Genomic DNA, 141825 nt, shown 5'->3' with positions numbered 1-141825 from the left:
GGGGCTTAGCCTATTGGGAGTGGTGATGTCCCCAGGCATGCAGTCCTGAATAGTATTAAAAATTTTTACCCAGCACTCAGGAGGCACAGACAGGTGGATCGCTGTGAATTTGAGGCCAGCCTGGTCTACAAAGCGAATCTAGGACAGACAAGCTTACATAGAGAAACTCTGTCTCAAAAGACCAAAAACAGAAAAAGAAAAAAAAAATTTTGTTTTTTTTTTTTTAAAGCAGGCTGAACCAGGCTTGGTGGTATAGGCTTTTAATTTCAGCACTCAAGGAGGCAGAGGCAGGTGGATTGCTGTGAGTTTGAGGCTAGCCTGTTCTACAAAGTGAGTTCCAGGACAGCCAGGGCTACACAGAGAAACCCTGTCTTAAAAACAAAAACAAATACACAAAAACAAAACAAGATGGAACAAAAAGCAGGCTGATCAAGCAATGGAGAGCAAGTCAGTAAGCAGCAGTCCTCCATGGCCTCTGGTTCACTTCCTGCCTTGACTTCCCTTCCTGATGGACTACAACCCACACGATGAAATAAACTCTTTCTCTCCTAAGATGCTTCAGTCACAGAGTATCACACCAATAGTGTTGTCCCCAAATTTTGAGGGACCTTCCAAACAGACCACCCAAGAGCCGAGTCCAAATGCAATGGCAAGGGAGTCTTTATTGCAGGTTCGAACTCGGGCCACCCTTCCCATGCACTGGCACAGCAGATGCAGGGAAGTGGCCTTGAGTCTCAATTGAGAGGGAATTTTTATAGGTTTTAGACAAAGAAATGGGTTTACAGTATATGATTGGATGGCATTTGGGCAGAAAAGCTGCAAGCAGGGAATTACAAGCCTTGGCATTTCATGGTTGGGTAATAGGTGTAGGGGCGAGTTGGCCTATAGAAAAGATTGGTTGAGGCAGTCATGGGGTGTTAGGAACTTTGGCCTGGCTTCTCCTAATTGGTTGACCAGCAGACAGTATATTTGGACTGTCCCAAGTTGAGCTGATTGTGTTGCTAGGGAATATTTTTCTTTAGATTAGTTTGTGGTTTTTCTGGAATCTGAGTTCAACCTTGGCTATTTTTTTTTTTTAAGATTTATTTATTTATTATTTATACAGTGTTCTGCCTGCATGTTAGCTTGCACACCAGTAGAGGGCACCAGCTCTCAGTATAGGTGGTTATGAGCCACCGTGTGGTTGCTGGGAATTGAACTCAGGACCTTTGGAAGAGCAGACAGGGCTCTTAACCACTGAGCCATCTCTCCAGCCCAATCCTTGGCTAGTTTTAACACAAAACCTTTCTTTCAAAAGGGTTGATCTCTTGTAATCACCAGAGGGATTACAAAGTCACCATCAGTTTCCCCAGTAATGGTCAGCACATGCCTGCTAGTGATGTTGGTCACGAATATGATGCGATAACATGACATCCAACAGGCAGATCTACGTGAGTTTGAGGCCAGCCTGGTCTACAAAGCGAGTCCAGGACAGCCAAGGCTCCATGGAGAAACCCTGTCTTATAAAACCAAAAAAAAAAAAAAAAGACAAGAATAGAAAAGAAAGAAAAAGAAAAAAATGTTAAATCTAAAGTGTTTTAAAGAGTCTATCCAGCCAGGCGTGGTGGCGCACGCCTTTAATCCCAGCACTTGGGAGGCAGAGGCGGGCGGATCGCTGTGAGTTCGAGGCCAGCCTGGTCTATAAAGTGAGTCCAGGACAGCCAAGGCTAACACAGAGAGACCCTGTCTCAAAAAACCAAAATAAATAAATAAATAAATAAATAAAATAAAAATAAAGAGTCTATCCAGGCATGGTGGCCCATGCCTTTGATCCCAGCACTTGGGAGGCAGAGGCAGGCGGATCACTATGAGTTCCAGGCCAGCCTGGTCTACAGTGTAAGTCCAGGGCAGCCAAGGCTACAAAGAGAAACACTGTTCCAACCCCCCACCAATAGAGTCTATTATTTCCTACAAAATGCATTTCCCTTTTGTTAAATAAATATTAAGGAGCTGGGCGGGCTGGAGAGATGGCTCAGAGGTTAAGAGCACCATCTGCTCTTCCAAAGGTCCCGAATTCAATTCCCAGAAACCACATGGTGGCTCACAACCATCTGTAGTGAGATCTGGTACCCTCTTCTGGCGTGCAGGTGTACATGGGGGCAGAACCCTGTATACATAATAAATAAATCTTTTAAAAAAAAAAGAGCCTGGGATATGGTCAGTTGTTTGTTTGTTTTTGTTTGTTTGTTTTTGAAGACAGAGATTCTCTGTGTAGCCTTGGCTGCCTTGGACTCCCTTTGTAGACCAGGGTGGCCTTGAACTCACACCAACCCGCCTGCCTCTGCCTCCCAAGTGCTGAGATTAAAAGCATGAGCCACCATGCCTGGCTCAGCCTTGTTTTTAAGATGAAAAAGACTGAACAACCCTTTCAATTTTTTTTCTTTTGGTTTTTCAAGACAGGGTTTCTCTGGTTAGCTTTGGCTGGCCTGAACTTGCACTGTAGACCAGGCTGGATTGACTCATACAGATCCACCTGCCTCTGCCTCCTGAGTGCTGGGATTACAGGCATGTGCCACCACGCCTGGCAACCCTTTTAATTTTTAATTTTTAATTTTTTTTATTTTTTGGTTTTTCGAGACAAGGTTTCTTTGTGATAGCTTTGGCTGTCCTAGACTCACTTTGTAGACCAGGCTGGCCTCGAACTCACAGCGATCCACCTGCCTCTGCCTCCCAAGTGCTGGGATTAAAGGCATGCGCCACCACGCCCGGCTCCCCTTTTAATTTTTAAATGTTAAAAGGACTACTTTTTTCTTTTTCTTTCTCTTTTTTTCTTTCCAGAAAATTATCTTAGAAAATTTCATGCAAATAAAAACAAAAGTATTGTTGCCAGGCAACAGATAAAGAAGAGCATTATTTTTATGCTTTGGGAGAGGTATGCCATCACTGTGCAGTTTCCATGGAGAATCCCAATTATCAGGATTAATCAAACACTGCAACATTGAAATTTTATCCAGAGAGACTTGCTATAGGAAACAATTATCAGCGCTAAGGGAAAAGGGGGGGAGGGATTTTTAGATGAAACCTTCTAGATGGGCGTAGAAGCATAGCAAGCGCTGTGAACACTGAGCCGTCTCTTTAGGAAACTGCACGCTCATGGGCAGAGAGCTGTGCAGAGGCAGTGGAGGATAAAAGGGTTTGAACTCATTGTGCTAACAGCTTGGCAAGGCTGTTTGTTCAGACTCGTGCTGGCATCTGGAGATGGAGACGTACACCTGTCACGTGAGCATCTGCAGGGCAGAAGGAAGCGAGAAGCTTGGAGAGTGGTACCTGGTCGGCTTCAGGGCGGAGGCCCAGGGAAGTCTGAGACGTGCTTGGAGGTTTAGAGCGCTCGCTGCTCTTCCAGAGGAGCTGAACTCAGCTCTCAGCACTCACTGTGGGCAGCTCACACGCTCCTGTAACTCCAGCTCCAGGCTATCTGATACCTTCTTCTAGCCAATGCTGGGCACCTGCACAGATACATACAGAGACTAATAGGAAAAAAAAAATCTTGCCGGGTGTGGTGGCGCACGCCTTTAATCCCAACCCTTGGGAGGCAGAGGTAGGCGGATCGCTGTGAGTTCGAGGCCAGCCTGGTCTACAAGTGAGTCCAGGACAGCCAGGGCTATTACGCAAAGAAACCCTGTCTTGAAAAACAAAAACAAAAAAAAAATCTTAAAAAAGATGGGAAAGCTTGCAGGTGGCAAAAATGGCAGACAGCAGCGGTCGTGTGGGCAAGAGAAGCCGGAGCGGCACGGGGAAGGGGGCGGTGTCGGCCGAACGGGTAATTGCTGGCTTTAATCGCCTTCCGCAGGAACAGAGGATCTTGGCAGCCAAAGCAGCTGAGCTGGAGATGGAACTGAATGAGCACAGCCTAGTGAGCGACACTAGGAAATGGATGAAATCCGCAAGTGCTGGGGCATGGTTGGAGGTGTGCTGGTAGAGAGGACTGTCAAACAGGTGCTGCCCGCTTTGGAGGGTAACAAGGAACAGATACAGAAGCTCACTGAGGCACTGTCACAGCTGCTTCCGGCAAAGGGGAAAGAACGTCTTATGGGGGAAGATGAGAAGCCAGCAGCCCAGGAAAACTCAGAAGGGTCTGGGGCTAAGTCCAGATCAGCAGGGGTGCTGGTCTCTTAGGAACTTAGGCCTCTGCATTTTTTTTTTACCCTGATTCCTACTTCTGGTTTCTTTTTATTGTTGTTATTATTATTATTTTCTCAGCTATTGTAATATTTTTTGTTAATTAAATGTTTTGGTCGGAAAAAAAAATCTTAAAAAACAAAAAAAGCTGCCAGGCATGGTGGCACACACCTGTAATTCCAGCACTTGGAGAGGCAGGTGAATCTCTGTGAGTTCGAGGCCAGCCTGGTTTACAAAGTGAGTCCAGGACAGCTAGGACTACAAGAGAAACTCTGTCTCCAAAAACAAAACAAAACAAATAACCAAACAAACAAAGAAAAGGAAAGAAAGAAAAGGAAAAGAAAAAAAAAAGCCCTCACCCAATAATGTGTTACAGAAATTTAATATAGTTTAAGTATATAAAACTGATGTTTTTAGTTGGGTGCTTTTGTTCTGCCCTTCTTCCATCTGGCAATGTCTGTTCTGGTTTTTGTTTTGTTTGTTTGTTTTGTTTTGTCTCAAGACAAGGTTTCTCTGTGTAGCCTTGGCTGTCCTGGACTCACTTTGTAGACCAGGCTGGCTTCAAAATCACAGCGATCCTCCTGCCTCTGCCTCCTAAGTGCGTGCTGGGATTAAAGGCATGAGCCACCATGCCCGGCAGTGCTTTGTCCAGTGACGCGGCTCTGGCCAGGGAGGCCTGTGTGAGTGACTGTGAGAGATCCCAAGTGGCACGCTCCGTCAGTGGTTTTCCTTAGAAAGCCTACATCTGAGGCCCGGGGCGTGGCGGCGCACGCCTTTAATCCCAGCACTCAGGAGGCAGAGGCAGGCAGATCGCTGTGAGTTTGAGGCCAGCCTGGTCTACAAAGTGAGTCTAGGACAGCCAAGGCTACACAGAGTCTGGGCTACACAGAGAAACTCTGACTTGAAAAACCAAACCAAACCAACAACAACAACAAAAATACACCTCCCACCTGAAGCTCCTCTCATGTTATTTTGCTTTCTTCTCCTCCCCTCTTTCTCTTTTCTCTGCCCCTCTTCCTTTTTTAAAAAGAGTCTCATGTAGCCCAGGCTGGCTCAAACCAGCTGTGTGTGAGGATGACCTCGACCTCCTGGGCCTCCTTGCTCCCATCTCTTGAACACTGGAGTTACAGGCACGAGCCACCACGGCCGGTGCTTGTGGTGCTGGGCGTCAAGCCCAAGCAACCACTTTACCAGCTGAGTGACACCTCAGCCTTCTTCTCTTCTTCCGCATTCTCATAGCAGTCCTGCACACGAGGGCAGCTGTACTTCCTGACAAAGGTATCTTCCTGAAGGAAAGCCTTTCTTCTGACTGAAAGTTTAGTTTCCCCCAAATTGTTCATGGGCAAACTAGGTTGGGGGTGGGGAGAAAATGAACACAACAGAACAACGAAAATAGTCACACTTGATCCCAGAGGCTCTAAAGGCCTCTTTGGCCTGCGTTGCCAGGCAACTGTCTCTCTGAGGAGACTGTCATTTCGATTTTTACAAAATAATCAGGTTCCGGAATTCCTGGCAAAAGGATAATGAGGAATTCACCTTTGTGACCACAACAAAGCAGGAAGCCCGCTTGCTAGGCATCCTAGTTTTTTTCTCTGATGAAGAAAAGTGATAAACAGTGTCCAAAAACAACTTGAGGAGGAAAGGGCTTGTTTCATCTTCGATCAGTGAGAAAATCAGGGCCGGAAGCCGAGACTCCGGGCCTGAAGCAGAAACCACAGAGGAATGCTGCCCACTGGCTTGCTCAGCTGTCCTCTCTCTGTCCAGGCCCACCTGCCTCAGGATGGCACTGCCCCCACCCAGAGTGGGCCAGACTTTCTCACATCAGTTAACAGGAAAGAAATGCCACAGAATGTGCACTGCCAGAGCCTTATCACGTTGAGACAGTTTCTGAGGTTCCCTCACCTCGGGTTATAGGAAGCTGATAGCTGAAGCTGGCTCTCTTGACACTGGGGCACAGACATGCCTCTGTTTATTATTTCTTTCTTTCTTTTTTAATTTTTTTTAATTTTTTGGTTTTTCCAGACAAGGTCTCTCTGTGTAGGCTTGGCTGTCCTGGACTCGCTTTGTAGACCAGGCTGGCCTCGAACTCACAACGATCCGCCTGCCTCTGCCTCCCGAGTGCTGGGATTAAAGGCGTGCGCCACCACTGTCCGGCTGGTTGTTTTCTCTCATAACATCTTTGTTTCACATCGTCAAAGCAGCTAGGTTCATCTGTTTGTTCTTCCAAGCAAGACAGGGATACAGGGAACCTAGTGCTTATGAAACTCTATGCATGTGAGTGTCTGGTAGTAAATAAAAATAGCTAATGATGTTTATTATTAAAATCTATAATTATTATGGCAAAATTATGTAAGCTGTTATCATAATGAATAAAAGACACAGACGCCTACTGTATTTTAAGATGGCATTTACCTGGGGCTGGGCAAATATTAACCCCTTAAACTACCTTCCTCTATCTCCCAGCCCCCATCCCAGGCCACCTGCTTTAATCATGGCCTATTTCCCACCTACAATACTTGCTTATGCTGGAGAGATGGCTCAGAGGTTAAGAGTACTGACTAATCTTCCAGAGGCCCTGAGTTCAATTCCCAGCAACCACATGGTGGCTCACAACCATCTATAATGTGATCTGGTGCCTTCTTCTGGTGTACAGGCAGAATACTGTGTACTTAATAATAAATAAACAAATCTTTAAAAAAAAAAAAGCCGGGCGTGGTGGCGCACGCCTTTAATCCCAGCACTCGGGAGGCAGAGGCAGGCGGATCGCTGTGAGTTCGAGGCCAGCCTGGTCTACAAAGTGAGTCCAGGACAGCCAAGGCTAACACAGAGAAACTCTGTCTCGAAAAACCAAAAAAAAATAAAAAATAAAAAAAAAAATACTTGCTTATGCTGTTCATCTGGGCCACTTTTTTCCATGCAGAACCTCAGAGTTCCTCCTCCTGGCCCGAGAGGCTCTTTTCTGTCTCATGGCAACCCTCCTCCTCCTCCTCCCTCCTCCTGTACCTGTCTCCTACCCAAGATCCTTTTCTCCCAGGAGCCCTGGAACTTCGGCTAAACCTCCTTACTCTGCCCTGCCCAGGTGTGTAGTCGTTTATACAGCAATCAGGGATAACTTGGAGGCAAGGATTACAAACATCACTTTGGGGAACTTAAGGGTTTGCTCGGTAAAGACAGCAAGCACATCTCCGGGGGTAAAATGATTAGCAGTCAAATACAAAGCACCAGACCATGTGTGAGTTTGTGTGTGGTGTGTGAGGTGTGTGAGTGTGTGTGTCTGTGTGTGTTCTGCACCATACCCCCCTTTTTTTTTTTTGAGACAGGGTTTCTCTGTGTAGCCTTGGCTGTCCTGGACTCGATTTGTAGACCAAGGTGGCCTTGAGCTCACAGAGTTCCACCTGCCTCTGCCTCCTGAGTGCTGGGATTAAAGGCATGTGCCACCACTGCCTTGCTGAAAAAGTACATCTTTTTTTTTTTTTTAAGATTTCTTTATTTATTATGTATACAATATCCTGCCTGCAAGCCAGAAGAGGACACCAGATCTCATTGTAGATGGTTGTGAACCACCATGTGGTTGCTGGGAATTGAACTCATGACCTTTGGAAGAGCAGTCGGTGCTCTTAACCTCTGAGCCATCTCTCCAGCCCAAAAAAGTACATCTTATGGTCCAAAAAATATGGTAAAAAGCAGCAGGGCCATTCTGGGTGTGCACTTGTAGCCCCTGTCACTCAGGAGGCTGAGGCCTCTGTGTGTGTGTGTGTGTGTGTGTGTGTGTGTGTGTGTGTGTGTTACTTGATCCCAGGAATTTAAGGCCTTCTTTTATTTTATTTTATTAAGATTTATTTATTATGTATACAGTGTTGTCTGCTTGAAGGCCAGAAGAGGACATCAGGTTACATTATAGATGGTTGTGAGCCACCATGTGGTTGCTGGGAATTGAACTCAGGACCTTTGGAAGAGCAGGCAGTGCTCTTAACCACTGAGCCATCTCTCCAGCCCCTTAAGGGCTTCTTGAGTCACCTAATGAGATCCTTGTTCAAAAATCAACCGAGCAACAAACCAAAACAACAACAAAGGAAAACCCAGCGGGGGGGAAGAAGTAAGGAAACTATTTATTTATTTATTTTGTTTTTTTGAGACAGGGCTTCTAAGTGTAGCCTTGACTGTTTGGACTCACTTTGTAGACCAGGCTGGCCTCAAACTCAGGAAGATCTGCCTGCTTCTGCTTCCTGAGTGCTGGGATTAAAGGGGTGCGCCACCTCACCCGGATGAAATAGCATATTTTTAAAGGATGGGAACACAAACTGAGGGGGAGTGGGTTGGGCTGATGTACTGACCAATCATTCATCTTTTGTTCGGTTTGGTTTGGTTTTTTGGTTTTTCAAGACAGGGTTTCTCTGTGTAGCCTTGGCTGTCTTGGACTTACTTTATAGACGAGGCTGGCCTTGAACTCACAGCGATCCGCCTGCCTCTGCCTCCTGAGTGCTGGGATTAAAGGCGTGTGCCACCATGCCTAGCAACCAATCATGTTTTGACACAAGGGGTTGAGCCAGGAAGTAAACATGGGTGACTGGCCCTTTTCAGGTCACCTGGTTTCAGGACCCTTGACTCAGCTTTTGGACTTTGGCCCAGAATTTAGAACGATAAGAGAACAAAGGAGTGGGCGAGCTTTTAGGCAAGGGAGGCAACACACTTATGCCTTTGTACCTTAGTTTTTTTTTTTTTTTTTTTTTTGGTTTTTCGAGGCAGGGTTTCTCTGTGTAGCCTTGGCTGTCCTGGACTCACTTTGTAGACCAGGCTGGCCTCGAACTCACAGCGATCTACCTGCCTCTGCCTCCCGAGTGAGTGCTGGGATTAAAGGCGTGCGCCACCACCGCCCGGCTGTACCTTAGTTTTGATAACGAGATAATGGCAACTTTTTCTCTTTACATCCTTTACCGGATAACAGACAAACGTGAACCATCTGAAGATGCAGTGTGTGAACAGACATGTATGGTATACATGTGGTGTTCAGAGGACAATTTGTGGGAGTCCGTGGTCCCCAGGATCAGGATCATACTGGCCTATGAAGCTTGGTGGCCAGTGCCTTTCCCCACTGAGCCATCGAGGCGGGCCCTGCAGGTGGCCACAGCAGGCTGGGAAGGGAAGCACAAGGAGGTGAGAATGAAAACTTGGTTTAGATTGACTTTATTTATTTATTTTTTTTTTTTTTTTGGGTTTTTGAGACAGGGTTTCTCTGTGTAGCCTTGGCTGTCCTGGACTCACTTTGTAAACTAGGCTGGCCTTGAACTCTCAGCGATCTGTATGACTCTGCCTTCCTAGTTTGCCAGCATATTTAAACCCAGTATAATTTCAGGAAAAAAAAAGCGTCCTGGTATACTACAATCTTGGTGCACAAGGAAGCATAGTTATATCAAAACTCAACTCAGAGCATATGTCATTTCTTCCAAGAAGATAAGTTCTAGAGACAGGCTACCTGTACTAGCTAGGGGCATAAGAAAGGATCTAGTGGGGGCTGGAGAGATGGCTCAGAGGTTCTCTGAGGTCCTGAGTTCAATTCTCAGCAACCACATGATGGTGCACAGCCATCTATAATGAGATCTGATGCCCTCTTCTGGCCTGCAGGTGTACATGCAGCCAGAGCACTTATACATAATAATAAATAAATAAATCTTAAAAAAAAAAAAAGAAAGAAAGGATCTAGCCTGGTCTCAGTCACACAAATAACACAGAGGTCATCTGGGCTATATTAGCCACCTTTGGTCCTGGTTGTGGAAGCTTGAGGGAGCCTCTGGCTCCACAGGCCATTTAGGTAGATTACTAGCCACCTCCAGTCTTGGCCTGACAGATAACACAGATCGCCAGGCTGCTGATCACCTCCAAGCCCCAGCGTTCTTATGGACTGAGACAACATTCCTGTGTGCTTCACATCCTGGTTTTTCTGGAGGTCTGTGGGTACAAGGGCCTTCGTGCTGTGCTCCCAACAAGCCACCCTGAAGGTCCAGCGGGTAACCCTTTAAAGGCTTCGGCTAATGGGCATCTAGGCAGCTGCCTCACACCTGGGCAGCGCAAGGTAATGCTAAATATTAACATGCAAGAGGATTAGCACAGATTGTGGGAGGATTCTCACTGGGTTAAAGGCCATTTGCTTACAAATCCCTTTAGTGCTGGGGAGCCTCTGTCTATGAGGAAGTGGGAGCTACAGGGCAGGAGGCCGAGAGGAAGAAGAGCTGCTCCCTCTGTCTGTGAGAGGGACTCTGTTTTCAGCTTCTGTGATGAGGTCTCAGGAGTGGAGCTGAAGGTGCTTTTCTTTTCTGGAGGATCAGAATCAAAGTTTAAAAAAAAAATGTAGAATGGAATTTCCAATACAGAACTTGAAACAAAAACCAAAAAGTTTTACTTATTGTTTCGTGTGTGTGTGTGTGTGTGTGTGTGTGTGTTGTATGTACATGTGTGAGGGTGGGTCTGTGCCTGTGTGCACATTTGGAGTCCAGAAGAGGACATCTGGTGCCCTGCTCTATCACTCTCTGCCTTATGCCCAGAGAGACAGGGAACCCTGCAGCTTGACTGGCCACCAGCAAGTCCCCACTGATCCTCCTGACTCCAGTCACTCCACAAAGACAGGAGTCATAGGCATGCACACCACAATGAACTTTTTATTCTTAGCCTTTTCTTTAGGTTTTAAATTTCATTTTACCTTATATGTATGGCTATTTTGCCTGCATGTATATCTGTGTACCACATGCATGCAATGCTCATGGAGGCCAAAAGAGGGGGTTGAATTCCCCTGAAAATTAAGTTACAGGGCCAGGCAGTGGTGGCACATGCCTTTAATTTCAGCACTCAGGAGGCAGAGGCAGGCAGATTGACATGAGTTCCAGGCCAGCCTGGTTTACAAAGTGAGTCCAGGACAGCCAAGGCTAAACAGAGAAACTCTGTCTGGAAAAAGAAAAAACAAAGAAAAAAAAGAAAGTGAGTGTGCTGGCCTTATGCTCACTATGTAGCTGAGGATGACCTTGAACTTCTGATCCTCCTGCCTCCACCGTCCATTTCCCAAGTGCTGGGATTATAGAAGTGCACTACCACACCAGGCATGGCCTCTCTAACTGGGACAGAGGGTTGCTGCTTATGTGGGCAGCCCTTGGTTTCCAACCAGCCCTTGGTTTACTCAGGAAAGGTTGGTACCCAGTTCCTCTTCGTGTCTTCCTTGATGGGTCCCTCATTCTTTTCCAGTGTGACTTTATTGTAGATCCATCCAAATATGCAGCCTGTCCCCTGCCTCCTATTCCTTTTAAATCCATGACTTTTGAGACTTGCTTTGGCCAACTGAATGGAATAGAAGAGATGTCTTTCAAATTCTTGAGCCTTTTTTTTTTTTTAGACTCAAGGTATGATTATGATTTTTTTGTTTTTGTTTTTTTGAGACAGGGTTTCTCTGTGTTAGCCTTGGCTGTCCTGGACTAACTTTGTAGACCAGGCTGGCCTTGAACTCACAGAGATCCGCCTGCCTCTGCCTCCTGAGTGTTGGGATTAAAGGCATGTGCCACCATGCCCGGCTTTACTTTGTTATTCTTAAAAGACTTATTATTATTTTGGTTTTTTGATACAAGGTTTCTCTGTGTAGCCTTGGGTGTCCTGGATTCTCTTTGTAGACCAAGGCTGGCCTCCAACTTATAGAGAGCCATCTGCCTCTACCTCCCAAGAATTGGGATCAAAGGCATGCACCACCACGCCTGGATTAAAAGACTTATTTTTGACTGGATTCAGACTTAGAAGTAGAGGCTCTCAGCCAAGTACATTCCTCGGCAACCTGTTCCTGCAGAGCCTTGTTTTATTGAGAGGCTTTATAGCTCCCACTTGTTGGTGCATAGAATATTTCTACCATGAGAAGGAAAGCCTAGGAAAGACTGCTGGCTTTGAGGAGCCATGTGGAGGGACTGCAAGCTAAAGCCAGCTGTAAGGCCCTAGCTCATCCTAGGCTCTCTGGAGCTAGTGACTGTTAGTGGATTGTACTTGCATAAGTTAACTCCAAAGAGACCAGTGGGACCACACAACTGAGTCCAGCTAGTCCACAAAACCATGAGAAAGAGTGAAGCATTTTGTGTTGTGCGCGTTCTCCTTCAGCAAGCTCCACTTATTCCTCTGAGGCAGTCTCTCTCTGAGTCTGGGGCTCATGTTTTCTCAGCTAGGCTAGAAGCCCCAGAGATCCTCTTTTCTCTGCCCACCTTGGACAGAGGCTACCTGGGATGCTGGACCTACCACCTGGGACTGGGATGTGGACTCTGGTACTCAGAAACGCACAGCAAGCCTCTTATGGTTGAGCCTTCTCTCCAGCCCCTACGGCACTGTTATTTTCGGCCGTGCAGCCGTGTGTGGGAGACTCAGTCTTCTCCAGTTTGCTTTTGTCTGGATTGCCACTCTCCCGCGTGGGTGAAAGAGGGAGCAGAGGCGTAAGGGGTGTGGAATTATGAAAATAGAAATTCCTTTAGCTCGTTCCCTGTGATCTCCCCAGGCCTCTGCCCCAGACATTGCTGAGCCCTGCCGCTCCTGGGAGGCAGACCGCTGGCGCCCTGACCCAACATTCTCTTTCCCGGCTTAGTACCACCGCTCTGATTTTAGCAACCTCCCCGACAAAAGCAGGCTATTTCGGAGCCTCTTTTGTAAAAAGGATCTGATAGATGAGAAAGTATACAGGCTTTAAACGGAAGTATTCTGTGAGATTTGCCGGAGAGACCCCCCTGAGTGGAGCTGACTTAGGGAAAGAGTTTCTTTTTTTTATTTTTATTTTTTTTTGTTTTTCGAGGCAGGGTTTATCTGTGTAGCCCTTGCTATCCTGGACTTGCTTTGTAGACCAGGCTGGCCTTGAACTCACAGCTATCCACCTGCCTCTGCCTCTGAGTGCTGGGATTAAAGGTGCGCCACCAAGCCCGGCTAGAGTTTCTTTTTTTGTTCATCTCCCCTTCCTTCCTCCTGCCTAGAATGTAGATGCCTTGGCTTGAGCTGTAGTTGTAACCTCACACCACGAAGTGACTGATGTTGAGAGGTACCTATTAGGAAGAGCAGGAACCAGAAGACTGAGGGGCTGGCCAGATGGCTCAGCAGTTAAGAGCCCTGCCTGCTCTTCCAGAGAACCTGTGTTGTCTCCCAGCACCCACATGATGGCTCACAACTGGCTGTAATTCCAGCTCCATGAGATAGGCTCTGTGGATGTTGCATGCACGTGGTTGATAGGTATACATACCGGCCAAACACCCATACACATAAAATAATAAACAAACAAACAAACAAGCCTTAAAAAAAGAAAAAGAGAAGACGAAATGCCCGACGGCTCACAGGAACGCCTTCTTCCATATTCCACATACAGAACAGAGCTCTTTGAACTCTGGTGGATGCCCAGCAACATGTCGGTAAGCTTTAACGTTTATACCAGTTTGTGTTTCTGACCTTTTTTTTTTTTTCTCCCCAAGACAGGGTTTTTCTGTGTAGCCCTGGCTGTCCTGGACTCACTTTGTACACCAGGCTGGCCTGGAACCCACAGAGATGCGGCTGCCTCTGCCTCCCGAGTGCTGGGATTAAAGGCGTCCGCCACCACGCCCAGCCTGACTCATTTTTTTATACTGGGATGAGGTTTCCACAATTAATCTTCAGAGGCCACTATAGTCTTCAGCTGATACTTTCGTTGGCTTATAAAATGTAGGCCACAGGCGCATGGGAGGAGCCACACTGGAGGAAGTGGAGCTCTAAGGGGCTGGTCTTAGGTATATAGCCCCACCCACTTCCTGTCCATCTCTGCCAGGTAGTCCTAGGAATATGAGCCCGCAGCGTAGGGTTCCAGCAGTCACAGCCTTGGGCAGATTCTGGTGCAAGGATTTGATGAGGGGTGCAGATGCTGGGGAGCACTAGAAGTGAGGTCAGGTGAGAAGAGAGCGAAGGCAGGATTACTCAAGAATGGATTCCTGCTTTAGGTACGTGGGACCAGACATGACAAAATAACATGCAACATGCGTTGCTGGGGGCTCTCCTTGCCTGCCTTGGTCTGCTTTCTGGGATGCACCTGAGCAAACCTGCACCCACGGCCAGGGCACAGGTGGGTTCAGGCGCTGCAGTAGGCAGTGGTCTGTTGGAAACAGCTTGTGCTCAGGGGATGTGAGCACAGCTCTGATGAGGTCTGCAAAATATACCCCAGACTTGGGAGGTCTAGTTTTCCACAAAGAGGGATAAGGAGCTCTTCTGTACGCTTTGCTCTGCCTGGTGTAGGGTGTGTGTGTTTTGCACGTGTGTGGAGGCCAGGGTCAGCTTCAACTATTGTTCTTTTTGCTTCTTGTTTGTTTTTTAGGACGGGTTCTCTGTGTAGCCTCGGCTGTCCTGGACTCACTTTGTACACCAGGCTGGCCTCGAACTCACAGCGATCCACCTGCCTCTGCCTCCCAAGTGCTGGGATTAAAGGCATGCGCCACCACGCCGGGCTGTCAACTACTGTTCTTTAGGTGCCATCAACTTTGTTTTTAAAGATTTAATCTTTATTATTTTAAATTAGGGGGAGTGGATTATGTGCACATCAGGGCAGGTGCCTGAAGAGAATGTCAGATCTACAGCTGAAGTGACACACTGCTGCGAGTCACCTGATGTCAGTAAACTGCCATCTGAACTGCTCCACAAGAGCAGCAGTCTTAACCACTGAGCCATCTTTCCAGTCCCACTGACCTCGTTTTTCAGACGGGCTGTCTGTCTCACTAGCTCATTCTGTTAGACTGACTAGCTGGCCAGCTAGGCCTTCCCCACCCCACCCCATCTCCCATCCACCCATGTCTGCTTGCTAGTGCTGAGACCACAAGTGTGCACTGCCACATCTATCTTTTGTCACATGGGTCTGAGACCTGAACTGAGGTCTTTGTGCTTAAAGTGCTTTGCTGAGCACGTCATCGCTCTAGCCCCACTCCAGGTGTTACTGGGCAGTGGACTGGGTTCCTCCTAAACACTGACTTTGGCTCCTAGGCACGCCTTCAAACAAACCTCACAGTTCATCCCAATCTAAGAAAAGATCATCTCTCTTCCGGGCAGGGTCAGCTGATGAGGAAGGAGGTGGCTTCTGGGCTCCGAAGAACCAGAACAACACAGCTGGCTGGCTATCTGGCATGTCCCTTTCCTATATTATGATGCCATTGACTTTCTTTCTTTTTTTTTTTTTTTTTTTTTTTTTTTTAATCTATGTGCATTGGTGTGAAAGTGTCAGATCTTGGAGTTACAGACAGTTATGAGCCACCATGTGGGTGCTGGGAATTGAACCCGGGTCCTTTGGAAGAACAGGCAGTGCTCTTAACCACTGAGCCATCTCTCCAGCCCCCGCCATTGACTTTCTAAAAACAAACTAAGCGTGGAATCTGAGAGTCTGGCCAAGTCTGAACCGGAGGCTCTGGTCTCAGAGAAGTTTGACAAGGGCTGACAAAGGTGTCCAGGACAAGTGGTAGAGAGTTGCCAAAAAAAAATGACAAGTGACTTAGCGCCTTTGCCATCCCATTTTGTTATCTGAAAACAAAGAGTGTTAAGGGAGCTGTCTAGGGCCTTTGCCAGCTTGGGGATCCTAGGACTGAGTGTTGCTGGCCTGGCCTGCACTCTCCAGCTGAGGAAAGCCATCCTCAAGTGACAGATCCCATGCCCCCCACACACGTAGGGTGTCGTGTAGCCCAGGGTAGCCTCAAACTTGCTATGTAGACCAAGGTGACCTTGATTCCACCTCCCAAATGCTGGGATTATAGACATGTGTTACTGTGTCCAGTTTATGTGGTGCTGGGGATCAAACTAAGGGCTTCGGGTTTTTTTTTTGGGGGGGAGGGGGTTGGGTTTTTTTGAGACAGGGTTTCTCTGTGTTAGCCTTGGCTGTCCTGGACTTGCTTTGTAAACCAGGCTGGCTCGAACTCACAGAGCTCTTCCTGCCTCTGCCTCCTGAGTGCTGGGATTAAAGGCGTGTGCCACCACGCCCAGCAAGGGCTTTGTATGTACACTACCAAGTGAACTACACCCCCAGCCCAGAGGTTCCAGATGTTTGTACTCACTATCTTTTGTGTTTGTCTGCATGCATACATAGATATGGTATATGCATGTGTTGCATATGTGTGTGGGGTAGATATGCTCCATGTAAGTGGGTGTACACTTGCAAGACATAGATACTGGCATGTATTCCTCAATGGCTTCTCCTCTTTTTCTTTTTGAGATAGAGACTTTCACTGAACCCGGAGACAGACTGGTCAGCAGGCCTGTAAAACGCACCTGTCTTCATGTCCCCAGTGCTGCGGTGACATACACACATGGCTATGCCTAACTTTTAAGTAGTTGGTAGAGAGTCAAACTCAGGTCCTCATACTTGCCCAGCAAGCACTTTGCCCGCTGTGCTAATTGGTGTCAACCCGCCACTAGAGTTATTTGGGAAGAGAGAACTCAATTGGGAAGATGGCTCTATCTGTTTGGTCTGTAGGTGAGCTTGTAGGACGTCTTCTTGTAGTGGTTGATGTCGGAGGGCCCAGCACATTGTGTGCAGAGCTACCCCTGGACAAGGGTCCTGGGTTGTTTGAAAGCTGAGCAAGCCATGGGAGCAAGCCAGTAAGCAGCATTCCTCCATGGTCTCTACTTCAGTTCCTGCCCTGACTTCTCTTCCTGATGGACATGTAGCCAGATAAAGCTTTTCCTCCCAAGTTATTTTTAGCCAGGGTCTTATCACAGCCATAGAAACCAACCTGGAAGAGCCACTGAGTCATCCTGTCAGCATGGGTTCACCATCTTTTGACTCTCTAATCCCATAATGGAGTACGCAGAGGTCAAGTGATTAAAAAAATAAAAAAATAAAAAAAGTATTAGCCACAGTCATAGAAACTCAAAGAAAAGTGGCCAAATGATTTGTGGTACAACCAGGTGCTAGAATATAACTGAAATGACATTAGTGTTTAAGGAGGTTTATTTTATTTTTGATGCTAGGGAACCAAACCCAGGGCATTGTTCATGTTAGGTAAATACTCCATTGCTCAGCTTCATGCCCAGCCCGAAGAACTTATAGAACTGTATGAACTACGTATGATTCATGAAAAGCAGGGCAGAAGGCCATACATGTAGAAGGATCCTAGCTGGTTTCAACATATGATTATATTACAAAAGAGCTGGAGCCAGGCATGGCAGTGCTGTCACCCAGGAACTGGGAAGGTGAAGGTAGGACGGTCAGGAGTTCAAGGTCATCCAGATTTGGGTTACATAAGATCCTGTCCCCAAACTGGGCACAGTGGCGTACACCTGTAATGCCAGCAGTCTTGGAGGCCAGCCTGGTCTACAAAGTGAGTCCAGGACAGGCAAGGCTACTCGGAGAAACCCTGTCTCAAAAAAAACCAAAAAATGGCAAAACCAATTTGTAGCTTCTCCCTTCTTTATATTTATTTATTTTTGTGGCTGGGTCTTATAATGTAGACCTGGATTGCCTGGAGCTTACTATATAGATCAAGCTGGCCTCAAACTTGTAGGAAAGAGTCTCTTTGCTTCTGCCTACTGAGTATTGGGATTATAGGAGTAAGCTACCATGCCTGGCTTTTCATAGTTCTTAAGAACTTTATAGTGACTAAAAAGACGTATATTTTTTTATAGTCAAAAAGATTAAAAAAAAAAAAAAGGTGTTTTGTCCTTTCAGAGGAAGCATGAAAACAGTGCCCATTTGGGCCTCTTTGTCTGCAAGAGCTCTCCTGTGGGCACCAAGGGACTGCGCTGCCATTTCCTCCTCACTAAGTTTAATTGGCACGGCTCCAGGGAATCAGTATCGCCCCTCCATTGCTTGCTGTGACTGGAGTCAGAGCTCTTGACTTGCAGATGTTGCCTTCTCAGTTTTCAGGGGAGTTTCCATGCTGTCATCTGCCTGGACTCGCTGACTACAGAGACCAAGGCTCATGTCATTTATTCTTAGTATGGAGTTGGGAGGATGGGAACCACAAAGGAGGAGGTTGCCCTTTACGGCTGTTTGAATGAGAATAGTTGGTCCCCAGTTGGTGGAACTGTTTGGGAAGGATCAGGAGATATGGTCTTCTTGGAGGGGGAGCTGTGTCACTGAGGGTGTGCTTTAAGGGTTTCTCTGTGTAGCCTTGGCTGTCCTGGACTCACTTTGTAGACCAGGCTGGCCTCTAACTCACAGAGATGCACCTGCCTCTGCCTCCTGAGTGCTGGGGTTCAAAGTGTGCACCACCGTGCCTGGTGCTTTGCGGTTTCAAAAGACCATGTTATTGCTAGTTGGCTCTCTCTACCTCCTGGTTAAGTTCCGATATTTGAGCTCTTAGCTATGGCTCAAGCGCTTGCCTGCCTGCCTACTGAAGGTCCTGGACTCTAACTCTCCTAAAGTATAAACACATTCTTTTATAAGATGCCTCAGTCATAGTGTCTAACCAGAGCAGTAGAAAAGTAACTAAGACACTATTACATATTGTTTGTTTTTCCATGGCCCACAGTAATTGCTATTTCTGCCACTTAAAATCAAACAGACCTTGCAAGGCAACAGTGGATTTCAACACAGACTACCTCAGCAGTGGAAAGATGGCTCAGTAGATACAGGTTCTTCTTCTTGTGGCACCTGCACTTATGGGCACACACCCATAATTAAAAATAAAATAAATATTCAAAACAATAAAAAAGACCCTATCATTCATATATATACAGTAAGTATTAAAAGGATTTAAAAATAAGCCATGTATTTCTAAGTAAACAAATATGGTATGGAAGCCAGGTATGGTAACATACCTATAAATCTCAGCATTTAGCCAGTCAAGACAGGAGGATTAAAAGTCATTCTCAGACTGGGTGTGGTGGCGCGCGCCTTTAATCCCAGGCAGAGGCAGGTAGATCACCTGGGCTACAAAGCGAGTCTAGGACAAATCCCATCTTGAAAAACAAAAAGAACAAAACAAAACAAAAGTCATTCTCTGGGCTGGAGAGATGGCACAGAGGTTAAGAGCACTGACTGCTCTTCCAAAAGTCATGAGTTCAATTCCCAGCAACCACATGGTGGCTCACAACCATCTATAAGGAGATCTGTATTCTTTTTTTTTTTTTTTTTTTCCGAGACAGGGTCTCTCTGTGTAGCCTTGGCTGTCCTGGACTCGCTTTGTAGACCAGGCTGGCCTCGAACTCACAGCGATCCGCCTGCCTCTGCCTCCCAAGTGCTGGGATTAAAGGCGTGCGCCACCACGCCCGGCCCGAGATCTGTATTCTTAATAAATAAATACATCTTTTAAAAAAAGTCATTCTCAGTTAAATATTTAGTCTGAGGCAGGCCTGAGTTACATCAGACTATCTCAGAACACCAAGATGAATGAATAGGAAGAGGCAGTAAAATGGCTCAGCAAATAAAGGCATTTATGAACAAACCTGATGTGATGAAGTGAGTTTGGGTCCCTGAACTGACTCTCAAAAGTTGCCCCCTGACCACTTTGACATATGTGCTATCATACACACACACACACACACACACACACACACACACACACACACACACACAAATAAACATGGGGGGAAAAAGACCTCAGGAATGTAGCTCAGTTGGCCAAGTGCTCCCATGTGAAGGCCTGGGTTATTCCCAGCACTTCAGGAAATTGCCAGAGTGGAGCACATCTGTAATCTCAGCATTCACAGTCTGAGGCAGAACGATGGGTCAGAAGTTCAAGGAAGGCTATGTTTAATAATTAGCGCAATCTGCACCAATTTTATCTTTAATATTTAAGGCAGTAAGATATTAAGGTAAGGTAGTAAGGTACTGGATGCCAGATACTATGTTGTAGAGGAGTTTATTAAATGAACATGCGGAGAGAAGGAAAGTGGGGGAGGGGTACTCCAGAGAGAGACAGAGGCAGAGACAGGAAGAATAAGAAGAGAGAGAGTAGAGAAAGAGGGGGTAGAAAGTGACCTCATGGAGGGTCTGGTTTTTTTATATGGCCCATAGCAGGGCCATGCCCCCCCCCCCAGCCCCCGTGGCAGAGAAACAATGACATCACAGGTAGGCGGACTGAAGAAGAGCCCTAGCACTATGCTTAGCTACATCGTGAGGGAGGGAGGCAAGTGTAGGGTACATGAAACGCTATTTCAAAAACAAAATGAAACAAAAAAGCTATAGTAAATAGTAAAATTTTATCTTCATAACAGGCATCTCGCTCTGGCTACTAGCTGGAATATTAAATCCCTCATTTCCTTGGAGGGCTGAGGACACTCCTCTGTCCCCCAGGCTAATCTAACGAGAGCTTTTTACATACAGTGCCCTAAAAATAACCTCCTCACTCGCCATGCATTAGAAGCTGAAGTTGGCTGGTTCTTTCCGTCCACCTCCGGAACAGCTGATCAGGAGCCCTGAAGAGCAGGGGTTATGCAATGATTTGCTGTCTTGCCTGGGCAAGGCTGGGGGGTGGGGGGTGGGGGGTGGGGATGATGAGCTTTCACCGGAAGGCTGAGGAGGCAGAGAGGAGGAGGGTGAAGGTGTGTGATAGAATAAACAAAGGATTAGCAGCAGGCTATGCCGAATCCCTGATCAGCCTAGGTCACAAACAGCATGACAATAGAAAATTGGAATGCAAGGATACAGGATGGACCAATTGAAGCATCTCATTACAGCGTGAGGACTGCAGTTGACAAAATTCTTGTGCTGGCTGGTTTTTGTTTATTTTATTTATTTGCCAACTTGACACAAGCCAAGATCATTTGGGAACTGAGATGTCGATTAAGAAAATGCACCTCCATCAGATTTGCCAGCGGGGAAATCTGTGGGGCATTTTCTTGATTAACGATTGATATGGGAGGACCCAGAACAATGGAAGGAGTGTCACCTTGGGTCCTGGGTGGTCTAAGAAAGCAGGCTGAGCAGGCCATGGGGAGCAAGCCAGTAAGCAGTGTTCAACTCTCTCCGCCTTAGTTCCTGTCCTGACATCCCTCAGTGCTGGATGTGATTCAGGATATGTAAATCAAATCAATCTTTCCTTCACAGATCGGTTTGGGTCAGGTTTTTGTTTGATTGTTTTTGTTTTTTGGTTTTTCGAGACAGGGTCTCTCTGTGTAGCCTTGGCTGTCCTGGACTCACTTTGTAGACCAGGCTGGCCTTGAACTCAAAGCGATCGCCTGCCTCTGCCTCCCGAGTGCTGGGATTAAAGGCGTGTGCCACCATGCCCGGCTTGTTTTTGTTTTTGTTTTTCGAGACAGGGTTTCTCTGTGTAGTCTTGGCTGTCCTAGACTCGCTTTGTAGACCAGGCTGGCCTCGAACTCACAGAGATCTGCCTGCCTCTGCCTCCCAAGTGCTGGGATTAAAGGCGTGCGCCACCACACCTGGCTTTGGTCAGTTTCATCACAGCAATAGAAAGCAAACTAGAACAAAGCTGGGTGAGATGGCTCAGTGGGTAAATAAATGGCTGCTTGCTGCAAAAGCCTGCCAGTCTGCCTTCAATCCCTGGGGCCCAAATTTAAGAAAAGTTAAAGCCTGGTGTTGGGGGTGGGGACACCTGTAATCACGGCCCCTCCTATGGGGAGATGGGAGTAGGAGAGAGAAGCTTCTGGGAGTTTACAATCCAGTTTAGCCATCTATGAAGTGACAGGATTCTCCCTAGTTAACTTCTGTCATTTGCTGGTCTAGTTCCCAGAGATTATTTGAATCTTTGAGGATTTCAAAAGACAATGCATGAAACCTATCTAACATGATATAAAGGGGTGGGTGGTGCCCGGCCTACAGTTGATTCCAAAAGTATTCATTTCCTTTTGTTCTATATCCAGGAAAAGACATGCTATCTCCAACTTTACCTTGAGTCCAGTAGCTCAATATGGACCCATAAGCATGAAGATCAACACAAGGTTCTCACCTTGGAGAGGGGCTTACTGAACTGTATCCTTAGTCTACTGTGTGGTTTTTACTTTGCCAGGGTCATGCTCCTTTGCCTGCACTGGCCTTGACATCATTCCGTAAGCCAGACAGGCCTGGAAAGTCAGGTGCATTTCTTATGTTTCATCTTGCCCTGAATGCAAACTGACCACACAAGGGGGTTTATTAGAGACCACTGAAGGCAGAGACTGAATCCAGCACTTGAAGTGGGGTGTATGTGCGGCTCCATGGAGGCGGCGAGGTGCACTGTGAGGGATACACAGTGTGCACTCTATGTAGTGATGTACAAAACAGACCATGCTGCATGAAAACTCAAATGATCAGTTGGGAACTTCCTGTCCTTAACGTTTAGGAGGGACGATTTGGTTGCACTGGGGGGCAGCTGCACTTCCTCTGACAATGAGGCTGCTTTAACTCTGTGATTTTTAGAGCTGGTTGGTAACTTGACAGACTGCAGTGACCTGGGGGACAGGGCTCTGGGCATGCCTGTGGGGGAGTCCACTGATTGCCTTCACTGAGGTGGAAGACCAGCTGTGGCTGGCACCATTCCCTGGCTGGGATCCTGGATTGTATAGATGGAGAAACGAGCTGAGCCTCAGCATGCCTTCATTCCCCTCTTCCTGACTGTGGATGTGACACGACCACCTGCTTCAAGCTCCCTGAACCTTTGGCCTTCCCATGCGGATAGAGCGTGCTCTTCAACTGTGAACCCGAAGAAACACTTTCTCTTACACTGCTTTTGTCTGGGTATTTTACCAGTGATAGGAAAAAGAAACTGACGAGTTTGTGGTTCCCTCCACCATATGAACTGTTAATCAGCTTAAACTTTTCATGTAACAACATGAAACCTACTTTAGTTCCTAGTATAACCGTGACCCCTCTGCTAACACCGGCTATTACTCTTAGCATATCAGAAGGCATTTTAGTCCCATCTCCATTTTGATCATAAGGTGGAAATAAGTTCAAGTTCTCAGGCCCTACGTGTCTAAAACCAGGAAGGGTCAGTGCTTGCTGCTTAGAATAAAACAATAGATGACATGCATGTTCTACTTGGGTTAAAGATAAATGATGTTCTATTAGAGTTACCACTATAATGTCCTGCTATGTTCCTTACTCCCAGAGAGCTGGAAAGCCCCCAAGAGCTTCCCTACCCTAAATCCCAGCCAATCAGCTTAAAATAAATGCTCTGTCTAGCCACCTGGGTACATTGTGCTCAGAACAAAATCGATTCTTCTCATGTTTAGCTAATCAAAATGATGTGATGCTGCCTGCCCTCCCCCTTGCTTCCCACCTGGTTACCTGGTTGTAACCTGGTTATGGTTTTTCTTATAAAAAGCCTGCCTTAGAAGGAGCCTGGCATCGCTGCCCAATTCCTGAACTCAGACTTTGGCCCTGACCCATCAGTTCTTGTTCAGCATTCAAATAAACTTCCATCAATCTGAGTCTGATGTTTGAGTGGTCAGTGTGTGGCTAATTTTGAACTTAACAGAACCACATTCATTGGAAGCTCCAGACTAGACGGGAAGCTGAGACTACACAGTGAGACCATTTCAATAATAATAAAAGAAAAAAGTAAGAACATGGTAAGCTCAGTAACATGATTTCAGTTGTCATGTAACCCCAGGGTTTAGGGGATTGATATAGGAAGATTGCCAGGAGTGTTCAAGGTCACCCTATAAGACACACTAAATTCCAGGCCAGCTTGGAGCTACATGGTGAGATCGTGGAATCAAACCAAAGCAAACCATTAAAGCCTGTTCCTTAGGCCTGGAGAGATGGCTCAGAGGATAAGAAAACGGGCTGCTCTTCCAAAGGTCCTGAGTTCAATTCCCAGCGACCACATGGTGGCCCACAACCATCTATAATGTGATCTGGTGCGCTCTTCTGGCTTGCAGGCATACATGTAGATAGAATACTGTATAAATAATAAATGCATCTTTAAAAACATCAACAACAAAAGCCCGATTCTCTCTGCTGTAGAATGTTGGCTTGTGGTCCAGCTATGGCTATTCATCAGAAAGTGTATTAGAGATGAAAACTCAATTGCTGTTCTACTGCAGGCCTTTTGAGTCAGTTGGGTTTTCAGGAGGTTCCAAGGGCATTCATATGTGTGCTGCTTAGTTTTTATTGTCAACTTGACACATGTGGGAAGGAAGAACCTCAGTAGAGGAATTTCCCAGAGGGATTGTCTTGATTGCTAATTGTCAAGGGAGGGCCTAGCCCACTCTGGGCAACACTATCCCTATACAGGTGGGCTTGGTATATATGAGAAAGGCCGCTGAGCATGAGCCTATGAGTGACCCTGTAGAGGTATGTTAATTCAGAACATGGCTGCTCACGCAAGAGATCACATCCAAAGACTCTCTATTCCAAAGATCAGAAGGATTAGGAAGAACAATCCTGCTTTTTGTTTTATTTATTTATTGTTTTTTTGTTGTTGTTGTTGTTGTTGTTTTCTTTTGAGACAGTCTTCCTCTAAATAGTCTTTGCTGGCTTGGAACAATGCTTCTTGATTCCATTTTCATCTTGTGTGTGCACATGATCATGTGTATATGTAGGTGCATATGTATACACAAGTGTGTGAAACTCAGAGGTTTACTTGGGTATTTTCCTCACTTGTACTCCACCTGATTGTTTTGACGGAGTGTCCCAAATTTTGTGAGTAAGAACATAGTTTTGCAAATAAGTATTCCCAACAGGGCGGCAGCTCTCTCGTACTCTCCCCACTTGGTGTTTTTGCAGGTACAGGATATAACAGATTATGACTCCAAGTTTACTTTCTTAAGACTGAAAAAAAAAATCACAACTAGCTTTAGACTTAAGTATGTTTGTATGACTATGACATCACCTACAGCTACAAAAAGCACTTTGCTAAAAATAACACATTCCCTGTTTTTTCCATTATGCCTAACACAGAGCCTCCAAAGTAAAAAGACTTAATTAATTATCTTTGTGACCAAAGTCAGGAGGTCTCCAGCTATAGAACACTGAACACAGGACTCTTTCTTTTGGAAGCAGGAATGCCAGGAGAGCGTTAACACTAGGAACCTAAGAAGCATCGTTAAAGTGTTCTGGCTAGGTGGGGCTGTAGCTCAGCTGTCAGTGCACTGGGCTCCATCTCCAGCTTCATCAAACCCAGTGTAATGGCTCTCCCTGCAATCCTGGCACTGGGGATGCTGAGGCAGGAAGACTCTTGTAAAGCCCGAGGCCAGCTTGTACTACACAGTGAGTTATAGGCCAGCCAGGGCTACAGAGGGGACGCAAATCACAAAACAACAAAAGTAAGACTGTATGATTTTTTTAAAAAAACAAGGTCGGTCTCCCCCCCCCCCTCTAGTCCTGACTGTCCTGGAACTTGATATGTAGACCAGGCTAGCCTCAAACTCACAGAACTCTGCCTGTCCCTGTTTCTGGAGTGGTGGGATTCAAGGCGTGTGTCCGGCCATGAAGAATTCTTTTGATTAGATTAGCTGAGGTGGGAAGACCCACCCTAAAAGTGGGCAGCTGGGGTTTGACTTGGGCAGGAATCAGGCAACTGAAAGGCAGCCAGCCAGTGTGCACGTGCTTGCTGACTGTGGAGGCCATGTGACCAGCTGCCTCGTGCTCTTTCTACCACATCTTCCCCAAGGACTGTACCCTTTTCTTTCTTAAGTTGTGTATGCCAGGGCGTTTTATCACAGCAGCAGGAAAGGGACTAATACAGGGAATTCCGATACACAAACAGGGACAATTCTCTTTCTGGTGTTTTCTGAGGGGGTTGGATTACACACAGACGCACAAAGTGTGTCTGTATTTCCACATTTCTTTGTACTAGGGTTGGAAGTTGAGTGAAGGCTCTCCTGATAACAATCACTGAGGGGCTGAGGAGAAGAGGCGATGGTTCAGTGGGTGGGAGCGCTTGTTCTACAAACATGAGGCCCTGAGTTCCAACCCCCAGCACTCCTGTAAAGAGCTGGGCATGAGCCGGGCGTGGTGGCGCACGCCTTTAATCCCAGCACTCAGGAGGCAGAGGCAGGCGGATCGCTGTGAGTTCGAGGCCAGCCTGGTCTACAAAGTGAGTCCAGGATGGCCAAGGCTACACAGAGAAACCCTGTCTTGAAAAAACCAAAACAAACAAACAAACAAACAAACAAACAAAGGGCTGGGCATGACTGCATGTGCCTGCAATCCCAACATTGCGGGGGTAGAGACAAACAGTGATCTTCCTGTTTAATGAGAGACCCTCTCTCAAAGGAATAAGGCAGAGAGCAATGCCCTCCTCTGGCTTCTGCATGAGTGCTGCTGGGTGCCCATAGCCACACACTCGCATGCGCACACCAAGACACCACATACACAGACACACTCATAGATGAGGAAAGGAGAGCTGTTAGATTTGTAATTAGAGATAGTGAGATCAGGAAAATGAAGCCAATATCCTTCACTTCCCTCCTTCTAAAGAGGCACTTGTGTAGATGAGTAGACACTTTGAGGCTGCTGTCTCATGGGGTCCCTGGTTGAGTTCTTTTGGGGAGGATGTAAGGAGTATTTCCACTCTGACATTACTGTTTTTCCTCAAAATCAGAGATGTTAGGTGTTGGAGCTTCTGTATTGTGTAGGTAATGGACTACAAATCCTGAGGTCCTTTCCACGACCATTTTATTGACTTGCCTACACAGTCACCTGTAGGGCCCTTTACTTTCTTGCCATTTTGGCTTTGTGAAGCTTTAGTATCAACTGTGACTTGCCAGCATTGGGCACTGTGGGTGAGGTAAGCCTTATCTGGCAGCCTATGAGAGCTGTTACAGACTGAGCAGGGATGGTCCTGTCCTAGTTTCCAAATGCACAGGGCGAGGAAGTGGCTCTCAGCTCCCCAACCCCAATGGAACTGAATTTTGGCAGTTATTGTGTTAAAATACCCAACTGTGCCCCCGGGGGAGCTGAGAAGTGGCCAGAAGATGCTGACACACAGACAAAAGAGAAAAAGAGAACCAGAGAAGACACCAGCCTCCTGGGAGACAGACAGCTGATGGAGGAGGCACCATCTTTCCTCTCTGGCTAGCATTCTATTTCCCTAGGGTTCAGCTGAGTTAGGAACCAAAACAAAAAGCACAGCCATCTGGGGTACATCTCAGGGTGGTCCAGTGGGACTAAGCACATCCCAAGTATACCAGGGCACCACTCTGATCAGCCTCAGGAAGCGTAGAGTTTTCCAACGTAAATCTGTATTTATATATCCCAGAATAGAAAGTGTGCAGTGCATTCCTCAAGGATTTATAGTTTTAAGTTTTATGTTATATTTTTGAGACCTGGTCTCACTATGTAGCTCTGGCTGTCCTGGGACTTGCTATGTACACCAGGTTGACCTCCTAGAGATGTGCCTGCAAGTTCCTCCCTAGTGGAAGAGCTAGAACAAAAGCCTCAAAGTAAAGCAACACAGCATTTTCAAGAACAGCAGCAGGGCTGACAAGGCTAATGGGGGAAATGTAGGCAGAGAATGGATGGACAGTGGAGGTCAGATCCCACCTAACCTTATAGATCATTAGGAGGACTTTGGTTTATACCCTGATTAAAACTAGGAGTTACAGGGGTAAGAAGATAACTGTCGGTACAAGCTTGCCAAGCAAGCATGAGGCGCCAACTTTGCATTCCCAGGACCCACAAAGAGCCAGATGTGGCAGGCAGCACAACTGTATCCCAGTGCTGGTAGGTAGAGACTTGCTGACCATGCAGTCTAGCCAACTTGTAAGCTCCAGGTTCATGGAGAGACCCAGTCTCAACAGAGAGAGAGAACAACCGAGGAAAAGATCAGATCAGATGTTGGCTTCTGGTCTCCATACATAGGTGCATGCATGTGTACCACACACACATACATGTCTGTATACATGCACACAAAATAAAATGAGGCGTCACTCCGGGTGTGGTGGTGTATGCCTTTAATCCCAGCACTTGGAAGGCAGAGGCAGATGGATCGCTATGAGTTCAAGGCCAGCCTGGTCTATAAAGTAAGTCCAGGATAGCCAAGGCTACACAGAGAAACCCTGTCTCGAAAAAACAAAAAACAAAACAAAACAAAAAAAGAAAGAAAAAAACGAGGGGTCACGGTAGTGTTTTGGGCAAAAATGTGACACAGTCTGTATAATGTCAAAAGGTCTCTTTATTATGTTATTTTTGAGCAAGGTCTCAAGGCCCAGGGTGTTCTTGAACTCCTTATGTAAATGAGGATGATCCTGAACTTCTAATCATCCTTCATCCACCTCCAGAGAGCTGGAATTACAGGCGAACAAGACCATGCCTGGTTGATGCATTACTGGGGGGTCACACCCAGGGCCTCCTGCATGGGAGCCAAGTGTTCTACCAACAAAGCTACATTCCCACCTGAAGATCATTTTAGATGCCATGTTGAAGGCCTGTTTTACAAATACTAGAGATGTAGAGGTAGGAAGATGAGGAGGTTATAGCTACAGAGCTACATGGTGAGTTCAAGGCCAGGCGGGTCTACAAAGTGAGTCCAGGTCAGCTAAGGCTACACAGAGAAACTCTGTCTGTAAAAACAAAGAGGGGAAGAGAGGTGAAAACTGCTAAATCTCATTATATACAAGTATGAGACCAAATAAGTAAAAAAAAAAAAAAAAAAGAGAGAGAGAGAGAGAGAGAGAGAGAGAGAGAGATATTACAGTTCAGACCAAGGGCCTATCAGTAGACAGGTCATAGGAAGTTGCATATTAGGGCTGGAGAGATGGCTCAGAGGTTAAGAGCACTGACTACTATTTCAGAGGTCTTGAGTTCAATTCCCAGCAACCAACACATGGTGGCTCACAACCATCTATAATGTGATCAGACACCCTCTTCTGGCCTGCAGGTATACATGCAGGCAGAGTACTGTATACATAATAATAAATAAATAAATCTTTAAAAAGAAAAAAGAAGTTGCATATTGGTGGGGCATGGTGGCTCACGCCTGTAATCCCAGCACTCGGGAGGCAGAGGCACACAGATTGCTGTGAGTTCGAGGCCAGCTTGGTCTACAAAGTGAGTCCAGGACAGCCAAGGCTACACAAGGAAACCCTACCTTAAACAAACAAACAAACAAAAAAGAAGTTGCGTATTGTGGATTGTTGAGATGGCTTAGGGGTAAAAGTGCTTCCTGCAGCCAGGTGTGGTGACGCATGCCTTTAATCCCAGCACTCGGGAGGCAGAGGCAGGTGGATTGCTGTGAGTTCGAGGCCAGCCTGGTCTACAAAGTGAGTCCAGGATGGCCAAGGCTACACAGAGAAACCCTGTCTCAGGAAAAAAAAAAGTGCTTCCTGTGTGAGCCTATGTAAAGGCAGAAGAACAAACCCACAAAGTACTTCTCTGATGTCCATGGAGGTGCTGTAGCATGTGCATGTACACACACACACACACACACACACACACACACACACACACAGTTGCTTTGTGGGCCTATGTTGAAGGTAGGTAGGCACAACAGAATTCCCCATAGTTTCACTTTGCGGTTTGAGAGAAACAGAGAAGTTAAAAATGACTCATGTTTTGGGCCTGAACAACAACGGGCTGCTCTGTGATGAAGAAGTGGGAGTAGTTACGCTTTTATGGGAGAAAGCTAGCTTAGTTTGGGGTATGTTAAGTTTAAATGCTTATTAAACATCTGCACGGAGATAGGAAGTTGGCAGGTGGGTGATTAATTTGAGTTCCAGAAGAAGCTCTGGGTTGGAGAGGTAAATCTAGAAGTCTGTATCCTGTGCAGACCTCCTTTGGTATCTGTATGGTGTGAGAGGGGATTGGTCCCAGGACCTGGGGGACACCACCATCTGATGATGCCAAAGCCTCTCATACAAATGCTGCCATATTTGCATATAATCTACACAAACCCTCTCATATACTCCCTGCCCCCCTTTTTTTCTTCTAGACAAGGCCTTGCTTATGGTGGCCTTGGACTTTCAATTTGCCTGTCTCAGCCCTCCTAGGGCTGGGATTATAGGCACATGCCACTCTCTCCAGCCCCACCATCTTTGATTGTGGATTGTGATTCTACATAGTGTTGCATAAGTGGATTGTGGTCAGGAAAAATTTGGCAACAGTAAAAGGGTTTTATGGTCAACTCCAAACTATTGAAAAATCAAATGCATGCGTCTGAGGTGTTTCTGGCCCCACTTACCTGTGTTGTATCAAAGGATTTCACCACAGCCCTGGTTCTTAAAACACACATGCACTTTGCACGGAGTAATAGTGAATGCTGCCTGAAACACCTCAGCTTAAATTTGAGACTATTTTACGGCATGAACAAAATTTTCTGCTCTTATAGAAATATAATCAATTAGTGGGCTGGAGAAATGGCTCAGTGGTTAAGAGCACCGCCTGCTTTTCCAAAGGTCCTGAGTTCAATTCTCAATAACCACATGGTGGCTGACAACCATCTGTAATGTGATCTGATGCCCTCTTCTGGCCTGCAGGTGTACATGCAGACAGCACTGTATACATAATAATAAATACATCTTAAAAAAAAAAAAAAAAAGAGGGGCTGGAGAGATGGCTCAGTGGTTAAGAGCTCCGCCTGCTCTTCCAAAGGTCCTGAGTTCAATTCCCAGCAACCACATGGTGGCTCATAACCATCTGTAATGTGATATGGCGCCCTCTTCTGGCTTGCAGGAGTACGTGCAAGCAGAGCACTGTATACATAATAAATAAATAAATCTTTAAAAAAAAGAAATATAATCAATTAATTACAAAAAAAGAGAGACTTTTAATATTTCTCTACCATCATTCCTTAGCATGTAAGTATCAAATTACTTTATCTTTGGATAGTAATGTGTTAGATTGATTTAAAAAAAAAGTTGATATGAGGTACGAACTTGAGTTTCATTAAATGAAATCATTAAATGGTGGCTGGAGTGATGGCTCAGTGGTTAAGAGCACAGACTACTCTTGTGGAGGGCCTCAGTTTGGTTCCCAGTACCCTACGGCTACTCATAAGGGTCTGTGGCACCAGTTCAGGTGAGTTTACGCAGTCTTCTGGCCTCCAAAATTACCTGCATGCACGTGCCAGCTATATTCTAATAAGCGCATGCACGCAATCTTTCCAAAGAAACATCATTAAATGAGGGGCTGGGGGGATGACACATCAGTTAGGAGTACTAACTGCTTGTTCTTAGTAGGAACCCAGGGGTAAGTCCAAGCACCCACACAGTAGCTTACAACCATGTAACTCTAGTCCCAGGTGGTCTAACATCTTCTGGCACCAGGGCCTCCTGTGGTGTAGATACATATGTGTAGCAAACATCTATTTTTTATTTTTTAAAAGATTTATTTATTATTTATACAGTATTCTGCCCCCATGTGTGCCTGCCCACCACAAGAAGGCATCAGATCTCATTATAGATGGTTGTGAGCCACCATGTGGTTGCTGGGAATTGAACTTGGGACCTTTGGAAGAACAGATTGCGCTCTTAACCTCTGAGCCATTTCTCTAGCCCATAGCAAACATTTATACACGTGAAATAAAAAAAAAAAAAATAAGATCTTAAAGACAAAGATGAAGACTGAAAATCATGCTACATAGAAAGCAGCCTAGCACACGGTAGATATGAATCACATTTTAATCAGGTCTTAGAAGAAATACAACTTCCCTTTTTTTCTTCTTACTTTCTTTTTGGAAGTGGGGTCGCCTGTAAGCCAGGTTGCCCCTGAGTTGACTGTGTATCTGAGGAAGACCTTGAGCTTTCCATCCTTCTGCCTCCACTTCCCAAATGCTGGGATCATAGGTCTATCCCACCACACCTGGTGTATTCTGGGCCAGGAACTGAACTCCAGGCATCATGCATGGGAGGCGGGCACTCTACCAACTGAGCTACATCCCTAGCCCCATAGGAAAACAACCTTGACCTCAGTTTAGGTCTTTAATAAGCCATCTGAAGGTCTGACGTTGTTATGAAAGCTAACAGTTCTCAGACTAAGCAAACCTGATAAGGAAACCACAGCTCTGTGCATAAACAAAATTGAGAAAATGCTGAGGAAAGAAGCTGACTGAAGCAATAAAATAGAGTAGAAAGCAAACCATCACTCAGAAGTGTCACAGCTCTATGGAGCTTTCCTTTGTGGCTGTGGTGTGGAAGGCCAGTAGAAAGAAGAATTATTCTTTCTATAGGAATCTATATTAATTAATTAAAGAATCTATATTAATTAATAGGGGAAATTATTATGGCAGCCGTTTTCTTTAAGCAGCTAGTTCCCCAGTGACTGACACAGAGAGACGATGATTTATTATTAACCTGTAAACACTATGCTCGGCAGATTCTGAGCTATTCCCATCCTAGTGCCCACATGAAAGCCAATCACTTGCCAGTCTGATGACTCCTGGGAGGTTTCGGGCACCGTCAGTCTGTCCTTATAGTCACATGCTCTGTCTCCAGCTTCCTTCTCCTGCTCCCTCCTCTCATCTCTCTAAAACTCCTGCGGCCTCTCTTCCACCCAGTCATAGGCTTCGGCATCTTTATTTAGCTAACCAGGGATAACTGGGGAACATTCCTTATCATCACATGGTTACAGGAGGTGGCACAACATTCATAACAATGCCCATGGCAGGGAGGTTACCAGATCTCAAGGCGCTGAAATCAGCATCTGAAAACACAGACCTTCCTGCTATAAAGGCCTCAGGTTGTTTGGCATCCTAAGAAATCCATGATGCATGGGCCAGTGCTGCCTCCTTCCCTAATCAAAATGACATGAATTTTAGCTGCAGGAAATTCATTAGAACGTACCTTTACCAGGGGCTGGCCAGACATGGTTTGAAAAGTTAAGAAAAGACACTCATTAATAATATTGAACTAGGTATGGTGGTTTTCACCTGTGATTCCAGCACTTCAAAGGTTGAAGGCAGGAAGGTCAGCGGCTCAAGGTCATCATCCGGGCCTTAGCTTTGTGAGATTCTATTTCACATATCAGTAAAATGGGCTGGGGAGATGGTAAAGTGCTTGCAGCTTGAAAGCCTGAGTGAAGATACCTAGAAGCCATGGAAAGCCAGACAAGCAGTATTTTTTTTGTTGTTGTTGTTGTTTTGTTTTCAAGACAGGGTTTCTCTGTGTAGCGTTGGCTATCCTAGACTGACTTCCTAGACCAAGCTGGTCTCGAACTCACAGCGATCCACCTGCCTCTGCCTCCCAAGTGCTGGGATTAAAGGCGTGTACCACCACCGCCCAGCGGTTTTTGTTTTTTGAGACAGGGTTTGTCTGTGTAGTCTTAGCTGTCTTGGACTCACTTTGTAGACCAGGCTGGCCTCAAACTCAGACATCCGTCTGTCTATGCCTCCCAGAGTGCACCAAAGTGCCTGGCTCAATATTGTTTTCTTGAAAATGCACACACACACACACACACACACACACACACACACACACACACACACGGAGATTAGTAGGGCTGGAGAGATGGCTTAGCATTTAAGAGCATTGACTCCTCTTCCAGAGGACCTAGATCTGATTCCCAGCACCCATATGGTAGTTCACAACAGTCTGCAACCCCAATTCTACGGGATCCAATGCTCTTTTAGGGCCTCCACTGGCACCGGAGCACAGGCAGGTATGTGATGCACAGTCAAACATCCAGGCAAGATACCCATAAAATAAACACATCTTTTCCAAAAGATTTAAAAATAAAAACAATAATTAGCATGCATTGGGCACTTATGATTTTCTAGGCACAGGTGTAAATCCTTCTCATGGATCATCTCATTTAATCTTCCTTTTATTCCCAAACCTTACAGGTAAAAACCTGAAACTCAGAGAGGGTAAGTCAATTGCCTGAGGTTACAAAACCATTATGAACTCAGATTAACCAGCCCACAGAGCCTAATAAGTGCAAAGTGATCTGGAGTAAACACAGTGCTTGGCTGTGGATTTTCTTGATAGCCCAACAGCACCGTTTAGGTCACGTGAGCAAGCTATCTTCAAAAAGGGAAAAGCTGTACAAAAGCCAGACTATTTCCAGCAATTCCTCTGACATGGTGCATGATGGAGGCTTAAAGCCATCGACTTCTTCTGGAAGCGGGCCTCGGGTATTCCAATATATTCTAATATACTGTTAGCCAATACAGTTCTAATAGAGAATTATCTGGGGTCTACCTTGGGTTCTCAGGGCTAGCTGTATTAATCACTGTGACAGATCACTCGTGTAAAGGGGTCTTTTCAAATCTCACAGGGGACATCTCAGACATCAAGATCAGAGGCTGGCGTGGTGATGTGCACCTGGTACCCTCCCTCAGCATTTGGGGTGAGCAGGCAGGAAGATCTGTTAAGAGTGCAGCTTGGGCTACATGACGTTTTCGGGGGGGTGGGTGGGCACCAAACCAAAACATAAATCCATCAAGACCATTAATTTTACAAGTGTTGCCAACATCATCTGTCACGCAGCTACACAGAAACTGGAAGAACCAGCTCCAGATGTGGGGCCAGCTTGAGGTACTCATCGTCCTTTGAGAAGGTAAAAGAGGAAAGGCCAGAAATCCAGGATGGACGTAGTTAAGGCTGCGGATCCCGCTTAGCCCCTGTGAACGGTGGGCCAAGCGGGTCCCACGTTACCGCCCCACTGCAGGTTGGGAGGCTGCGCCGCTCACCTGACTCGTCCCGGCCGCCCTGCCACAGCAGCCAAGTGCACGCCGGGCAGCGTTTCAGCTTGGAGACTCAGCGAAAACCAACATTACCACAGGAGGGAGCGACTAATCAGCCAGCGCATGCGCAGCCCTGGAGGCCCAACCTGCCGCGCACGCGCAGCAGCGTCCCGCTCCTCCGACAACCCCTCCCCAGGCCCCGCCCTCAGGCTTAGTCCCCGCCCCCGCAGGCGCGGTCAGCTCCCGAGCCCCGAAAGCCCATATCCGGGTTCCCTGCGCCGCCGCTGCCGCCGCCGCCGCCTCGCTCTTTCAGCCCTGTCAGGAGCGGTGTGATTCCCGACCAAGATGGCGGCCGTGGGGCGAGTCGGCTCGTTCGGTTCATCTCCACCTGGGCTAGCCTCGACCTACGCCAGCGGGCCCCTGGCTAACGAGCTGGCGTCGGGCACCGGCGGACCGGCGGCGGGCGACGATGAGGACGGGCAGAACCTCTGGTAACGACCGCACCCCTCTCCGATCCCCCGCGGGTTATCTCCTCGCCGGGGCGGACGCCTCTGGGATCCCTGAGCCCCGCGGGAGCTGGGAGCCGGGCGGGGCCTCCTGGGAGCTGGGGCCGGCAGTCCCGGTGCTCGGCCGGGCCCGGCCTCAGCCTGCGCCTTGCTCCTTGTTAGGTCCTGCATCCTCAGCGAGGTCTCCACGCGCTCGCGCTCCAAGCTCCCGACCGGGAAGAACGTGCTGCTGCTGGGTAAGTGGTCTCCGCTGTGGCCGGAGGCACAGGGTCACCCATCCGCGCGCCCACTCTCTTTGTGCGGCCAGCCGGGCCCAGCCGCGCCCCGCCTCCCGGCATGCGCCTGACAGCTGGATGGTAAGGGGACCCCGGTCCTCCCGGCCTGGACCCTCCGGTCCTTTCTCCTTCCTGGGATGCGGGATAGCCCTGTCATCTCCTCTGGGAGAGACAGAAGGAACCTAACACCCTAGGGAATCCCAGTGTTCTGGGGTTCTACCTAGGAAAACGGGGGCAGTTTTTCCTTTCATAACACAGATTGGTAGCAGGAGGGCTCTTGGTGGCTCCAGCGCAAAATGCATGCCATTAATATTTAATAGCTGACTCTTTTGTGTAATTGACAGGAGCCAGAGACTGGGTCGTGATGAGTGTTATTTGAATCAGCGTTCTCCCTATCTCCCAACGCTGTGTGCTCGGGTTGCAGTTGCCTTTTTAACTGTCACCTAATAACTCTGAAATTTGTAAAGGGCAGTGGAACAGCGGTCTCATTTACTTCCTTCGGCAGAATGGCCAGAATAAGAGAGACAATGTCTCTCCCCCTTCTCTTAGTTATTTTAATTAAAAAAAATTTTTAAAAAATCTCTACTGGCTGGAAAGTAGGGATAAAGACCAAGGGACAATAACCAAACCCAGCATCACATTCTTGCAAGTTTTTCCAGCTCCTGGAGGACACCCCTTTTCTTTTAACATGCAATATATTAGAGTGTATAATAGGATGACAGTTATATTTTAAAAGTTTGATGTGGGTGTCTCAAGACTTTAGACTCTTGATTTTAGCCAAAAGCTTTGAAAAGCCATGCCTGAAGAATGCATGGCTGAGACTTGCTACCCATGCATGAGGCTACATGGTTGACTCTGAGTGAGTAGGAAGAGATGACTCCTAGTCTATACCTCCTACCAATACATGCACATGTCTTTGTGTTGTATAGAGCTATGGTCAAGCTAGTTGAAAAATCAGCATTGTGTCTCACTTTTCTTTTCCTGTGATTGAAAGTGCCACGTGCAGATAGCCTAGACTGAATAAAGGTTCCCCCCTGTGTGATCTTAAGCAAATCGACTGGTGTCTGTAAACCTGCGTTCCTTCATCTTTCAAAGTAGAGTTGTGGAAAGAGAGTGCCAGTAGGGCTGGCAGTTGAGTGTCATGTGCCTAGGAAACCTGTCTTCTTCCTTAAGAACAAAAAAGGATTACTGCCCAAATAAGACATTGATAGGGCAGAGATAAGCTAGGGTCCCAAAGCAAGGAAACAAAACCATTCCAGGGAATGCTTTTAATTACTAATGCAAACAGATTACCACTAATTGCTACCGTGAACTTAAGATTGTATGAACCCCATGAAGTGGATTCTGTTTTAGTTACTCTGTTAAGTAGCTTTCTTTTTGAGTCTTGCCAGTAAAAATTGGCAGTCTTGTTACCATCTGGTGTTTTCTAGATCCTTCTGAGCCTGGATCAGTCTTGGTGTACTTAGCAACCCCATACTCCTTCAGCTCCCCTCTACCTAGGCTAGGTTTCCTTTCTTAGGAAGTTAATAGTCAGAAAACTCTACCTACCTAGTGTGGTTAATAAGTTGAAATAGCCTGTTGTCCTTTAGTGCTGTCAGGCTTTTCCTGAGCCCATTTCAGCTTTGGGAAAAGCTAATCATTGATTTTACTAATACTGTGTATGCAAATATAGCTACTTTCCGAAACTTCCTCTAAAGAGTTCTTGGAGGCATTTAGTTGTCAGGCATTAGAGCAGTGCTCAGTCTGTTGTGGGAGAAGAAACACAGTAGGTGTTCCGTTTGTCTTAGTGATGAGCTGGACTCTACTGTGCCATTCATGAGGGATGGTGCTGCTTTAGAATCTGTATTCAAAGAAGAAAACAAGTCTGAGCCCATTAACGAGGCTTTTTATTTCAGAAATAACCTAGTAAGGAAGGATGACACAGGTCTTTGAGTCCCTTACTACACTGCCTAGCCACACAGCATCACAATTAAACCTTAGCGTTCTGCTTCACCTTTCCTCCAAGTAGGATAATGGAGTCAAAACTAGGGATATGTGTAAGTGCATAAGGAATTCTCAAAAGCATCCTCTTTTTTTTAAAGATCTGTCTCTGTCTCTCTCTCTCTCTGTGTGTGTGTGTGTGTGTGTGTGTGTGTGTGTTGGTGGTTATATACAGATGAATGCAAATGCCCACAGAGGCCAGAGTTGGAACTGGGGTTACAGTCAATTGTAAGTTGCTTGATGTGGATGCTGGGAATTGAACTCAGGTCCTCAGGAAGAGCAGTATGTTAACAATTGAACCATCTCTCAAAAACATACACATCTGTGGTTCTGTCCTGCCCTATTTAGAGGGTAGATGGTAGCACCAATTTATAGACACGGTGATGGTATTTAGATAAAGTTAGGTAGGTTCTCCAAACTCATATTGTTGTTAGGGGTCCTGTATCCTGTGGCCCTGGTATAGCTTTCCAACTGGATTGAAGTACCCTCAAGGGAGAAGATACCATATACAAAACTCTTACTACTGAATGGTTGTGTGTGTGTGTGTGTGTGTGTGTGTGTGTGTGTGTGTGTGTGTGTGTCTGTGTAACCCTGGTTGTCCTGGAACTCTCTCTGTAGACCAGGCTGGCCCCAAACTCACAGAGAGATGAGCCTGCCTCTGCCTCCTGAGTGCTGGGATTAAAGACATGGACCGCTACTGCGTGCGTAGCCTCAGTGGTTATTTTTGACCCAAAATGCTGGTCATTATTTAAAGGAAAAAATTTGGCCTTAAGCCAGTACCTCGGAGGCTAAAGCGTGAGAAGCAAAAGTGCAGGGCTGTATAGGGAGACCGTGTCTTTGAAAAGAAGCTAGGTGATTTGATTTGAGTCAGGCAGGAGGGTCAGGAGTGCAAAGCCACTGTCAGTTAGGTAATATTAAGACAACAGCTGGGTGGGTGGCGTGCACCTTTAATCCCAGCACTCGGAGGCAGAGGCAAGTAGATCGCTGTGAGTTCGAGGCCCGCCTGACCTACAAAGGGAGTCCAGGACAGCCAAGGCTACATGGAGAAACCCTGTCTTGAAAAACCAAAAACCAAAACAAAACAAAAACCAAGGACAACAATGAAAACCAGAGCAAGGGGCTGGAAAGATGGTTCAGCAGTTAAGAACATTTGTTCTTGCAGAGGGCCCAGGTTCAGTTTCCCAGGCCCTACATGATGGCTTCTAACCATTTGTAACTCCAGTTCTAGGGGATCTGATACCCTCTTCTAGCCTCAGACACCAGGCTCACGCGCGCGCACACACACACACACACACACGCTATACATTCATAAATATAAAGACGAGAAAAAAACTCCTTGAAAAAAAAAACAGGAAAAGAAGAAAATTCAAGTGCTTACTGGGCTTTGGGATATACTTACTGAGGTATATGACTGGCTATGACACTTGTGCCTAATCATCCATTTAATCTACCCAAGCCTGGCTCCTAGTGAAGTCTAGAAAGACTGTGACAGCACTCAGTCATTCTGCCTAAATCTGTGTCTTTCTTCTTTCTCAGTGGGGGAGTGTAGGGATTGAACCCTGAGCCTCACCTGTAATAGGTAGACATTCTTAGCACTGAGGTACATCTTGAGCCCATGAAATTATTACTTTTTTGAGGAGCAGGGATTAGAGATCACCAGGGCTCTATAACTGTAGATGTTATGTTTTTATTAGTTAAATTATGCTGGTGCTGTTTTCTGGTATAGTCGATTATGTGATGCCAGTGAAAAAGTGGTAGAGAAGATCATTTCTCACATATAGTACTGAGTTGAGGATTAGCATAAAGTATGTGTTTAGTATCTGCTACTACTAAAATATCTGCCAAATATAAAATATTATGAGGATTGGATAGCATATTGGTATCTTAAACTAGTCATGGCTAGTTTCTGTAGAGGATCAAGTACTAAGAAAGGCATGCTTTGTGACTCATGTAGTGTCTTGCAGCTCCTCAGTTTTGCTCTTTCATCCCCAAACAGCCACAGATAATCTATGAATGAATGAAACAATGAAACATAGCAGTGTTTTAATAAAAATTGTTTACAGGAACAGGCAACAAGCCAGTTTTGGTCTATGACCTGGAATTGGTGAATTCTCTCTTTTTGTTGCCATTAGTTTTATCCCTAAGCAAAGATGACAGTTAATGCAGGCTTCATTGACTGCGTTATGGTTATGGTATTCGACATGGTAGATGCTTAGGGAGTACGTGTTGCATGAGTGATGGATTAGCTCTGAGTTTAATTGAATCTAGATTTAAGACCCATTTCCGTAGTGCCCCGACCAAAATCAGAAAGCTGAGTCAAGTGTGACAGATACAGGCTGGTAGGCTGGTCCTTCAGCGAGAGTGAAGTCCAATGCAGGAGAGTGGCCGCAAAAGGACTTTGAAAGTTCAAAGTAGCTGGACGTGGTGGCAGAGACGTCCCAGTACTTGGGAGGTGGAGGCAAGAGGCCTAGGAATTCAGAGTTGTCCTCATTATATAGTGAGTTAGAGTTCAGCCTGGCCTACAGGAGCCTCTTGTCTCAAAAACCAAACCAAACCAAAGCACAAATTAAAGAACATAAGAAAAGAAAATGCCAAACAGAGGAACCCTAAATTGGGGGAGGGGGGAGGAAAAGAAGTAGATATCATATCGTGCCTTGTTAGCAAGTAGGTGAGATGGGCACGCCTATGTTTTTAAGCCTAAGATCAGGACAGTGCCCTAACAGATCACTTCTTGGTTCATTTCTTTGTCAGTTTTTAGAGTTACATTGTGCAGAATCATCCAAGGAAACCTGAGTAAGACCCCCTTCCCGCCCTCTAGAAGTCACATGGCATGTCAGTGTGAAGCAGGGGCCATGGGGTACTGTGTCGCTGGAAGTGCAGTGGGGAGACTTTGGGTGAACCACAGCAGGAAAGTGGGAATCACCTAGAGGCCAGGCAGGCCTTCTCTTCCTGTCTTTGGAAGCTATAGCATTGTGGACAGCACCACCTAACCTATAAATTGGGATAATTTCACCCTTCCTAGTATTAAAAGAACCAAAAGACATTATGTCTAAAACCCTTTAAAGCTAAAAGTCACTAACTTAGTATGTTTCATTCTAGAGAAAGAAAAATAAAATAAAGCTAACTGTCAGATGTGGTGTATGCCTTTGGTCCCAGCACTTGGGAGGCAGAGGCAGGCACATCTTGTGAGTTTGATACCAGCCTGTTCTACAGAGTGAGTTTCAGGACAGCCAGAGCTACGTAGTGAGACCCTGTCTCAAAATAACCAACCACCATAACTCCATTACAAAGATTATTGGTATTCCCCTGTCCCTTCTTAAATTTTAATTTATATTTGCTTCCTATACAATAAACAAACAAAACAAACACACAAACAAAAGCCCTGTTCTGGGCTTGGGGTGGGAGTGCTTGTCTGGGTTCAGCTCTCAGCATTGTGCTGGCACACATAGGGGTCTCTAGCATTCAGAGGCAGGGGCAGGGAAGTCAAATGTTCAAGGTCATCTTCAGCTACATAGACTTGGATTCTACCCTGGGCTTCATAAGACTGTCTCAAAAGCAAGGGGCTGGAGAGCTGGCTCAGTGAGCACTTAAGAGCCCTGGCTACTCCTCCACAGGACCCTGGTTCAATTCCAAGCACTCGCATTGTGTCCCATAAGGCCTAGGGGATTATACACCCTTTTCTGTTGTCTGTGGATACTGCACTGACATATATTCAGGCAAAATATCAGTTTATATAAAATAATAAAAATTTTAAAAATTAAATTAAAACAAGAGACTTAATGTTTATAGTTTTATGTCATAAAAATGCATTTAAATTTTGTTTTGTTTTGTTTTGGGTTTTTTGTTGTTTTTTTGAGACGGGTTTCTCTGTGTAGCCTTGGCTGTCCTAGACTCACTTTATAGACCAGGCTGGCCTCGAACTCACAGCAATCCGCCTGCCTGTGCCTCCTGAGTGCTGGGATTAAATGTGTGTGCCACCGCTGCCCGGCTTTTAAATTTTTATATTAAGATTTATTTACTTCATGTACCATGATTCACTTCACATGACACGATTTTTTTGTTTTTTGTTTTTTGTGTTTTGAGACAGGGTTTCTCTTTGTAGCCGTGGTTGTCCTGGAACTCACTCTGTAGACCAGGCTAGCCTCAAACTCAGATCTTCCTGCCTTTGCCTCCCCAGTGTTGGGATTAAAGGTGTACGCCACCACTGCCCAGCTAAATAAATTAAAATTTATTTAATTTTATTTTATGTGCATTGTGTGAGAGTGATGTGACAAGACTTTTATCCATGTCAATAGATATAAAATATTTTTAATATTTATTTTTATTGCCAAGCACAGTGGCACACAATTTTAAACCAGGACTCTGGAGAGAGAGGCAAGTGGATCTCAGTGAGTTTGAGGTTAACCTGATCTAAATGAGCTCAGGCCAGCCAGGGCAACATAGTGAGGTCTTATTACAAAAACAGCAACAAACCCCTAACCCCTCAGCTGGTCATGGTGACACACACCTTTAATCCCAGCACTTGGGAGGCAGAGGCATGAGAATCTCTTTTGAGTTTGAGGCCAGCCTGGTGTATAAAGTGAATCCAGGATAGCCAGGGCTGTTACACAGAGAAACTCTGTCTCAAAAAACCAAAACCAAACCAAACCAAACCCAAAAACCCAACCTCCCAACTGTATATACATATATATGAAAATAAAAGATTTATATAAATTTAATATGTGTATAATTTATGTATAAATATATACTTTAATATGTATTATTTATGTAGTGTGATGTGAGGACAATTTTGTCAGGCTAATTTTCTCCTCCACTTTATTTTAGTCTGAAAATTGACAACCTTTTTTATTATTCTCAAAAGACATTATATCACAAGGAAGTTTTGTGTTACATATTTGTGATTTGGACACTCTGCAGGCTGAAGGATTTAGTTTGAGACCAGCCTGTGAGGTAAGAGAGTTCTGCGTCTCATTGGGCCACGTAGCAAGATGTTCTCTGACAACAGCAAAAGCATGATTAAATAACCTAAGACAAAGGAGCAACAGCATAGGAAACAGATTGTTATTTCAGGCTTTTTCTATGAAACATTTTCTAAACTGACTGGGAAGAGGCATTTGTTCTAACTACTAGTCATTAAATATAGTTCTCTAGATGTGTGTTTGCACATATCTGTGACAGCCAAAGGTCTAGCAGAATACTATGCATAAACATGTAAAATCAGGATTGATTGCTAATAAAACTGAAACCTGTGCAGATTCTGCATGAGCTTACACATGGGAAACCCTTCTGCCTTTATGTGGGATCCAGAGATCAAACCCAGGTTGTGGGGCTTGTTTGGCAAGCATTTTACGCGCTGAGCCTCACCAGCCCAGCTTTATCTCTTCTTATTGAATAATAGTGTATTTGGCTGTGTCGTAATTGTAGTTGATTACAGGTCATTATTGTTACATCTTATTTTCAATGTACCCAGTATTATCTTTGGGATAAATTCCTGTGTATGGAACTGCTAAGTAACACATAGCATAGCTGCTGATAAAGAGCCTTTAGCTCAGTGAGACTTTGACCTCCCTAGGAGAGGAGCGTTGGCAGCCATTAGGATCAGCATTTACGGCCTTTAGTGTTTATTGAATTAAATTTATTTTTAATTTTTTCTTAATCAGTCTGGGAGAGTTGGAAAAATACCTGAGGAGTTCTAAAGTTCTCGTGTGACGGGGATTGCTAGTGGTGGGAGCTATCCTGTGTCGGGTCATTCCCTGTGCTGAGGTTCTCCCAGGGGCTGTATCGTTTTTGCTGGTTTACAGACAAGGGCTTCACAGTTTCATGAAGATTCAAGATTGGCTTTGTCTTTTTTGTTTGTTTGTTTGTGCTGGGATTAAAGGCATGTACAACAGCACCTGGAGGCTTTATCTTTTTGCACTGCAGATGCTTCTGGATGCTTCTGAGCATTTAGTCTGAACAGGTATTTGTAAAGCGCTCTCATGCCGCAAGGCCAGTTCCCATGCTAACCTACCATGGAGGGAGACTGAGAGATGGGGGCAGATGAAAGGCCCCATCTCCCTGGATCTTCCACATAACCTGAGGAGGGCTGTGTGGAAGATCTGAGCCAAAAGCAGTGGAACGAAAGGTCTCTCTGGGTGTGGTGGCCCACAGCAGCACTTAGGATGCAGAGATAGGTGGGTCTCTGAGTTCAGGGGCAGCTAGGTTTCATAGGGAGTTCCAGGACAGCTAAGGCTCTATAGACAGACACTGTCTCAAAAAACAAAACAAAGAAAAGAAAAAGAAAGGTCTCTCATGGCATTTGTCATTAGAACACTAGAACAGTGTGCTAGTTTATGTTTTATCACGCAAGGTTATGGCCAAATAAAGGGTTTTTTTCTTTTTCTTTTTCTTTTCTTTTCTTTTCTTTTCTTTTTTTTTTTTTTTAAGATTTATTTATTGGGCTGGAGAGATGGCTCAGCAGTTAAGAGCACTGTCTGCTCTTCCAGAGGTCCCAAGTTCAGTTCCCGGTAACCACATGGTGGCTCACAGCCATCTGTAATGTGATCTGATTCCCTATTCTAGCATGTAGATGTACATGTAAATAGAATAGTCATACACAAAGTAAATAAATAATATTTTATTTAAAAAAAAGATTTATTTATTACATATATAGTGTCTGCCTGCATGCCAGAAGAGGGCACCAGATCTCATTATAGATGGTTGTGAGCCACCATGTGATTGCTGGGAACTGAACTCAGGATCTCTGGAAGAGCAAACAGTACTCTTTTCTTCTTTTGGTTTTTCGAGACAGGGTTTCTCTGTGTTAGCCCTGGCTGTCCTAAACTCATTTTGTAGACCAGGCTGGCCTCGAACTCACAGTGATCCACCTGCCTCTTCCTCCCAGTGCTGGGATTTAAAGGCATGCGCCACCACGCCTGGCAACAGTGCTCTTAACCTCTGGCCATCTCTCTAGCCCAAATAAAGTTGTTTTTATGTGGCATGTTGGGCATTCCTTCTCACCTGTTTACCATGATGTGTACCCTGATGTGCAGTGACCCCTCTGATGAGATGCCAGAGAAGGAGTGTGGCACCAAACCTGCTAAGCAGGAGCGCAGTGTCTCAGCAAAAGAGCAGACAAAGAAGACTGCAGAGTGCTATTTAGTTTGATCCGTTGTCATGAATGACAGGGGAGCTGACGCAGGCTCAAGGTGGCCATGTGGCTTTTTGTTCATGAGCACTGGCAGAGTTTAAGTTGCTTTGAGTTTCAGGCAGTACCAATCCACTTCCTAGCCTGTGAGCATGGCGTGCTGTAATTTAGGTGAAATGCTGGGAACAATGGAGTGTTTTAGTGTTGTAGTAGCAGTTATGTCATGTGTGTGTCTTCTCACTTTCAAATGCTTCTTATTTTCATGATGTTCTTTTTAAAGTACTGGAGGTGGTCTCACAGAGGCGTTTCAGTTCTAGTATGTCACAGATCAGTGAATGATAAAAAAAAACAGATTTTCAGTCCACCGCTATGAAGATAGGGGCTGATCTCCATGTAGAATTTACCTGACGTGTCCAGGTAACTAACCAGCTGATGATAGTATGTCACAGTTAGAGATCACATCTAAATCTCCTCCTCCTCTTTTCTTCTTCTTCTTCTTCCTCCTCCTCCTCCTCCTCCTCCTTGGCTTTTTTTGAGACAGGGTCTTTCTGTGTTAGCCTTGGCTGTCTTGGACTCACTTTGTAGACAGGTTGGCCTCAAACTCATAACAATCCACCTGCCTCTGCCTCCCAAGTGCTGGGATTAAAGGCAAGTACCACCACACCCAGCTAATCTTCACATTCTTCATCTGTAAATTGACATTACAAAGTATATTGGCACCAAGTGTGGTGGCGCACACCTTTTTTTAAAAAAATTATTTATTTATTTATTACATACACAATGTTCTGCCTCCATATACACCTGCACATCAGAAGAGGATACTAGATCTCATTATAGATGGTTGTGAGCCACCATGTGGTTGCTGGGAATTGAACTCAGAACCTTTGGAAGAGCAGACAATGCTCTTAACCGCTGAACCATCTCTCCAGTCTCCAGTGGCGCACTCCTTTAATCCTAGCACTCGGGAAGCAGTGGCAGGTGGATGTCTACAAAGTGAGTCCAGGACAGCCAAGGCTACACAGAGAAACCCTGTCTTGAAAACAACCAAACCAAACAAATAAAGAAAAAGAAAAAACAAAAAAACAAAAACAAACCAAAGTATATTGGTCTTGCGGTGGTGGTTCATTCCTTTAATCCCAGAACTTCTGTAGGCACTGATTTTTAAACTCTACTTTATTTGGGGTTCCTTAAGCCTCTACCTTCCTTTCAACCCTCCAGCACTAGGTAGGAGAGAAAGAAGGTTAGAAGGGACAGAGGATATAGACCTCTTTAGACTTAGGATGGTTGGGTTCTTTGGGAAATACCAATCTCAGTACAGATATCTAGCAGTCTAGCAACAGCAAACAGCCGTTCCTTCTCTCTCTGGGCTCTCGTATTTATACCTTCTCTGAGTCCTCAGAATTAAGCTATCTCCAGCTGGCAATGACCATGACCCTCTCTGAGCTGAAAGAGGTAATTATCAGCTATGGGTAAACTAAGGCAGTATCATATCTCACACTTGGGATTAAAACAAAAGCATATTTACAGAACAAAACTGAGGTTTTTGTTTGTTTATTTTTTCGAGACAGGGTTTCTCTGTGTAGCCTTGGCTGTCCTGGACTCACTTTGTAGACTAGGCTGGCCTCGAACTCATAGCAATCTACCTGCCTCTGCCTGCCAAGTGTTGGGGTTAAAAGTGCGTGGCACCACTGCCTGACCACTTTGGTGTTTAAATTTGAGCTGAGGCATGAGAATTGATAGCTGTGGTTGCTTTAGGGAAAACTGAAGTTCTGTTAAGTGCTTGGTCTTGTTTGAGCACTTATTTGAGCAGAGCACTGACAGTAACTTGGAATGCGGCTTACAGTGGAGGGCTTCCCTGTAGTCTGCAACAGTGATCGACAAGCCTTTGCTCATTTGTTCATTTCCTGGTCAAACACAGGTTCTTCCCCTGTCCATGGGATCTTACAAGTCTCCAAACTTGCCTAGGGCAAAACAGTTCTCACCTGACATTCAGGGATTGTTTCATGAATGACCAACAAGCTAAGAATGGCTTTTGTTACTGTTTTTACAGTTTTAAAGAGCTAAGAGGGAGGGACAATGCTATGGCTCAGTGTGTCAAAGACTTAAGGCCGAGTTTGGCCTTCAGGATCTGCATAGTGAAAGCAGAGGAGCAACCTCCCTGCAAGTAGTCCTCTGCCCTCCACATAAACTCTGTGGCACATTTGTACATGTGTGCAAGTACGCACACCTTTAATCCCAGCACTCGGGAGGCAGAGGCAGAGGCAGGCGGATCTCTGTGCCAGGACTACAAGAGAAACCCTGTTTCGAAAAACCAGAAAAACATTTTTTAAAAAAAATTAGAGTCTATAAAAGACTTTGTGAGGAGCTGGAGAGATGGTTCAGGGGTTACAAGCACGGTCTGCTCTTCCGAAGGTCCTTACTTCAATTCCCAGCAACCTCATGGTGGTTTGCAACCATCTATACTGGGATATTATGCCCTCTTTGGGCATGCAGGTGTGCATGCAGATAGAGCACTCATATATATAAAATAAACAATAAATCTTTTTAAAACCTGTGAGAAACTTATGTGTTTAGCTTAAATTAATTTTCTGCCCATTTACATGAAAAACTTCCTGGCATCTGTGTGTGGGCATGAAAATAACTATTACGTTAGCATCTGTCCAGGCTGTCTCTCTTTTCTTGTTATCCTCCGCTTCTGGAGACAGTCTTCCTATGTAGTACAGGTTGACCTCAAAACTGCTTCAGTCTCCAGAGGAATTATAGGGGGGCGTCAGCCCATCCAGCTTTAATTTGTTTTAAAAGCACTGTAAAATATGTCTCCTAGGACTGAGGATGTAGCTCAGTGGTAGAATGCTTGCCTACCTAGAGTGTATGAGGTCCTACAGTCAATTCCCAGTGCTAGGGGAAAAAAATGAAAGTATGTTCGCTCTTTAAAAAATCTATTTTATGGGCTAGGCATGGTGGCCTGTGCCTTTAATCCCTGTACTTGGGGGGCAGAAGGAGGCGGATCTCTGTGAGTTTGAGGCCAGCCTAGTCTATAAAGTGAGTCTAGGTCAGCCAGGGCTATTACACACTGAAACCCTGTCTTGAAAAACCAAACCAAACCAAACCAAACCAAACCAAACCAAACCAAACCTATTTTATAGCCAGTGGTGGTGGCGGCGCACCCCTTTAATCCTAGCACTCAGGAGGCAGAAGCAGGCAGATCTCTGATTTTGAGGCCTGCCAGGTCTATAAAGTGAGTTCCATGACAGCCAGGGCTATGCATAGAAACCCTGTCTTGACACACACACACACACACACACACACACACACACACACACACACACAGTGCGTGAATGCCGAAAAGAGAGAAACAAGAAAATCTAGTTTACAAAGATGCAAATTTAGATAAACTTATTTTAACATCACCTACAGGGGGTCAGGGGTGCTTGACTTTACAGGGCTTTCACCTCTGTTTGCTTCCATAGGAACTCTGCTATGTAGATCAGGCTGGCCTCACAGCAGAGAGAGTGTGCCACCATGCCTCCTCAAGTTTTATAAGCATGAGTCACAAGCAGTTTTAATTGATGTGGTAAAGGCCCAGGACAAGTAGTTGCAGATGAGGTAACTTATGAGCAGTGTGTGGCGGTGAGTAATTGACATGAGTGCTGGTAATGGATCGTCAGTGCCTAAGACATGGCTTCTGTTTTGGTGAGGAAGTATCTGGTTTTTCCAGAGAAGAATAGGATAATTTCTTATCTGGGGTTTCCTCATAAGCAAGTCCTTTGTGTCCAGCTTATAGCTAGAGAACCTGCCTACAGGAGCTTTTGTCTTTTTGTTGTTTGAGACAAGGTAACCTAGGCTGGCTTGGAACTTAATGTTAGTCCCCAAACTTGAGGTCTCCTGCCTCACTTACCTTCTGAGTGCTGGGATTCTGGCATGCTCCACTGTGCATTGTTTAGGTCATTAAGATATAATTACAGGGGCTCTGGAGAGATGGCCCAGAGGTTAAGAGCACTGGCTGCACTTCCAAAGGCCTTGAGTTCAGTTCCCAGCCACCACATCGTAGCTCACAACCATCTATAATGAGATCTGGTGTCCTCTTCTGGTGTGCAGGTGTACATGCAGAACACTGTATACATAATAAGTAAATAAATCTTTTTTAAAAAGATTTAATTACAGAGAGTCTGGTGGGTGTGGTGGCATACGCCTTTAATCCTAGCATTCTGGAGTTAGAGCAGGCAGATCTGTGAGTTCGAGGCCAGCCTGGTCTACAAAGTGAGTCCAATACAGCCAGGACCACACAGAGAAACCCTGTCTTGAAAAATAAAAAATATGGCACAGGTGCTTGACCTAAGATTGAACCTTGGGACCACATGGTAGAAGAGAACCAAGGCCTGCAAGTTGTCTTCTGACTTACACACACACACCTTTGTTTCTATGCCTGTACACATACACACAGAAAATAAGTTAGTGTAAAAATAATAAAAGATTTTAGTTACATTTGCTCTTCCTATTTATTTAACTTTCTTTATCTTACTGGGACTCTAACCCAGTGCTTTGCCTATGCTAGGCAAGCGCTCTGCTATTGAGCTATATCCCAACTATGTGCCCCATTTTGAAAAGTTTGTTTGTTTAATGTGTGCTCATGTGTCTGTTTGCGTATGTGCATGTGTGATGGATGCCCTTGGAGTCCCCAAGAGCGTGCTGGATCCATGAAGCTGGAGTTACAGGTGGTTGTGAGCCATCCTACAGGCATGCTGGAATGGACTCCAGGCCTCTGCAAGAAGTGTTCTTAACTTAACTGCTGAGCCAGCTCTCCGGCCCCACTTCCCAGTTTTTGTTTTTTTTTAATATTTTATTTAATTTTAACTTATGTGCGTTGGTGTGAGGGTGTCAGATCTTGGAGTTACAGACAGTTGTGAGCTGCCATGTGGGTGCTGGGAATTGAACCCCGGCTCCCATGGAAGAGCAGGCAGTGCTCTTAACCACTGAGCTAGCCTCCCCCCCCCTTCCCACTTTTATAGAGCCCACTTACCTACTTTAAGAAATGGAAATGTGGGGGCTGGAGAGATGGCTGAGGTTAAGAGCACTGGCTGCCATTCTAAAAGTCCTGAGTTCAATTCCCACCTGAGTTCACAACCACCTATAATGTGATCTGGTGCCCTTTTCTGGCCTGCAGGCCATATATGCAAACAGAACACTGCATACATAATAAATAAATAAATAAATCTTAAAAAGAAAAAAATGGAAGCGTGTGTTAACATTCCTGTCATGTCATCCTTTTTGCTCTAGCTTCTTAGTACTTTGGTTTTCAGACCAGTTAACAGTAAAAATTTATGTATGAGTGTGTGTATGTGTGTGTATGTGTATGTGTGTTAACAATAAATATTTATGTGTGTGTGTGTTATGTACACACACACATTTATTTGAGACGGATCTCACTATGCAGCCTCTGCTGGCCTTGAACGCACCTGCTTCTGTCTCCAGAGTGCTGGGGCTAAAGGCCTGCTGACATTATCACTCTGGCCTAAACTGTTGTTTATAATAGGAAAGGGGATTTTTGAAACTCACAAGAATTCTGGGCTAATACTGAGTTGATGGCACCTTTCAGTGGCCATTTTATGGAAGCCTAGGGATACTTTCATCACTCTTTCTAGGGTGGGACAGTGAACAGAACAGACAAATAAGTGGCCTTCTGCAGCTTCCAGGTGTGTGCTGGTGAGTTCTGTGGAGAAAGTCAACAGGAGGTGAGGAAGGTTGGAGGCATATTTTTTTATTTTACATTATTATTAATATTAGTGTTAGTATTTTGAACATCAGGCAACAAGTTCTACCCCTAGAACCACCATGAAAATATCATGTAGTTGCTCTATCACAGAGCCACAGCCTCAGCTCCCCACCCCCACCCACCCAGGGTTTCTCTGTGTAGCTTTGAGTATCTTGGACTCACTTTATAGAATAGGCTGGCCTCCACAGTGATCCACCTGCCTCTGCCTCCCAGGTGCTGGAATTAAAGGCCTGTGCCAGTGCTTCTGGTTTGAAACAGGGTTTCTTAGTGTAGCCCTGGCTGTCCTGGACTCACTTTGTAGACCAGGTTGGCCTCGAACTCAGAGATCTTCCTGCCTCTGCCTCCCGAGTGCTGGGATTAAAAGCTTGTGCCACCACCGCCTGGCTTTTTTTCTTTTTTCTTTTTTGAAACAGGATTTTTCTGTGTAACAGCCCTTGCTGTCCTGTTTTGCTTTGTAGATCTGCTGGTCTGGAACTCACAGAGATCCTCCTGCCTCTGCTTCCTGAGTGCTGGGATTAAAGGCATGCAGTGGTATTTTTAAATGTTAATTTGTTGTGTGTGTGGCAGTGAGTATCTTCATGCCTCGGTACACAGGTGTCTATGCCCTGGCATAATGTGGAGGTCAGAGGACAACTTGCAAGATTCAGTTCTCTCTTTCTTCCCCCTTGTAGGTCCCAGGAACTGAACTCAGCTTGTTGGGCTCAGTGGCAAGTGCCATGGTAATGGTCTTTTAGTTTTGTTTTTATTTTAGACAGGGCTCATTACATTGCCTAGGCTCGTCTTGAACTTGAAACATCCCTGCCTTAGCTTCCTGACTAGCTGTGGCCATGGGCTTGGGAAGACTGTTCCAGACTTAATCTTTATTTTATTTTGTTTTTCAAGACAGGGTTTCTCTGTGCAGTCCTGCTTGTCCTGGAACTCACTCGGTAGACCAGGCTGGCCTCAAATTCAAAGAGATCTACCTGCCTCAGCCTCCTTGAGTTCTAAGACTAAAGGCATGCGCCACCACCTGGATTTTCAGACTTGAACTTGAGTCTGTCTCTCTGGCTTCTGCCACTTGGTCTTCTAAAATATCTAAACTGTAGTGGCTCTCCATTATCATAAGGACAGTGTAGCTTTTTAAAGCCTGGCATTGGCCTTAAGCTTGCTCCCTTGTTTACTTTCTACATAGGCCAAGCTGGCCTCAAACTTGGGATCCTACTCACCTCACAGAGTGTTGAGCCGTAGGCTGTGCCATTATCAAGTGTTTATTTGTCCTTGTTAGAAGGGCACTTACTTTGCCTGGCATTCCCTTTCTCTTCCGGGAATGATTAATTCCTGGTGGTTAATTAATTCTGCAAGGTTTGGCTGATGTGTTACCTTGGCTGCAAAGCTGTCTGACTTCAGGTGTTACTAGGCTCCTTTCTCCTTAGGACAGTGACTGTGGTTGTGGATTTTGTATTTCTAGCTCATGGTTTGTATGCAGGCGCAGATCTCTTAAGTGTGTCCATAACTCTTCTAACATGGTGATTCAAGTTATTTTTAGTGCTAGGATCTGCTCTAGCCTCCTGAGGTGATGGATAGAAATTCTCTTCTTTATGGTTCTCAAGCAACTACAAAGCTGTAAGTTAAATGCCATGATGCTATATAGTTAAAAGAATTCACATTACAAGACCAATGCAGCAGTGTTGACCTATCCCAGTTTGTAGCAGTTAGCTTTTTTCCCAGCTTAAACTGATGAGTTATGAGAATTATTATCATAGATAATAATCATAGATATTACTGTTTCTGACCTAATCTGTTGGTTTGATGGCTAGTTTAATAATATACATAAAAGTGGCATGAAATACTCATTTAATTGCCACATTCTTTTTCTTCTTCTTTTTTTGTTTTTGCTTTTGTTTTTGTTTTTTCAGATAGGGTTTCTCTGTATAGCCTTGGCTGCCCTAGACTCACCTTGTGTACCAGCCTTGGCCTCAAGGTCACAGAGATCCACCTGCCTTTGCATCCTGAGTGCTGGGATTAAAAACGTCCGATACCACACCTGACCACATCATCACATCATCATCATCATCATTAGTTTTGCTTTTGTTTCTGGAAATGGTTTCTCTGTGTGGCCCTGGCTGTCCTGGACTCCATTTGTAGACCATCCTGGCCTCGAACTCACATTGATCTGCTTGCCTCTGTCTCTGGAATGCTGGGATTAAAGGCGTGCACCACCACGCCTGGCCTCTTTTCTTTCTTTCTTTCTTTTTTTTTTTGGGGGGGGGGTTCTGACAGGGTTTCTCTGTGTAGCCCTGGCTGTCCTGGACTTGCTGTGTGGACCAGGCTGGCCTTGAACTCACAGTGATCTCCTAGCCTCTGCCTCCGGAGTGCTGGGGCTAAAGGCCTGCACCACCACACCCAGCTCTTTTTCTTAATTAGGTAAAATTATGCATGCTTAATGTGTATAACATACTGTGTGGGACATAAGCACCTTGGGCAATGGCTTGTCATTTCATATGTTGCCAGTCTTGTGATGAGAGGCCTCAGCTCTGGGCAGTTGTGTTGTCCTATCCTGTCCGTGTGCCCCCCCCCCCCACATGCTACTGCATGCTCTAGGCAGTCCCCACGCTGCACAGCGCTGCAAGCCCTCATGCTTACTGCAGTGCAGAGCTCGGGTACCACTCTCCCTTCCTGCCTGATACCGTGATCTTTGTGACCTCAGCTTGTAGCTGTTTATGCTTGTTTTTTAAACTCTGTTTTATTTGGGGTCTTGAAGCCTCCACCTCCCTTCTACCAACCCTTTAACCCTGGGATGAGAAAGAGGGTTAGTAGACACAGTCCAGACCCCTTTCTTCTCCCAGCTGTTCAGGGTCAATGGGTTCTTTTGGAGCAGCACTAATCTCCATCCACAGCAAACCCGCCACCACCTCACCCCACCACTTCTCTCTCCTTAGAGTCTTTGCCACACAAAGCTGGCAGTTACCAGTTAGCAAAGACCATGCCCCACAGGAGGCAGTTATCAGCTGTGGACAAACTAAAGTCCCACACTTGGAATTAAAGAAAAACATACTTACAGAGCATAACTGGGTTTACATAGAATCCAAAACTTCCGTTACATCTAGCTCTGTATAGAAGGGAGATTCCTGTGGTATTTGTCTTTTGTGCCTGGCTTATCTCACTTAGCCTAGTGTCCTCTGAGTTCAATGCTGTGGTCACAAATGTCAGGATTTCTTTAATGGCTTTGTAGTAATCTGCTATGTATCTATTCTTTTTCTCTTTCCCTCTTTTTTTTTTTTTTTTTTTTGAGACAGGGTTTCTCTGTATAGTCTTAGCTAGCCTAGACTCACTTTGTAGACCAGGCTAGCCTCAAACTCACAGAGATCCACCTGCCTTTGGCTCCCTAGTGCTGGGATTACAGGCATGTGTCACTGAGCCCTGCTTTTTTTTTCCTTCCTTCCTCTTTCTTCCTTCCTTCCCTTCTTTTTTTTCTCTTTGAGACAGGGTGCCATATAGCCTAAACTGGCTTCAAACTCATAAAGTTGAGACTGGTTTTCAGCTCATGGTCCTCCTGACCTCAATGTCCTAAATGCTGTGGTTAGAGATATGCACTACCATGCCTGGCTTTACTGAATTGTCTTTATCCAGTAATATGGTGAGAGATCCGCCTGTCTCTGCCTCCCTGAGTCCTGGGATTATAGGTGTGCACCCCCACGCCCATCTCTGATGAAGACTCTTAAATTGGGTTTCATAATTGGCTTTGTGGCCCAGCGTAGCAGTACATGCCTTTAATCCCGGCACTCTGGAGGCAGAGGCAGGTGGATTGCTGTGAACTCGATCCTGCTTCAGCTCCTGCCTCCAGGTTCCTGCCTTGAGTTGCTGCCCTAACTCCAATGCGTGATGGCCTGTAAGCTGTGAGATGAAATACCCTCCTTGCTCATCCTCCACCCCAAAGTTGCTTTTGGTCATGGTCTTTTTCCCCTCAAGACAGGGTTTCTCTGTGTGGCAGGGCCCTGGCTGTCCTGGACTTGCTTTGCAGACTCACACAGATCCGTCTGCCTCTGCCTCCTGGTGTGCTGGGATTACAGGCGTTCATCACCACACCCGGCTAGTCATGGTCAGGGTTACAATAGAAATGTAACTAAGACCTTGCATCTGGAATACTTTGCTTCTTTAAACTTTAATTAGGTCTATTTTACTCTGTGTGTGTGTGTGTGTGTGTGTTTCTTTGTATGAGCATGTGCTGGTGCCTGTTGGATCCCTCTGGAGCTGGAGTACCTCCTGATGTGGGTACTGAGAACCAAACTGAGGTCTTCTAACAGACCAGCAAGTCTCTTAACCACTGAGCCATCTCATCAGCCCCCAAGAACACTTTGTTTTGAGTTGGGTGTGCCAGTGTCACCTCTGCCTCCACCTGACACCATGACTAGAAACACTAGTAGTGGTGTCCACCTTTAATCTCAGTCCTTGGGAGGTAGAGGCAGCTGGACCTTTGAGTTTGAGTCCAGCCTGATCAACAGTACAAGTTCCAGGGTAGCCAGTGTTATGCTGAAAAACAAAAGAAAGAATGAATGAAAGAATGAAAGAAAGAGAAAGGAATGAATGAATGAATGAATGAATGAATAATGGACAAGTGGCCACTATGATCTTGTGACAGCAGTCAGATACGGAGGTAGTCACTTGGAAGATCTATGACAGTGCTCGCTTTGGCAGCACATATACTACAATTGGAACGATACAGAGACGATTAGCATGGCCTGTGAAGCATTCCATAATTAAAAAAAAAAGAAGAAGAAAATCTGTGACATAGGTGGCAGCTGTTGCTGTTGCTGCCTCCTCCTCTTATTTTTAATTTTTATTTTTAGTCCCCTCCCCCTCCTTTTTGGTTTTTTTGAGACAGGGTTTCTCTGTGTAGCCTTGGCTGTCCTTGACTCACTTTTTAGACCAGGCTGGTCTCGAACTCAAATCATTCCTCCTGCTTCAGCCTCCTGAGTGCTGGGATTAAAGGCGTGTGCCACCATGCCCGACATTTTATTTTTACTTTTTAAATTTTATTTATTTTTGTTTTTTTGAGAGAAGGTTTCCTCTGCATGTCCTGGAGCTCTCTTTGTAGACCAGGCTTGCTTTGAACTAACAGAGATTCACCTTCCAAGTACTAGGATTAAAGGTGTGTGCCACCACACCCAGCTTCTCCTCTTTTTCTTGAAAACGAAAACAGGTGGCTCAGTAGTTAAGTGCATTGAGGACTCCTGCGCAGTTCCCAGCACCCACCGGGAGCTTAGCTCTGGCTCCAGGAGATCTGACATCTTCTTATCTTTTCTGGCACTAGGTATACACCTGGTGCACAGACATACATGCAGGCAAAGTGCCTGAATACATAAAATAAAATGAAAAATACAATGATGAAAAATACTGAGACAAGATCTTATGTAGTCTAGGCTGGTTTCAGACTCAGTTATTAGCTGAGACTGACTTTGAACTCCTGAACCTTCTGCCTCTACTCACTAAGTGCAGGACTGCAAGGGTGTACCCCGTACCAGGTCTGTGTGGTGCTGGAAGGGAACCCAGAGCTTTGTTCATGCTAGGCAAGACGCCCAACTAAGTCACATCCTAGCCCTTAAACTTCCCATATCTGCCAAATTTAAATCACACGCTTCCCTGCCACTAATATTTTTAAGGCTATTTCCCACTTTTGTTTGTTCTATTTTCCTTCTATTCTTTTCTCCTGCCCAACTTACTATCCCTTCTCTGCTCTCCCAACCCCATGTCTCATGGTCAGTAATGGTTCTGCCAAGGGCCCTAGTTCCCTGTCCCGATCAGTCAAATAAACCATCTACTCTCCATAGTGTGGGCATGACTCAGGCCAGGCCAGTGGGAGTTGTTCCCAGGTCACAAGTCCCAGCTGAGGTAAGCAGGTTAGAAATTGGAGACCAACCTTTTCTCAAAAAGAAGTGGTGGAGAGCTGGAGAAATGGCTCTGGGTTAGAATACATCTGCTCTTGAGAATCTGTGTTTGGGTCCCAGTCCCCATGCTGGGTGCCTCACAGCCATGCTTACCTCCATGTCAGGGAGGTCAGGTTCTCTCACCTCCGCAGACACCTGCACATACCTCCCCCGACATATACATATTTTAAAAGTAAATTTTTTAAAAAATTTAAAAAGAGTGTGAGGCTCTATTATCCTTGTCCTCTGCAGATTGCAGTGTACTTTTTTGCAAGCTTGCCTGTATGCTGTGCTTTAAACAAAAAAAGTATCTCTATGCAGCTGAGATTGTTCAGACTGAAGGCTGAGAGGGAGCCCTTTCCTCCTTACAGACTCATCTAGGATGCTGTAAAATAGGGCGCTTCCTGGAGCTATGGCCTCCTGCTTTGCCGCTCTGTCCCACAGAAGACCCCATTCATAGCAGGATGGACAAGATTTAACGAGTAACGACAGTACTGGGAGAGAGAGTCTGCTGTGGGGTCTTCGTTCTCAGTGGTGCAGCTGCCCAGCAGTCTTCCCTCAGATGACTTCTGTGGCTGATGCCACTGAGCTGGCTTTCACATGGTGCCAGAAAGTGTCCTTGGTCCTTACTATATCTAAAACAGACTTTTCCTTTTTTTAAATGTGTGTATCTAGGTGAAGATGGAGCTGGAAAAACAAGCTTAATAAGAAAAATTCAGGGCATAGAGGAGTACAAGAAAGGAAGAGGCCTGGAGTACTTGTACCTCAACGTGCATGATGAAGACAGGGATGGTAAGTGGGGCCTGTCTGGGGCCCTGGCCTCCTGAAGTCAGCTTGGAGGGACTCTGCTGTTCTCCACCACAGTTGGCTTGTTTGCTCCAGTTTGTCATTGCTCAGCAGAAGTTCTGGGATGTCACTTGGACCAGTTAGGTTGATGTGAGGGGCTGTCAGACGGTATGGTTTTAAGCATCCTAGAGTGTTCACATGTGGAGTGTTAGCCATCTTGCTATCCTTAAAAACCAGTCTAGGTTTGAAATTCATTCTCTGGTATGGTGATTGCTTTACCCACCCTCTTTTCACTCTTTCCTTATTTTTCTATAATACTGTAATTGTCCCCGTACTTGTTTTCATTTGCTCAGCATGTTTTTCTTCTATAGGCCACTGTCCTTTGTGAGTATAATTTCTTGAGTATGTACAGCTCTGTCTGCTTACGGTAAAATATAAACATGGTATGTAATGTCTTGGCCTTGATTAAGGAAGAGGAAAAAGAGCAGGGATGCTCTCCTCCCATAGTGGTCTATTGCATCATTGTTGTCCTTTCTGAGTTGTTACACTTGACCCAAATAATTGAGCTTTATCAATGCTAACAGCCATCTCCTGCGGATAATTAAATGACTTACTAGTATGCTAAAAGAAACTGTGGTTTGTCTTTTGTAGATCAAACAAGATGTAATGTATGGATCTTGGATGGAGACCTGTATCACAAAGGGCTACTCAAGTTCTCCCTGGACGCCCTTTCTCTGAAGGACACTCTGGTTACACTGGTCGTTGATATGTCAAAGCCTTGGACTGCTTTGGATTCCTTACAGAAGTGGGCAAGCGTGGTGAGAGAACACATTGACAAGCTGAAAATCCCCCCTGAGGAGATGAAAGAAATGGAGCAGAAGTGTGAGTGGTCGAGAGACACTAGCATGGGCTTCCAATTGAGATACCATAATTGAATATAAAAACCATTGCTAATGTTTTTTCTACAAACGAGAGTCAGTGAAGGAAATATACTGGGACTACCATTTTGAAATTCAATTTGAATGATGCATTGAGTTTTTAAAAATTTTAATATTTAATATACATAATGGTAAATTCTTTAGTAAAAGTGTGTTTTATTCTTATCAAATGGCTGTGTGTTCATTTTGAAAGGTATTTTTTTGTTTGTTTTTTGTTTTTGTTTTTGTTTTTCGAGACAGGGTCTCTCTGTGTAGCCTTGGCTGTCCTGGACTCGCTTTGTAGACCAGGCTGGCCTCAAACTCAACAGCGATCCACCTGCCTCTGCCTCCCAAGTACTGGGATTAAAAGTGTGCACCACCACACCCAGCTCTTGAAAGGTCATTTTTATGGGTTAAAATGTGAACCTTTCTTCAGTTCCTCACTTCGAGCAGTTTTGTGACTATTTATCAAATGTGAAAAGTGTGTGGATAGATATTAACATAAATTTAAAAAACCGTTAAGTTGGTTTTATTATTTACAGAGCACGTTAGAATGTGTGTGTCTTTTGCCTGTGGAGTCATTTCCCCTCCTCTCCGCAGTCCACGCTATGCTAGAACCACTGCTCTATGCTTCTGGTTCATACTCTTGTGTGTGCTGTGTATGAATTGTTAGGATGTGTTGGTTGGGTTTTGGTACAGTGTTTCCATTTTTGTAGCTTAGGCTACACTTGGACTTGAATTCTTCCTGCTTTTCTTTCCCATTGCTGAGATTGCAGACACCATCTTAAAGGATTTTAATCTATAGTTTTCTTTCTTAATGATCATTGCCTATGGAGTCCTTTCCCTCCCCCACACCCTCAGTCTATGCTTGTATTAGAACCATGTTTGCTTATAGTTCACACTCTTTTGTGTGTTGGGTATGAGTTTGTGTGGGCAGCTGCATATAGATCCCAGTTATTTATTTGTTTGCTCGTTTGTTTTTTGAGACAGCGTTTCTCTGTGTTGCCTTGGCAGTCCGGCCTCGAGCTCAGAGATCCACCTGCCTCTCTCTCCCAGGTACTGGGATTAAAGGTGTGTGCCACCACTGCCCAGCAATGCCCTATATTGAAATTTTTGTGTATATGTTGTGAGAAATGTTCACTTGTGAGTTCAGAGACTTTGGATCCCTTGGAGCTAGTTATAATAGTGTGAGCTGCCCGTGGTGCTGAGAACCAAATTGTGCAAGAGCACCGTGTGCTTTAAATGCTGAGCCATCTTCCCAGCCTGTCAGCTCAGTAGTCAGCTACAGCTGACCAGTGAGTGGAGACGTCTGCTGCTCTGCACCCCAGGGCTTGGATTATAAGTGCATAATATACCACTGGGGCTAAATTTTTTTTTTTTAATTTTTTTAAAGACAGGGATTCTCTGTGTAGCCTGGCTATCCTGGACTCTGTAGACCAGGATGGCTTTAAACTCACAGAGATCTGCCTGCCTTTCGTCTATCTTGGGCCTAGCTTTTGTATGAGTGGTGGAGATACAAACTCAGGTCCTCATGCTTGCCCAACAAGTGCTTTTCCAGGTTAGCCATCTTCTCAGCCCCTGTTAGAAACTGCTAACCAGGCAAGGAACTGTAGACATAGCTGATTAAGATCTGTGTTCATCCAGGGCATGGCAGTTCACCTATAAACCCAATACTCAGGAGCTGAGTGGGGTGGGTCCCAGGCAGCCTGAACTACATATGGAGAACCTCTCACAAGAGAAAGAAATAGCCCAGCGGAGTATGGTAGCTCATGTCTATAAATCCCAGCTCTCTGTAGGCTGAAGCAGGAGGGTTTAAGGACAGTCGGAATTATTCCTGCCCCAGGTTATGCTAGGAATACAAGTGTGTTCTCCCATGCTCAGTGCCATGTTTTACTTATTTTATTTATTTATTTATTTTGGTTTTTCGAGACAAGATTTCTCTGTGTAGCCGTGGCTGTCCTAAAGTTGCTTTGTAGACCAGGCTGGCCTCGAACTCACAGTGATTCGCCTGCCTTTGCCTCCTGAGTGCTGGGATTATAGTCGTGCGCCACCACGCCCGGCTCAATTAATTTACTTTTATTTTATGTGTATGGGTGTTTTGCATGCATGTCTATCTGTGTACCGTTTGAATGCAATGTCCATGGAGGGCATCAAGTCTCCTGGAACTGAAGTTACAGATGATTATTAGACACCATGTGAGTGCCGGAAATTGAACCCAAGTCCCCTGGAAGAGCAGCCCGCCATCTTTCCTGCCCCAGCACTGTGATGATGTTGTAAATTATTTTTCTTCCCTGTTTAGTTTTTTCTAATTCCTGCAGTGACCTTCCTTTAGAGGTCGTGAGTGTTGTGTGTTTGTGCATGTATGTGTGTATGTTTGTGCATGTGTGTACAATGCACACGTGGAGAGTATTTACAGATTACACACTAAACACAATAAGTGATATTTGTGTACTTGTGTGTGTGGATCCAGGTGCACCTGCGTGTGGCGGTCAGAGAACAATGTGCAGGAGTTGGCTCTCTCCTTCCACTTCTTGGGTCCTAGGTGTCAACCCAGGCATCAGGGTGGGCAGCAGGCACCTTTACCCCTGAGCCACTCTCTGACCTCCAAAGTCTTTTACAGCTAACTAGACCCACATGGAACCTCACTGTGTCGAGCTAGCAGTGTGGGCCTATTCTTTGTTACTTTTCTTTTGTATACATAGCTTTTTTAAAGTTGATTTTTGGCCGGGCATGGTGGCACACACCTTTAATCCCAGCACTCGGGAGGCAGAGGCAAGCGGATTGCTGTGAGTTCGAGGCCAGCTTGGTCTACAAAGCAAGTTTAGGATAGCCAAGGCTACACAGAGAAACCCTGCTTTGAAAAACCAAAAAATAAATAAGTAAATAAAAAATAAATAAAGTCAAATTTTGTTTCTTTTCCTTGTAAAGTAGTATCTCTAACCCCAGAAAAAAATAGATTTATATTGTGGCAGAAATAGAGAAAGCTCACATATGCCATTTCTAAGCTATGTTTCCTTTGATTTGCAGTGATTAGAGACTTCCAAGAGTATGTGGAGCCAGGAGAAGACTTCCCAGCATCCCCTCAGCGAAGAACCACGGCTGCACAGGAGGACAGAGATGACAGCGTTGTGCTGCCCCTGGGTGCGGACACACTCACTCACAGCCTAGGCCTCCCGGTGCTCGTCGTCTGTACAAAGGTTAGTTTACTTCCCAAGAGTCTTGTAGATCGTGCAACTGTTCGGTTTTGGGGGTGTTAGTTTTCCTAGAGGATTTACGTTCTTTTGACACAGGGTCACATGTCACAGGCTGTCAGCGGATTCATTTTCCTTGTGTCCTAGTCTCTGGGAGGTGGAGCTACAAGCACTCACTGTCATGCTAGTGAAGTGCTAGAGTCTGAAGCAGGTTCTCTGAAAGAAAATGTTATTTCAAATGCACTGTTCGTGGTTGAACTTCATTTTCATAATTTCAGTCAGACCTCATTATACCATTCATATCTTAGAAATAGTTACAGGTAAAACAATAGCTTATTTAGTTTGCTTATTCTATTTTATGTGTATGGGTGTTTTGTTTACAGGAATGCCTGTGCACCATGCCCCTGTAGTGCCCTCATAGACCAGAAGAAGTATCAGGTCTCCTGGTACGGAAGTTTTAGATGGTTGTGAGCTGTCATACTGGTGCTGGGAATTGAACCAAACTGCCGTACTTCACCAAAAAGTACCAGTCTATCAACAGTACAGTGAAACGTCTTTAATAGTTTGAAATGGCACTGAATGGTCTATGAAGTGGGCAAGTAGGTGGTCATGATTACACAGGGAGACTGTTCTATAGTGTGCTTGTAACAAGTCTATATGTGAAATTTGACCCCAGACTAATGTTGCATGTAATATTTGGCAATATAAATATTTATTTTTTAATATTCTACACCTTCAGTTTGTTAGAGTTTCAGTGAAACTATTTGGATGTTCTGGTGCTTGAACAAGCCTCCTTCATATTGTCCTTAGTGGTTTTCTATTGCAAAGAAGAACTGCTCGGGCTCACTGTGCAGGAGGCATTTCACAGCCAGCTTCGCTGCATTATGATGAGGTGATCGAAGCATCAGGAAAGCGATGAGCCACAGACGGAAGGGAATGCACTTGGGTTCTTAAAGCTGACGTAGGCTCAGATGCGTCCAGACTGAGTATCCCACGGAAGCCAGCAGTGGCCAGGCCCCGCTCCACAGTTACTACAGTGTACTAATAACTTGTTATGTTCTCTTGTCAGCAGTGGAACTGTGGGCTTGTTTAAATTGTGCCATGATTTCAGTGTTTACATTAGAGTTGCTGGAATGCCATCTTATGGTTGCTTTATCTCACAGTGTGATGCCATTAGTGTGTTGGAGAAAGAGCACGACTACAGAGATGAACACTTTGACTTCATCCAGTCACACATCCGCAAGTTCTGTTTACAGTGTATCCTTTACAGCGTGCTCTACCACGCGAGGCAACGGTGAAGGACGTTAGAACATCTGTGAACGTTATTCACCTCGCCCTGTTCGCCGGTCACTTGCACATAGGTGTACTGAAATGCTGTTACTAGAATCTTAGGTTTGTACTCCTCTCTCTGCTCTGCCGAAAACATGGGAGGTAGAGATGGGAGTAAATGGGAGAAGACAGATTTATTCAAGGCCAGTCCTGAGCAGATTTTCTGTCAACTCTTTATCTGCGCTAGTGGGAGAAGGCTCAGAGGTACAAAGGGCTTTTTTGTTTTTCTTTGGTTTTTTGAGACAGGGTTTCTCTGTGTAGCCTCGGCTGTCTTGGAACTCACTCTGTAGACCAGGCTGGCTTTGAACTCAGAGATCCAGAGTGGCCCTCTCCCTTTTGAAAGCTACCTGGGTCAGCATCTGCATTTTTTTTTTAAACAGATGAATTGCTTTTCTGAAGTCAGCTCATGTGATCTGAAGAAAAGAGAGACATTACAAAAGTTTCCTTTTGTTTATGATAGCACACTAGAGGGATGGGTCATTAAAAAGGTGGGGAAAGATTGGGAAGGAGGGCACAAGTAATGGCGCTTGCCTGTGTGAAGGTAAATATCCAATTATGTAAATGTTGATTTGCCACATTTAAAGACTTGTGCTTAAGAGAAATAATTAACGGGTTGTGATGGTTTGAATAAGACTGTCTCTCAAAGGCTCATGTGTTCCAGGTTGGTGGTGCCTCCCTTCACCTCCAGACAGGATTTCTCTATTACACAGAGCCCTGGCTATCCTGGACTCTCTTTGTAGACCAGGCTGGCCTCAAAATCATGGAGATCCACCTGTCTCCACCTCCCAAGATCCGAGATTAAAGGCATGTGCCAAAACTGCACTGCTGAAAAAATTTTTTTTCTTTGAAACAGGGTCACGTGTATCACAGACTAGCCTCAGCTTTTTGTGTAGCTGAAGATGACGTGAACTTGTGATCCTCCTGCTTCTCCTTCCTGAGTTCTGGGTAATGGAGAGCTTGCTAACCTTATCATCACATTAGATACCCTGGACATTTCCTCCCGAGCTTCTGCCCATATGTATGTACATGTTAAGCTGAAAACATGGTTTATGGTGCCTTCATGAACTTCATACTGTTTTCCTTAATGTGATGGTTAGACGGTGCAGCGCTTATTTATACTTCAGTAAAAGAGAACAAGAACATAGACATAGTTTATAAATATATCGTCCAGAAGCTATACGGGTTCCCCTACAAGATTCCTGCAGTGGTGGTGGAAAAGGATGCAGTGTTCATGTAAGTGTGCTCAAGGCGCAGTTATCCTGTGATGTTGCACAGCCTCTGGGTTCAGTTCTGAGATGGGATCTGGGGCCTGTGTGATGACTGGATGCATCCCATTACCTTTCAGTTCTACTCTCTGTCTTTTGCAAGTTCTATGCTATTTCAGCTACATTGTCTGGGAGGTGCCTTATTAGTCTACTTGCTCAGCTGTTACTGTATATGATGACCAAATATGGAATATGGACTTAGTTTTACATTTTTTTTCTGGGAGGGGCTGGTTGAATACTTCCCTAACATGCATGAGGTCCTGCGTGTGATCCCTGGGGCTGTGGCTCAGTAGTAGAGCACTCTGTTGCATGACAAAGCCTTAGGCTGTATCCCTAGCACTGTTCGCTCAACTCCCCAAAAATGTTCCATGGGTTAAATAGAAAAAAAGGATGGTATAAATGCTTAGTTGTTTTATGTGCATTTCTCTTTAGTCCAGCAGGGTGGGATAATGATAAGAAAATAGGAATATTACATGAAAATTTTCAAACTTTGAAAATAGAAGATAATTTTGAAGACATCATAACCAAACCTCCTGTCCGAAAGGTAAGTCTTAAAACATGGTCCTAATGTCTAGACTTAAGTCAAGAGGAGGGCAGTCTACAATGTTAAGGGCACTCCTGTCGCTGGCTGCCAGGAGAGCTGCTGAGTGATTCACACGTGCATCTGCCCCAGCGAATGTCAGTCAACTACTCAGTCTCCAAACCCTGGGCTTTGCATATTTATATTTGCAGATGCATTACTGAATCCATTTCTAACATACTTGAGCAGTTAACATACGTGAACACTGGACTTCAGAGACTACAGCTCTTGCCAGAGCTTGAAAACATTATAATAATTTTCTCCTTTCTGCCATTGAAGCATGTCTTGGATTTTGACCATAGTCACTACCTAAAACCATCTCATTTTGTTTCAGCTTTGATTGGAGCTTTATTTTATGACTGTAAAATGAGGGTGTACATCACAACTTTGTATTAAGCTGTATATACATAACATTCAGTAGATAAATACAAATATAGTTAGATGCTTCTGAAAGTGTCATAAAATGAATATTGACATGCAGTCCTCCTCAAAGATTTCACCCAGCATTTTAGGAAAGAATGATCTTAATGTAATACATATTATGAACCTTGTTGAATTGAAATGCTCACAGTTTATGCATCTTGTCCTCTGTGTGTGGGTTGTTAGTGGTGAGAAGAGCAAGCACCAGTGAAAAATGAATCAGCTTGTTAATTTGGTTTGGATAGCTATTAAAAGAAATACATCAAAAAAAGGAACCATACAAAAATGCTCCCCTTTTTATCTGTGTATTGGCATGTGTGTTGGTGTGGATGTATGCGCACAGGAGCACAGATGCCTGTAGAGGTTAGGAGAGGGCATTGGATCCCCTCCCTGGAGCTGGAGTTACACACTGAGTTGTGAGCTGCCCCAGTGTTGGTGTTGGAAACCAAACTCAGGTCCTTTGCAAGATTGGTACACACTTTTAACTGCTGAGCCATCTCTCCAGTGCCCCTATGCTGTCAACCAACATGACTAAGCTTCATGGTGTCCTTTTCACTCATTGCATTTCATCATAATGTGCCATTACATTCATTACACTCAGGCACTGTTTAGGTCCAAAGTGCTAACTAGGAAGGAGGACAAGAGGTAATAATAAGCTGATATCTAGCTGGGCCTGATGGTATGCAGCTGTACTCACTGCTGTTTGGAATCAGAGCTGGGAGATTGCCACATGTTTGAGGCCAGCCTGATCTACATAGTGAGCTCCAAGCCAGCCTAGACTGCAGAGTGAGATCTATCTTAAAACAGTAACACAAGCTCTAATCCATAGGTCATCCATCAAGTGGTGATAAAAACCATGGAAATGAGCAGGGTGTGGAGATGGACTAGGAAGCCTGGGCCTGAGGCAGCTTGTATAGGAGTAGCCACTCTGATAGGAAGGACAAGGTGAGAGCTGGATGCAACTCAGTGGTAAAGCTCTTGCCTAGCGGATGAGGCTCTGGGTTCCGTCTCCCCAGCCCCACATATCACAAAAAGAAGAGGCTGTTTTAAAGGTGAAGGGTTTGAAAGGGTACATGCTGCAATGCAGGGATGTACATAGAAGACAGAGAAGCTGAAAGAGCTCAGAGGTAGACAGCTGTGGGAGGTGAGAGGCAGAGTTTTATCTCAGCTGCAGTGAGATTTCTTTACACAGTGAGATGGGCAGTGGTTGCGGAATTTGAAACTGAAGGAAGAGTGATATAATGTGACTTAACCTTTGAAAGGCTCACAGCCCCTGTAGACGAAGTAAACTGGTCACATGTGTGAGTCTTTTCTTATGAATTGGGTAGAAAATCATTTTATTTTTATTTCAGGAAAACCAGGGAAAAGTTGCATCCACCCACTGAGACACTCCTGACTCATTTAGAACACCCCATTGCGGGACACCAAATTGAGTAGGCATGGCTGAAAGTCCTGTGGTTCTAGGGTTGAGCTGTTCAATAGAATAGTCACTGTCATGTGTAGCTTTCAAGGTAAAGCTAACAAATTACAAAGCTGGGCGTAGTGGTGCACGCCTTTAATTCCAGCACTCAGGAGGTAGAGGCAGGTGGATTGCTTTGAGTTCGAGGCCAGCCTGGTCTACAAAGTGAGTCCGGGATAGCCAAGGCTAATACAGTGAGACCCTGTCTTGGAGGGTGGTGGGGGAAAGCTAGCATCACACAGCCACACAAGGGCATCACTTATATATGCAGAGGTAAAGTTCAAGTTCTTGAATCGTCTTTCAGTTAGTCTAAGACTAAGCCACACCGTCAGTTATTGGTGTTAGCAAGATGTATTCAGTGTATTCATGTCATTGAACTTACTGCTTTCAGTTTGTGCACGAGAAGGAGATTATGGCGGAAGATGACCAAGTGTTTCTTATGAAGCTGCAGGTATGAAGCTGCACTAGGAGTCTTAGTGGAATTCATATGCAAAGATGATTTCATTTGCCTTCAACCCTGTGTATATTTATATAACTATCATATACTTAAATTGTATTACATTATTTATCTATTTACTGTGTATGATGTGGGGGTGAGGTATGCATGCATGCTATAGCTCCTGTATTGGCAGAGGACAACTGTTGCAGGCTAGAAATCAGGTCACCAAGCTTGATAGCAAATGTGTCTATCCCCTTAACCATAATGCCAGAGATTGCTTTTAGTTGTCTTTTTTTTAATTAAAGAAATTATTAATATTTTTTAGATTTTGTGTGTGTGTGTGTGTGTGTGTGTGAATGTTTTGCCTGTATATATATTTATATACCATGTGTGTGCCTGGTGCCCAAAAACGTCAGAAGAGAGCTGCAGGGTCCCCTAGAACTGGAGTGTAGACGGTTGTGAGCTACCATACGGGTGCTGGGCATGGGACCCAGGCCCTCTTGATGGGTAACCAGTGCTCCTAACTGCTGTCTTGAAAAAAAAAGCTAAGGAGCTGGAGAGATGGCTCAGCTGTTAAGAGCACTGGAAGAGCAGCCTGAGTTTCTGAGTTCAATTCCCAGCAACCACATGATAGCTCACAACCATTTATAACGGGATCTGATGCCCTCTTCTGGCATGTAGATGTTCATGCAAATAGAGCACTCATATACATTAATAAATAACTCTTAAGGGGAAAAAAGCTAAGCTGTGTACATTTTCTTTAAAAAGACAGTAGTGTAGGCTATAAATGTCTAAACTAGAATTCTTTTTTCTCCCAGTCTCTTTTAGCAAAGCAACCACCAACTGCAGCTGGAAGACCTGTGGTCAGTATTACAGACTTTGACAAAACTATTAGTGTTCAATGCATGTTGTTGCAGTTCTCTTACACACACACATACACACACACACACAAACACACACACACACGTATACTTCAGTAAACTTCAATTGGTCTTCTGGAATTGTGAGAGGTTTAGAGAATCTCCTTTTTAGAACATGGAAAGCATGTAATGATCTCTAGTGTTTATTTTATACCAATCACTGTATAAGCTGTGCCTGTGCCTGTGCGTGTGTGTGTGTGTGTGTGTGTGTGTGTGTGTGTGTGTGTTTATTTTCACATTTTCACAAATCCTCAGGACAATCTTACAGAGGAGTGCAGTTACATAATAGCTCCATCTTGTGGCTGGGTAATGGGGGCTTGGGAGGACATCACGACTTGCCTGAGATCTTAGGGCTGGAAGTCAGCTCTGGCTCCCAAGCCTGTGCTCAAAGCTACACCTCATTATCCAACACATTACTCCAGTTCCACTAATGCAGTAATTGGTATCCTAAAGCATGATGGGTCCTTGTGACGGGGTTGTTAGCATTTTTATCAATAAGTTGTAGTGCAAACTCTAGTAGAATAGGTGGGAATGGTAGTAGAATGTTTTTATTTTATTTTATTATTTTATTTTTTTAAAATGTTTTTAATATTGTGAAGGGTTTAACTTTTTATATTTGTTCTCTTCCCATTTTTACTTAGGATGCATCACCAAGAGTCCCTGGAGGCTCTCCTAGAACACCAAACAGATCCGTGTCATCCAATGTTACCAGCGTGTCCCCTATCCCTGCTGGATCAAAGAAAATTGATCCAAACATGAAAGGTATAGCTCAGTCTCTTGGAAAAAGCAGTGCAGGGCATTTTATAATGAACACGCTCATCTGGAATCCACTTAAATGTTTTCCTTTTCTTCTCCATACTTTCTTTCTTTCTTTTTTTAAAGATTCACTTATTATTTATACAGTATTCTGCTCCCGTGTATGCCTGCAAGCCAGAAGAGGGCACCAGGTCTTATTGTAGATGGTTGTGAGCCACCGTGTGGTTGCTGGGAATTGAACTCAGGACCTCAGGAAGAGCAGACAGTGCTGTTAACCACTGAGCCATCTCTCCAGCCCTCTTCTCCGTACTTTATAAGGCTTGTTTTGTAGATAGGAGCTCATAATCATGTTGTAAACATGACAGTGTCTTCTCAGTGCATCAGTGCTCATGGTGAGAGCTTTTTTTTTTTTTTTTTTAAGATTTACTTAGTACATATACATGGTATGCCTGCACACCAGAAGAGGGCCCAGACCTCATTACAGATGGCTGTGAGCCACCATGTGGTTACTGGGAATTGAACTCAGGACCTCTGGAACAACAGATAGTGCTCTTAACCACTAAGCCCTTCGTGGTGAAAGCTTTAATTATTCTCCTATGAGAAACCATTGGAGAAATTAATTTTGATGGTCAGTAGGTAATCTAGGGTTAGTGAGATGCTTTAGCTGGTAAAGGCATTTGCTATCAAGCTGACGCTAACAACCAGAGTTCGATTCCTAGAATTGCCCACATGGTAGGAGGAAAGAACTGCTCCTGTAGGCTGTCCTGTAACCTGCACGCACTCATGCACACAGAGAGGATAAATGCAAAAGAATATTATGAAGCTCTTTTAAAAGGGAGAGTTATATTAACATCTAACATGTTTATTTAAAATACTTTTGGGGGCTGGAGAGATGGCTCAGGTTAACAGTGCTGGCTGCTCTTCCAGAGGTCCTGAGTTCAGTTCCCAGCAACCACATGGCAGCTCACAGCTGTCTATAACTCGGTTCACAAGGATCTGCTACCGTCACACAGACATGCAGGCACAACGCCAATGCACATGAAAATAATACATCTTTAAAAACAAAAGAACACTGGCTGCTTTTGCAGAAGACCTGCGTTTAGTTCCCAGTATCCACTTGGCTGCTCAACCATATGTAACTCCAGTTCCAGAGGATCCGACATCTCTTCTGGCCTCTCTGGGCTTCTACACACATTTAGTACACATGGACACACACATGCTAATATAAATAAAATAATATTTTAGGCCCTTTAAAATACCAGTGTAGGGCTGGCAAAATGGCTTAGCAAGGTACTTGTTGCACAGTCAGGTGTGTGGCACAGCCTTTAATCTCAGCACTCGGGAGGCAGAGGCAGGCGGATCTCTGTGAGTTCAAGGCCAGCCTGGTCTACAAAGTGAGTCCAGGACAGCCAAGGTTACACAGAGAAACCCTGTCTTGAAAAACCAAAATAAAAATAAAAACAGAAAGAAAGAAAAAGGTAGTTGCCGGAGAAGCCTAGCAACCTGAGTGCAGTCCCCAAAGACATGTCAAAGTGGAAGGAGAGAACCAACTCTACCACGAACAGTCTGGTGCCACATACATTCCCACACACAAGCTCACACACGTCATCACATAATAATAAGAAATAAAATTAAGAATAAAAAACTATCCTTGTGATTGCTTTGTGTATGAGTAGATGAAAGTATAAGTAGCTTTTAATAATTTATGGGAAGGCTGGGTGTGGTGGCGCAGGCCTTTAACCCCAGCACTCGGGTGGCAGAGGCAGGAGGATCACTGTGGGTTCAAGGCCAGCCTGATCTACAAAGTGAGTCCAGGACAGCCAAGGCTACACAGAGAAACCCTGTCTCAGAAAAAAACAAAAACAAAAACAAACCACAGAAAATAATTTATGGGGAAAAAAATTGAGTCTTTGTTCTAAAAGGCTTTGTGTTTATTTGTTTTGTAGCTGGAGCGACGAGCGAAGGGGTCCTGGCAAATTTCTTCAACAGTCTGTTGAGTAAGAAGACTGGCTCTCCTGGAGGCCCTGGCGTCGGGGGCAGCCCTGGAGGAGGGGCTGCAGGTGGAAGCAGCAGTTTGCCGCCGTCTGCCAAAAAGTCAGGTAGAGCCTCCTGCGCAGGGCGGTGTTCTTGGGATGCACCTTATAGCTGGAGTCACACGTGCCTTTAGATCCTGTCTGAGATCTAATTTCAGATCATGTTCATCTCTCAGAAGAAAGCCAAGCTTTCCATGCCTTCCAGTCGCCAGGCCACGGGTCAGCCTTCTGTTGGGGCTGCCGCTGGGCATCCACGTACACTGCAGTCTTAGCAGTGGGTCGTGTTTCTGTGCTTCTGTGGTCCCTTCATGTAGCAACCTGTGTCAGAACTTCCTTCTTCTCATGGCTCAATAGTACACCGTTGTGTGGAGAAGCCATGTTTTATTTGGCTTTTCTTTTCATTTTGTTTTGAGAGAGGATTTCTCTCTGTCTCCTTGGCTGTTCTGGACCTAGCTTGTAGACCAGGCTAGCCTCAAACTCATGGGTGTGTGCCACTACCACCCACCATATACCTCTGCTACTCCTCGTCAGGTTAGGGCTCTGGGTCTCCTGCCGGTTCTATACTCTGTTCATTAGAAGCAGCTCTCACTCCTCTCCAGATCCCCAACTCTGCTGTTTGCTGATGATTATTCCCAGCCCTGTTCCCTAAAATAAAAACAGCAAAATCCACGTGTGAATCTCCAGCCTGGTGGATCAGTGTGAGCACGGTGTAGTGATCTGTGCAGGGTATTAACCGATAGCTGACTTCCAGGATTTCTTGAGGCTGGCAAGGGTTCCTGATCAGTTATCACTTCCATCTTGCCGGTCTAACAGGGTGGGGAGAGTCTGAGCCCTAGGACACAGTTTCCATTCTGTTTTTTCCCTCCTGCTGGCCATGGGAACATTTGCATTGACACCTCTACATGTATCCATCCTTTTAATTTTTGTAAGGTTTTTTTGTACTCAATTCTGTAAGAAATTACAAGTTTTGGTTTTCTGTTGTTCAGTGAGAACATTAGGCCCCAGCAACACGTCATTGTATAAAGAAAAAGAAAAGTACTACAGTAACTGGAAAAAACAAAAACAAAAACAAAAAAACCACACTGTGAGGTTAAGTAGTAGGTATCAGCGCACTGCCCTCAGTTTAAAACGAGGACCTGGTTTTTGTTTTTTTGTTTTGTTTTGAGACAGGGTTTCTCTGTGTAGCCTTGGTTGTCCTAAACTTGCTTTGTAGACCAGGCTGGCCTCGAACTCAGAGCAATCCACCTGTCTCTACCTCCCGAGTGCTGGGATTAAAGGCATGTGCCGCCGCCACCTGGCGAGGACCTATATTTTTAAGGATGGTTATATAATTTAGTAGTTTGGTTTTTTGAGATAGGGCCTCAAACTCAGTATGTAGCTCAGGTTAGCTGTGATCTTATAACAGTCCTCTTCTCTCAGCCTCTGAGTGCTGGGATTCTAGGCATGGGCCGCCTGGCCTGGCTGTTGTTTTCTATTGCCCCTTGTCTCTGGAAGACAGGATCTTTTTTTTTTTTTTTTTTTTTTTTTTTTTTTTTTGGTTTTTCGAGACAAGGTCTCTCTGTGTAGCCTTGGCTGTCCTGGACTCACTTTGTAGACCAGGCTGGCCTCGAACTCACAGCGATCCGCCTGCCTCTGCCTCCCGAATGCTGGGATTAAAGGCGTGCGCCACCACGCCCGGCTTGGAAGACAGGATCTTGATATGTAGCCTGCTTGGCCTTGATCTCAGCAGTCCTCTGTCTTATTTGGGCAGCCTTAGTAGGAAGTGATCAGTCAGTGAAAGCATTGGCCACTTGCATGTGGAAGACTGTCTAACTCCTGTTCTTTTTCTCTTTGAACCGCACTGTAGGCCAGAAGCCTGTGCTTTCAGATGTTCATGCAGAGCTAGACAGAATCACACGGAAACCTGCTTCTGTTTCTCCTACAACACCTACATCTCCTACGGAAGGAGAAGCCTCCTGAAGATACCAAACAAGGCCATTCGTTCATACTTCTGGGTTACATCAGCTGGCCTCTGCCTTTTCCTTCCAAGTTGGAATTAAGGGGCTGGAAGCTTTTACGGACAAAGTTTATGTCCTCTCCCCCTCCTTCCCTCCCTCCCCCCCCTTCTCTCTCTCTCTCTGTAGCTGCCCATTTTTAAAAGGGAAGCTACACAGAAGAAAGACAATTTTACATTATGTAGAATAACTTTGCATTGCTATTCTGCATAAAGAAGTAATTTTGGATTTTGAAAAAGTCTCAAAACTGTCTACGACTGCAATAGAACTAGGTGATCCTGTTTTCTAGGCCATGTAAGCCGTACAGGAGCATTTAGGGAAGGGCAGAAAAATATGTAATTTTTGGCAGTTGATTGACTCAGAAGTCTAAACTTATTTTATAGGTAAGACTATTCAAATCATTTTTAAAGATACCATGTTTTCTTTCTTTCTTTCTTTTTTTTTTTGTTTTTTGTTTTTGTTTTGTTTTGTTTTTTTGAGACAGGGTTTCTCTGTGTAACAAGCCCTTGCTGTCCTGGACGTTGCTTTATAAACCAGGCTGGTCTCGAACTCACAGAAATCCACCTGCCTTTGCCTCCAGAGTGCTGGGATTAAAGGCATGCGCCACCACTGCCTGGCTACCATATGTTTTTCTGAAGACTGATCAGTTGTTGGATTTTGCACACCAACAGTGTGTAGGCTCACCTGAAGTATGCTGAGAAACTCACACATAGTCGTCTCTCTCTGTGATTCCACAAGTTACCATCAAGAGGACCAGAACATTGGCCAAGATGCTCCTTTAATCAAGAAAGAAAGAAAGAAAGCACACCACCTGAGGGTGAGAGATGCCAGGGTTATGAACAAGTAAAGAGAGAACCGGCTTTGCAGTTGTCTATGCGTGTGTGTGTGTGTGTGTGTGTGTGTGTGTGTGTGTGTGTGTGTGTGTGTGTGTATGGCTCTGCCTTAATATACCCCTTTTTTGTTCATGACTTTCAACTGTAATCAGTTAATAAAGTATTTATTCTCTGCATTCAGGGTCAAATAATGTGTTGCCTTTTCTTATATTCCATTTTGATTTGTCAGCTAAGGAATGAAATTTGTTTGTAATTTGAAATGTGTGACTTAATAGGATTAATAAGCATTCTGATCTTTCTCAGTGGCAAATGAGCAGGTGAAATCCATTCACAAGTTTTCTTAATTTGTGAGTTCTTGATTAGTACCTTCTCCCTCGGGCATGTGGCTTTTCCCACCGGTTTGTTTGTTTGTTTGTTTGTTTGTTTGTTTTTTGAGCCATGGTCTCATGCAGCCAAGGTGGCCTTGAACTCTCCTGGTCCTTCTGCCTCTACCTCCTGGTACTGGGATTATGGATGTGCACCATTGTGCCTGGTGTTTTGTGGTGCTAATGATTAAATACAAGGCTTTGTACCTGTTAGGCAGGCACTCTACCCACTGAGCCACCCCTCAGCCAGGACAATTTATTTATTTTCTTTTTTTGATTTTTTTTGAGGCAGGGTTTCTCTGTGTAGACATGGCTGTCTTGGACTCACTTTGTAGACTAGACTGGCCTAGAACTCACAGAGATCCCTGCCTCTGCCTGGGATTACAGGATTGTGCAACCGTGCCTGGCTGACAATTTCTTATACTAACATTCCTATGAATAAAAATAAAATAAAACCTTTAGGCCAGGCGTGGTGGCGCATGCCTTTAATCCCAGCACTTGGGAGGCGAGAGTCAGGCAGAAGCTGTGAGTTTGAGGCCTAGTCTACAAAGTGAGTCTAGGACAGCCAAGACTACACAGAGAAACCCTGTCTCAAAAAACCAAAATCAAAACAAAACAAAAATAGAACCTTAAAAATAAACCATTGTTATGTGTGTTTATGTCTAGGCATGCACATGTCTTGGTCCATGCATGTGTTTAGAGGTACAGTTGATTCTGTCCTTCCACCGTATGGGTCCTGGGATGTGACTCCACTGTCAGGTTGGCAGCAAGTGCCTTTACCCAGTGAACTGTCTCACCAGCCCCTGTAGACTCTTATTTAGTGGGTATAGCTGAGGTTTTCTTGTTTGGGTTTTTTTGTTTTTGTATTTTTATTTTTAGTCTTCGAGAATAAAGATTTTTATATATACATACAAACATACATACAGTATATTTTGATCATATCCACTTCTAACTCCCCTGGCCCTTCCCCAACCTATCTCCTTCCTAGCATCATGTCTTCTTTTAAGTTTTGTATAGCCCACTCAGTTTAGTTAATAATGTCTCTCTGTCACGGGTTTGAGACTTATCTAGTGGAGCCTGGGCAATCTACCAGTGGCCACATCCCCTCAAAGAAAAAACAACTTTCCTTCCCACAGCAAAAAAAATGGGCCAAATTCCTCAGCTAGGGGTGGGGCCTTGTGAGCCCCTCCTCCACCCGTGCTGGGCTATTGACTGATGATGACCTTGTTTAGGTAGTAATCACAACCATGTCAAATCCAGCCTTTCATGGTTCTGCCCACAGTTGACGTTATCTCTGCCCCTTCTTTTATGATGTTCCCTGAGCTTGAGGAACAGGTGGTGTTATCTGTCCCATTCAGAGCTGACCATCCGACAGTCACTTACTCTTCCCCTTTGATAAGGTGTTAATCTTTAAATTAGCCATTCCTCATTGCAAACAAGCTTCTCTGACCAAGGTTGAGGGCAGCACAAACCTACAGGTGTAAATATAAGTACTTGGGCGGCAGTGGACAGCATGCCTATCTAGGAGAAGAATAGCAGATTCCCTCGAAGAGCATGGCCTCCCTGGCCATGGTTTGACCAGCTTTATATAAAGCCCCAGGCAGGGATGTCCTCTTGTGGAGTGGGGCCTCAAGGCCAACCAGAGAGTGGCTGGTTACTTAACAGTCATATAGCACTGGTGAGTAGAAAACCTCGATGATGGAGCATTATCTTTTCACAAAAACTGTAAGTCTGGCCTGTGTGTGGTAGCACACAGCTGTAATTCTAGCACCTCGAAGGCTGAGGCAAGCAGATCTCTTGAGTTTGAGACTAGTCAAATATAAATGGCAAGTCACAGACTAGCCAGGACTGTACAGTAAAATCTTTATCAAAACAAAACAAAAGACTCTAAGATCTGTTTAGTTTTATAGTGCTATTTGACACTTTATAATTTGATATAACTTAAAAATACATAAATATGAGTAGGGTGTGGTAGCACACACCTTTAATCCCAGCACTCGGGAGGCAGAGGCAGGTGGATCGCTGTGAGTTCGAGGCCAGCCTGGTCTACAAAGTGAGTCCAGGATGGCCAAGGCTACACAGAGAAACCCTGTCTTGGGAAAAAAAGAAAAGAAAAGAAAAGAAAAACCAAACCAACCAACCAAAAACAAAAACAAATACTCAAATGAATAATTTGTTTCTAGGTGGGGGATACTGTTTCTGGGTATAAGGAAAAGTGGGAAACATTTTATTTGATCTACAAGAAAAGAGATGTTAAAGCGGGATGTGGTACATATCCACTACTGGGGAGCTTAGGCAGAAAGATGGAAAGTTTAAGGCTGGCTTAGGCAGTGCGACTCCTTAAAAGTAAGTGGGCTAGGGGCTGAAGAGATGGCTCAGAAGTTAAGAGTACTGGCTGCTCTTCCAGAGGTCCTGAGTTCAATTCCCAGCAACCACGTGGTGGCTCACAACCATCTATAATGAGATCTAGTACCCTCTTCTGGCATGAAGGCATATATACAAGCAGAACACTATATATATAATAAATACTGCTTTAATTAAAAAAAAAAAGTAAATGGGCTGGGGATGTTTAGCTCAGTGAGAACATCTGTGGCTTACAGATTAAAACCTCAGTATTGAGTTGAGGTGGGAGTCATTGATAAAATCTAGACCAGAAAGGATTCTGCAGTTGTACTAATGTAGGGATTTAAATTTCTATTCTTTTTATGAGGCCAGGTATATGAGAGCTACAGCATGTGTGGATGCCAGAGGACAATGTCAGGATTTGGTTCTCTTCAACTAGGGGTGTTTGGGGATCAAACTCAGTTGTCAAATTTGACTGGCAAATGCCTTTACCTATACCTATTCATTGGCCCTGGAATTTTGCTTTAAAACTGGGTTTTCTGAGCCAGTTGTGGTGGCACATGCCTTTAATCCCAGCACTTGGGAGGCAGAGGCAGGCAGAGCGCTGTGAGTTCGAGGCCAGCCTAGTCTACAAAGTGAGTCCAGAACAGCCAAGGCTACACAGAGAAACCCTGTCTGAAAAAAGGAAAAAGGAAAACAACAAACAACTGTGGGTTTTTTGTTGTTGTTGTTTTGTTTGTTTTTGCTTTGAGACAGGGTTTCTCTGTGTAGCCCTGGCTGTCCTGGACTCATTTTGTAGACCAGGCTATCCTTGAACTCATAGAGATCCTCCTGCCTCTGCCTCCCAAATGCTGGGTTTACAGACATGTGCTACCACACTCAGCTAATTTTGCTGTTGTTTATTAATGGATTGTTCAAGTGCACAAATACAGAAGAGTACATGTTACATGTTTTGAAGTAGCACAAAAGGATCACATATAACCAACATCGAGAACTGAGAACATTCTCAGGACAGAAGCTTCTAATGCACCTCTCAGCCAACGTGTATGTTTGCTCACACTGATGAGCACACATACCTGTCTCTTTTCTATAGAGAAACACAATAAAGGTGTCTGGAGGGAGATGGCTGGCTCAATGGTTCTGAGCTTCTACTGCTCTTACAGAGGACCTGAGTTTGGTTCCCAGCACCCTCCTTAGGCAGCTCACAACCACCTACAACTCCAGTTCCAGAGATCTGATGCCCTCTACTGGCCTTTGTGGGTACCTGCATGCACATGATTCACATAAACTCACACATATAAGCAAAATTATTAAAAATAAGTAATCTTGGGCTGGAGAGACGGTTGCTCTTCCAGAGGACCCGGGTCCAATTCCCAGCACCCACAGCTCACAACTCTGTAACTGCAGCTCACAACTGTAACTCCAGTTCTAGGAGACCTGACACTCTCACACTGATGCACATAAAATGAAATTTTAAACATTTAAAAAATAATAAGTAATCTTAAAAGGAAACACCAGAAACTAACAAAGTGCCACCCATGGAATAGGGCTGGGCAGGAATGCAGCAGACGTGCTCTGCCTGCATCTACATCTGCAAGCCAGAAGAGGGCACTAGATCTTATTATAGATGGTTGTGAGCTACCACGTGCTTGCTAGGAATTGAACTCAGGACCTCTGGAAGAGCTATCTCTCCAGGCCCTGATTCACACTTTTCATTGTTGGTGCTGTTTCTTTTCTTGGGAAGTGGAGAGTGTGTGTGAGACATGGTCTCTTTGTGTAAACCAGGTTGGCCTCAAACTTACAGGGCTCTACTTGTCTCTGCCTTCTAAGTGCCATGACTGAAGGTGTGCGCCATCACCTGGCCAGTGTTGATTCGGTTTTTCTGTTCTGAAACAGGGTCACATGGAGCCCTGGACTGGCCTGGAACTTCTTATGGAGCTGAGGATGACTTTGAACTTGGCCTTCTCCTTCCTCTACCTCTAGCATGCTGGGATTATAGGTGTAGTCTACATTTTACCTGGTATATAAGTGTTTTGCAGTAGAATGTACACATATATGGTGTGTGTGTAAGTGTTCCTGTGTGTGAGTATAGGTGTGCATGTACTACAGCATTCACTTAGAGGCCAGAGCCATCAGCCTTCGCCTTCCACATCGTTTGAGATGGGCCATCCTGTCCCCTCACTGCTTTAGCTGGCCCATGAGTTTATGGCTTATCTGTCTCCCCTATCTTCCATAGCAGTGGGTAGGGAATTCAGACACACACACACACACACAGCTCCGTATCTCTCTCTAGCTTTTATGTGGGGCTGATCTGAGCTCATCCGGCCAGGTCTAGGTAAGAAGCATGTTCATTTGCTGAGCCATCTCTCTTGTTTTCTCTTTTCAACCTTCATCAACGTCTGACACTTTCTCTTATTGCTTTTGTTTTCAAGACAAGGTTTCTCTGTGTAGCCTTGGCTGTCCTGGAACTCAACTCTATAGGCCAGGCTGGCCTTGAACTCAGAGATCCTCCTGCCTCTGTCTCCCAAGTGCTGGGATGAAAGACATGTGCCACCACCACCTAGCTTTTTAAAACAAAACAAAACTTATTTATTTTAATGTGTATGGGTGTTTAGTCTGCAAATGTATCTGTGCACCACTTGTGCGCCTGGTGTCCTCACAGGCCAGAGGAGGGCACTGGACCCCCTGGAACTGATCCCATGCGGGTGCTGAGAGCATAACCTGGGAAGAAGAGCCAGTGCTCTTCACCATTGGATCCTCTTTCCAGCCCCCAAGAGCTAAGGTGCAACCAGTAGGGGAAGCAGTAAAAGAAAACAAACAACTGCCCTAACAGATTTCTAGCTACCTGGGTGGCACTTCGTTTGAGACAAGTAAGTCTTCCTGTTAACCATTACAAAATAGTACCCAAACTCCAGACTGGATCCCACCCTCACCCATCCCCAGGTAACTAAAAGCTCCCCACCTCTAAGTGAGCAAGTTGTTTTGCACTAAAGCATTCACAGGAGGCTGCTGACCCCTCAGCCCCTTTTCCTTCCCTGGACTTCCCTCAGCCTAGTGACTTAGACACCGGCCAGCAGGCCTCCTTAGCATGCCTTTGCTTTTTGTCCTCCTCTGCTGGTGGATATGGAAAGTACAGATTGGGAGAGTAGTTTGAGCTCTGGTAAATTCTGTGGCCTAGATGGCAGGTCCATTTAGACCGTGGCTTCCTCGTCCATTCTGCGGAATAAACCTCAGACTCCTTCTTTGCCTTCCCCAACTCCTTTAAACATTTATGTATTATTGTTTGTCTGTGCTTTGGCCCGGCTGCTCTTTGGCTTTTCTCTCACTCTGAAGCATAAGCCTGGGTGCCTCCCCACACATCGGGTATCTCTTGACACAAATACTGTGGTGCTCTGAGACACCATTTCCCACCACCCATTTACAAAGAGCCCTTTCATCTGCAGCTGTGTTATCCACCGTATCATCAGTACAATGACTCTGTGAACCCATCATAAAATGTAAAATATCGGACTTTAAAATTCAAATGTATTTTTATTAGCATGTGTATGGGTGTTGGTGTGTGTGTGCCACACTGTGCATACAGAGGACAGAGAACAACTTTCAGGAGTCAGTTCTCCCCTTCCACCATGGGTTCCAAAAATCCAACTCAGGACCACTGGTTTGTGAGGAAAACACCTCCCTGGCTGAGCCATCTTGATGATGATGATGGTGATGATGATGATAATAATAATAAATGTAGTCCAGATTGGCCTCAAACTCACTTGCTATGTAGCCAAAGGGACCCTTGAACTTCTGGCCCTCCTGCCTCCACCTCCAAGGTGCTGGGATTAGAGGTATGTGTCATCACACCAGGATTTATGCCTTGCTGGGGATCCAAGCCAGGCTTTGTGCGTGCATGCTAGGCAAGCACGTTGTGAACTGACCTACACCTCTAGCCCTATGGTAGCCTTTTAGGCCAGCATACAAAGCGTGGCTGTCATTGCGGCGTTTCGTACTTGCATTGTGCTTGAGCCTCCTTCGTTCTCTTCCCTCAGCATGCACTTCTGCCTTCCTGTGCTCCTTTGCCCTCCTTTCATCTCCCTCAGCGTCTTCCTCTCTCTTATGAGCCCCTTTCTAGTTTTCTCATCGACAATCCTACCTATGTGAATCCAAAATTTAAATAATATCCTGGGACTGGAGAGACGGCTCAGTGGTTAAGGGTACTTGCTGCTCTTGCAGAGGACCCAGGGTTGATTCCCAGTGCCTAGATGGCGATTTACAAGCACATTTCACACCAGTTCCAGACAATCTAATGTCCTCTTCTGACTTCTGTAGGCTGCAGGCATGTACATGGTATACAGATACACATGTAGGCAAACGCATTTAAAGTTAAAATTTTATTTTTTAACTTTATTTCTTCCTTTGGAGAGAGAGAAAGAGAGAGAGAAAAGAGAGAGAGAGAGAGAGAGAGAGAGAGAGAGAGAGAGAGAGAGAGAATATGCATGTGCCAGGAGAGGCCAAAAAAGAACATTGGATACCCTGGAACTGGAGTTACAGGAGAGCCACCCTATGTGGTTCTGGCAACCGAACTCAGGTTCTATAAAAGAGCAGAAATTGCTTTAGCCACTGAGCCATTCTCCAGCCCCAAATATATAATTTTAAATTTAGGATCTGTGTGTGAGAGAGACCAACCATATTGTCTTTCATCTTTTTGTTTTTGTTTGCTCACTTGTTTTTTTTGTTTGTTTGTTTTTTGCTTTTTGTTTTTTGTTTTGAGATAGGGTTTCTCTGTGTAGCCTTGGCTGTCCTGGACTCCCTTTGTAGACCAGGCTGGCCTCGAACTCATAGTGATCTCCCTGCCTCTGCATCTTGAGTGCTGGGATTAAAAGTGTATACCACCACGCCCGGCTGGTCTCTTGAATTTGCCTTATTTTCTTTAACAGTAATACTTGGTTGCATTCATTTTTTGCACAGATATCATAATTTCATTAACAACAAAAAAAAAAATCCCAAACTGTTGCGTAAAATTCCACTATCTATATGTACTACATTTCCTTTGCCCATTCCGCTGCTGCTGGGCATCTAGGCTGGTTCTCGTTCTTGTCTATGGGGAATATAGAGCTATAAACATTTGCAAGAATCTCTGTGGTACACTGACTAGAGGCTTCTGGCTCTATACCCAGGAGTGGTGCAGGTGGGTGGAGCTGAAGTTCTAATTTCAGCTTTTTGAGGAACGCCCACATGGATTTCCACGGTGGCTGCACAAGTTCACGTTCCTGACAGCAGACAGCAGAAGTTTGTCTTTTCTTGATCCTTCACAATATTTGCTTTCTTGATGATGCTCCTTCTGACTGGGCTGAGATAGGCTCTCAAAGCAGTTGTAAGTTGCTTTTTCCTGATGGTTAAAAATGTTGAGCACTTTTCAAAGTATTCATTGGCTACTTTTCTTTCGTTTGAGAACTGTCTGGTCAGTCCAATAGACTGTTCATTGATGGAGTGATTTGTTTCATAGAAATTGTGAACAGTTGCAAAAGTGTTTAATGCTGTCAAGTACAGAGTATTTGTTTAGCCTCCTCTGAACACAGCTACATCAGCCCATATTTGGGCAAAAAAAATTTTTAAATAATAAACCCATCTTTAAAAATAATAGTTGACTATCTCACAGAGTTTATTAAAAAGAGCAAACTTCCAAGTCCAAAGTGTGGTTTCTGTTGAATATGTACAGGTCCCATACTAATCATTAAGTTAAAAAAAATCTGGCCAGGTGGTGGTGACATGTGTTTTTCATCCCAGCACCCAGGAAGCAGAGACAGACAGAGCTCTGAGTTTGAAGCTAGCCTGGTCTACAGAGCAATTCCAGGGCAGCCAGGCCTGCACAGAGAACCCTGTCTCAAAAAACCAAAACCAAACCAAACAAACAAAAAATCTAAAATTGAATCATTATAGATTGGCATGGTTAATATCTTCATGTAATTTATTAATATCTGATATTCTGACTAATCTGTTTGTCAGTTGTCCTTTGGAATTTTTGTTAATCTGTTTACTGTCCTGCCAGAAAGGATTTTGTGTCTATGGTTGGCACATGGCAGTAAACTTAATAAGCAGATCTGGTTTACAGTTGTACTATAAACATCAAGCATATAAAGCTGGGAAAGAGCTGGGTTTGGTGGCACATGTTTTTAATCTCTGCACTCGGGAGGCAGAGGCAGGTGGATTGCTGTGAGTTTGAGGCCAACCTGGTTTACAAAATGAATCCAGGACAGCCAAGGCTACACAGAGAAACCCTGTATGGGGGTGAGGGGGAAGGGCAGGGGGGCGGAGAAAGAGCTGGGAAGACAGCTTAGCTAGTAAAGGCTTGCTAGCATTGATGACTTGAGTTTGATCCCTAGAACCCATATTAAAAAAAAAAAAAGGTTTGTGGTCTGTGCTTATAACTCCACACCAGGGAGTTGGGGTGCAGATCCTTGGGTCTTCATAGCCATTTAGTCTAGCTTAACTGGTAAGTTTAGTTCAGTGGAGACCCTGCCTCAAAAACAGGGTGCATGATGTCTGAGGAACATACCCAAAGTTGGCTTTTGACCTCCACCCTTGCACATATGTGAGCCTGCACCTTCATACACAGGTGTACCCCCTCTCCAATGAAAAGGCAACTATCTAAAAGATGGAAGATAGTGAGAAGTGAGAAATGAAAGCTCCGCCGGAGGAGGTCAGGAGTGCAGTTCAACAGAGGGGCGTGGGTTTTAACATGCAGAAGGATCTGAGTTCGATCCCTGGCACTTTAAAAAAAAACCAAAATAGGCTAAGCGTGGAGGGATGCACGCCTGTAATCTCAGCATTTTAGAGATCGAGGCAGGAGGATTGTTACTAGTTCAAGGCTAGCAGGGACTACCTATGGAGTTCTTAGGCTAGTCTGGATGTGTGAAACTTTGTTTCAAAAAAAAAAAAAGATCAGACCGAAACGAAACTAAAAGACACAAGTCAGGGCGGGGAGGTGGTTCAGTAAAAGACACCAGCTGCCAAGACTGAAAATGTAGTCAGTCCTCAGGATTGGCATGAAGGGATGGGAGGATTGACTCCCAGAATGGTTTTCTGACGCCCTCACTGCGCCCCTCCCTAGATAGATAGAGAGATAGATAATAGACATACAGGTTTAAAAATAAAAGCCGGGCGTGGTGACGCGCCCCTCTAATCCCAGCACGCGGGAGGCAGAGGCAGGTGGATCGCTGTGAGTTCGAGGCCAGCCTGGTCTACAAAGTGAGTCCAGGACAGCCTAGGCTACACAGAGAAACCCTGTCTCAGAAAAACCAAAAAAACCAAACAAACCTAAAAATAAGTGTAATTAGCCTGGAGGTGGTGGTGCTTGCCTTTAATCCCAGCACTTGGGAGGTAGAGGCAGGCGAATCGCTGTGAGTTCGAGGACAGTCAAGGCTACACACAGAGAAACCCTGTCTCAAAAACCAAAAAAACAAAAGCAAAACAAAACAAAACAAAAAGTGTAATTAAAAAAAAAAACCTCAAACCAAAAATCTTGAAGTCCACAGAAAGCATGGAGCTCTGTCAATAACGACTAGCCCTTCAAGAGTTAACAAGAGACTAGGAAAGGCAGAGGGGGCGTGGAGAACAAGGGGCACTACGAGGCAGGGGGCGTGGCAAGGGCGTGGGGAAGGCGGAGTTGACCGGAAGCGGGGGCGGAGTTCCAGGAAGTGACGCCCCCTACTGCGCTGTGGAGACTTTGTGAGACAAGATACCTTTTGCGGGCTATGGAGAACGGAGCTGTGTACGGTCCCACTACCGAGGCGGCCCCGGGCGCCGACAGGGGCGCGCGCAACGGCCTGGCCGTCTACTTCTTCCTGGGCCGCCTCCCAAGGCATCGGCGCATCCTCAAGGGCTTGCAACTGGTGAGGACCAACGGCCGCGGAGGGAGGACGAGCGTGCGCCGGGGGTTAGGGCTGGGATCGGGGCCGGAACCTGGACCTGTGGGTTGGGGTGGATGACTCGAGGCTGCCGCTCGCCCTCCTCGGTCGGAAAGCTGTGGTTTCCACACCCCAGTTCTTTCCTCCCCTAAGAGGGAAGGGGGCGTTGCTGTCCGCCTCCTACGGGGTGGCCGGTCCTCAGCCCCGTAAAAGATATCCTTCAACCAACTCTTTCATTATCACCCTGAGTGCTTGTGTTTTAGACAAAAAGTGCTTTCTGTGTATCGTTTCTGGCTTTTGCGGTTTTCCGGGTGCTAGTTCATTAGGGCAGTTTAACTTGTCGGGCAGTTTGTGTGTGTGTTAAGCTTGCGCAGCGAATTCGAGGCAGAGTCAAAAGGGCATCTTCCTGGTTTTGGTTGAGTGTGAGGGTGAGAGAACTAGATCAGGCGTGCGTCTATTTATTTTCTATAAACTTAGGCGTGAAAACAGAGACATCTATTTGTTATTTAAATTACGTGCTGTGATATTTAAATTATGTGCTGTGTTTCAGGATCCTAACGCAGCTGCCAGTGGATATTATTTTTTTCAAGAAGATGATTTTAGAAAAACTAAATTGTTGGTTTATTTATTTATTTTTGGCGAACCATTTATGCTAGAAACAGCCCACTGGCTTCCTTGGGAAGATGTGAAATTCTTTAAATCCCGATAACCAGAACTTAGATTCTTAGAACTCAGTTGACCTACTTTCCTGGAGAAGAAAAACAGCAGTTAGAAAACTGGCCTGCTTTTAGTTGCCAGAGTGATGGAAGCTGGGGCTGAGGAGGAAATCATTGAGACAAGTGATAAAGTGTCACGTGCAACCCTAGAGGATCTATCTGGCCTTGTGTGTCCCCTTGGAGTGTCTACAGTGGGCACCTTTAGGCTCTTAGGCACTGGGGTTCCCTCCTGTCGTTGCCTCTTTGTAGTTCCTTTTACCCAGATGGGTGTGGTTTTGGCTAACCCGCCCTCCTTCCACCTCCCCCTTCTTTTCCCTCTCCTCCCTCCCTCCCCCCTTAGTCCTCTCTCCCTCTCTTTCCACTCGTCTCCCTCCCATTTTTTTTTTTTTTGTTTGTTTTTGTTTTTTGAGACAGGGGTTTTCTGTACAGCCTTGGCTGTCCTGGACTCGCTTTGTAGACCAGGTTGGCCTCGAACTCACAGTGATCCTCCTGCCTCTGCCTCCTGAGTGCTGGGATTAAAGGCGTGTGCCACCATGCCCGGCACCCTCCCATCTTTTGTCACAAGGTTTCAGTCTCATGTAGTCCAGATTGGCTTCAAACTCACTAATACGTTGTTGAGGATGACTGAACTTCTGATCCTCCTGCCTCCACTTCTTTGTGCTCACGTTGTGAGTGTGCTCCACCATAGGGTTTATGTGGTGCTGGGAATTGAACTCAGGGCCTTGTGCGTGCTAAGCAAGCACTCTACCAACTGAGCTATACCAATAGCTCCAGATTGGCTTCTTCTGCTCTTCCTCTACATAGTCCTAACATGTTTTCTACATGCCAGCTGTGCTTCTCTGCTGTAGAACACATTTCAATGGAATATTTATTTATTTATTTATTTATTTATTTTTTGATTTTTCGAGACAGGGTTTCTCTGTGTAGCCTTGACTACCCTGGACTCGCTTTGTAGACCAGGCTATCCTTAAACTCACACCAATCCTCCTGCCTCTGCCTCCCAAGTGCTGGGATTAAAGGCGTGCACCACCACCGCCTGGCGGAATTTTAATTTTTAATTTTTATTTATTTTTTTGGTTTCTGGAGACAGGGTTTCTCTATGTAGCCTTGGCTGTCCTGGACTTGATTTTGAAACCAGGCTGGCCTCAAATCAACCCCCATCCCCACTGCCCAGTGCTGGGATTAAAGGTGTGGGCCACCATAGCCCGGCTCAATGCAATTTTTTAAACAGAGAGAAAATACCGTATAACTGAAGCATTCTTGGTGCTCCAAGGAAACCATCTCTATTGGTCTGCTGCACAGGTGTGCAGAAAAACTCTCTTATTTCAGGTGATTTTGTTTTTCTTTCTAATAAGAAATGCTAAAGCCAGAGTAAAACTTCTCATTGTTAGCTGGGTGTGGTGGCACTCACCTATAATCCCAGCACTTGGGTGGCAGAGGCAGGTGGATCTCTGTGAGTTCGAGGCCAGCCTAAGTCTATAGAGTTCCAGGACAGCTAGGGCTATCACACAGAGAAACCTTGTCTCCAAAAACCAAAAATCAAAACCAAAACAAAAGAACAGTCCCAAGGAAGTTATAGATGAGGTCTGTAAAATCATCATCCCTGCTGAGGGCTATAGGAGACTTACTTCGCCTTCTTCTCTGCCATTCTTGGTGACTTTAAAGTCTAATAGAATTGCAGAGGTCTGATAAGAAAGCAAGGGTGTAGAGAGATACCATAATCAGAAGAGGAGGCACAGCATGTTAACAAGGAACCTTCAAACCCTCAGGAATGCATTCAGAATATTTTTATGTGATTTGTGGTTTTGGGTCCATAAGTCTTAACAGATTTTCAAAGTTCCCAAAGAGAAAAGAAGCCTGTTTTGAAACTGTGGACTTGGGGGATTTCTTACATCAGAGCTGTGGGAGGTGGCACCGCGTCACCTCTAGGTTCTTTCCGCTCTTAGATCTCCCAGGCTGCTTGGGACTTGCTCTTACCAAGCAAAATACCAAGAGGCGCAGGGTGATCCTGCAAACAGGAAATGACGCTAGAAGTGCAGAACTTTGTCTAGCCCTTGGAATTACGCTGCTCTGCTTTTGTCACATCTGCCCTGCTTGTCCAAAGTCTTGTCCAAAATGTAAAGACCCCCTCTCACTGTCCCATGCCTCTCCAGAGCTGAGCAATAAATGAGTGGCTGAAACAGTGCTGCAGGGAGCTACTGGACTCTTCCATTTTATGCAGCTAGACATTTGGTTATTCTGTTTGTAGATTTGCCCTATTCTGTTAGTTATTTCCTTAAATGATTGATGATGGAATTTGCTCGGGTTTTAATGTTTAAATGACTACGTGAACCAGTCTATGATTTAAGGGTTTTTGTTTGTTTGTTTCGTTTGTTTGATTTTTCGAGACAGGGTTTTTCTGTGTAGCCTTGGCCATCTACCTGTCTCTGCCTCCTGAGTGCTGAGATTAAAGGTGTGCGCCACCATGCTGGCTATCATTTAAGTTTGTTTTTTTGTTTTGTTTTTTGAGACAGGGTCTCTCTGTGTAGCCTTGGCTGCCCTGGACCCGCTTTGTAGGCCAGGCTGGCCTTGAACTCACAGCGATCCACCTGCCTCTGCCTCCCGAGTGCTGGGATTATAGGATTGGGCCACCACGCCCGGCTAAAACGGTACTTCGTTCGTTCTTTTTTATTTTTTTCACCAGAGCTGAGAACTGAACCCAGGGCCTTGTGGTTGCTAGGCAAGCACCCTACCACCGAGCTAAATCCCCAACTGCTTGATTTAAGTTTTAACTTAAATTTATCGTGTGTTTGTGTACATGATATGTGTGGATGGGTGTGCATGTTGTGGCATGGTGTGTGGTGTGAGGACAGCTTTGTAGAAGCCTGTCTCTCTCTCCTTCCACCTTTGTGTGGGTTTAGGATTGAACTCAGGCCACTAGGTTTGTGTAGCAAGTGCTTTTTCCCTGAGTCATCTCGTCCCCACAATCTGAATGGCTTTTAAAATGGATTGATATGATCTATTTATAGATTACACGTATGATTGAAAAAGATTTACTGTTGGCTAGCATAATACCAGGAAACTAACTGAATTGATATCCAAAATGAATTCGTAGTTTAAAACTGTTTTATTTAATTGTATGTGTATTGGCTTTTTTCCTTTATGTGTGTCTGTGCACTGTGTGCGTGCCTGAAGTCAGAAGAGGGCAACTGATCTTCTAGAGCTAGAGTTACAGGAGCTGACATGGACTGCATGGGTGTGTGTGTGTGTGTGTGTGTGTGTGTGTGTGTGTGTGTGTGTGTGTGTGTGTGTAGGCCAGAAGTCAGGATTGGGTGTTTGCCTCAAGGCCTCCTCTTGAACGCAATGTTGTTGACTGGGCTGTACTGGCTGGCTTGTCTCCAGCTCCCAGTGCTGGGGTCCCAGGTGTTGCTGCCGCCTCCTCCTCCTTTTCCTCCTTTTTTTTTTGGTGGCAAAGTCTCATGTAGCCCTGGCTGGCCTTGAATCCCCCATGTAACTGGGGGACAGCCTTAAATCCTGCCTCTGCCTCTTGGGTTCTGGATTTATAGTTGTTCATGTTCAGCTTCCAGCTTTCTGTTTGTTTGTTTTTTTTTTTGGTTTTTCGAGACAGGGTCTCTCTGTGTAGTCTTGGCTGTCCTGGACTCACTTTGTAGACCAGGCTGGCCTCGAACTCACAGCGATCCGCCTGCCTCTGCCTCTCTGTGTAGGTATGTTTTTCAGATATTTCCTAGACTCTCACACGTGGATAAACCTTAACATATACAGATATAGCAAGTAGAGCCTTAGACACTGAGGACTCACTGGACCCTTATCCTGAAACTTCATGCTGTAGGCAGCAGCGCAGGCTAAGGAAGCTGTTGCTCAGGTTTGTCTCAGTGTGTCAGTCTGTGTCCTGTGATGGCTTGGTAGGGAATGCTTCCAGGGAAGTTGTTGAGGATGTGGGGTCTACTTTATGTCTGGTCTGCGCTACGGGAAAGCAGAGCAAGGAGGTCTGGTTTTGTGCTGGTACAAAGTCTTTTTTTTTAAAGATTTATTTATTTATTATTATGTATACAGTGCTCTGCTTGCATGTACTCCTGCAAGCCAGAAGAGGACGCCGTAGCACATTATAGATGGTTATGAGCCACCATGTGGTTGCTGGGAATTGAACTCAGGACCTTGGAAGAGCAGGCGGCACTCTTAACCACTGAGCCATCTCTCCAGCCCCAAAATCTTTGTACTTGGGAGGCGGAGAAGTTCCCTTAGAGCAGAATTTCTCAACCAGTGAGTCACAGGGGTCGCCTAAGTCTATCAGAAAACACAGGTGTTTGCATTATGATTCATCAGATAACATCTGAAAATTTTACAGTTATAAAGTAGCAACAAAGAAAATATTATGGGGGCTGGAGAGATGGCTCAAAGGTTAAGAGCACTGGCTGCTCTTCCAGAGGTCCTGAGTTCAATTCCCAGCAACCACATGGTGGCTCACAACTATCTATAATGAGATCTGGTGCCCTCTTCTGGCCTGCAGGTAGGTGTACATGCAGGCAGAACACTGTACATAATAAATAAATAAATAAATCTTAAAAAAAAGATAATTTTATGGTTGGAGATCACCACAACATAAGGAGCTGTATTAAAAGGTCACAGCATTAGGAAGGTTGAGAGCCACTTGGTTAGAGGATTATATGCCACTTTACATTTGACTAATTTTTTTCCCTTTTTTTGTTTATTTTTTATTTTTAATATTATTATTATTTTGTTTTTTCAGGACAAGGTTTCTCTGTGTAGCCCTGGCTGTCCTGGAACTCTGTAGACTCAAGAGATCTGCCTACCTCTGCCTCCCAAGTGCTGGTATCAAAGGTGTTCACCATCACTGCCTGGATTTGTTAGTAGTATTAATATTAGTATTTTGGTTTTGTGAGGCAGGGTCTCTGCATAGGCCCAGCTGTACTGTATTAGAATGGCTTCTGTAGTTCAGGCTGGCCTCAAACTCACAGAGCTCTACCTGCCTTTGTCCGCTGGGTGCTGGGATTAAAGGCGTGCACCACCACACTTTTATTTTGATGTTATAGTAGATTTATAAGACTTACAAATAGCCAAGTGGTGCCATATGTATTTAATCTCAGCACTTGAGAGGCAGAGGCAGATGGATTGCTGTGAGTTCTGGGTTAAGGCTACATAGTGAGACCCTGTCTCCAAAAGAAAAAAAAAATTTTTTTTTTCAAATAGCAAACAAGAGTAGTAAGTTTCACCCACACCTTTGTTTGGTTGCTTGTTAATGGGGCGGGGTCTCACATATCCCAGGCTTTTTAACTTGTGGTCTTCCTTCCTCCTTCACTCACTCCTCCGTGAGTACTGCCGGCTTGGTGCTGGGCATGAAGCCCGGGGCTTTGTGCCTTTTAGACAAATGCTTTCAGAAGACTTTGGAGCGAGGGCCTGTGCTTGTCTGTATGAGCAGGAGGGCAGTATTCTGTAGTAGTGTCACATGGACAGCTTCCTGAAGTCACTATGTCCTAGTCAAGGTATAGAGTTGCCATTGGCACAGCACTTTGTTGAATGCTAGCCCTGTATAGACTGGATTTGTTTCCCCTTTGAACACTTATCTGGAGATGGGTCTAGGCTGGGCATTTTATACTTCAGCGTCCTTTAGCTGTTGAGGAACATCTGCATTGTTTCTGCCTTGGGGCTGTATGAGTAAGTCTTCATGATGTTCCTTGTTCCTTTACTGTTTTTTTCTTAAGGTAGGTCCTCATTTCTCTGGAGTACCCAAGAGTGCTTTACTTTCAAAGAAGCTGCTAATATTCCTAGTGCTGCTCTGCTGACATTTGGGTTTTGTTGTTGTTGTTGTTGTTATTTGTTTGTTTGTTTGCTTTCGAGGCAGGATTTCTCTGTGTGCGTCCCTGGCTGTTGGACTCACTTTGTATATCAGGCTGGCCTCCAACTCAGAGATCCGCCTCCTCTGTCTCCCAAGTGCCACCACGTTGGGCTCCATTGACATTTGTGATGACAGTGTGGGTGAGATGCGTACTGTATACTGTGAAATGCAGCTCTTGGTTTTCCAAGCTACTCTGTTTCTTGTTGGTTTTGGTTTTTTGCAGGGCTGGGGATTGAGCCAGAGGCCCCCTGAGTACCAGACATGCATCCTTCCAGTGAGCTACATACACTCCCAGTGCCTAGCTATTGATTTTTGGAGACAAGGTCTTACATTGTAGCCCAGGCTGGCCTGGAACTCCAGGGCATCCTGCTGCCTCAGCATCCCCAGTGCTAGGTTTATAAGTATGCAGCACCACTTAGTCTGCTTTGTGGACTTTTTATAGCAGTTGTGTGCCACTCTGTCTGGCTTTCTCTCCTGCCTTGCTGAGGTGAGGGTGGAGTGTCTCTTTGGCTTTTGACTTTGGACCATCAGTCCTTCTTATGGTCTGGGTGCTCAGAAGGAGATTGCCCATGCTATCACAAAACCTATTCTCATCAACACGCTTCTCCCACTTTCTTTCTTCTTTCTTTCTTTCTTTCTTTCTTTCTTTCTTTCTTTCTTTCTTTCTTTCTTTCTTTCTTTCTTTTTCAGGACAGGGTTTCTCTTGTAGTCCTGGCTATCCTGGACTCACTTTGTAAACCAGGCTAGCCTCAAACTCTCAGAGATCCACCTGCCTCTGCCTCCCAAGGGCTTCTTCCACTTTCTAAACAGTAAACCACCTGAGTGCCGGCCTCTCCCTGTACAGAGCTGCTCTTTGCCTGTGCTCAGGCCTTCCCAGCAGATGGCTTCTGCTAAGGTGGGAAAGTGTGCTTAATGCTCTCCTCTTGAACTTCCTTCCTGTGACCTCATCCACTGGACCCCTGACTGGGGTGTTCACACGTGACTACTACTTGTCATCTCCCCACCCCATCCCTTCTTCTCCTCAAGTATAGAGTTATCTGACTTCTCTGCCAGACTGGAGTTTTCTTGTCAGTGTCACTGACATCACAGTCACTTTCCTATAGTGCAGTCTAATGCAAGTGCCCTGGTGTTTTTGACGTTTGAGTAGCAGGAGCTCGCTTGCGCCTTCTTCTGGCACACCTTGGCTGCTGTTTCCTGTTCATCATGTAGGACAGAGGCCCTCTCTCAAGGTGGTCTTGACCCCTTACTTGGCTGCTTCCTACAGCCTTTGTGTGTGCAGCCACACTTCCCTGCCCTCTGGATTGGTCTCCCCATTTGCCTCCAGCTATGCTCTGCCTAACTTTCTCAGACTCCCTCATTGCAACACTTAAAAAAAGTGCCATGACAGTGGTACTCTGCTTTCTCTCCTTCTGGACGCCCTTCCTGTGGGCTGTTACAACACTCTCATTTCCGAGTCTCAGTGTCTGACACACAGTAGTTAACTGGGTGTATCCCTTCAAGGCAAGCAGATTGTAAATTCTATTTATCTTGCTTTCCCCAGTCTCTACTTTAAATATTTGAGTAAACAGACAGTGAGCTTAATTTTTGTTGTTGTTGAAGCGGGGAGTCTCAGAGTTGGCAAGGCTGGTCTTGAACCTCTGATCCTCCTGTTCAACCTCAAGTGTCTGGGCTTACAGGCGCAGCCTATATGTAGGTTCTGCGTGTCATGAGTTATCTTAACTCACGGAGGTCACATGGTTTCTTTCTGTAGCTGCTGTCCCTGCTGGCCTTCATCTGTGAGGAGGTTGTGTCCGATTGTGGGCTGTGCGGAGGCCTGTACTTCTTTGAGTTCGTGAGCTGTAGCGCCTTTCTCCTGAGCCTCCTTCTGCTGATTGTGTACTGCACACCAGTGCACGACAGAGTCGACGCTGCGAAGGTCAAGTCCTCGGTAAGTGCGGACGCGCGGTCCTGTGCAGGGCACCCTGGCCCGTAGTCACGCCTGGTTTGACTGTGAGAGCGCTCTGGGATCCAGCTCTCTGCCCTCTCGCAACTGGGGCTCCACTTCAGCAATGGGGAGGAGCAGTGAAGTGTGGATGAGAGGGAGAGGCCACCAGGGACTTATACCTACTGGTGGCCTCACCAATTCACCTTAGACATTTTGTTGTTTGTTTTGAGACAGGGTCTCACTAGCCCAGCTTAGCCTTGAACTGATGATTCTCCTGCCTCAGCTTCCAGAGTGCTGGCTTTATAGATTTGGGCCACCATGCCTTAGCTAAACATTTCTCCCCTAAGACAGGGTTTTTCTGTATAATAATAGCCCTGGCTGTCCTGGAACTCTCTTTGTAGACCAGGCTGGAATAGTTTTGTCTTTTTTAGAAGTTTGATTTTGTGACTATTTATTTCTATTTTAGAATGTCACTCATTGGCTGTACAGTTAGGAATTGAGAGCCTGTTCCCTCCTAGACATTGCGCTGGAGATAGAGCGATGACAGGAACGTGCAGGGGTTTCCAACAAAGCAACACGTGGTTCTGCCTGTATTTTGCTTTTAGTTAACTTTTCCCCCCCTGTTTTTTGAGAAAGGGTTTCTCTGTGTAGTCCTGGCTATCCTGGAACTCACATTGTAAAACAGACTGGCCTTGAATTCACAGAAATCTGCCTGCCCCTTGCCCCACCACCACCCTGCACCACCACTGCTGGGATTAAAGGCCTGCACCACCACTGCCTGGTGCTTTCATTATATAAAAAATTATATAAATTATATATAAAAAATAAAAGTTATGGGCTGGAGAGATGTCTGGGTTCAATTCCTAGCTCACAGCTATCTGTAACTCCTATTCCAAGGCATCAGACACCTATATACTAATGCATATAAAATAAAATTAAATGAAAGTTATTAAAAAAAAAAAAAAAAAGAAAGCCAGCCAGGTGGTGGTGGCGCACGCCTTTAATCCCAGCACTCAGGAGGCAGAGGCAGATGGATCTCTGTGAGTTCAAGGCCGGCTGGACAAAAAAAGTAAGTCCAGGGCAGCCAGGGCTGTTACACAGAGAAACCTTGTTTCAAAACAACAACAAAAACCACCAGCACCACAACAAAAACACATAAATAAATAAATAAATAAATAAATAAATAAATATTGTCTCTAGGTGAATAAGCAATGCATTTGCTGGTTCACTGTTACAGTGTTTCCCAGGCTGGGAGTGGTGGCTCAGCAGGTAAAGTGCTTATATCACAGATGTAAGGACAGGAATTTGGGTTCCCAGCACCCATACATGGCCACTCACCTGTTATCTTGGTGCTCTGGAGACAGACATTAGACTAAGTCAGTAAACTCTGTGTTCCCATGAGATATGCTGCCTCCACATGCACACACGTGCAAACATACAACACATGCATACACATGTAAACACACAGACAAACCAAACCCACCCCAAACTGGCTGGGGTATGGTGCGGCTGGTGGAGCACTGCTTGCTTTCCCCTGAAGCCCTTTCCATGCCTGCAGTCCCAGCACTCAGGCGCTAGAGCCAACTCACTCCACAAAGTTGTGTTCTGGCTGCCACAAACTGTACTGCACTTGCATGCCCTAACGCTAACAGTAAGAAGCAAATAAGAAGTTGCATAATTACGAAGTTGTATAGCTGGGATTTGAACTGAGGTAGTCTGACTTTGGAAGCTATGTCTATTGAACAGTGAACCTTTCTTTTTCTTTTTCTTTTTCTTTTTTGTTTTGGTTTTTCAAGACAGAGTTTCTCTGTGTAACAGCCCTGACTGTCCTGGACTCACTTTGTAGACCAGAGATCTGCCTGCCTCTGCCTCCCAAGTGCTTGGATTAAAGGCGTGTGCCACCACACCCGGCTGAACACACACACACACACACACACACACACACACACACACACACACACACACACATATATATAAAAGATTTTTTTTTTTATTTTGTATACAATGTTCTGCCTGCATATGTGCCTGCCAGCTAGAAGAGGGTGCCAGGTCTCATTATAGATGGTAATGAACCATATAGTTGATCAACCATGTGGTTGCTGGGAATTGAACTCAGGACCTCTGGAAGAGCAGGCAGTGCTCTTAACCTCTGAGCCATCTCTCCAGTGCCAGTGAACCTTTCTTTAACTTTTTTGTTTTTTGTGGATTTTTTGTTTTTTGTTTTACAAGACAGGGTTTCTCTGTGTAACCTTGGCTGTCCGGGACTCACTTTGTAGATCAGGTTGGCCTCAGACTCACAGAGATCCATCTGCCTCTGCCTCCCAAGTGTTGGGATAAAGGTGTGTCTTACCATATCTGGCTTTAAAAAATATTTTATTTTTGTATGTGTGTCTGCACGTATGTCTAACCACTCCATGCACACCTGGCACCCTTGGAAGCCAGAAGGATGGATCAGATCCTTTGGACCTAGAGTTACAGATGGTTGTGAGCCATCATGTGGGTGCTGGGAATTGAACCAGGGTCCTCTGGACTGCTGAGATATCTCTCCAGCCCCAGTAGTGCATTTTTCTGTCTCAAGATGTTTGTCCTAGGTAGACATGGTAATCCCAGCACTTGGAAGGTGGGGGCAGGAGGATCAGAAGGTCATGGCCAGGCTAGGCTGTATGAGGACTTACAAGACATAAACATAAAACCACCAAACAAAAGTTTAGCTTAGTGGTAGTGTTTGCCTAGCATTCATACGGCCATAGGTTCATTCCCCAGTAACATTAAAAACAATGACAAAAGCAAAAGCAAGCAAACAATCAAACAAATAAACAAAACCTATTCCAAACCCAAAATGATCTGTATATGGTGGCCCATGCCTATAATCCCACTCAGGAGACACAGGCAGGGGGTTGGAGCTCTGTGAGTTCAAGGCCACATACTGAGTTCCACATCAGCCAGGGCTGCATGGTAAGATCCTGTCTCAAAAAGAAACATTTTGTAGTCATGCAGCCTAAACTAGATAGTGTTGAATAGAAGTGAATAATATGATAATGAACCTAAAGTAGACAGTCTTATTGTAAAGGCACCAGGCTACCATGTTTAAGTTTGGTGGCACCAAGAAAACATAAGTCATTCAGGCCTTTTGAAATTAAAAGTGTCAGCCGGTCGAGGTGGCACACGCCTTTAATCCCAGCACTCGGGAGGCAGAGGCAGGCGGATCGCTGTGAGTTCGAGGCCAGCCTGGTCTACAGAGCGAGCCCAGGACAGCCAAGGCTACACAGAGAAACCCTGTCTCAAAAAACCAAAAAAAAAAAAAAAAAGAAAGAAATTAAAAGTGTCACACCTTGTCTGCTATTCCAACCTATGTGTTCTTGTACTCTCTCTCTCTGTAGGATTTTTACATCACCCTGGGGGCAGGGTGTATATTTCTGTTGGCATCTATCCTTTTTGTTTCTACCCATTTCGGGACCTCAGCTGAAATTGCTGCAATTGTAAGTACTTTGCATTCTTAACCTTATTTTTGTTTCCTTAGAAATAGAGAATTTAAAATGTTCTTGATAAATTATATATGAGTAATAATTATTACTTATTTGTTTATATTCATGGTGTGTGTTTGTGTGGAGTGGGCCCCTGTGTGCCATGGTCAGTGTGAAGGTGAGAGGTGATCTTTAGTGTTGGCTCTGCCTTTGTAGCTTATTTGAGGTGGTTTTTTCACTGCTGTGGACCTATGCCGGCCACCCCACTAGCTCCCACCCATCCTTTTTGAGCTAGCCCTGGCTGGCCTGGTACTCAGTGCTGGCAGTAGAGGCATGAGTCATCTTGCCTGGCCCCATTGGCTTCTTGGAATGTCCTGTTTTTACTTCCCTGTTTCCTGTATGTGTTCCAGGGCTACAGATGCTTTTGAGACTGTGCCTGACTTTTACATGGGTTTCTGGATGTGAACTCAGATCTTTAGGCTTGTGTGCCAGACACTTTTACCTACTAAGCCGCCTCTCCAGCCCAATGAGTAGCTTTTCTTCTACTTTTAATATAAAAGTAGACCTAAAAGTAAAATATGGTAGTCTTAACAACCTAGGATCACCAGGCCTGGAGGTGCACACCTTTAATACCAGCACTTGGGAGGCAGAGGTAAGACAAATCACTGTGTGTGTGAGGCCAGCCTGTCTCAAAAAACCAAACCAAACCAAAACAAAACAAAAAACCCAAAACCAGAACCTAGGAACTGGTGAGGGAGAAAGTGTGTGTGTGCCATAACATGAACGTGGCAGTCAGAAAATGACTTTTGGGAGTTGTCATACTTAGGTCATCAGACTTTAGAGCAGTAAACATCTTTACCCATAAAGACATCTTGCTGGCCTCTGTCCGTCCGTCTGTCTGTCTGTCTATCTTTCTGAGATAAAGGTTTCTCTGTGTAGCTCTGGCTATCCTGGAAGTTGCTCTGTAGACCAGGTTGGTCTTGAACTCAGAGATTTGCCTGCTTCTGCTTCCCAAAAGTGGGAGTAAAGGTGTGTGCTTCTGGATGCTAGCCCCCTTTTTAAAATGTGGGTTTCAGGAGATTGAGTTTGTGTGCTTATGCTTGCAAGAATTTTACTGACTGAGCTGTCAGTCAGTAAAACTACATTTTAAGCTTAAACAATACAAAAAGAGTTCAGAGTTCTGAAAGCTGGCTCAGCATTGAGAGTATTTGCCGCTCTGCAGAAGACCCAGGTTCAGTGTCCAGTGCCCACATGGCAGCTCAGAACTACCCACAGTACCAGTTCCAGGCCAGCCAACTCCTTATAGTGTGCAACATCCATGCAGGCAAAGACTCAGACACAGAAAGAAAAAGAAATAAAATCAGTAAAAAGAAAGCATTGAGAGTTGCAGACTGCAGTACCAGTCCCACTTTGACACACACACACACACACACACACACACACACACACACCCCAGGGGCCCTTGAGAGTTGCAGACTGCAGTGCCAGTCCCACTTTGACACACACACACACACACACACACACACACACACACACACACACACACACACACCAGGGTCCCATTCACACACCCAGAGCACGAAGTTATGGGGGAGGCAGCTGGAGTTGCAAGAGACTTGGTGCTGTTTTCTTCCTGTTTTGGCCTTCACTTCCTCAAGGGTTTTGCTAGTGAGGAAGCTAAATTTGAAGCCTGGTCTTTGTTTCTTGACAGAATTCTCAGAATGTCTTATGTTAGAAGAATACAATGAGGAAGTGATTTAAGGAAGAGGAAATAGGTAGTGGCGTCATGAGCCTCTGTCATTACTGTGTGACTGGAAAATGTATTTTATGTAATTTAACCTAGTTGTTTTAAAGTATGGAGTTTTTGCTTTGAAAAAATAACTTCTTAGCTAGGTGTGGTGGCACACACCTTTAATCCCAGCACTCGGGAGGCAGAGGCAGGCACATTTCTGAATTCGAGGTCAGCCTAGTCTACAGAGCAAGTCCAGGACAGCCAAGGCTACACAGAGAAACCCTGTTTTGAAAAGCCAAAAAAGAAAACAAAAACAAAAACTGCAAACCTTTCTGGGGGCTGGAGAGATGGCTCAGAGGTTAAGGGCACTGACTGCTCCTCCAGAGGTCCTGAGTTGAATTCCCAGCAATCACAAAGTGGCTCACAGCCATCTATAATGTGATCTGATGCCCTTTTCTGGCCTGCAGGTGTATGTGCAGGCAGAGCACTGTATACATAATAATAAATACATAAATCTTAAAACAAAACAAAACAAAACAAAACAAAACCCTTTTTACATCTTCACCTAACCTGAGTTGCAAATCATGCTTGTCTTATCACTTCTGTGAGTCAGTGAAACCTTTGCTGCCAGTCATACATTTAATAACATTTTGTGGCTTTTTAAAAACCTGCAGGCCAGAAGAGGGCAGCAGATCTCATTATAGATGGTTGGGAGCCACCAGGTATTGCTGGGAATTGAACTCAGGACCTCTGGAAGAGCAGTCAGTGCTCTTAACCTCTGAGCCATCTCTCCAGCCCTGGAATTTAATTTTTTATCTGCTGATTTTTTTATCTCTTTGATTGACACCCCACAGACTCCTACATCCATGTTATGCATACACAGAAGCTGAGATGCTTTAGGCAGTAATGCTGGCCTCCAATCTAGGGACTTGGAGACTTTGAACTCCTGAAAGAGATGGGGAACAAGGGGCTGGTTGCCTTCCTCTTACAAGTTTCAGGGTGGGGTGCCCTAAGGTAATATATGGCTCCGATTGAGGAATGTGGGGCTTGTAGGAGTTGGTAAGTGAGTCCACACCTCAAGGCTGATGTGGCAGACTTCAGGGTCGGGTGTTGCAGTTTATTCCAGGCTTCCTTGTCCCCTAAAGCAGCAGGTCCAAGATCTAACCTTTGCAGCCTTTTTTGTGTTACAAAAAAAAAAAAGTTACACAGGATTCCAGGACATGAGGTGGCGGGTGGGGATTGAGATGGCCCTGTTCTGTCCTGCTGCTGTTATGGATAAGGACTGGGGTTGACATTGTGAGGGAACAGGAAGTGTTGATGTGTCTGTGCATAAGAGGATGACAAATAGGACCGTCCTCATTTTGAGGCAGCCATGGAAGGAGACCAGTGGGGCTGGAGAGGTGGCTCAGCGGTTAAGAGCACTGGCTGCTCTGCCAGAGGTCCTGAGTTCAATTCCCAGCAATCACATGGTGCCTCCCAACCATCTATAATGAGATCTGGTGCCCTCTTCTGGCCTGCAGCTGTCCATACAGATAGAGCACTTATATACATAAAAGTAAATAAATCTTAAAAGAAGAAGAGACTGGTGTGTGGCTTTAGGGACCTCTGACAGTATGATGGCTAGCTAGCCCCTGACGCAGGAGATAAAAGGTAGATATTTGGCGGGATGTAGTGGCCCACTCCTTTAATCCCAGCACTCTGGAGACAGAGGCAGGGGGATCTCTGTGAGTTTGAGGCCAGCCTGGTCTACAAAGAGAGTTCCAGGACAGCCAGGGATATTATACAGAGAAACCCTGCTTTAAAAAAAAAAAAAAAAAAGAGGTAGACATTTGGTACAGGGATGGAGAGGCTTTGTAGACAGACTGTTTTACTTGTAGGCGGTGAAATGTGGAGAGTTATGGTAAAGCTTGCACAGTTGGGGATCTAGCTGTCCTGCTGTGGTGCCCTCTTGGAAGGGGGCTGGCAGAGCAGAGGGGAACATGGGACACCACGGAAGTGTTGTGGTGGATAGACCTCACAATGGGGACTCAAGTTAGAAGTTTACAAAATTAGGACTTGTTTTAGATATATGTATCTGAGGCCTTCTGTCAGAAAAGCAGTGTCTGGAATCAGAGTAAGTCTTCCCAAGTCGACAAGGGGCAGGAATAAGAGAAGCACCCCTTTATTTATTTATTTTTGTTTGGGTTTTGGCTTTTTTGAGACAGGGTTTCTTTGTGTATCCTTGGCTGTCCTGGACTCACTTTATAGACCAGACTGGCCTCGAACTCACAGAGATCCACCTGCCTCTGCCTCCCGAGTGCTGGGATTACAGAAGCGGGCTGCCCATAGAGAAGTACCTCTTTAATTAGGACTGCACCAGTGTGACGCAAAAAGAGAGAGTAAAGGGGGTGGTGCAAAGGGAGTGTTTGTGAGAGGAGGCCAAGGTCACAGGATAAATAAAGAGAGCAGTTTTATCTAGCAAAGCTCATAACGTTCCCTGTAATCAGCAGTCGGCTATAGTGTCAAGGGCGTCACTTGTGTCCGTGTGACCGCTCACAGAGCACAGTAAGGAGTTCTTTCTCATGGCGCAGGAGCAGGGGACGCTGGGGGAGGAAATGGCCTCATGGGGTTGATTTTTGAGTAGGAGTTTAAGGTCCTCCAGGGGGTTGGAGGGCACGATAGGGTGAAAGTGAGTTACTCCTCAGGGGTGGAGCCAAGAGTTGAGCTGAGCTGGTCTCTGGTCTTGCATAGAGTGGATTGTTTTTTGTGGTCTCCGAACCTGCTTTAACCTGGAGAAATGAATCCAAGAGCTAAGACCCAGTGATTCAGCAGCAGACGGGGTGAGAAGGCCGAGAGGTCCCTGGCCATGGAGGCTGGAGGAGCTTAGAGATGAGGGTTTTGAGGTAGACTTCCTCCCGCACGCACATGCATGGGGAGAGGTGTTGAATCAGGGGAAGGCTTTCTAGAGGATTGTTGGCACTGTGCCTCAGGCAGTGTCAGCTGTGTGAGGGGGTGGGATGTCATCACCCAGGGCTGTGTGCAGAAGGGACAGTTATTTATATACTGGTTAGAAAAGACTCAGGCACATGGAGCTCAGGGTGCTGGACAGGGCGGGAGGGAGAAGGCAGTCCAGTCACTTACCTTCCTGCTGTTAGTACCGTGCTTCTGTAGAGGGCCAGTCCTCTCTACACAACGATGGAGCCTAGATATGTGCACAGGGCCGTTGCCAGTAGGTATGGAGCCAGGAAGGCCAAATCTGGGCACTAGTTTGATAAGATAGCCATTACTGCGTCAGCTCCTTGCTTGCCTGTGGGAGTGAGAGCAAACCTGTTCAGAAGGGTCAGGACCAGCACACTTGGCTGTTTTCAGTTGACGCCATATGGGTAATGACCTGCCAGTCTGGGTCGGAGGTTTGTTCTTTTGAAGCCCCTCCTCCCTACTTTCCCACATCCTGAAGGCCACACAGCACCCCCTCCCCCCCACCCCCCACTCCCCACCCCTCCATCCCCAAATCAGAGACAGAGCCTGGAGTAGTAGTGCACACCTCAGGCGGATCTCTTGAGTTCTAGGCCAGCCTGGTCTACAAAATGAGTTTAGGACAGCCAACGCTATGCAGAGAAACCCTAACTTGAAAAACTAACCCCTCCCAAAAAATGAATAAGAGACAGCTAGCTGCCTCTAAGCACGTACTGTGAACTACTGTTCACCCACACGGCAAAGGACGTCCCCCTTCTGAAACCTATAGGGAGGCACCCACACTCTGGCTTGTAGGACTCTATGCTTGTCAGAGCCTCCCCGCTGTGCTCTCTTTCCATGGCATTTATAACTCTTGTAATAGGGTCACCTCAGCATCCCCTGGGACCCTAAGACTTCTCGTGTGGGTAAGCCCCTCTTGGCAACTTTCCTTTTTCTTCAGGAGAGGATACAAAACCCAGAGCAACTAGAAGGAAGAGAGCTGTGTGGCTTGGAGTTCAGCCTTCATGTCAGCCTTGTGATTTCTTAGGCTAATAGGAATTTTTAGTGTCTCTTGCTGTTGAGGTGGAGACAACCTGCTAGGATTAGGGTCTTGCGAGTAGTGGTGACACCCTCTCTCCTGTCACATGAAGTGTGTGTGGAGTCAGCTTATCCATCATGCACCTGTCTCAGCTGGCAAGCATGTGTGACGCCTACAGGGAATATGAGACATGGAGGCGTCAGGCAGGGAGGTGGGATCAGTTGTGGAGATGGAGGAGCAGGGAGGCCAGATCCCTTGTGGGCTGCCATCTCTTACAGGGCAGCACCTAACCCTGGCGCTGGGTTGGCAGTTCCGTGGTGAGTGCAAGCTTAGCATGCAGTAGCACTGGGTCCTAGTACCACAAAACAGAGGAACTGGCATTTGTGTCTTGTGGGATGTGGCTGTTACTCTGGAAATTTTCCTTTTGTTGTGTCTTTTCCTCTTTTATTTTATTTTAAGATTTATTTATTATTACATATACAGTGTTCTGCCTGCATATATATGACTGCATACCAGAAGAGGGCATTAGATCAAGTTAGAGATGGTATCTTTTCCTCTTTTGATGACCTGTTTTTTGTTTGTTTTGTTTTGTTTTGTTTTTTGAGACAGGGTTTCTCTGTGTAGCCTTGGCTGTCCTGGACTCCCTTTGTAGACCAGGGTGGCCTCACAGCAATCTGCCTGCCTCTGCCTTCTGAGTGCTGGGATTAAAGACATGCACCACCATGCCCGGTTCGGTGACTTTTACATTCTGTTAAAGAGTAGTAAGTATGGGGTTTTGGGCATGGCTCAGCAGGTAGAGCATCTGCTGCTTGTCCAGAGGACCAGGGTTCAGGTGGTTCTAGCCCACCTCCAGGGGATCCTGTAATCTGTTTATGCCTCCAAAACATACATACATGTGACATTCACTCCCACAGACAAACATATGCATGTAAGTTAAAATAAAGCAAATATTTTTATATAAATTAAAATTTAAAATATTATTTATTTTTATTTTATGTACATTGATGTTCTGCCTGCTTGTACATGTGTATGAGGATATCAGATCTCCTGGAACTGGAGTTACAGACAGTCGTGAGCTGCCATGCAGGTGCTGGGAATTGAACCCAGGACCTTTGGGAGTGTTTTTAATCACTGAGCCATCTCTCCAGCCTCAGCAAATCTTTATTTTAAAAAGTAGTTATTAGGTGGAATTGATAAGCCATCTCTCCTGGGTGTGACCGCTCAGGCTGGGCAGGAGACATGCTTGTAACTCACACTTCCTCATCGAACCCTTTCCCCCTCAGGTGTTTGGCTTCATGGCAAGCTTCATGTTCCTAACTGACTTCTGTGTCATGCTGTGGGAGAAGCGAAAGCAGAGCCAGCTGAGAAAACCTGAGAACACAGCGAGGGCCGAAGCCCTCACGGAACCACTCAACGCTTAGAGACACGGAGGTGCTGTGGACCTGAAGAGAGGCTCCCTCCGCCTGACCTTTGTCAAATGTGCACTTGTCTTTTGGAGAGAAGGGAAGAGGCAGGAGGGCAGCTTGCCAGCCCCACCAGTTAGCTCAGAGGGTATTTAATAACTGTTGGAACCTGTCTCAAATGGAGGGGGTTTGTTGTTGTTTGTTTTGTTTTGTTTTCAAAGACTAGGACTGTTGTCTCTGTGACCTGCATGTCTGTCGTTTTACTACAGGACACCCCTCACCAGTCTTAGTTTCCACACCGTGCCTTTTCCGTCCTTTCAGGAACTGTTTCACTTTAGAATCATTTGCTTCACTATTAATTTTTGATGGTTAAATTCTGTTCTGTTGTTGGGGATTTCGTTTGTGTTTAAGATGCTGGTGTGGGCTTCTTTCCTTAATGTAGGACCCTTGTTGGTGCCGTTTCTCCCTCAGCCCTACACTTACGTGCTAACCTTTTAAGGCAGTCATCCTTAATTCCTCCTGGGCCGTCGTTGCCTAACAGAGAGCGTGTGGGCTGGTTTTATGTGTATAAAAGCAGCAATATCAGCAGCTCTGTGATGGTTTTTACATTGCACCTTAGTTGTTGAGATTAAGTTGAAAAGCAAAAAGTTGGCTATGGAACACAGGAAAGTGAAGAAACTGATACTACATCTGAAGACCAAAGATAGAGTAGACTTTTTGTCCCTACAGTGGATGTAACCACACAAATAGGCCTTGACCACTTAGCAGAGATGTGAAGGGTTCGTGCTGTGTTCAGACTAGTGCTTCATGTGAGCTGGAAGCCGTGGCCGTCCCTCCTAGTGACCGTCGTCTCTTCTCAAGTGCATACAGCTCTGTGGGCTTCTCTTCAAGGTCCTTGGATTTCTCGTCCACCTGAGATGCCTCCTTTCTGACGTTCTCGTCACGGGCTGTGAAGGTGAGCCTTTAGTCTTCCTCTTCCCCTTCTCTCTCACTGTCGCTGCCTCCAGGCATCCAGCATCCAGAGCCTTGTGCCCTTCTGTCACCAAAAGTCTGAGGCGGGAGTGCCAGGTCCTTGCTTGGGTTTCTCTCTAGAGCAGGTGTCTTGAGAAAGCAGATCCTAGAACCCCTGCCAGTGAATACTGATGGTGGGGTACTAAGGCCTCAGTCCGTTCCCCAGACTTTGAAAGAATTGCTTGATGCTGGAAGGCTGTTGTAGAGCCAGTGGGGCACCTTTCTGACCAAAGAGCAGTGTGATGCTGTGTCCAGGGGTTCACTTTAGAGCCCCTCTTCTTTTCAGTTCCTTGTCTGCTAGTGTGTGTGGATGGTATTAGTTACATGAGCGAGGCTATCGCAGCTCTCAGAAGTGCATGAATCTGGGCACACAGCTGCTGCTGTGTCACTGGCTCACTGCCTGGCCTGCTGGTGCCAGGGTTACGTGCTAGTCACCGTACCTACTTGGGAGATCATGAGACCAATCATGGATGCCGCCTTACTGGGCACGCCATCTGAGAGAAGGGACAGTAGGCCCTTGAAACCAAGAACAGAATAATTCAAAGGTAACTAGTTTATGGCAGACAATTTTAGAATTTCATACCAAGCTCTGCTGTAGTCACTGTAAATGTCACCTAGACCTATTGAGAATTAACAGCACATAAGGGCTACTTAGTGTTGCCAACTATCAGTCAGCTGTCTGTTCCTGTAGCAAGATACCTGAGACATTCAGCTTACAAAGAGGAGGAGCTGGGGCTGGAAAGATGGCTCAGAGGCTAAGATGCATCCTTCTCTTGTAGAGGACCTGGCTCTTCTCCAGCACCAGCGTGGGATGGCTCATGACTGCTGATACTCCAGTGCCAGGGGAGCCAGTATCTCTGGTTTCTGGCACCGAGACACACAGGGCATACATGCACACATAAATCTTAGAGTAAAAATTTAAAAAGAGGGTTCATCTTGGCTTGCAGTGTTGGAGGCTTCAGTGCATGGTCAGACCTGTTGTCTTAGACAGCAGCACATCACTGTGGGGGAGTTTGTGGTAGAGCAGGAAGCAAGGGAAGAGGGGGCCATGACTTGTCCCTTTGGAGGGCACACCCCCACCGACCTAAGACCTCACACTGGGCCCTACCTATGAAGGTTTCTGCCCTCTCAGGCTCTTTTAGAGCCGCTGGGGCACCTTTCTGACCAAAGAGGACCGACCTCCAGTGCTGCCCTGGAGAAGTAGCCTCTAGCACGCAGGCCGTGGGGACATCCTATCTCAGTGGTGGTGCCTCTGCCTGTGTTTGGCTTGTTCCGGACTGACAGACCTACCCTGGCCTGGCTGCACATGTGCCGCAGCTTAGCATTCGGTTGCTCGCTGTGCATGTGCTCTGTTCCACAGCTGAGGGCTCTGCTCCAGCTACTTCATTCTTTCCTTTAGGAAGATAATTTGGTCACCTGTGTCTGTGCCGCTCTTAACTTAGAACTTTCTCTTTGGGGTCTTTGACTGGCTGGCACTGGCTTTCGCACTCTATGGAGGGAGATGGGGCTAGGCTATAGCACTAGACAAGCTCCGGAAAAGCTGGGACCATAGGCCATCAGTGCAGGAAAGATGGCGTCTTTATTAGAAACTGTGGCAGATTTGATTTGCTGTATTTTATACAAATTGTTTAGCATGGTTTTTAAGACATAGAGGGAAATATACTTACAGCACACAACTTTTATAATTACTATACTTAAATTATGCTTTACGTGGGGACCGGGAAATGTATTTTTACATTGCTTACGTCCAATCACTTTTGTAATTGTTGATTTAAAACCTGTGGGTCTTTTTATTATTATTATTATTATTACTCTTAATATCAGCTTTTATAATCTTTTACAATAAATCCACTTAATTCCAGTGTTTATACCTTAAAGGTTGTTCATTACATAGACTTGTTTACATACCCTCTCTTTTGAGGAGCTAGCTGTTCCTGTGGCTATACATGTCCCTATACATGGGCTGGTCTCAGGAGAGGTGGAGTACAGACTTAAACAGCATCCTTGTCAGCTTGAAGCCAACCTGTTCTACATAGGTGGTAGAGGCAGGTCTCTGCACTTTCAAGGCCAACCTGGGCTACATAGTCAGTCCCAGTCCTGCCCAATATACAAATGGAAACAAAAATATTTTTAGGAAATCACATGGTAAAAGAATGTTACACATTGAATGGCTTTAACCTTACCCACCACCACCACTTTTCTCTTCCTTTCCTCTCTCCTCTCTTCTCCTTTCCCTTCTGTTTTTTGTTGGTTTTTGTTTGGTTTTGTTTTTGAGACAGGGTCTCAAGTAGCCCAGGCTAGCTTCAAACTTATTATGTAGATGAGGATGACCTTGAACTCCCGATCTTTCCTCTTCGCTTCCCAAATTCTGGGATCGCAGATGTGAAAGAATCCGGTTTGGACTTTGCTTCTCCCCAGATGTGGCTCCCACGCTGTTGATAGACTAAGACACCTGTCTAAGACAGCTGGACGGCTAGAAAGTGTGGAGCAAAGCCGGGCGGTTCTGCTGAAGCCAGAACTATTTGTGGGGTTTGTAAAATCGCTGCCTCCAGTCCCTGGAGAATAACAGAGTCTTTATAGTCATCACACACTCACTGGCATCTGTACATTCTTTCAGGGGGTTTTGTTTGTTTTATGTTTTTTTTTTTTAAAGATTTATTTATTTACTTTGTGTACAGGGCACCAAATCTCATTATAATGGTTGCGAGCCACGAGCCACCATGTGGTTGCTGGGAATTGAACTCAGGACCTCTGGAAGAGCAGCCAGTGCTCTTAACCTCTGAGCCATCTCTCCAGCCCTTGTTTTATGTTTATAAGGAACATTGCATCAGTAGCAGCCAGTGGCGAAGAGCAGAGAACCTAACACAGTGTCCTCAACAGGAAGGAAAGCTTACTTCAGGGTAGGTTTGGAAGGCGCATCAGGCTGGGTGGCCTGTCTGTAGGCCATGCGCTTGTGAGGCTGAGGCAGGGGATGGCTTGGGCCCAGCAGTTGGAGACCAGCCTGGGTTTGTCCTCAGAGATGAGACTTAATGTGGCCGCATGCCTAGGCACCATCTGTTTACAGGGCTGTCCAGAGGCAAGAAGGGGTTGCAATTCTCCTGTGTCTCGGGCGTTGTTCTTCACTTGAGCCCATAATGGGTTTGACTCGTTTTACAGATGAGTTCAAGGTTATGCTAAGAGTGATGCATACACTGTGACTGGATTAACATCACACACACACACACACACACACACACACACACACACACACACACACACGTGAAAAATACCTGCACTTAAAGTTGTCCTTGGGGACTGGAGAAATGAATAAATAAATATCTAAAAAAATAAATAAATAAAGCTGTCCTCTTCCAGTACCTAACAGAGCTGGTCCTGCTAGCAGAGGAAAGGGATTGTCATATTAGAGTAAGGAGAAATAAAATCAGGGATGCGATGATGGAAAATCAAACCCCTAAGCCGGGCGGTGGTGGCACACGCCTTTAATCCCAGCACCTGGGAGGCAGAGGCAGCCGGATCTCTGTGAGTTCAAGGCCAGCCTGGTCTACACAGTAAGTTCCATTTCAGCCAGGGATATACAGAGAAACTCTGCCTTGAACCCCCCCACCCCCCACCCCCCACGCAGGAAAAAAACAAAACAAAACAAACCCAACAACCCAAACCCTTAGTTTATAAAGCACTTGTGGTCTGGGAGATGGTCCAGTGAGTTAAGTGCTTGCAAAGACTTGAGTTTGAATCCAGAACCTACAGAGAGCTTGGTGTGGTGTCACATGTAGCGCTGGGGAGGCAGAGAGAGGTGGACATACCTTGGGTTTTCTGATTGGCCAGTGCAGCCTGCTTGGTGAGCTCCAGGGCGGTGAGGCCTTGTTCCAGTGAGAGGTGGTGGCTTCCAAGGAGCATTGGTTTCTTGTGGTCTACACACCCTGTGCATATACGTGCTCACACACGCGTACTGCACACTCATGAACGGGTGTGAGCATACATTTGTAGTCTTGCCTGTCCTGAGATGTCCATTATTTTTTTAAGCTAAATTATAATTCTACAAGTAATGGGCATCATAGAAAGTCTTTTTTTAGAAGGGGGTTCTAGACAGGGTTTCTCTGTTATCTTGGCAGTTCTGGACTTGCTTTGTAGACCAGACTGGCCTCGAACTCACAGGAATCCACCTGCCTCTGCTTCCCAAGAAAGGCAGCTATGACAACAGGCAGTAAGTATGTTATTACTCAACTAATTTTTAGCATGTATTTATGTTTGTATACATGCATGTTATAATGCCAATCAGAGGTCACGTGTGGGAGTTAGGGCTCTTTTTCCTCCATGTGGGAGATCCTGGATCCAACTCGGGTGGTCTGGTTTGGCAGCAAATGTCTTTTTCTGCTGAATGGATTCACCAGCCCTTTAAAAAAATTTTGTGTGTGTATGTGGGCCTCAACATTTTTGTATTGGACTACTTTTTTGTTGTTTCCTTTTCTTTTTTCTTCCTCCCTCCCTCCCTCCCTCCCTTCCTTCTTTTCCCTCCCTCCCTCCCTTCCTTCTTTTTTTGAGGCATGGCCTCACGTACCCCAGGCTAGCCTAGAGCGAGCTCATTAAGTAGGAGAATGACCTTGCTCCTTCAGCTTCCAATTCCCAAGTACTGGGATCACAGACATATGCTACCACCCATATGGTGGCTGACAACTGTCACCCCAGCTCCAGGGGATTTGGCAGCCTAATCTGATGTCTACAAGTACCATGCAAGCGAGTGTGTACACATAAATGCAAGCAAAACACTCACACACATAACATAAAAAAATACATCTTCTAAAAGTAAGACAGAGATAGGAGGAGCCAAGCATGGTGGTGTACATTTATAATCCCATAATTTGAGAGGCTGAGAGAGGAAGATCATTATGTGTGAGAGCCAGCATCATCCTGTGATACATAGGGAGTTTCAGGACAGCCTAGGGTACAGAGTGAGACCCTATCTTTTTTTTTTTTAGACAGTTTTTCTGTGTAGCCTGGCTGTCCTGGAACTCACTATGTGGACCAGGCTGACCTCGAACTCACAGAGATCCACCTGCCTCTGCCTCCCAAGTGCTGGGATTAAAGGCGTGCACTGCTATCCCTAATAAGATCCTATTTTGACGGGTGGTGGTGGCGGCGGCAGCTTTTGGGAGGCAGAGGGAAGAGGATCGCTGTGAGTTTGAGGCCAGGCTGGTCTACAAAGCGAGTCCAGGACAGGCAAGGATACACAGAGAAACCCTGTCTCAAAAAACAAAAAACCAAAACCAAACAAAAATATCCTACCTTTAGTAATAATAATAATAAAGGTGTGGTTTGATGCTAGTAGTACAGAAAACTGCATAATGACAGGCAAATGACATGTGGACACACATCACCCATGTGTGTGCACTTGTTTTTAAACATTTATTGTATTTATTGTATATGATATGCTTTATCTGCAGAAGAAGGTATCAGATAACATTATAGATGGTTGTGAGCCACCATTTGGTTGCTGGGAATTGAACTCAGAACCTCTGGAAGAGCAGGCGGTGCTCTTAACCACTGAGCCATGTCTCCAGCCCAGTGCACTTTGTGAGGTACAGCCACGGTGGAGCTAGCATAAGATAAGCAACTGTGTGATGATTGGTGGTTCCAGAAGTAATGGTAGGAAGGGAAAGATGGGTGTGAGAGAGGGGAACACATGTATGTGAGGAATAATCTTGGTCCATGCTGAACCGCGGCCACTGCTCTGGCGGGACAGGGGCGGCTGTGAGTCCAGTTGCCCACCAGGGGGCGCGCGCTGCACGAGTGGGCTCATGGCCTTTGCCTCCATCCACCTGCGCGTGGAGTTTCCTTTCTGCAACTAGGAAGCAGAGGAGGAGAGGATGCAGCAGCAGGCTTGCACAGCTGCGGCAGGGGACCCCGGGTCCCATGGGAGGCCTCTGCCCTACGTGGCTGCGAGAGGAAACAGCTGGCAGCCCTGCGGGCCTCGGCCTGACTTCCCCTCTACCCCACAACTGCCAGGACACGCGCGCGGAGTCACTCGCCGGTGGGCGAGCAGGCCACATCTGCCCCCGAACAGGCTTTGCTTGGCGTCAGCTTCGTTTCTAGGTTTCTTTGGCAACGTTTCCAGATCGGGAGATGCTTAGCTAGAAAGCCCAGATTTCCAATTTTCTGGGTCAATGGGACAGCTGGCAGCAGTGAGCAGCTGGCAGGTGGCAGCCCTGGGCCAGATGCCACCTCTGAAGCGAAGCGCTGAGCAGGCAGGGTCAGCCACGGCCTGGAGAAGCTGAGTAATACAGAAGCTCTCCTCCTCTGGTGGTAGCTGGTTCCTTTTCTGTGCAACTGTATGTGGAGACTATTTTTAATTTTGCAGTTTTTCTTTTTTTAAAGATTTATTTATTTATTATGTGTACAGTGTTCTGTTTGCCTGTACACCTGCAGGGTAGAAGGGGCACCAGATCTCATTATAGATGGCTGTGAGCCATCATGTGGTTGCTGGGAATCGAACTCAGGACCTTTGGAAGAGCACTCAGTGCTCTCTTTGAACCTTTGAGCCATCTCTCCAGCCCCTTGCAGTTTTTCTAGATATATAGGAAGATAGTAAAGTCCTAGGGACCCACGATTGTCCCAGTTTCTTTCTTTCTTTCTTTCTTTCTTTCTTTCTTTCTTTCTTTTTTTGTTTTTTTGTTTTTCAAGACAGAGTTTCTCTGTGTAGCCTTGGCTGTCCTAAACTCACTTTGTAGACCAGGCTGGCCTTCAACTCAGAGATCCACCTGTCCCTGTCTCTTGAGTACTGGGATTAAAGGCATGTGCCACCACAGCCTAGCTGGGTTGTTTTTTTTTGTGGTGTGTGTGTGTGTGTGTGTGTGTGTGTGTGTGTGTGTGTGTGTGTGTGTGTTGAAATAAAAATAAATAAGGTTTTTATTTCCCACTGAGTCCAACCTTGTTTTCTCTCTGAATGAGACCAATAATAACTTTTTTTTGGACCAATAATAACTTATAATCAACTCCCAATGAAAACAAACATCTGTAGCCCAAGAAAGCAACCAAAGACCTACCCAACCCCCTATTATTATTTTTTAAGACAAAGTCTCACTATGTAGCTCATGCTAGCCCCACATTTAGCACCTTCCTGCCTTAGCCTCCGGAAGGCAGGAATCACACTACAGCTGCCTTTGTTTTTGTTTTTGATGAGGGCTCATCTATCCTCACGTGACCTTGCTTGAGCTGGTCCTCCTGCCTCCACTTCCGCCTTGCGAGGATTACAGGCGTGCACCACCATGTCCTGTTCACTGAGGAGTTTCTGCATGCTGGATGAGCTGAGCACTCCTCCAGCTGAGTGCACCAAGCTTTATTATTATTATTTTTAATAGAAAAAAATCCCTCTTTCAATCCAATTCACTCATGAAGGTCTAGTCTATAGAACACAAAAGGGATCTATGGTTCACACTTGTAACCACAGCGTCTGGAACAGGGAAGCAGGAAGATCAGGAGTTCAAGACCAGCCTGGGCTGTAGAGGACCATCCCCTCCCTCCCTACCCCCCCCCCCACCTCTGCCTTTGGTTTTTCAAGACAGGATTTCTCTCTGTGTAGCCCTGGCTGTCCTGGACTCACTTTGAAGACCAGGCTGGCCTTGAATTAACAGAAATGCACCTGCCTCTGCCTCCCCGAGTGCTGGGGTTACAGGTGTGTGCCACCGCGCCCGCTCCAGACTCCATTTCTTAATACAAAAAGATAAAAAGAGAAGAGTAACCACATAGGGTCTTGCTGAGAAACTGCCTTGTGCAAGGAGGTTGCTGCAACTGTGTCCTCTTTTGTTTTTGTGTAGGATTTCCACAGCCCTGTCTCACCAAGGAACAGGGCAGCCATGCTGAGGCCAGCATTCCCCAAAGCCTGAACAGGGTGGGTGACCATGGAGAGCACCACTGATGTTTGCTACTGGTGGCTGGCTTGTGTGACCTGTGAGGTGATTAATGCCACATTTGTCTCTGGTTAAGACTTATTTTTATTTTATGTATGTGAGTGCTTGCCTGCATGTGTTCCTGCACCACGGCCGTGCAGTGTCTAATGAGGCCAGAGGAGGGCATAGGATTCTCCCGCAGAAAATGGAGTTACAGTGGTTGAGATCTGGCATGTGTGTGCTGGGAATGGAGCCGGGTCTTCTGCAGGAGCAGTAAATGCTTTTGAACACTGAGCAGTCTCTCCAGCCTGGTAAACACATACTTCGTACATGCACTGTATGTCTGCAGCCCTGTTAACATACTTCACACGTGCACCGCATGTCTCCAGTGCTGTTAACACATACTTCAAACATGCACTCCATGTCTGCAGCTCTGGTTAGCACACACTTCATATACGCACCGCATGTCTTCAGTCCTGTTAACACACACGTCACACATGTACTGCTTGTCTGGAGCCCTGCAGCCCTGTTAAGCCCTCGGGTTAACAGGACATGAGTCAGCCACCAAAAGAAGGAAATGGTAGTGTTGACCAGGAGCCTAGAGACCCTATGTGTACAGAAGTCTGTCTGTCTGTCTTTTTTTTTTTTTTAAATTATTATATATATAAAGCTTTGCCTGCATGTACACCTGCAGGCCAGAAGAGGGCATCAAATCCCATTATAGATGATTGTGAGCCACCATGTGGTTGCTAGGAATTGAACTCAGGACCTCTGGAAGAGCCGTCAGTACTTTTAACCTCTGAGCCACCTCTCCAGCCCCAGAAGTTTGTCTCTTGTGTTAGCAGACACCTTGTGCCCCTGGTGTGAGCAGACTGTGGGTCTCTGTTTTCCACCTTTTGTCAGTGCTCCTGAAGGAAGCTGGTTGACTCTGCTGTCCCATCCGGGCACAGGAGACAGCCAAGCTTGGTGTCCATCTCCTGTCCTTCCAGCTTCCTTCTTGGGCCTTACAGGCCATACGCTTTTCTGTTCAGGGTTGGTGGCTTCCCCCAAAGGCCTCAAAGACAATCAGTTTCAGCCAGGCATGGTGGTGCACGCCTTTAATCCCAGCTCTTGGGAGGCAGAGGCAGGCGGATCTCTGTGAGTTCCAGGCCAGCCTGGTCTACAAAATGAGTCTAGGATAGCCAAGACTACACAGAGAAACCCTGTCTCAAAAAACAAAAACAAAAACAGACAACCAGTTTCCAGAACATCTCTGAGTAGCACAGAACTCCTATTTGTAGCACAGGCTTGCCTCTCTCTGCTGTTTCCCCCTCCGGGGCCCACTCAGGCCCAGGAGCTCTGCTGAGTAGTCCGGTGGGGGGTGGTGGTGGTGAATAGAGGCAGCCCAGCCCTGGCCTCCTCCTCTGGACCCTGGGGCTGCTGTGATAGACCTAGACTGACAGACTGGGGTGGTGCCAGGTATTTGGGGCAGGCTGTAGCTCCCCCCACCCCCACCCATGAGCCCCACTTACATGGCACTTGGTCCTGCCTGGCTGTGACTAGGCAGAAGTTTGAAAGTGATCCAACAGGAGGCAGGAGAAAGCTCCTGCTGGGCTGGAACTTGCTGTGTAGACCAGGCTGGTCTTGAATTCACAGAGATTTCCCAGTCTTCTGCTTTGCAAGTTCTGCAATTAAAGCCATGTACCACCACCTCTCCTGGCTCTTGCTTTGTGGCTGTTGTAGCCCTATGGTGGTTTTTTGTTTCATTTTGTTGTGTCTGTCTGTCTGTTTTTATTATTGAGAGAGGAGTTTGTGTAGCCCAGGGTGACACCGAACCTGCTATGTAGCTGATGATGACCTCGATCCTGATCCTCCTGTTTTCACCCTCCCAAGTGCTAGAGTCACAGGTGTGGGCCACCATATGCCAGGTGGGGAGGAGCTTCAGAGAAGGAATCTTCTCATACAGTGGCCTGGGACCCAGTGATGGCCAACAGACCGCTTTGGAAAGCTGCTGCTGTCAGCGCCCTCTCCTCTGGCGATGCCTTGCCTTCACAGCCCGGCACTGAGAGCTTCAGGCTGGTGTCGCACACATCTTGGTGGTCAGTGTGCCTGGGCCTGGGCCTGGGGTCCCACCATTCTGTCTAGCTCCTACCCCTGCACGGCCATGTCACTTTGTGAGCAAGGTTTTAGAAGATTCCTCCTTGGATGGTGTTGGTTACAAACCCAGGGCATGCTGTGGATCAAGGCCTGGGTTCCAGTGCTGTCCCTCTGCCTCGGCCTGGTGGCCACAGCCCAATGGCCACAGCACACTCATCCTACTGTCCCTCCTGACTTCCTCTTAGCTTCCCGTTGGTGTCCCTACCACATGCAATGAATGCCTCCTGTTGCCTCTGGAGTGCTAACTCACTAGATCTTCTCTGTCTCTCTGTCTCTGTCTCTCTGAGACAAGGTTTGTGTGTAGCCCAGGCTGGCCTGGAACTCACTGTGAGGACCAGGCTGGCCTCAAATTCACAGAGGTGTACACTACCTTACCTGGCTTCATCAGATTCTCCCCCTACCCCCACCCCCACAGGGTTTCTCTGTGTTGCCTTGGTTGTCCTGGACTCACTTTGTAGACCAGGCTGGCCTCGAACTCACATCGATCCACCAGCCTCTGCCTCCCGAGTGCTGGGATTAAAGGAGTGCGCCACCACGCCTGGCTTTCACCAGATTCTTAATGATGATTCTGCCCTTTGTTCACAGAGTGCCAGTGTCCCCCTGAAAACTACCCCAGATCCCATGTCCTAACGGGAAGAGAATTTGAGGACCAGGAAATAAAAAAGTCAGAGCTGGATGTGGTGGCTCACAGCTGGAATCCCAGTACTTGGGAGGGGGAAGTCGGAGGATCAGTTCAGAGGTCTTTGCCTACAAAGCAAGTTCAAGGTCAACCCAGACTACATAAGATTCTACCAAACTGGGGAGGGGGTGTGGCTGGGATGGCGCTCAGTTGGTAGAATGCTTGCCTAATGTGCAAGGAGCCTTGGACTCCGTTTCAGCGCCACAGAAAACCGGGTCTCCTGGCACACACCTACAGTCTTAGTACTGGGGACCTAGAGACAAGAGGCTCAGGAGTTCAAGGTCATCCTCAACTACACAGCTTAGTTTGAGTGCGTACAGAGCATGAGGTGCGACTGTGCAACAGACTCAAAGTGGCAGGGAAAGGCCTAGTGTTACAGACACCTTGGTCAATGAGAAAGCTGCAATTGGCTGATGTTTTATTAAAAACCATGCACTCCCTACACACGCGTGTACACACACACACACATACACACACACACACACACACACACACTGTGACAAAGGCAGAGATAGGGACAAGAGAGACAGGGCGGCCACCTAGTGTTTCCGCTGGCTCCTCACTTTGAACAGAGACTCTTCAAGAGCAGATTGACAGGCCAGATAAATCAGGGTCTACTGCTTCTCTGAAGACTCTGTGGTCTCTGTCCCAAAGGGTGTGCAGAAAGGCGCGTCTACGCAGGCTGATCCCGAGGTTTCTCCGCTGTGCTCAGCGCAATCCTGGGTACCTGAGTGGTGCTAAGAGCCCAGAATGGAGGAACGGTCTCTGCGGCGGACTGTGGAAGGAGGGCGCTGGCTGCTTGATGCTCGGCAGCCCAGTGTCCAGGCAAAGCCAGGGAAGCCACAGGGCTTGTCATCTGAGCAGTCTATAGCCATCCATCCTGTAGATTCCTGGAAAGGACCAGAGGCTATGGCCTCTTCAGGCAGATACATCTTGAGAAAGAAACGGAAAGTTAGGTCACCTTGCCAGGAACAGAAGTCACCTAGAAGCCATGGGCTTTTGCTCTATGCCTCTGAACTACAAATAGTGTGTGCGCATGTATGTGTGTGCGCATGCGCGGGTTTGAAAGGGTACGAGGTAAGATCAGAGGTCAAGGGTCTTCCTCTGTTGCTCTCCTCTTTCTTTGTAAATTCTTTTATGTGCATCGGTGTTTTGACTGCATGTAGCCTGTGTGAGGGTGTCAGATCTTGAAGTTACAGATAGTTGTGAGCTGTCATGTGGGTGCTGGGAATTGAACCTGGGTCCTCTGGAAGAACAGTCAGTACTCTTAACTGCTAAGTCATCTCTCCAGCCCCTCCCCCTTATTTCTTTTTTAAAAAGATTTATTTGCTATTTATACAGTATTCTGCCCACATGTGTGCTTGCCCACAAGAAGGTACCAGATCTCATTACAGGTGGTTGTGAGCCACCATGTGGTTGCTAGGAATTGAACCTGGGATCTTTGGAAGGGCAGACTGTGCTCTTAGCCTCTGAGCCAGCTTTCCAGCCGCCCCCCCCCCCCTTATTTCTTGAGACATGGTGGCTCACTGGTTAGGCTAGGGTGTCTGGCCATTAAGCTGCAGGGATCTGCCTGTCTCCACCACTACCTGCATAGCAAACATTTTACTGAGTGAAACCCAGCCTTCTAAATACTAGTGATTTATTTATTTATTTTATTTTGTTCTTTTTTTTGGGGGGGGGGGGAAGGTTTCTCTATATAGCCTTGGCTGTCCTGGACTCACTGTAGACCAGGCTGGCCTCGAACTTACAGAGATCTGCCTGCCTCTGCCTCCGGAGTGCTGGGACTAAAGGCGTGCGCCATCACCACCCGGCTCTAAATACCTTTTTTAAAAAGGAAGAAAAGAGGGAGTGGAGAGATGACTTATTGGTTAAGAGCATTTGCTGCTCTTCTAGAGCCCAAAGCTGTGTTCCCAGCACCTGCGTCAGGTGGCTTTCAACTGTGTGTAGCTCCAGTTCCAGAGCATCAGGCACCCTCTCCTGTTCCCTGAAGACACCTACATCCACACAGGCAGACCCTTCATCTGTTTAAAATCTTAAAAGAAAGAAAAGGAAAAGAAATTCTGGCTTGAAGAAAAGAGTGAATTAATCAGACCAGTTGTTTTGGTTTGGGCTTTCTGAAATCTACTAATGTTTTTGTGCTTTGAGACAGGATTGTAAAGTGCAGTCTGATAGCCTCGGACTCAGCTTCTTCCTGTTTCAGCCTCCTGGGATCACAGGCATGCACCACTTTAGCAGTCAGTTTCTAAGAAGACAGCATGCTTCATGTGGAGGTGCACACTTGAGAAACTGAGGCAAGAGGACTGCCAAAAGGTCAAAGCCAGTGTGGGCTACACAGGTGGACACTGGCTAATCCTCACCCGCGCCCCTGAAGAACTTAGGGATAAGAAGCATTAAGGGTGCGTGCGTATTGGGGTTACTTTGTAGGGGCACACTCACTATAGCAGTATTAAGTAACAAAAAACTAAGCAAAACCAAACCCCTAAAACTGAAAGGGGCCAGAGTGATCCCATCACTGAAAAATAAAATACAGAGAATTCCTAATGGTACCAGGAAAATGTTTGGCACATGATGAAGTAGTTGGGGGGAAAATGCAGATGTGGTTCTGTGTTCTAAGACTGGGTTTCACTTGGTAGCCTTGGCACAAGCTATGTAAACCAGGCTGGCCTGGAACTCACAGAGATCCCCCTGCTCTGCCTCCCAAGTGCTAGGATTAAAGGCATGTGCCACCATGCCCTTTCCTGGTTCTCTTTTAAAAAGGTTTTATTATGTATATAGTGTTCTGCCTGCATGTGTGCCTGCCTGCCAGAAGAGGGCACTACATGTCATTATAAATGGTTGTGAGCCTCCAGGTGGTTGCTGGGAATTGAACTCAGGACCTTTGGAGCAGACAGTGCTCTTAACCTCTGGGCCATCACTCCAGCTCCCCTGGTTCTCTTTTTATAAGCACGCTTGCATTCTTTTCTCAGGGAAGGAGCACTGGGAAGAGAGATCCCAGGGACTGTTTCTGAGTGCTGGGCTTAGTGCCACACGTGTAATCCCAGGACTTGGGAGGCTGAAACAGGAGGAGTGGTTCAAAGCTACTCTGAGCTTTATAATGAGACTTTAAGAAAAAAGCAAAACAAGCCACGCAGTGGAGGCAGAGACAGGTAGGTCTCCATGAGTTCAAGGCCAGCCTGGACTACAGAGTGAGTTCCAGGAAAGCCAGAGCTGTTACACAGAGAAACCCTGTCTGGGGTGGGGGAGGGGGGAGTGGGGGGGGGGGAGAAAAAAGAAAAACAATGAAAACCTGACCTGCGTTTTCTAAGCATTCTAAGTTTTATTATTGTCATAGGAAGCTTATTTCAAGAAATTCTTGGGCTGGAGAGATGGTTCAGAGGTTAAGAGCACTGTCTGCTCTTCCAGAGATCATGAGTTCAATTCCCAGCAATCACATGGTGGCTCCCAACCATCTATAATGTGAGCTGATGCACTCTTCAACACTGTATACATAATAATAAATAAATCTTTAAAAAAAGACTTTAAAAACAAAACAATTAATCCCAGCACTCGGGAGGCAGAGGCAGGTGGATCGCTGTGAGTTTGAGGCCAGCCTGGTCTACAAAGCGAGTCCAGGACAGCCAAGGCTAACATAGAGAGACCCTGTCTCGAAAAACCAAAAACAAACAAACAAACACCACCAAAAAAAACCCAAAAAAGCAAAAAACAAAAACAAAACAAAAAACTCAGGAGGCAGAGGCAGGCAGATCCCTGTGAGTTCGAGGTCAGCCTGGTCTACAAAGCGAGTCCAGGACAGTCAAGGCTACACAGAGAAACCCTGTCTTGAAAAACAAAAAACAACAACAACAAAAAGGAATTCTTGTAAAAGCCCAGCGCTTGGGAGGTAGAGGGAGAAGGACCAGGAGTTCAAGGTTATGTGTGGTCATATACAGAACGTCCCAGGATGTTCTGTGGCATGTAGAGGTGGGTAGGAGGGCAGTGTCCTTAGGTGCCACCCTTCCTTCTTCTGTGCCCTGCCCTCCAGCTCCACTCTGGCCCCTGGCACCAAGACATATCCTGCTGCCGAGCCGAGAGCAATCCTTCTACCCCGTGTGCCCTGCATCTTGACGACCAAAGCTTACCTGATGACTGGGTTATGCAGGTGATCTTGTAGGACAGCCACAAGCTTGCCAGGCAGAGGAAGCTGGCCAGGAACCCAAAGACCTGCAGTGGGAGAGGAAAGGAAGTTCCCAGCCATGGGGCATCTCTCTGAATTTCTTCTCTGTTTCAGGAAGGAGGCTGGGGAGCCATGTGACCTAGCCACCTAGTGCCCTAGTTATAGAGAGAAGTTTGGGAGATCCAACCTTGGGCCTCTGGTCCTCTGTTCAGGCCCCACAGCCAAATCTCTGGGTCCCTGGCCTAAGGCCAGACTTGGGTTTATATTTACAATCTAGCTGGGGCCAAGCCACTGGACCATGATGATCTAGGACCAATAAAAATACGAAAGGTAGGTAGCACTGTAAATTTTAATTTGGATTTAAAAATTGGAAGCTGGCCGGGCGTGGTGGCGCATGCCTTTAATCCCAGCACTCGGGAGGCAGAGGCAGGCGGATCGCTGTGAGTTCGAGGCCAGCCTGGTCTACAAAGTGAGTCCAGGATGGCCAAGGCTACATAGAGAAACCCTGTCTCGAAAAACCAAAAAAAAAATAAATAAATAAATAAATAAAAAATAAAAATAAAAATAAAAATTGGAAGCTGGGTGTGGTGGCACATGCCTTTAATCCCAGCACTTGGGAGGCAAGAGGTGGGCAGATCTCTGTGAGTTCGAGGCCAGCCTGGTCTACAAAGTGAGTCCAGGATATAATGGCTACACAGAGAAATCCTGTCTTGAAACCTGTTCCCCCCCCCCCCCCAAAATTAAAATTTCGCACATTCTAGCAGATTGATTATATGACTAGCATTGTTGGATTTCACTGGTAATGACTTCTGGTCTTTGCCAGCTTTTTGTTTGTTTGTTTGTTTTTTGAGACACGGTCTCTCTGTGTAGCCTTGGCTGTCCTAGACTCGCTTTGTAGACCAGGCTGGCCTCGAACTCACAGTGATCCACCTGCTTCTGCCTCCCGAGTGCTGGGATTAAAGGCGTGCGCCACCATGCCTTATAGCTGTGTAGGAGCCAGGAGTGAGGCTTTGGAGTTCAGTTTTATGTCTACAAGTATTTAAATAATAACATAGTAAAAAAATAAGCTGGGGCAACGCTCCTCCCCTTCCCAGGCTCCATCTAGCGTTGGACTTGAAGAGCGTTGACCTTGACCTAACAGTCTTCTCAAAGATGATTGGACGGAGAGTAACCATGCCCCTGGTGTCTTGGAAGCCATGAGACTGGTGGGCATGCACCCTCTTGTGACACACTCTGGTGGCCACTGAGGAGTAACTATACACCTGTCAGGTTGGTGAGCTTGAGACAGCTGACTCCTTGAACCTACAACTCCCCACGGTGAGGATGGCATCCCACCCCACCCTTCCGGTTTCACAGCTAAGCTAGGAGAGGCACAGGAAGCCCCCTCCTCTGCTTAAGACCCCAGAACACACCAGGGCTGTGTAAGGGTCTGACCCTGGGCAGTGGGCTCCAGAACTCACACTCTGCTGGACCGTAGCCAAGGTGTCCCCAGACCCACTCGAAGGCCTTGGGTCACCATGCTACCACTAGGGCTGACAGTGGTCGGCAGCTGAGATGAGATACGTGTGATCCAGGGGCAGCAGCCAGACTAAGGGTAGATTTCTAATAAGGTTTGCTATTCTTTTCAGGCCCAGCTGCTGCCTTAGGTACTCGGCTGTCCCCAGGAGCCTGTACCCTAAAGCCTTTTCCTTGGCTCTCGTTGTACAGATTGTCTGAGCCACACAATTACTGATGAGAGCCAGGCCTTGTTTCCCGTTATCTATTCTGCACAATTAGCTCATTACCCGAGTCCCCAACTGTCCGGGCTGCATAATTGAACAGTTTATTATTGCATCCCTACAGAATGCTAGTCTGGCCCACAGTGCCTTGTTTGTTTGCTAATTGTCACATGGGCCATGCACTCATCACCTAAGCTAGAGGGCTACTTTCTCATGAATAGGGACAGCTTCCCTGTGGTGTGATAAATGCTAGCTCCTGGGGCTGACACAGTTTATGTGTGAGCTGATTATAAAACCTAGTGGGAATCCCTTCATGTGTGCTCTGAAATAACACAGTGTGTGTGTGTGTGTGTGTGTGTGTGTGTGTGTGTGTGTGTGTGTGTGTGTGTTTCCTGGACTCTTCTCCCAGCATGCACTATTGCCAGGTAGGTGCCAACCTGCAGGTGACAGCCATCTGTCTCCTCAGAGATCACATGGAACATGAGGGGCACTCCAGAAAGTGCAGTGATACTTTGATGCTTGGTCCCCTCTGTGTGGACCTTCAGGGCAGAGAGTCTATCTGAGGGAAATTCCAGGGGCAAACCTGATGACAGGCCTCAGTCTGGAGAATTCTGGTGATATTTGTAAGTGAAACTCACACAGGCCTTGAAACTCATTTTAAAAGTCTTTGCTCAGTGGGCCGAGCACTTGCCCAGCATGCACCAAGTCCTGGGCTCCACCCCCAGCACCACATAAACCAGATGTGGTGTTGCACACCTGACATCCTAGCACCTGGGAGCTCCAGTCAGCCAAATCTCAAGCTGACGGTCATCCTTGGCTACTTACTAAGGTGGAGGCTAGCCTGGGCCACAAGAAACCAGGCCTTCAAACAAACAGGAAAAACCTTCTTGCCTGAGTGTCTGTAGCAAACCAGGACTGGACTAAATGCCACTCACATATGAAGTTAGCAAACTCCTGAATCAGACCACAAGAGTCCATGTGTCCATATGTGTGGGCATGGCTACTCACAGTGCTGTATCTCTGTCCACTCTAGCTAGCTGTGCATGGCTCAGCTTTACCTCTGGAAGGGACAAGGGAACCTGTTGTGCTCAGCTCAGTTGGTAGAGTGCCATGCAGGCAACCAAGGATTGCTCCCAGCACTGCATTAAAAACTGGGGAGACCTGGGGAGGCAGAGGCTAGAGGGTCAGAAGTTCAAGGTTATCCTCGGCTACACAAAGGATTCGAGGTCAGTCTAAGCTACATAAAATTCTTTTTTTTTTTTTTTAATAAAGGTACCTGACAGGGCATGCATTCCTATAACCCTAGCACTCAGGAGGAAGATCTCTGTAAGTGTAAGGCCAGCCTGGGCTATGTAGTACATTCTAGGCCACCCTGGGTTACCCAGTGAGACCCAAAAGAAAAGAAAAGAGACAAAGGACTCGTGGCAGACATCACTAATCGATCACAGTACCCTTCCCTCTAGGAGCAAAAGAGACCCCTAAATAGTTCTCTGCAGGGAAAAGGCAGCCATGGGTAGATACTCGGAGTAGGCATGGGGCCTGAGACCCTCTCACCCCTGAGCTAAGCTCTTAACTGTAAGGGAGACATGTCCAGACGACTGTAGCTGTTTAAGTTGTCAACAGCCCTTAAGTCTAACTTCCCGGACCCTCTGTCATGAGCCCAAGTGTCAGGCTCTTAGGAGACAGTGGCTGCCTGGATTGAGGTAGGTTTGGGTTCTAAGAAGAGAGGCTCCTCAAATCAACCCTTGCTTGGCCCCTAACAGGAAGAAAGGAATATCTAAAAATCTGTAAAAAAAAAAAAAAAAAAAAATCTTACCGCTCCGGCTACCAGGCCGCTCTGGTTGTAACTCTTGGAGGCTGCCACAATGGAGGCGATGAGGAGAAGCAGGGTACCGATTAAATAGTGTAGAAGTTCCTGGAAGCCAGGGCAAAAAAAAAAAAAAAAAAAAAAAAGATGTGAGTGGAGAGCGCACTCTGAGGTGATGAGATGGTAAGAGCTACACTTCTTTCCCTTGGAACACTTAGGCCAGAGCGCTCATGTTTCATAGGCAAATAGTGTAGAAAGCTGGGCCAGGAAGAGGCACACAGCAGAGAAGATGCTGGGCAAACAGAAAGAAACACAGGGCCAGGTGTGGTGGCACACGCCATTAATCCCAGTATGTGGGAGGCAGAGGCAGGCAGATCACTGTGAGTTCGAGGCCAGCCTGGTCTACCAAGTGAGTCCAGGATAGCCTAGGGTACCTGGCTATCTTGAACAACCAAAAAATAAAATAAAATAAAAGCACTCAACAGTTTAGATTCTCAATCTAATGGAAGAGATATATAAAAACGTATACCCAGCCTCCTATTCAGCGATCACAGAAAAGGCAGTGACACCTGCTCTTGCTATTTCTATTTAATGCTCAACCACTGAACCACTGTTTGGCTAATTCTTCACAATAAGGCAAGACAATTAGATACAAGGCATCTAGATTAGCCAGGAAGAAGTGAGCCGTTGATGTATGTGGATGGCGTGGTTTGGCACACAGTGGCTGTGAGGGAATCACTAGATCTCTGTTAGGATTGATGGAGGGCATTTATGCCCAGGTAGAAAATTAAATATACAAAATTAAATATATTTGCCAGGTATGGTAGCACACACATTTTATCCCAGCACTCGGGAGGCAGAGGCAGGAGGATCTCTGTGAGTTCGAGGTTAGCCTGGTCTACAGAGTAAGGATTTATCTTACTGATTTATCATCTCAGCCTCGGCCAGTGCGTTTTAGCCACCAGGTGTCACCATTGAATCCTCAATGGTGTCCACGTTCACCGTCCTTACCAGCTCCTTCCCTCAAGGCTTGCCTTTCTATTCCCCACTTCTAACAGTGGGACGTGGGTTTGAGAAGCCCTGAGGAGGCAGGCCAACGGCTGAGATGGCTTGGGAGGTGGGCTGGGAAGACAGAGGGGCTCTGCCTCCCTCTTACCGACAGGGGCCAGCTGATGCAGGTGAGCACACGGTAGAAGCGGAAGAGGTGGACCAGGTAAAAGATGAGGATCATTATGAGGTCGCAGATGGTGACCACTTCAAAGAAGCTGTAGGCGCCATAGTCAATCCGAGGCGAACTCCTCACGCAGATGAAGGCAATCAGCAGGGTGACCTTCGGCAGACATGGAGATGTTGATACACTTCTGTCCAAGTCAGGCACCCAGGAGTGAGGGACAAGTGCAGCCGCGCTGTCCCTCTCCCAAGCCTGACTTGCTACACTGCTGTAATCCAGGCTATCCCCACACCAACGGCTGGGAAGGTTGACGGATTACTTCCACAAATACACTCAGGGGAGCCAGGGCTTGTGTATCAGCTAAAAGTAATAGCTGTTACTGATGGCAAGGATATCCATTGCCCTTATCAGGTGGACAGTGAGTGATTATTGATTGGGGTGTGGCATTCAAGATCCCAAGCCCTGAAGAACTCAGCCAGGTAGACAAAGTCATCCCTTGTTCCATAAAGGGAAACTGAGGCACAGAGTCACTAATTAGTCCAACTAGTCCGGCTTGTAGGCAGTAACATATTTGAATCGGTGTGTGTGTGTGTGTGTGTGTGTGTGTGTGTGTGTGTGTGTGTGTATTTGTGTGTGGAACCCAGGACTCCTTGCATGCTAGATAATCACTCTACAGATTGAGCTACATCCCAAGCTGTCCCTGAACTTTTTATTCCACACTACCATCCTGCTGGATCTAGGACTCTGGGTTAGTGCACACCCTCCAGTGAAGGAAGCCCAGAGCAGAGGTCATCAGGCAATCCTGACTGACAGCAGCTCAGGCTCATGACTTGCAGGGCTGGTCCCTTGAGAGCCCTGTCCAGCCAACAGTAAGAACTTACTAGATGTCATTAAGACTTACAGCTAAAAAAAAAAAAAAAGACAGCTATTTGTTAGGTGGCAGAGCTAGCTGATACATCTGCTTTAAGAACTGGCTTGGCTTCAAGCTCAGACTACCCTTGTTTTTAGGACGGGAACCAGAACACATTTATTTGATAATTATTCACCAAGTGCCAACGACATTACAGTTCCAATCTTTGTCATTCAGGACGTAAGATTGCACTGAAACTAACCATGGTGGTCCGTGCCCTGAATCTCAGCACAGGCAGAGGCAGAAGGATTGCTTCAAGTTCAAGGCCAGTCAGTGCTACAGAGTGAGCCAAAACTAAAACCAAACCAACCAAAACGAAAGTAGGAGCTGGCCTATAGGAGCTCAGGTTGGCAGAATGCTTGCTCGTGCTCACACACAAAGCCCTACGTTCAATCCTCTACACCTCATAAATGAGGCATGGGGGTACAGGCCTAATTCCAGCCCGGGGAGGTGGAGCAGGGAGACCGAGGTCATTTTCTGTGCATACTGAGTTAGAGCCCAGCCTGAGCCGCCCATCTCAAAAAAATAAACCACTGGCTGATGAGATGCAGTCGCCGTGCATGAGTCTGATGACTCATGCGACAAATATCCAGAGAACTGGCTGCACACAGTTGTCTTCTGACCTCCCAAACGGGAGCCGTGGGACACATGCCATGCACACACATCATCATGCTTCCATACACACGACAGTGATAAAGTTTAAACAAACCCGCAGCAAAAGGCCACACTGGCTTCCATGTGCCAGGGAGACTCCTCAGGACGCTTGAACAAAGAAGGCACAGCGGAGAGGCTGGCGGCTGGTACTTTGGCCAGTGTCGAGGAGAAAGAAATCCGTGGAGGATCTGTGAGGCTGCTCAGTGCCTGTAAGAGGCCTGGCATCCAGCCTTGGGCAAGTGCCAGAGAAGCGCGTGGCCGCTGAGTCCCACAATGAGGCCGTGGGAAGGAAGCCTTGACTAAAAACTGAAACAGCCCCGAGCCAGGCCTGTGCCAGTCGGAGGAGAGGGATGAAAAACGACCAAGCGAGTACCCCAGAAGCATGGCAGGCCTGCGGCCTGAGTCACAGATGGAAAGCCACCGTTGTTCAGCTAGTGTCATCATCCACCACTGTGAGGACCCGGAAGGGAGGCCGGGAAGGAGGTGGGGGTGGGGTGGAGCATGGGGTCTGAGCTGCCCGAAGACTGGCCTTCGGTAAGGACTCATGAAGCCGAGAGGGAAGGCTGGCAAGCCGTTTTAGAGGCTGAAGGCTCTTACTGCCAAGCCTGGGGACCTGAATTTGTCGCCAAGTCCCACATAGTGGAACGAGAGAATCATTCCTGTAACAGCCGGGGTGGGGGGTGGAGGAGAGAGAGAATGTGTGTAGATGCAAGTGTGGGGAGGGCTGCAAGGGCCCCCCTCAAGACCTCCAGGTGTTTTTTGGGGGACCCTGGCACATGATGATACAGGGAGCCCCGTGGGGGCACGAACAAGATGGGTCCATGCCACTGGCCACAGCAGCACCTCCCGACTCCTACCTCCTCGGATTTCTCACAACAGTTTCAGATTCAGTCCAGATCCTTCCACACACCAAACACTATTGAAATCAACTCGGGCCTCCCCACCTCAGTCCTGCCGCAGCCTTAGTCCTCTGAGGGACAAGTTCCTCAGAGACTTCTCGCTTGTGCAGGCCTGCTAAGGAGTAGGAAGCCTGTAAGGACCCCTTACAGGAAGGCAAGATGGGGCTGGGACCTGTGCGCAGGCGCAGTGGAAGGAGGCCCTCCCTGCCCGTGGTGTGGGTGAGTTCTCACTGGTGTGTCCAGTGTAAACAAAGCCCTCCCTTCAGTGAGACCCCCACCCCCACCCCGCCTTAGCCTCTGCTTATTAAAAATAACATGGGATGGCTGACCCTGGCTAGAGCCACATGCTCCCTTCACCGGCCTGCAGGGTCACTCTGAGGCTGCCCTGGGTTGCTGTCAAACCCTCAGGGGAAAAAGACAAAGGTTTTTCAGTCTCCACAGGCAGCCCTGCCCCTGGCTTGCCACAAAGCCTGACTGGAGGTCGGTCCCCAGTAGCGCTTGCACTCACTCACCTGCCACCTGGAGCCGCACAGACATAAGCCAGCAGTGCCGGGGTGACAGTTCGGGGACCAAGTGCCCCACAACAAGGACCAGTGGAGGTCCCCATGAGCCTTGCCACCAGGAGCAATGGTGCCCTTCTACCCCCCACTTCCCGACCCCGCCCCTCGGTCTCAGAACTGGGTTGCAAAATGTTCCCTTTCCTAATATATGGCAGAATTGAGAAAGAGGTTTAAAAAAATCTTTTTTAAGTTAAAATAAATCAGTTACAGAAGGGGGAAAAGATGCTGGTTCTGAACTGAATGGACTGTTCATATGCAAACATCTCAGGGGTGGACGCAAGCCAGCGGAGTCGCTGTCCCGCAGTTGCATGTTAGCGCAGCCGACCAATGACACAGAAGAACTGGGACGGCAGGGCATCTCAGGAAGGCGTGGCTTCGAGTGACTTGAACCTACACAGCAGACACGAGGGGCCGCCATATATTCCTGTCAACTGATGCGGAAAAAACAGATGGCAAAAATGTCAATATCCATTCATTATAAGAAACAAAGAAAAAGGCCGGGTGTGGTGGCGCACGCCTTTAATCCCGGCACTCAGGAGGCAGAGGCAGGCGGATCCCTGTGAGTTCGAGGCCAGCCTGGTCTACAAAGTGAGTCCAGGACAGCGAAGGCTACACAAGAAACCCTGTCTCGAAAAATCAACAACAACAACAACAACAAAGAAAGAAACAAACAAACAAAGAAAAACCCAAAACAACAACAGCAAAAAACGTCAGTAAGTTAGGATCTAAGGGACCAACCTTAGATCTGGTAAGTGTGATCAATAGAACTCACAACTAACAGTGTGTCCAATGGTGAGAACCTGAGCCTTTCCCCTCAGGAGGGGACAGTGTCAAAGTGACAAGGAAATGCTGTCCCTTCTCACCGCTCATAACTGACTGAAGCTGTAATAAGATAAACAGAAATGAGGCATGCCGATGGAAAAGGAAAGCACACAGCTTTATTTGAAATGATATGCTCATGTCTATAGGAAATCCAATAGAACTCAAAAAGAAGGTTCTGGAATGGCGCCAGCTGCAGAGTTTAACTTTACAAGAGCAGCCATATTCTTATATGTGAGCAATGAAAATTGAATTTACACACTAAAAACAAGGGCCACTTCCAACAGCAGCAATCTGGGAGATATTTATTGCTTGATAAGTGAATTCTCCCCACAACTGATACGCTAGTCCAACTGAACCTGAGTTGAGACCCGGCATGCTGGCTTTTTTTCTGGTGCGTGTGTGTGTGTGTGTGTGTGTGTGTGTGTGTGTGTGTGTGTATGTGTGTGTGTAAGATATTGACAAACTGATTCTAAAATTTACTTTGGAAGGCAAAATAGGGGTAATCAAAATCAGTTTTGCAGATGAACACTACCCAGCTTGGAGGCTTACTGTGAAGATAATAGTAACAAAGAGGATGTGGAGTGAGGTGAACCTCAAGAAAAGGGAAGGGAGGAAAGAGAAGGGGAAAGGAAGAGACCCCCCAAGAATACAGTCAACTGATGTTTTGTTTGACACAAGTATAGAGTGATGTAGAGACCAATTAACACCATTTTGTGTACCTGACCCTGCCTCCACCCACTCACCCCCAACCCCCGGGAGTTTCCAGGGAGAGCTACAATCACACAGCTAGCAACTGTTCCTAGGAGCTTGCTCCTGGGGCCAACCAGAGCTACAGGTCACGGTGACCAGAACAAATGGAAAAAAAAAAAAAAATCCATCCTGCAGTCTGGCCCCAGTCTCCTTGCTTAGCCCTGGTCACTTAGCCAATCAGCTTAAAGGTCACCCTCTTAGACAATCAAGTTTGTAATAATCATTGTTGCTGAAGTCTGCTTCTGTACAGGCTGTAAAAACCCACAGCTTTGGCCAGGTGTGGTGGCATATGCCTTTAATCCCAGCACTTGGGAGGCAGAGACAGGTGGATCACGGTGAGTTCGAGGCCAGCCTGGTCTAAAATGTGAGTTCAGGACAGCCAAGGCTACACAGAGAAACCCTGTCTCGAATAACAAACAAACAAACAAACAAACAAACACAAAAACCCCACAGCTTTTGCTTCTCTGGATCTCCTTCTCGAAGGTAGGTAGACCCTGTTGCGATGATCAATAAAAGCCTCTTGCGTTTGCATCCATCTCGGACTCCGTCTCTCATTGGAGCTTCCAGGAAAAGAGACTCTCCAGACACAAGTCTTACAGTGAGGGGCTGGGGAGATGGCTCAGTCAGTGACATGCTTGTTAAACAATCTCGAGGACCTGAGGTCTGTCCCCAGCATCCACGACAGCCGCGCACACCATGGATTCCTGTGCTGAAGAGGTGGGGCGGACTAGCCATCCAGGCACACTGAAGACCCTGCCCCAGGAAATACGAAGGTGGGCTGCCTGTGACAGTGGCACTTCTTCAAGCCCGGCACTCGGGAGGCCACTTGGGAGGCAGAGGCAGGCAGATCTCTAAGTTTGAGGTCAGCCTGGTCTACCTAAAGAGTTCCAGGCCAGCCAGGGCTATCTAGTGAGACCCTGTCTGGAAATAATCAGGTGAAGAGAGACGGAAGACACTGTGGGCCTCTTCTGTAAGTAATGCTGCAATAAAAGGAAGTCTACTGGGGGCTGGAGAGATGGCTCAGAGGTTAAGGGCACTGACTGCTCTTCCAGAGGTCCTGAGTTCAATTCCCAGCAACCGCATGGATCTCGTTATCTCATCTATAATGAGATCTGATGCCCTTTCCTGGCCTGCAGGTGTACACGCAGACAGAGCACTGCACACATAATAATAAATAGATAAATCTGTTTTTAAAAAGTCTACTGAGAAGAAGAACGTGCAGAGCAGAGGTCAGTGGGCACAAAGCCCTGAGTCCACGTGCAGTCTCCCGCGCACATTAACCAAGTGTGACCGCGCACACTTGTAATTCAAGAAGCTTCTAGACTGAAGGAGAAGAGACCTTAACACTGAATGAGACTGTGTGGGGTCACATGGTCCTGGGGCCCCAGACCAGAAGGATGTTAGTGGCTGTGGTGACGCCTGAATAAGACTTGTAGTTGCAACATCGGTGTCTCTGGCTTCCTGTTAGTGACAGGACGGCGATATGAGGAGGACCTTTCTAGAAAATCCGCACTGGGCACACCACATCTGTAACTCACTCTCAACTGGTTCAACAGAAAAAAACAAAAAACAAAGAACAGCAATACAGGCTAGCTCCACCTCCTCTCTCCTGTAGGGGCATGCTGGGAAAGCGGAGGTGTGTTACAGAGCCTGGAGTTTATGTGGATTTGGGGGACCAGAACTTGTGTCTCCAAGCTTGTGGCAAGCGTTCTTACCCATTGAGTTATCTCCCCAGGCCTGTAGCTCATCTTTAAAACGTGTGAAAATGGTGTTCAGACATAATAGACTGAGGTACTAGACTGGGTGATCTGGAACCTAGCGAGTTTGAAGGAGTCTGGAGGAAAGCACAGTGCTTGTTTGGAATACATTTTCATCCTCTGTGACCATCTGCTATCTGAGAACTGCTCTCTTGTTGGGGCGGCGGGGGGTGAGGGTGGGGGGAAGAGGGTTTTGTCTGGTTGCTGCCCAAGTAAGCAGACTCATGTACCCCCAAATGTTTGTAACTGTGCCTAAACACTTATTCCTGTTTGACCAATAAAAAGCCAATACACTTGGGCAGGGCAAATGGGATAGGCATGGCGAAGGTCCACAGGCTTTTGGGACAGAGAGGATCTTGGGAAAGGAAGCAGTCAGAGATGGGAAGAGGATCTTGGCAAGGGGACAAGAGAGGAAGAGAAGGAAGGAGGGTGCCACCATGGATGAGGTGGAGAAAGAAGCACGTGGCTGGCGAGGATGGAGGATTTGGCCAAGATGAAGAACATTAGCAAGTATTTGGGATTATGGATGGGAGGTAGCTTGATAGAAATTATTAGAAGCAGATGGCATGGGATTTTGGCAGAGAGATATGGGAGGTAGGTTAGGGAAACCAGGCTATTTTAAAATATAACAGGTGTCTTTGTTTTTATTGATTGATGGTGGGTTAGAAAATACTGCTGTAATAACTATAGCCTAATAATAAACATTTATTAGGCCATGCTTCTAAATTAACCACAACACTCTCTGGTGTTTTCTTTCTCACAGGGGTCTCAGCAGACATCCCCAGGTGCTGCTTGCTTTCTTTTCTTCCCCCCCCTCCCCCGCCCCCCCCCCCCCCGAGACAGGGTCTCTCTGTGTAGCCTTGCCTGTCCTAGACTTGCTTTGTAGACCAGGCTGGCCTCGAACTCACAGCGATCCGCCTGCCTCTGCCTCCCGAGTACTGAGATTAAAGGCGTGCGCCTTTACAGTGCTCTTAACCACTGAGCCAACTCAGCTACTTGTTTTATCGCTGTGAAGGGACACCATGGCGGAAAGCAACTTATGAAAGAAAGTGTTTAACTGAGATCTTGCTTGCAGTTTCAGAGGGTGAGTCCATGACTATCGGGGCTGGAAACATGGCAGCAGGCAGGCAGGCAGGCATGGCACTGGAACAGCCAACTGGAATGGTGTGGGGCTTTTGAAACCTTAAAGACCACCCCCAGTGGGCCGGGCGTGGGGGCGCACCTCTGAGCCATCTCATCAGCCCCAATAGTTTAAACAAAACAAAAAACATGGGGAAAGGCATAATTATCTCAATGCTTCTATTTAGCCAAAAGAAAGGGAGGAAAAACTACACAGCCAGAGAGATAGAGAGTTAACACTTACTGTTCTTCTACAGGGCTTGGCCTCGAATCCCAGCATCCACATAGGAGCTCTCTGGTTCCAGGGGATCTCAGGCCCTGAGACGCAAACAGATCCATGCAGGCACGCGCGCGCGCGCACACACACACACACACACACACACACACACCTAAATAAAGTAATATATCTAAAAAGACTCATACAGCCAGGGCCTGGGGAGGGTGGCTCGGTTGCCTCCTCTCCAAGCAGGGACCACAGCGCCCCTATGCTTGTGTTCTCGGCTCTCTGGAGGTGGAGGCAGGAAGGTCAGAAGTTCAAGTGTATATTTAGGCACACAGCAAGACTGAGGCTGGGACACATGACACCCTGTCTCCAAAGGGGGAGAAAAAGAGCTTAGGTTCTGGACTCTGACTTGGCCCTAACCCAAGCGTCACTGGTCGCAGCTTTCAGGCCTTAAAGAGATGCCATAGCTTCTCAGCCTCAGTTTTCATCTGCAAACAAGGGCACAGGACACAACCTCCTAAGACAGTGCGGATTCGGCAAGGAAACAGGAAAAAGCACACAGCTCAGCCGCTCTTCCCGGCTAGGGCTCAGCAGGTCATTTATCCAGTTAACTACCACTTTTGTACTGTAAAGGGGGGAACGCTTTCCTTCTTCTTCTTTACAAGTGAGACGGGGAGGATGCTACGAGGAGGTGGGAATGGAAGTCCTGAGGTACCGCTGCGGGTTCTTCTTTTCCCTTGCTTCCAGTCTTCCAACCCATCCCTCTGGGGAGAATAGGCTTCTCCCGTAGCTATCCTTTCCGAGCATCTGGAAAGCGCTCACCCTCGTCACCTGTTCCATCTATCCATTTGTCCCAGCCATGGGGACAGGTGGGCTGCCCCAGGCCACACAGGTGGGTCTCAGCCTTGCTAACTGCCAGCATGAGCCAGGGGACCCCATCTGCTGGAGGCTGGGCCTCTCTGCAGCTGCAGATGCCCCCACAAAGAGCAGAGTGCGGGTGAGCAGGAATGTTCTGTCACTTCTCGGCGGCCCTAAGGCTCACCGCTGGGTCCAGGATGCCTTCACTGGCCTGCGAGAAGAGCAAGGAGTGTAGCCAGCCAGCGAGCAGGAGTCAGTCTGAAGACAAGGGGAGCGGCAGCTGGCAGCTGGCAGGGAGGAAACAGATGCACTGCCAATGGGCCATGCAGGAAACCAGGGCAGGGGAAGGAGGAGAGAGGCTTTCTCTAATTAGAATTTGAAGAACTACACTGTTCCCCCTTGGGTACCACTCTCAGCATAGCCAGGAGGGCCCTGGAGGGTCTCTGGGACCCACTGGACACTTAAGAACAAAAAAGCTGTGGGAGTGTTGGCACTCTAGGGGACCCTGTGCCCTTTCCCCTCTGTGGCTTTGCAGCCTTGGTGCACCCTCCTCATGGTCTCCAGCGCTGTTACGTCACCTCTGGCCAGTGGTTCCCAGCACAGCAGCCCCTGGCTCTTCGGGATGTGTGGGTGTGAGGGGCCAGGAATTCTTAGCTGTGCCTATAAAATCCTTTGGTTCCGCAGCTTGTGGACCTAAAATCTCCTGCTTGTGGGGCTCTGCCTTCTAGAACTGTCTATAGTCATTGTTGACAATAACTAAATACAGGAACATTTCAAAGCACGACTGACTAGCCTGTCACCGTTCCTTTTCCAAAATGCCAGGCCCCAAATCTGCTACTAAAATTATGATTACTATTCTACATGTCACCTTGAAATTTGTGGACAATAAAAGGGCAGCCATTGCTTTGTAGACATCAAAAGTCTAAAAACTGGGCCCAGGAGATTGACAAAGGTAGCTATGGATAGAGGGCAAGCTGAGCAAGCCGGAGGCCCGCGCTTCAGTCTCTAGAACCCACATAAAAGGCCAGAAGTGCAGATCAGGTTTGGATGGTGTGCGCATGCACATGTGAGTTCACGTGAGTGCACACACACAATAAGTGAAATAAAAAATATCTTAGAAGTCTAGAAAAGTCTGAGTGTGGTGGTGCACTCCTTCAATGCCAGTACTTGGGAGGCAAGGGCAGGGAATTTGAGGCCAGTCTAGAAAACTGTTCAATGCCACCCGCCTACAAAGGGCACGAAGCTCTTTGTTTCTCTCTCTGCAGAAGGCAGGAGGCATCTATCCTGAGGAACATTTGTTCAACATGACTTCCCTACAAGGAAGGGCACTGTGACCCTGTGTTTACAGGAACAGGCCTGGAAGCCCATGAGCTTGAAAGTGAGGCTGGGGGAGAGAGGCCTCCATGCCTGACTCAAACCACACTAGGAAAAAGCACGTTGCAGCTGGGCCTGCTGGGGTGGCCTGCCATCTCAGCTCTCTGGGGGTGGAGGTAAGAGGATCATGAGTTCAAGGTCGCCCTCAGCTCCCCAGTGAATATGAGGCTAGTCTGGGCACAGTTGGTAAAGTACTGGCTGGCCTGGAGCTTGCTATGTAGACCAGGCTGGCCTTGAACTCACACAAGTCCACACACTGGGAGTACTAGGGTTCAAGGTTGTGTGAAACCATTTCCGTCTCCTATTGGGCAGGGTCTCTTGTAGGCTGGTCTTGGACTCCAAGTAGCTGTGGATGATCTTGACTTCTAATCCTCCTGCCTCCGTCTCATGAGAACTTGGAATTACAGGTTTGCTTACACCCATTTGTCCCCTTCCTGCTCTGGACACTCAGGTGACACCAGAAGCCTGACCAGTCAGCCTACACTCCGTGAGGCTGGGCAGGCTGTGGGTGTCCTAAAAGATGACCCTGCTTCCCAAACCTGGAGGCTGCCCAAAGTGTTCATTGCCCTAACCTCCAAACCTCGTCTCTAACACTGTTCCGCCCCCCCAACCCCTGCCCTGAGACAGGGTCTCTCTGTGTAGCCTTGGCTGTCCTGGACTCACTTTGTAGACCAGGCTGGCCTCGAACTCATAGTGATCCGCCTACCTCTGCCTCCCGAGTGCTGGCATTAAAGGCGTGCGCCACCACACTCGGCTTTTTCTTTAATGGCTAACTTTCTTTAATGGCCTTAATTCCCACCTCAAGTGTGACGTCTAGCAGCTTTGAGTATAGTCTCAACGGTTGCCTAACCAACAACCACAACTTTTAACGGTTTTAATCACCACCCCCAGACCTCTCAACCATCAACAGTCACTTCCAACTTCCTTCCTCCGCCGCCCCGGCCCAGTCCTAAGCAGCCACTGATTTCATCTGTGTCTATAAATTTGCCTATTTTCAACATTTCATTTGACCAGAATCATAGAACGTGATCTTTTGGTGAGCGGCCTTTCCCCTCCCACTTAGCACAATGTTTCAAAAGCTTATATACAGTTGCATATCGCAATATCCTTCCTCATTTTTTTTCTGTATAATACCTCATCAAATGTAGTATTTTTTCTGTTACTGAATCAGTCACCATTTGGTGGGTTGTCTGTTGTGAATAATGAAAATGAATATATATGAAGGTGCATTTTCACTTCTCCTAAGCTAGCAGGAGAGGTGGTCACATGGCACCTATTTTATGTGCCTGTGTGTACGTGTATGTGGGTGTGTTGAGCCAACTCAGGTCTTCGTGCTTGTGTGGCACAGCTCCTGAGCTGCTGCAGACTGTCACTTTACACTTCCATTAGCAGTGTCCCCGAGTTCCAGCCTCTACACCTTCCACACCCTAACCACTTGTCATCTGTCCTTTTCATCGTCAACTCCATGTGTGTGACATCGGCGCACCATGGTTTTGATTTCTCTGGATCGTTAGCAAGTTCAGACTCTGCCAGAATTGTGGGTTCTGAGGATGCAAACCAGACTTCGGCTGCTGCCACCAGCTGTGTGGCTTACGTGCGCATAGTGCCTTTCAGGCAGTTTTCTCACTACTAAAAGACATGACTCATTCTATTCCTTAAAGGCATTTAGAGAGATGACAGAGACATGGTGTACAGTATGCAGTTCCCGGCACATTGCTGAGAGCAATGCATGGCTGGGGAGGAAAAAAGCCTTTAAACCCAGCACTCAGGAGGCAGAAACAGGTGGATCTCTTGAGTTTGAGGACAGCCTGGTCTATAAAGGAGTTTCAGAACATCCAGGGTTACACAGAAAAATCCTGTCTGGAAAAAAACGAACCAAACAAGAAGATGCTTTTAAATGATTTCCTTCAAGAACAGTGATCATGTCACTAGCTTATTGAGGAAAATGAGAAAAAGTGAGCCCAGTACGGCAAGAAGCACAGCTGGGTAGAAGAAGCACACCTGGGTAGAAGGCATACCAAGCATCAGCACACCTGGAGAGAAAGTATACTGAGCACCAGCACCCCTGGATAGAAGGAATACTGAGCACCAGCACCCCCTGGATAGAAGGTATATTGAGCACCAGCACCCCTGGATAGAAGGCATACTGAGCACCAGCACCCCTGGATAGAAGGCAGCTGAGCACCAGCACCCCTGGATAGAAGGCATACTGAGCACCAGGGCTCACTTGAGACTGGCTTTGTACTTGACCTCTGGCCTCTTTATTTTCTAGAAGTGACAAGCACAGAGGAGCCCAAGGCAAGTTCCCCTAAGTAGTTCTCTGTCTGTCTCTCTGTCTGTCTGTCTGTCAGTCTCTCTGTAGCCCAAGCTGGCCCCCTGATTTTCTTGCCTGAATTCTGAGTACTGGGATTAAAGGCACCAACCACTATACCCAGTTTTGTGGAGTGATAGAAATCGAACACAGGGCTTCATGCATTCTAATCAAGCACTCTACCAATTGAGCTATAGCCCCAGTCTTGGCCTTTGCAGTGTTTAGTTTTTAAGTTATGTAAGTATATCTATGTGTGGGTAGGTGCACATAAGTGCAGGTGCCCGAGGGGGCCAAAGGCACCAGCTCTCCCAAGAGTTAGAGTTATAGAGCGGCCTCAAATGGGTGCTGAGGATTGAACTTGGGTCCTCTAGAATAGCAGGACAAGTTCTTCTTTTTTTTCTTTTTCTTTTTGGTTTTCCGAGACAGGGTTTCTCTGTGTAGCCTTGACTATCCTGGACTCACTTTGTGGTCCAGGCTGGCCTTGAACTTCACAGCAATCCGCTTGCCTCTGCCTCTCGAGTGCTGGGATTAAAGGTGTGCGCCCAGCTGCAGTACAAGTTCTTAACTGCTGAGTCATCTTTCTAATCCCAACCTTTCTGTTTCTTAAGGTAACATGTTGAAAAATCTCTTGGCCAGAATACACTAAAACCACGTCACACAAAACCTAGAACCAGAGATCTGTATGCCAGAGTCATGGGAGGACGAGATGGTGCTCTGAAGGGTGCTGAGAGCGCGCCTGCTCCTGTTCACCCCTCGACTGATAAGCAGAGGATTGGAACAGCAAAGATCCTAGTCAGAACAGCAGGGCAGAGGCAGGAGCCAGACAGGACCAAGCAGGCAGCCTCGTTCCCAAGAGGCGGTCAGCTGGCTGCTGGCAAGGCAGGAGACTCTCCGCCTGGGTTTTAAGAGGAGCATGCGGAGGGGCAGCTCGCAGATGAAGTCATTGCTAAAGTCTTTGCTCTCCGGTTTAGGACAGGCAATCAGCATTAATGCTTCTTCCCTCCGTGTTTTGTGCACCCAACTCACAGGCTAGCAAAGACCTTTCTCATACGCTTCCCTTGTGGCTCAAGGCACAGGACTCTGATCCATCGCCACCTGTGGGGTTAGTTTCTCTGACTCCAGCCATCTTTAAAAGATCAAAGAGGTGGCCTCTCGGGTTTTACTTTTTTTAATTTTTTATTTTTTGCCTGAACAAAGCCTTTAGCCTGGGTTCCGCACACTGCTCCGCTCAAACTGGAGTCCGCTTAACACCAGATCTTTTTATTTTAGTTCCTTATTAAAAATGTCTCTGTGTCCCAATTTTGGTCCATTTAGCCACCCTTCTCAAGAGAGGTGGCAACGTCTCCTTCCTTTCTTTTTTAGCAGAGAATGCCAGCCACCTTTCTACACACTAGGCATCCAAAATAACGGTTATGGATGGCAGAAAAGCTCTGCCCCTGTACCCAGCTCCCTAGGGGCTGCTCCTGCTTAGCTGGCAGGTCCCAGCTTCCGGGGGGCCGGGCCGCGCGTGACCCTGCACCGGGGTCCCTACACTTCTCCCCACAGCTTTCTACAAAACGACCACACCCCTCTCCACCCATGATGAGTGGGTAAATCAAACGGCCCAGCCCAGTTTCAAAACACACCGCCCAAACAGAAAAGCGATCGAAGACCAGACATTTTCAAAGAAGTTGAAAACAAAAAGGAGGGAGAAAGAAGGGTAGCTAAAGAGCGAACAGAAACAGGCCTGGCAACTTCTGGTCGAGCCAGACGCTTTTGTGCAGCTCTGGTCATACTAACCGGCGCCCCCAACTCTGCCTGGCTCCAAGTGACCACCAGAAGCCCCTTAGCCACGGATCTTCTCAGTTAACCGTCTGCCTTCTGAGGAGCCTCTGTGGCCTCGGGGAGCGCAGGGGACCTGGCGATGGCCTTAAAGGCGGCGCTTCTCCCTGTTCCCTAACAGATCCGAGAGCTAAGCCAGCCCTCCGCTCTCTGGCGTCCCGCCGAGCAGCCACGGCCTGGGGAGGGCAGGGGACTTATGGAGACCCTCCCTCCCCTGCCCCGGTGCGCGACGCACGGCCTGGAGAAGAGGAAGGAAGACGAGAAGGAACTCGCACCCTAGGTTTCGGTGGGGAAGCGGGCCAGGCCCCACAGGGCGGCGGCTGGAGGAGCCAGGGGAACCGGCATCCTGAGGGCTGCTCCGGGAACTTTCTAGGAGACACCAAAGGGGTGCGCGATGCTCCCAGGATCCCGCCAGGTGCAGCCCCGTGTACCCGTCCCCGGGCCACTCCACACTTCTTACCATCTGCGCCACTTTGAACAGGGCACTCTGGGTGCGCGGGTACACCCGGTCCAGCAGTCCCTCAGAGTGCAGGCCTGGCCCCGGCGCGCCGCCGCTGCTGCACGTGGTCCGGATGAGCCCCGATCCATGCGACATCGCGCAGACCAGCCCGGCTGGCCGCCTCCGGCGCCCCGGACTTCTGGCTTGTAAAACTCTGACGGGGCGGGGCGGAGCCTCAGGGGCGGGGCTCACGGGTCCCTTTTCCCAGCTGTGCCGGACTGGGAGAGGATCAGCAAGCAGATGCCCTGCAAGACCCTGCCCTCCAGGCGCGCGGAAGTTGGACTGGCCTGGGCAGGAAACCGGACGCCTGGGGCCCTGGCCTCTCCCAGGAACGGGCCGCCCAGGTCACAGCTGGTGACGAGCCTCCAGGGATTTTTTTTGTGTGTGTGTGGGTGCGGCTGCGGTTGGGTGCTGACACCAGTAGGGTGAAGAGTGTACAGTGCTGCGCTGTTTGCGCTGTTCATCTCTCTCTCTCTCTCTCTCTCTCTCTCTCTCTCTCTCTCTCTCTCTCTCTCTCTCTCTCTCTCTGTATACAGGCACCTGTGCCACCATCACCTACAGCAACAGCTCCTCCATTTTCTCTTCTTTCTTTCTTTCTTTCTTTCTTTCTTTCTTTCTTTCTTTCCTTTCTCTGTGTGTTTAAATCAGGCTCTCTCTTGCCAGAGTGATGGCATATACTTTTAATCCCAGCACTGGGGAGACAGAGGCAGGAGGATCTCTTAGTTTGAGGTCAACCTGGTCTACATAGTGAGCTCCAGGACAACCAGAACTACTTAGAGAGACCCTGCCTCTAAAACAAACAGACAAATAAGCCAAGCTCTATCTGTGTACACCAGCTAGCCTCAAAGTCACAGGTGTCCTGATGCCCCTGCCTCCCCTGTGCTGGAATGAAAGCATTTGTACCATGCCTCATACCTCACTCCTCCTCCTCCTCCTCCTCCTCTTCTTTTTTTAAAAATTTTCAAGACAGGGTTTCTCTGTATAGCCTTGGCTGTCCTGGACTTGCTTTATAGATCAGGTTGGCCTTGAACTCACAGAGATCCGCTATCCTCTGCCTCCTGAGTGCTGAGATTAAAGACGTGCACCACCACATCCGGCTGAGGAGCACTCCTTTTAGATGACACCAGGCTGTACCAAGTTGACAGAGCTAACCAGGACACCATCCTCAGCAACTTGGCACATCTTTTTAGTTGTATGTGTATGTACACACATATGCATGGGCCAAGGCCAAAGGAGGATGTCCAGTGTCCTGTTCTGTCACTCTCTCCCCTGGCACACAGAGACTCATAGCCTTGGATGTATTAGCCAGTCTTTTTTCAGACAGAGAAAATGCCTGGCAAAAGCAACATAAGGGGAAGAGGAAATTATTTTGGCTCATGGAAGAACTTTTTAGCTGGGCATAGTGATGCATGCCTTTAATCCCAGCACTCAGGGAGGCAGAGGCAGGTAGATCGGTGTGAGTTTGAGGCCAGTGTAGTCTACAAAGTGAGTCCAGAACAGCCAAGGCTACACAGAGAAACTGTGTTTTGAAAAAATAAATAAATAAAAATAAAAGAGATATTTTTATGTATATGAGTGCTCACTCAATCTGCATGTACACCTGCAGGCCGGAAGAGGGAATCAGATCAAGTTATAGATGCTTGTGAGCCACCATGTCGTTGTTGGGAATTGAACTCAGGACCTCTGGAAGAGCAGACAGTGCTCTTAACCTCTGAGCCATCTCTCCAGCCTTTTTCAATCCCCACCCCCACCGTCTGTTATTGGACCTGATGTTAGTTGTCATAACACAGGCTTAGGCCTAATTCATGCCCCACCCTACCCAATCCCTGTCCCCCAGGGTTTCTCTGTGTAGTCCTGGCTGTCCTGAAATTCCCTCTGTAAACCAGGCTGGCCTTGAACTCAGAGATCTGCCTGCCTCTGCCTCCTGATTGCTGGGATTAAAGGTGTGTGCCATTACTGCTTGGTTTAAGACTGTTTGTTTTTAAATAGATTTATTGATTTTAAATTTTATTTATTTTGTGTGTATGGGTGTTCTGCTTACCCCTGTCCGTGCTCCATGTGTATGTAGGTACCCATGGAGGCCAGAAAAGGGCGCTGACCCCCTGGAACTGGAGTTACAGAGGCATGTGAGGTGCCATGTGGGTGATGTGAATTGAACTTGGGTCCTCTGGAAGAGCAGCCAGTGCCCAAAGAAAACCTTTTCTTTGATACACAACAAGGTTGAGGCCTCAATAAAGTTAAAATGGTGGGAGGTCAGGCTGTACATTTTGGTGAACTACTCAAACCGAAACCCCTATGATGCCAGGAAAGCCCTGGTCCACTCTTCCCTCATACGCTCCAAGTACCTACCTTTATATGTGTTCCAACTTACAGCATCATCCACCATCTTACCTGGCATTTCGGGTCACCCACACTGGGGCAGCTGTCTGACCGCCTCCTTTACAGCTTCCTGCTTAGCTTTCACTTCCTGTTTATCTTTGCCTAATTACTTTTGAGACCAGGTCTTACTAAGTACCTGTGGATGTCCTGGAACTTGCTAGGGAGACTCGGCTGGCTTTGAACCCACCAGTCTCCTCCTCCTGAGTGCTGGGATTAAAGACGTGTGACATCTGAATGTTGTTTGTTTTCAGGCTCATCACCTTGTAGGCAAGCTTGGCTGTGAGTCCTTTTCTACTCTAAATCTCTAGTTTGGGCAGGAGACGGTGGGTGGGTAACTAAGCCGAGTTTGGGTTGGGGAAGAGCTAGACCGCCAGGCCTTTGTAGGGGGTCTGGTGTTTTCTGTTCATTTGTAGCAGGATCTAAGCTGACTCCAGGCACCTTTGAAAATCAACTGTTAGATTTTATTTCTCACAGGGCTCATCAAGTAGGCTAGATAGGCCAGCAAGTCTCAGGGTTCTCCTGTCTCTGCCTCCCCAGGGCTGGGATTGCAGGCGTGTGCTGGCTCACCCAGTTGTGTGTGTGTGGGTGCAAGGGTCTCCCAGTTGTGTGTGTGTGGGTGCTCAGGTCCTCAGGCCTGTGCAGTGAGCCCTGTGCCTACTGAGTATCTCCCTAGCATAAATTCTCAGGTCACCACTTCCTGAGTGCACACTCCAGTGCACTGTGCACACTCCAGTGCACTGTGCACACTCACATGTTTACACTCTAGCATCGTATGTTGTCCAAGTTAGTTTATTGGGAAATTTATCTTTTCATTTCAATAAAACCCATTTTCCTGAAAAAATGCCATCTTTTCAATTAAAACACTAACTATCTTGAGGTTAGAGACACAGACTTCGAATTGGTTTTTCACCAGATGCACTTTCAGTGCTTCAAACACAGATACATTTTGCATTTAAAATCTCTCTCTGTGTTAATGCCCTAAAGGGATTTTTTTCCGATGAAGGGAGAAATTTAAAAATCTGAAAATGAATTATTGCAATTGAACATTCCATCTCTGGATTTTCTTAGTTTTCAAGTACTAGCCAAATATTTATCCTTAGGAGGATGGGCTAGAAATAGCAATGGTGAGGGATGAAATGCCTCAAGCATTTTATTGATTTGCCCAGAGTAGGTAAACACATTAAATTACTATCTCACCCAGTTCCATCCCAGAGGCCAGGAAAGTCCGAGGTGGACTGAGATGTTGTGCACAAATAATGGGAAAGACGACTTTTAGGTGCACATACGAAGCAATGGGCTTCATCCTGGTGTCTTAAAAATGTTTTTATTTAAAAAAAATGTTTTTATTACTCTTATTTATTTGCATGTGTACTTGTGTCTCACAGTGAGATCAGAGGGCAATTTAGGGGAGTCACATCACTGTTTGAGTCCTGGGACCTCAGGTCAGCAGGCTTGCTGGCAAGCATCTTACCAGCAGAGCCATCTTGCCAGCCCTACCTTGGAATCTTCATAAACAAGTGTCATTATATTTTGTTTTGCTTGTTCTGTCCTCCCATTTTCTTTTATTTTTTTCAAA

General features: G+C 46.5%; 3 protein-coding genes, 2 long non-coding RNA genes and 1 pseudogene across 6 annotated transcripts; 3 read left to right on the top strand and 3 right to left on the bottom strand.

Annotated features, from left to right (window-relative positions):
* The first annotated feature begins 3496 nt into the window (after positions 1 to 3496).
* On the top strand, positions 3497 to 5086 carry LOC311581961 (prefoldin subunit 2-like; annotated as a pseudogene). The gene has a single exon. The product of its transcript is annotated as a prefoldin subunit 2-like (transcript).
* A 28524-nt stretch (positions 5087 to 33610) lies between these two features.
* On the bottom strand, positions 33611 to 34727 carry LOC311581965. The gene is made up of 2 exons (XR_014773966.1): positions 34611 to 34727; positions 33611 to 34467 (listed from the first exon to the last, which is right to left on the bottom strand). It is a non-coding gene; the product is annotated as an uncharacterized lncRNA (long non-coding RNA).
* Positions 34728 to 34831: 104 nt separating this feature from the next.
* Positions 34832 to 73265, top strand: DYNC1LI1 (dynein cytoplasmic 1 light intermediate chain 1). The gene is made up of 13 exons (XM_084754541.1): positions 34832 to 35095; positions 35273 to 35346; positions 56843 to 56959; positions 57605 to 57835; positions 60898 to 61067; positions 62225 to 62318; positions 63488 to 63623; positions 64088 to 64199; positions 66506 to 66565; positions 67372 to 67416; positions 68115 to 68235; positions 70176 to 70328; positions 72109 to 73265. Exons 1-13 carry the CDS (start codon positions 34950 to 34952, stop codon positions 72219 to 72221), a joined length of 1572 nt encoding a protein of 523 aa, XP_084610667.1. The 5' UTR covers positions 34832 to 34949; the 3' UTR covers positions 72222 to 73265.
* Positions 73266 to 83475: 10210 nt separating this feature from the next.
* Positions 83476 to 105634, top strand: CMTM6 (CKLF like MARVEL transmembrane domain containing 6). The gene is made up of 4 exons (XM_084754550.1): positions 83476 to 83674; positions 92010 to 92186; positions 95564 to 95662; positions 102636 to 105634. The coding sequence occupies exons 1-4, from the start codon at positions 83537 to 83539 to the stop codon at positions 102771 to 102773; spliced, it is 552 nt and encodes a 183-aa protein (XP_084610676.1). The 5' UTR covers positions 83476 to 83536; the 3' UTR covers positions 102774 to 105634.
* Positions 105635 to 114852: 9218 nt separating this feature from the next.
* CMTM7 (CKLF like MARVEL transmembrane domain containing 7) lies at positions 114853 to 138156 on the bottom strand. Its single transcript, XM_084754552.1, has 5 exons — positions 137832 to 138156; positions 123299 to 123472; positions 122152 to 122250; positions 118583 to 118664; positions 114853 to 115396 (listed from the first exon to the last, which is right to left on the bottom strand). The coding sequence occupies exons 1-5, from the start codon at positions 137964 to 137966 to the stop codon at positions 115383 to 115385; spliced, it is 504 nt and encodes a 167-aa protein (XP_084610678.1). The 5' UTR covers positions 137967 to 138156; the 3' UTR covers positions 114853 to 115382.
* Positions 130498 to 137818, bottom strand: LOC311581967. Its single transcript, XR_014773968.1, has 2 exons — positions 133946 to 137818; positions 130498 to 132152 (listed from the first exon to the last, which is right to left on the bottom strand). It is a non-coding gene; the product is annotated as an uncharacterized lncRNA (long non-coding RNA).
* Positions 138157 to 141825: the final 3669 nt, after the last annotated feature.

Source organism: Acomys minous (assembly GCF_964271855.1).
Source record: "Acomys minous genome assembly, chromosome: 13".
Taxonomy (NCBI): domain Eukaryota; kingdom Metazoa; phylum Chordata; class Mammalia; order Rodentia; family Muridae; genus Acomys; species Acomys minous.
Note: the sequence above shows the minus strand (reverse complement) of the source record. Positions and strands in the feature narration are given on the sequence as shown.

Bases quoted from the DNA above. Each gene is read 5' to 3' on its own strand.
- CMTM7 (XM_084754552.1), bottom strand. From the start codon at position 137,966: ATGTCGCATGGATCGGGGCTCATCCGGACCACGTGCAGCAGCGGCGGC. The intron at 123,473-137,831 runs GTAAGAAGTGTG...TGTCTGCCGAAG, and splicing joins TGTTCAAAGTGGCGCAGATG to GTCACCCTGCTGATTGCCTT. The intron at 118,665-122,151 runs GTAAGATTTTTT...CTCCCACTGCAG, and splicing joins GCGGCCTGGTAGCCGGAGCG to GTCTTTGGGTTCCTGGCCAG.
- DYNC1LI1 (XM_084754541.1), top strand. From the start codon at position 34,950: ATGGCGGCCGTGGGGCGAGTCGGCTCGTTCGGTTCATCTCCACCTGGG. The intron at 57,836-60,897 runs GTGAGTGGTCGA...TTTGATTTGCAG, and splicing joins GAAAGAAATGGAGCAGAAGT to TGATTAGAGACTTCCAAGAG. The intron at 70,329-72,108 runs GTAGAGCCTCCT...ACCGCACTGTAG, and splicing joins GCCGTCTGCCAAAAAGTCAG to GCCAGAAGCCTGTGCTTTCA.
- CMTM6 (XM_084754550.1), top strand. From the start codon at position 83,537: ATGGAGAACGGAGCTGTGTACGGTCCCACTACCGAGGCGGCCCCGGGC. The intron at 92,187-95,563 runs GTAAGTGCGGAC...CTCTCTCTGTAG, and splicing joins CTGCGAAGGTCAAGTCCTCG to GATTTTTACATCACCCTGGG. The intron at 95,663-102,635 runs GTAAGTACTTTG...TTTCCCCCTCAG, and splicing joins CAGCTGAAATTGCTGCAATT to GTGTTTGGCTTCATGGCAAG.